This window comes from Mercurialis annua, linkage group LG5 (genome assembly GCF_937616625.2).
Source record: "Mercurialis annua linkage group LG5, ddMerAnnu1.2, whole genome shotgun sequence".
Taxonomy (NCBI): Eukaryota; Viridiplantae; Streptophyta; class Magnoliopsida; order Malpighiales; family Euphorbiaceae; genus Mercurialis; species Mercurialis annua.
In genome coordinates, this window is record NC_065574.1 from 2,606,757 (window position 1) to 2,748,200 (window position 141,444).

The window sequence follows — 141,444 nt, forward strand, 5'->3', positions numbered from 1 at the left end:
CATATTTAGAAATTTAATTGATTAAATTGATCGACTTGATCCTGAAATACAACTTTAAATCTATTTAATTAAAAAAATTAAAAATAATTTATTTAATTTTAAGAGATAAATTAAAGGTCGGATTGATCCTTTGTTCGTAATTTTTAGAAGAGAGGAAGTATAAGGTTGGTGTCTAACACTAATGATCCAATTAGCCTTAAGAGAAAGTTCGATTGACTTTGTTGTGAATTGTAATGACATGAAATACTTTATTAGACCACTAATTACTTAATGGAGCATTGATACAAAAATGTTAATTTCATACACATTTATTGATTAAAATACGTGTACGAGTATATAAGCTTCTTTTTAGGCAAAAACCTTAAGGTCAACTCAAGGATTAACTTGCTTCTACTTAACGGCACAATCTGTTTTAAGAACATCTAAATTGATTTTACCCCTTAATTACGAAAATACATTACTCCCTTGTGAAATTAAATCTTGGCATATTAACAAAAGTTAGTGACTAAATGTAACACGATTATTACACAAATAGAGATTTTCAAATTACATGCCTGAAAAATATTTAATTAAGCCATTGAATGACTTAGATTCTTAGAATATAGGAAAATACTCAAAACTACAAAAAAAAATATATTAGTTAATGTATGTTTTACTAAGTAATATATAAGCAACGAAACTATTAAGTCATTAATGTATAGGAGTATTTTATTAATACATAAACTACAAAACATTTTAAAAATAATATTTAATTTTATACAAATAAATTAAAATTTACTATAAAAGTAAATATCATATTTTTAAAAAAGTCAATTCCAAATTTTATAATTTTTTAAGTAATAATAATCAAACAATAATATTATTATTACTAAAAAATTATGTCAATTTAATTTAAATCTAAAATACAAGTTTAAGCAACGGTTTTCGTACTCTTCATTCTTCTCTTCCATTGTTTCTAGAAACCTTCATATTTTTCCTTTAGAGTATAACAAAATCTGTTTTGAATGAATCGTTAAAATATTTGAGTGCATTTTTGAAAATCTGTTTGCCCTATAAATTGCATCATCTTCCTCATTCTTCATTAAGCAAGGTTTTTAAGTCAAAAATCTTATTCAAGCTTCAAACATTTTTCATGCATTATTGAAATCATTTTTACTTATTGTTTTTATTGAGTTTCACTATTTGGTGCCTTATTTACTCTGTCTTACCTATAAGTTTAGTTGTATCAAAAGAGTATTTTCTGCACACTTAAATGAAGGCTTAATTACTTAAAACCTCCCATCTTAATTTTTTTTTTCATTTATACCCTGACTTTGTAAAAAAACTATTTGTACCCAATTTTGGGTTTTTAGGTTTCATCTCTACCCAAAAGTACTAAAATTGCCTCTTTTCACTTGAAAAAAGTTTAATATAATCTTTTAATTTATGTTTATATAAAAATTAGACGTATGATATAACCTTTTATTTGATTGTTTTTTATTTTTTCATCTTTTAATTCATTAAATTGTCAATTATATTTTTGTATTGGGTAGATGAAACCTAAAAACTCAAAATTGCGTACAAATGACTTTTTTACAAGGTCGGGGTAAAACAAAAAAAAAAGTTTAAGGTGAGTTTTTTTTAAATAATTAGGCCCTTAAAAGAACATCTGTTGTTAAAGGTTTTGTAAACGCTTAGATGATAAATTTACTGGTCGTGAGTTTCTTGAACTTGGGAATACCAGAGGATGGAAAATCAGATTAGAACAAGTAGTTTTTAGCTCTGTATTTCTAGGCAGTTATTTCTTGTCCGAAAAAAAATTGGTTAATAAAAATCTCAAGTGGTGATATATTGAGGAGTGGATGTATGCAGATGCAGAACCACTATAAAAAATTTGTGTTCTTTATTTCATTAATGTTTGTTTCCAGTTTAGTTTTAAAAATAGTTAAATTAATTTCATAATATTTTTACAAGCTATTTTGACATTTAGCACCAAAAGTTTTTAAGTTCTCAATTTACCCTCTCTGGAAAAGCCATCTGGACCAAATCCGAAAGTAAAATTACTCCATAATTTTCCAACCTAGAACAAGAAAATAAAAAAATAGCAATCAGCAAGAATGAATTTGTTCACTAGATAGAAATGGAATACTGGTATAAAATTAAATGTACTAAACTATCATTTCGTCAAAACATTAAGTCAACATAATAAATGCTAATCCTTAGTTTTTCATGCATTGGTAGAATTAGTTAGAAGGAGTTGTTGGTTACTGATGGATACCGAATCCCACTGAAAGTATAATGGAGCCGAGTTGCAGGAGATCCACTCTCAGGCGACACCGGACTCCCCCTGAAGACGGAAAGATATGGAGATACCGAATCTCTAAGATTCGGTAATACACTAATAAAGACCGAATCCCACATGATCCGCCAAGAGCGCGTCAGGTCCGGGATTCGGATAAACGACTAAATATGGAAACCTTGTCCTATTTGGACACAAACACTACATATGGAAGGATAAGCTCTACTTTAGGAAGATAAGACTATTTAGGAAGACGTTCCTAAATAGGACTCTTATCAGATTAAGGTAGATCTCGACAAATCAGGAGAATCCTTAAGATACGGCCGAATCCCTACAAAGTAGGATTCACCTACCTAATACAACTCTACTAGGTATATTCGACTACTATAAAAGGAGCACGAGGTATGCCTAGAATCACAATTACATTCATATACTCAAAACGCTGCTCAAAGCTCTAAACTGACTTTAGCATCGGAGAGTTAATCGGACAACCACCGTCCGGTTAGCTTCTACCCTGTTTTGCAGGTTCGCTCACCGGTTCAGAAGGCAGACTCCATCAATTGGCGCCGTCTGTGGGAAAAGCTTAACTAAACTTCAAAAGAAGGAGCTTTTCTGAACTCAAAAACAAATCTCATTGAAGAAGATGACTTCTGAAAGAGTAAACCTGAAAGACAAGCAACCAATGGACCCAAAAAGCACTCCGGAGATAATCAACGTGACGGAAGACGGGCTTCTCAACTCCGGGGAAAAAGGCAACACCGGAGGGCTCTCTTTCTCAACACCCCAGTACCAAACTAATCCAATAAGAGGAAGCATCCCAATTGCTTTCAACCTAAGCACTGAAGAACAAGCACCGAATGCAGCAGCACAAGATCCACACAGCGAAATGCTGAAAAAGATACTAGAATCTGTACAGGCAAATCTTGACAGATTGGCCAATGAGGCCAAAAGAACAAACGACAGGCACGAAGAAACTATGAAAATGCTAAGGGAAAACTTCAGCCCTACAGCTCCCAGAAGAAGAGAAAGAACAGAAAAAGCAAACCCAGGCCGACGAGAGACAAGGGCAGAAAACAACAAAAGCAAAGAACCTCGGACCAGAGGAAACGAAGAAAGGAACGAAGCAAGAAACCAGCGAGAAAAGGAAACCAGCGACGAGGAAAGTCCTGACAGAGAAAAATCTAACGAGGAATCACCGGAGACACCCAGAAATGAGCACAACCAGGAGGACGCCCGAAGCGGTCTGAATACGAAAAGAGACGAACGAAGGGAGAAGGAAAAAGAAGACGCCCCACCAAGGAGTAAGCGACAAGAAAGAGATGCAGGGAAAGAACAAAATAAGAAAAAACACCAAGAAGGAGAGGGCGAATCGTCAGAGACACCCCAAAAAAGCAAAGCCACATATGTGGTGGAAGAAGATTTAGAAGAGAAGATCGCCAAAGCGCTCAAGAAACTAAAATCTGAAGAATTAGACATAGAGGATCTCAGGTTGAAAGGATCACCCCTCTCGCCCGAGATCATGGAGGAAACCATCCCGTACAGCATGAAGCTGCCGACCTTGCCAATTTTCAATGGGGAAGGAGACCCCCGAGACCATACCTCTAGGTTCACAGCGACCATGGGGCTACTCAGCGTATCAGACGCCATCCTCTGCAGGGTTTTCCCTACCACGCTCACGGGCACAGCCCAGAGATGGTATAACAAATTAAAACCAGGCTCGATCAAAAGCTTCGCTTCGCTTTCAACAGAATTCCTCAACAGATATCTCACAAACATCCCAGCTAAAACCACTACCAGTATCCTAAGAGCCTGTATCCAAGAAGAAGGAGAAACCCTGCGAAGCTACATCGAACGATTCAACAAGCAAGCTATGAAGATAGACAACCTGAACGTCGACATGGCGACAGAAGCATTGCGAGACGGGACGCGATTCGGAAAGCTGGTGGACAAGCTGCTAGTCAATAAACCCACAACTTTCTCAAACTTAATGGGCATAGCTCAGAAATACTTCGAGTTAGACGAAGGGCGAAGGGCGATTCGCGGAAAGGAAGCAAAAGGAAAAGAATCAAAAGAGAGATCCAGAGAAAAAACCAAGTCCAAACCTGATGACAGGAGAGGAAGACCCGAAGAAAGCAGACGATTCGCCCCCCAGACAAGATATGAATCGAGATACGATCCCAGAGATGATGAGAATAACTTCACTCCATTAAACACCAGCCGAACTAATGTCCTCATGTGGATCAAAGAAAACATCAAAAACGTGGTATGGCCACCCAAAATGAAAGCAGAAGCAAGAGACACCAGAAAGTACTGCAAATTTCACGACGATTACGGACACGAAACGGATAGCTGCAGAGACTTAAAGGTCGAGATCGAAAGAATGATCGACACAGGCGAACTGAGGAAATTTGTGGCCCGAAAAGAGAAGAGCAATGACAAGGGAGAAAAAAGAAACAGAGAAGACAAGCCAAAAGAAAAGGAAGACGAGCGCCCATCCAAAATTCTGGGAACCATACACATGATTAATGGTGGAGGGCATAGTAGCTCCACGATCAGGAGGAAGCAGAGGAAGGAAGTAATGAACATACGAGAAACTCACATGCCGCCAGTGATCTTCGATGTAGAAGACTATGAACACGTCAAAGCACCTCACAACGATGCTTTGGTAGTGACTACTATCATTGAAAATTGGAACATGGAGCGGATCCTTATCGACGAAGGAAGTGCAGTAAACCTCATGACGAATGCAGCATACAAAATGTTGGGAGGAACAGCGTCAAGGTTACGCCGAGTCCCAATTCCGCTATCAGGACTCGGTGGACCCTCCATCACTCCGCTGGGAGCAGTCACCTTGGAAGTAATAATCGGCCCAGAAAGAGGAATGAACAAGAAAATCATGTCACTATTTAACATAGTGGACATGGAATTGACATATAATGCCATCCTAGGAAGACCTTTCCTCCATGACTCGGCAGCGGTAACCAGCATCAGAGCACTGGCAATGAAGGTACCGACTGAAAAGGGAGTAGTGACGCTGAGAGGAGACCAAGGAATAGCCAAGAAGTGCTATGATGAGTCAGTGGTGGATCTCCAAGAAAACAAGACCGAAAAGAAGGAAGAATAGGAATGAAAAACGACCCATCATCGGTAACGACTCTCCGTCTTACCAGATGGCGTCAAATCTATCTTTAATGCTTTGTATGCCATCTTTTTATCAATAAAAATTCAATTTCGCTACCATCTGATTAGCCAGACGAACCAATAAAGAAATAAAAATCAAGAACAGCCACGAATGATTAAATCAAAGACGAAAGAAGAAAAAATAAATTAAAGATCAAACTCAAGAAAAGCTAAAAGCCAAGAAAATGAGTTCAAATTAACTCAAAGCAAAATCGCCGAACCAGGCAAATCGCCACGAAAGGCTAAGAGCCAAGAAAATGAGTTTAAATTAACTCAAAGCAAAATAGCCGAACCAGGCAGATCGCCACGAAAGGCTAAAAATGAGTTTAGATTAACTCAGAAAAGGCGAATCGCCAAAAAAGAGTTTAGATTAACTCGAAACAAAAACAAAAATAAAAAGAGTTTAGATTAACTCTACAAAAAACAACGCCAAGAACAGGGTTTAGAATAACCCTCGAGGCAAGACAAGTACATAAAGATAAGACAAAAGCACATTTCGAAGAAAAACGAAGAAAATATATTCATAAATTGCGAATTACAAAAAGCAAAATTAATACATCAGCAAATACAATCAAAAGAAAACTACTAAACACGGTCTTTAGAAATCTTGACGAGGAGATCACGGGCGATGGCCTGGGGATCCAACCCGTTGACCCCAGAAAGATCAATATTGGGATTCTGCTCCAGAAGCTTCTTCCCAATCGCAAGGCGATACTCGCTTATCAGGGCAGAGTAAAAAGCCTTCGTATCTAGCAGACGGATGTGAAGACCTTCAACCTCCGATCTAAGACTATCCCTCTCCCCACCAACAAGGGAATTGATCCGAATGAGCTCCTCGATCTCTTGAGTCAAGTCATCGGTCTTTTTCTCAATCACTTTCACTTGGCGATCATTAATCGCATCCTGCGCCTTGAGCTGCGCCAGAAGGGAATCATGCTCTTCCAAAGAGGCCTTCAATTTCGCCCTTTCAGACTCGGAAGTCGCCAAAAGAGCAGACAGACGCTCGACCTCCTCCTCGGCACACTGTCGGCGGTCGTTCAATACCAGAACAGATTGAAGGGCCTACACACCAGAAATAAACAAATAAGAAAGCAACTGAATACAAAAAACATATTATACTCAAGAAAGAAAGCACTTACAGAGAAACCATGAAAACAAGCCAGATCGGAAAGCTCCTGACCCGGCCTACCACAGAACCACGTGACATCATCAGGAATCGCCAAAGTCCGGATATATTCCGCTAGCACTCTCGGATTCAGCAAACTGGCAGGATCCTGACCTTCGACCCATCGAACCAAGTCTGGAGCAGAAGAAGAGCTTCCAGGAAAACTCTCCCTCGTAGGAGAATCATTGACAACTCGACGTCTTTTTCTAGACGGAGAATCCGGGTCTCGACCTAGAGAAATCTCCCCCGAATCAGCAACAACAGGCCCCTCTAAGGCCACACCCCCAACTCCCCCCGAAACGATAGATGATGCTAGAGGGGGAAGTAGTGACGGAATCGCCTCGTCGCCGACTGGAACAGCCAAGTCATCACCATCATCATCATTTATAACAATAACCTCAGGCAACGCTACCTCGGCGGAAGCTAGGGGGATATCAACAGGAGCTCCATCCACGACAATGTCGCCAGGAATAACGTTGGCGACAGGAACGTCAGGACCACCCATCGGAACGTCCAAATCTACTTGAAATCCGGAAAGGAAATCGTCAGAAGAAGAAGACATCCTACAAAAGAAACATTAAAAAGAACTTAAGCAAATTAATATACCTTGAACAAAAGAGTAGCAAAGATCCGCCAAGCCTCGAGGAGGATCCTCCAAAGGAAACCACCGACTCCGAAGATGACTATTAACCAAGACATCTAAAATGGGACGAGACACAATACTACAAGAAGATATGTCAAAAGCAAGTTTTGACTCGGATAAACTTAAAGAAGAAGAACAGCTCCGAACTGGATGAGAAGAAAAACCATCCGAAAAATGAAGAAAAGCAAATTTATGATAGACAATAAAGAAACGCCTTCGCCAGCGACTGGTTAGGCAAGGAAGATAAATACGAGATCGCCCTTCTCTACCAAGGGCGAAAACGAAGCAGCCATCACACTTCCTAAAATCTACAAAATGATATAACACTTTGAGAGAAGGGGCACAGCCCCGGAGCCTACATGCCTCTGAAAAGGCGAGCACTACTCTAATCGTACCAGGGTAAAGTTGCCCTAGAGCAACCTTTAAATCCCTACACACCTCTACTAAAAATGGATCCAAAGGAAACCTAAGACCAGCAGCAAATTGCTCTTCAAAAAGAACCGCCCTACAAGAAGATCCGGGAGAATCAGACGCAGCCATATCGGCACCGGGTAATATTACCCTATAATCAAAAGGAAAACTATACTTAAAATAGATATCTAAGACTTCATCCCTACGAAGCTTCGATCGGGTAAAAGCCATAGCAGCGCAAGCATCTTCTACTCGACTAAGAGGCATCCTAGAACAGGGAATCACAAACATAAACACAAAATAAGGATCAAACAAAAAATATATTGAAGAACACGTTGAAGAACACATCAAAGAACAACAAGTACAGAAGAAATTTCCAGAATATAAAGCGTGGAGAATATACAAAGAAGAAAGCCATATTAACATCCAAACGACGAAAGAAAACATACCTGAAAAAACTGGAGAAAACAAGTCACGAAGAATCAAATAATCAAACGAAGAACGAAAAGGAAATAGCTACAAGAAATGAGAGTAAATTCGAAAAGCAAAGTAAGAGGGAAAAGAAAAAATGCGAAGAGATTAAATACAAAACGCTTTTGAATCATTAACCGTTTAAATCATTAAAAGCCGACACGTGGCAACACAGAATCTTACTAAAGAGGAAACGTCACACACAAACATATGAAACGACTCGCCCGGAATACAAAGCGACTCGCCCGTATAAGAGAACTCAGCTCCAAAAGAGCTAAAATCCACTAAGGCATAAATGCCAAACTACTTCAGCTCACTTGCGGGGGGGCTAATGATGGATACCGAATCCCACTGAAAGTATAATGGAGCCGAGTTGCAGGAGATCCACTCTCAGGCGACACCGGACTCCCCCTGAAGACGGAAAGATATGGAGATACCGAATCTCTAAGATTCGGTAATACACTAATAAAGACCGAATCCCACATGATCCGCCAAGAGCGCGTCAGGTCCGGGATTCGGATAAACGACTAAATATGGAAACCTTGTCCTATTTGGACACAAACACTACATATGGAAGGATAAGCTCTACTTTAGGAAGATAAGACTATTTAGGAAGACGTTCCTAAATAGGACTCTTATCAGATTAAGGTAGATCTCGACAAATCAGGAGAATCCTTAAGATACGGCCGAATCCCTACAAAGTAGGATTCACCTACCTAATACAACTCTACTAGGTATATTCGACTACTATAAAAGGAGCACGAGGTATGCCTAGAATCACAATTACATTCATATACTCAAAACGCTGCTCAAAGCTCTAAACTGACTTTAGCATCGGAGAGTTAATCGGACAACCACCGTCCGGTTAGCTTCTACCCTGTTTTGCAGGTTCGCTCACCGGTTCAGAAGGCAGACTCCATCAGTTACCAAAGCGCAAGGAGTCATTGGTAATGGTAATGGTAATGGTAATGGTAATTGGTAATATTACTAATGCTATTTTATTTGTGCAATTTTTATTTCTTTCTTTCTGTCTTATTTTAATTAATTTTTATTCTCACACATATAAAATACATTAATAATATTATAGACATATTCTTTTATATAAATATTCTTATTTTTTAAAATATAGTATAATCAGATACAATCATTAATTTATATATCAGATTCTTTATTATTAAGAATAAAAAAAGAAAATATGTGTTAATAATTAATTAATTTTTGAAGTATGAAAGTATATACTAAAAGATATAAATAAATAAATAAATAATAGATAGAGTATATTTTTAAAACTATTCATAAAATATATTAATTCTATCCTCTAGAGTTTCATTGTGATTGGATTTTGAATTTTTAAACCTCTCTCTACCAATTGACAAAGATATAACTATTACACCTTCTGATCTATAATATTTATCGCATTTGACTTTGACAAAAAAATTAAAAAAAAAATATTAATATATTTTAATTTATAAATATATTTATTAATTTAAATCTACATTAAAACTTGTTAACACTTATGACTGCTATATTTTTATTTATTTATTTTATGCTTTCAATAAATTAATGAGAGACAAATATAGAAAAATAATAATTAATGCTATCTTAATATTCTAAAGTGACAAATATTATAAACTAAAAAAATATTTTAAATGCGACAAACATTACGGAACGGGGGGAGTAGTAGATTAATGCTACCTTCAAGAGTTTCATTTTGATTAGATTTTGAATATTGAAGCTTCTCTCTAACAAATCGTAGATATTTTTTCCGTCACATAATTATAAAAAAACATTTTTTTGAATTGTTATATAATTTTTTTATTTCAAATTCTTTTATGTAAACTTTTGATTAAAAGATATTCATTTTTACTTATTGACAATTATAGATTAATATTGATAGTTCTAATAAATTTGTTAATTATAAAATAAATTTAAAAGCCATTTTAAAAATATTGTAATAAAATATGTAGCATTAATATTATTTTTTTAATTCATGTGCAAGATAAAAAGTAGCAAAATATTGTCTATTAATCATGGGATAGAGAGTAAATAATATTTTGGCTTGCAATAAAAATTAAAATTAAAATCAATATTTTTACAAAAAAGTTAAAAATATAGAAAAGGTTTTATTTAATAAAAATTAGTGAAAAAAGTTTATAATTGAAATGATTGTAGATAGTAATTAATTTAATAAAAAAGTAGTATTGACAATTTAAATACCAACATATTGTGATTATAGCGATCTAATTCTAAACTTTAAAACCTAACATAAAAAATCTTATAACATTTTGTGTGTTTGAACTTGGTAACTCAAATACTTTTTCCGGCAATTTTTCTCATACGTGGAGACGGCCGTATGATCAAATAGTTATATGCCACGTATGAGAAAAATTGTCAGAAAAACATTTCGACTATAAAATGTAAAAATACAAAAACTTAAAATTTGATATGTAAGGTTTCAAACTTTACAATTAGATCACTACAAATATAATACGTTGAAAATTAAATTGCTATTACTCCTAAAACAACTAATTTTCCTCCTAATTTCTTTATATACCATTCCTCAGCAACCAAACAACACTACCACCACCTTCCCCCTCGTTTATTTTCCCTCATTTCCATCAAAACTCAGACTCCTAACTCTTTTTTTCCTTCTCATGAATTGAGTTTCTTCCATTTTCTCTCAATCCAAACACTAATCTAAACTAAACAAACCATGGATGATCATGTCCGGAAAACAAGAAACAGTAGCACCCGAAGCAGTTGGAGCATGGAAGGCGGATTTCCAGGGTTCAGACAATCAAAAAGAAGTAATTATGGCGGTGAAGATGACGATGAAGAAGCTCTAAAATGGGCAGCTATAGAGAAATTACCAACTTATGACAGATTAAGAACAAGTATCATGCAATCTTTTGAAGAAAATAACAATGAAACAGTAGTGTTAGGACATAAAGAAGTTGATGTAAGAAAACTTGATGTTAATGATAAGCAAAAGTTTATTAGTACCGTGTTTAAGGTTGCTGAGGAAGATAATGAGACGTTCTTGAAAAAATTCAGACAAAGAATTGACAGGTACTAATCTAACTGCCTTAATCATGTTTTTAGTTTTTTTTTTATAATTGGTGAGGGAGACAACTAATGGGAGAAATGAACTCACGACCTGACTGCCCGAACGCTTATATCATTTGAGCTATTTAACGGTTTATTAATACCTTTTTTTTTATTTGGCAGGGTGGGAATTAAGCTTCCGACAGTGGAGGTTAGATTTGAGAATTTGAGTGTGGAAGCAAATTGCTATATTGGGAGCAGAGCTCTGCCGAGTCTTTTAAATTCTGTGAAAAATTCAGCAGAGTCATGTCTTGCTATGCTTGGAATTAGTTTTGCCAAGAAAACAAAACTTAAAATTCTTAGAGATGCATCTGGGATTATTAAACCATCCAGGTAATTTTGCAAATTAATTTATGAGACTTTTGTATGAAATTGCAACTCTATCACATTCTTTTAAAAATATCAACTTTTTTTTGTGATTCTATTCACCAATGCAAAATTCAGTGATTTCATTTGGCTACCGTTGAGCACAATCAACAAACATGCATTATGATATTCACATCAGTTGAAAATACCGAATTTAAAATCAGTGATATTAATTGTAAACAAAATATCGATGGTCAATAGAATTATCAACATTAAAATAACGTGATAATTTATTTAAAATTGACCCTTTATTTAATCATTAAAATAATAAACTAAACCTAGTTTGATTATCTTAACATATGTATAATAACTCTAGTGACATGCATTAGTAATATGTAAACTTTGACATTGTTGTTCCCTTTGTATTTCTGTTACAGGATGGCACTATTACTAGGACCACCGTCGTCAGGAAAAACGACATTGTTGCTAGCACTTGCCGGAAAGTTGGACCCAAGCCTAGAGGTCATAGATTAATGTTGCATATAATTTTAATTTGTTCATACATATGGTACTAGGAATGAAATTTCCTGATGATATATTTTATTATTAAATGTTAATAAATTTTGCATAATATAGGTACAAGGAGATATAACATATAATGGACACAGGCTCAATGAGTTTGTACCACGTAAGACATCAGCTTATATTAGTCAAAATGATGTTCACGTTGGAGTCATGACTGTCAAAGAAACCTTTGATTTTTCTGCTAGATGTCAAGGGGTTGGAACTCGATTCGGTAAACTTTTACTTCTCATTATTTTAGTTATTTAATCCAAAATTAAAATTATTTCAGGTGTTAATTTATATTCCGTTATTTTCCGATTAAATGATGAATTAAACATATTTTAAAAATATATTGTCACATTGGTCGTCTAACATGGCGTTTTGTAACCAATTTAAATTGTTTTATGTTACAAAAAGATCTCCTTGCTGAGCTTGCAAGAAGAGAAAAGAATGCAGGGATACGCCCAGAAGCAGAAGTGGACCTTTTTATGAAGGTAATAATTATAAACACTAGTAATTAATTTTATAATCTTTGATTAATTAAATAACATAACCTTTATTTATTTGTTTGTTTTGTGTATTAATTTGTAGGCAACTGCAATGAAAGGAATTGATAACAATCTCTTTACAGACTACACTCTCAAAGTAAATTAAGAAAAATTCATAACTTTTATATATCCTAGACAATTATGATTTTTTTTATTTAGAAAATAATTTTTTTATTAAAACAGATACTAGGGCTTGATATATGCAAGGACACAATTGTCGGAGATGAAATGCTTCGAGGGATTTCCGGTGGTCAGAAGAAAAGAGTAACAACAGGTTTATCACGCTAATCTCAATTTTTAAATTTCAACTGTCTTTTTGATAAATAAGGAATTGATAACATAGCTAGTAACATAAAGGCAGCAAAGCAAGAATTATCATATTTTTTTTTAGAATAATCATATTGTACCATATAAATTACATGTTTCAAAATAATAATTATGTAATCAATTAGATGATTGTCAAAAGATTGATGTGAATGCATACTGTCTCATACTGTAGTGTCAAAGTTGTTGCTGAGAAAATATTTACATTGTTCGTTTGCCACCAACCCCCAAGCAATACAAAGTCTTTAATTTAAAAATTCATATGACACCAAACAATCGAATGATGATGTGTTTAATTCAAATGAATTTTACAAATTTATTTATAAATAAAAATAAATTAATTTATAGAATTGATCATGGTAATATCAAGTGAATTCATTTTTAAATGAAATAAATTATGAAGTGACATTAAACCAAAATAAAAGGAATAAAGGGTTATTTTTGCCTTCAATTTAGTACAAAAAAAAGTTGAAAAAAAAGATTAAATATATAGTTTTAGATAAAAAGAAAATCACATTTTGTCAAATTTTGGGTTGGTATATATTGTTGACCATTAAAACCGGCATCAAATTCGGTGGGAACTAATGACATCAGTATAAACTAACCTAAAATTGACAAATTGTTGGCTTTTTGTCCAAAATTACAAAGCTGGACTCTTTTGAACTTTTATAACAAGTTGGAGGGTTAAAATGAACCTATATCAAATATAAAAGTACTAATTTGAATTCAAACAGGAGAGATGATTGTTGGGCCAACAAAAACACTATTCATGGATGAGATATCAACGGGTCTAGATAGCTCCACAACGTACCAAATAGTGAAGTGCCTGCAGCAGATTGTACACCTCACAGAAGGCACAATATTAATGTCCCTACTGCAGCCGGCTCCTGAGACGTTCGATCTGTTTGATGACATCATTTTCTTATCGGAGGGTCAGATTGTTTATCAGGGCCCGCGAGATCATGTCCTTCAATTCTTTGAAAGCTGTGGGTTCCGCTGCCCTGAGAGGAAGGGCACAGCTGATTTCTTGCAAGAGGTAAATTTCATGATTTAACACATTTTAACACTTAAATGCCAATTAGCCCCAATTTTGGATCAATTGCTCCATAAATTTACTATATATTGGGACTAATTTATGAAAATTGGATAAACATATGAACTAACTAGATCATAAAGATAATATTTTGGATTGATTGAGCACAACCCACAAATTCAGGTGGTTAATTGGCATTTATGTGCCTACATTGATATAGTATGGCTAACATCTCTTCAGAGGGCCTGAAGTTTATCATTAGCCCATTCTATGCTTCTACTACTATAAAATGCCAAATTTAGACATTATAAATCTATAGCTATCAATTAGGCAACACCATATTAAGCCCAATTTTTTTTATCTTTATCTAAAGAAACAAAAAAAATCGTCTTTATGCTTTTATTTTTCCCAACAATAGTTGACGGTACACCTATGATACAAAGCATAAAAAGTGAAACACTGAGTGCGGAAAAAAAAAGTATTTGACCGGTTTTAGGCCATTTTTATAATTTTTCCTTGAAATTAACCAATTCATCTAAAAATTCAAATAATTAAAACTAAGTAAGATATTAATGATAATTTTATTATTTATAATATAAACACACATGAAAATATTCATCAAATTTAAAGTGTAAACAATGCATATTTATTTTATTTTATATTTAAATAATTAAATGGAGTTATGAAATACAATAAAAAATTTGATGACAAATTAAATAATTAATTAAAGTTTATTATCTTTAACATAATTACTAATTTGATTATTGTAGGTGACTTCAAAGAAAGACCAGGAGCAATACTGGGCAGAAAAAAACATACCATACAGATACATATCAGTCCCTGAATTTGTCCAAAAGTTCAAAAAATTCCACATTGGCATAAATCTGAACACCCAACTCTCAACTCCATTCAACAAGTCTCAAAGCCACAAAGCATCATTAGTATTCACAAAATACTCAGTCTCCAACACAGAATTACTCAAAGCTTGTTGGGACAAAGAATGGCTAATGATCAAACGAAATGCATTCGTATACATTTCGAAAGCAATTCAGCTGATCATAGTAGCGGTTATAGCTTCGACCGTGTTTTTAAGGACGAAAATGGACTCGAAAAATGAAGAAGATGGTGAATTGTACATTGGTGCATTGACTTTTAGTGTCATACATAATATGTTCAATGGTTACGCTGAGCTTTCGCTAATGATTTCGAGGCTTCCGGTTTTTTACAAGCAAAGGGATCTTTTGTTTCATCCTGCTTGGACTTTTACTATTCCTACTTTGCTCCTTAGAGTTCCTATTTCTATTTTGGAGTCCATTGTTTGGGTTATTATTGCTTATTTCACCATTGGATATGTTCCTGAAGCTGGCAGGTAATTTGCATACAATGCATTTTTCAGATTTTCTTTCATTAGTAACACCATAAATTAACTTCTTTTTTTATCAACTAGTCCCTCCATTTGTTTTCAAAATTGATACATTTGATCTAATTGATAAAAATGATAAGTTCAAGGGACTGATTGATTAAAAATGTTAAAATAAACTGATAATAAAGTTAGTTATAATCAGTTAGTCCAAATTTTTAGTCAATTAGTTCTTATAATTGTTTTCGAAAGGCAAAATGATCAGAGCGTGTCTGGTCCGACGTGGATTTCAAAATTTACTTGATTGGTCAAGATAAAAAAAGAAGGATTCTGTGATTTTGATTGAATTGAGGTTTGAATATAATTATTCAAAAATTTATAAAATTGATGGACCAGACTGTCCAAATTTACTTTAAAGATATTTGAGACAACATGGTCAAAGTTATGGATAGAATAATCATGTTGCCTTTTCGAAATTAGTATATGTGTTTTAATTGATAAATGTGCAAATTTAAGGGACTAATTGACAAAAATAAGTTAGTTTGGGTGTTAATTGTCCACCGCATGTAACTTTAGGGGGTAATTGATACTTAAGTTCATAAACAGCTTCATGGAAGTTAAAACATTTCTCAGGTTTTTCAAGCAACTGGTACTGGTATTTCTGATACAGCAAATGGCAGCTGCCATTTTCAGACTCATTGCCGGACTGTGCCGGACTATGATCATTGCCAACACAGGCGGCGCGTTAATTCTCCTGCTAATTTTCATGCTTGGGGGGTTCATTCTACCTAAAGGTTAGTGTCTCAATCCAATCAGAAAATACTCTACACCTTTAAAAACTACAATTTCAAGTTAAATGTAGTATTGTCAATTATGATCAGGTCAAATTCCAAGAGGATGGGCATGGGCGTACTGGCTTTCGCCTATAACATACGGTCATAACGCCATTGCTGTCAATGAAATGTTCTCTTCAAGGTGGATGAATAAACTGGTATGAGCTCAAACTAATCCTGTCGAGTTTAGGGTTTATGGTTTAGCGTTAGAAATGATAATTTCGATTGCGGTTCAGGCATCAGACAATGTTACCAGGCTTGGGATAGCAGTGCTCAACAATTTTGATATACCTGCTGATGAAGATTGGTATTGGATTGGGGCTGTTGCTCTTTTAGGGTTTACAATTGTCTTCAATGTTCTGTTTACCTTCACTCTTATGTTCTTAAGCCGTAAGTTCTTCAAGTCCGATCGATAATTGGTGCAAAATTTTGTTTGTTGAGGTAATGAAGTAATCTCTGCATGCTTCTTTGATTGATTTAACAGCTCCTGGAAAGAAACAAGCAATAATCTCTGAGGAAATGGAGAGCGACCAGGATGAACCGGCAGTAAGAAGAACAGACTCATTTTCTCGAGCACTGTCGTTTTCTGATGGAAGGAATTCAAGTAAGAGGTGTTGGAATGTGTATTATTAATTATATTTATGGGTCAGATTGTTGAAATTGGAATGCTGCAGGGGAGATGGCGTTCCATACGAATAGTGGCCAACCCGATCGCAGTGAAGTGAGTAGAAATGGTAGTAGGGCTAATGGCGTTACTGCCAGAAAAGGAATGGTTCTGCCTTTCACTCCTCTAGCAATGTCATTTGACAGTATGGATTATTATGTAGACATGCCCTCTGTAAGAATCTATAGCTTTTCTTGTCCAACTATATATGTTGCACGGAAATGGAAATTCTGAAATGGAAAATCCTGAAAAGGAAAATAGTAAATTTACATTTTTTTAAGAGAAAATGATATATGTATAAAATTTAGAGCCTGAGAAGTAATACCGGAAACAGAAATAAAATGCCAATATACAAGTCTCGATGAGTTTTCGTGCAACATGGCTGTCCAATTATATATACAAAGGCTAAAAGCAAAACCTGTACTCTTCTTGTGATTTGGATGGTGACAGGAAATGAAGAATCAAGGAGTTGCAGAAAACAGGCTGCAACTACTTCGCAACGTAACAGGCACATTTAGGCCTGGAATCCTGACAGCACTTATGGGAGTAAGTGGAGCAGGAAAAACAACATTGATGGATGTTTTGGCAGGAAGAAAGACGGGTGGATATATCGAAGGCGATATCAGAATTTCAGGGTTCACCAAGAAGCAAACAACATTTGCAAGAATTTCAGGATACTGTGAACAGAATGATATCCACTCACCTCAAGTCACAGTCAAAGAATCCTTAATTTACTCGGCTTTTCTTCGCCTACCCGTAGAAGTCGGCAAAGAGGAGAAAATGGTAAACTTTAACACTTGATCTGTTCTCTTGAACAAAATGTGAACTAAAACACTTCTTGAATTTTCCTTTCAGAGCTTTGTAGATGAAGTGATGCAATTGGTAGAGCTAGAAAATCTAAAAGATGCCATAGTTGGGCTTCCAGGAGTGACAGGATTATCAACAGAGCAACGAAAAAGGTTAACAATCGCGGTGGAGCTTGTCGCTAATCCTTCAATCATTTTCATGGATGAACCAACTTCAGGACTTGATGCAAGAGCAGCAGCAATAGTAATGAGGACAGTCAGAAACACAGTCGATACTGGAAGAACTGTCGTCTGCACGATCCATCAGCCTAGTATCGACATCTTTGAAGCCTTCGACGAGTTGCTACTAATGAAGAGAGGAGGACAGGTTATCTACTTAGGACCACTTGGTCGAAATTCACACAAGATCATCGAATATTTCGAAGTAACATATTCTCCTCAACTAGAACCTTTCCTTCATTTCATCATTTTCATTATCTAAGTGACTGAAAATTCTGATAATGCAGGCAATTCCTGGTGTTCCGAAAATCAAAGAGAAATACAATCCAGCAACATGGATGCTGGAAGTGAGTTCCATATCAGCAGAAGTCCAACTCGGAATTGACTTTGCAGAACACTACAGATCGTCAGCCTTATTCGAGTAATCATCAGAACAAATGATCATATCTGATAGGCGATAGCATTTGCTTACTTTGCAAGCTAACCTACAGATTTTTTGTATTTGGCTATGAGCAGGAGAAATAAGGCTTTAGTGAAGGAGCTAAGCACACCCCCACCAGGAGCAAGCGACTTATATTTTGCGTCAAAATATTCCGAGTCGACATGGGGCCAATTCAAATCTTGTATTTGGAAGCAATGGTGGACTTACTGGAGAAGTCCTGATTACAATCTTGTCAGATTTTTCTTCACCTTAATTGCTGCTCTTGTTGTTGGAACTATATTTTGGAAAGTTGGAGCCAAAAGGTCTGTCTCTATAACTCCTATACTTAAAATTAAATTTCATTCTAAATAAATCTAAAATTTTGATCATTATTCTGCAATATAGGGAAAGTGCAAATGACCTGACTGTGATTATTGGAGCAATGTATGCTGCAATCTTTTTCATTGGTGTTAACAATTGTTCAACAGTCCAACCAATAGTAACAATAGAAAGAAGTGTATTTTATCGAGAAATAGCGGCCGGGATGTATTCTGCATTACCTTACGCTCTTGCTCAGGTGTGTTCAGGACAATTTTCTGATAACAATTGCCAACGATTCAGAATTTAACCGACTAAAAAATGCTAAATGAAATTTTTTTTTTGCAGGTAATTTGTGAATTACCATATATACTAGTTCAGACAACATATTATACACTGATAGTGTATGCAATGGTAGCATTTGAATGGACAGCAGCAAAATTCTTCTGGTTTTATTTTATATCTTTCTTCTCATTCCTCTACTTCACATATTACGGAATGATGACCGCTTCACTTTCTCCGAATCTGCAAGTAGCGGCCATTTTCGCAGCTGCATTTTACGCACTTTTCAATCTTTTCTCAGGATTCTTCATTCCTAGACCGGTATGACTCATTCTATTCCTGTTGAATTTTCTAACTCAGCAACAGGTTTAAGGAAAGTTTCCGTGACGGTACCTGAACTTTCTTCTCCTTACGCAGTACTTAAATTTCAATTCGTTACTAGGATTCCAAACTATAAATTTTATAACATTAAAATATCTTCCGTAAACAGATCTCCTTTTCGGTCAAAATGGACTAACCTGACAGTCGCATAGATATCTATATTCTCGTTACGAATTGAAGTTTACGAATAACGCTACGAGAAACAAAAAAAAGTTCATGTACGGTCGGTGAAAATTTCCGGGATTTAGTAATATAATCTGACTACTTTATTTTTGAATTTTTCAGAAAATTCCTAAGTGGTGGGTATGGTACTATTGGATATGCCCTGTGGCATGGACAGTGTATGGTCTAATTGTTTCACAATATAGAGATGTGGAAGACACCATTAAAGCACCTGGAATTGTGCCTGATCCTACAATTAAGTGGTACATTCAGGAACATTTTGGTTATGATCCTGATTTTATGGGACCAGTAGCTGGAGTTTTGATTGCTTTCACCATTTTCTTTGCATTTATGTTTGCTTTTTGCATAAGATTTCTCAACTTCCAAACCAGGTAGAAAAATTAACACTATGTAACATTTATTAATTATTACTAAACTTGTTGTATATTTTTAAATAATTTATCAACAATGTAAAATCTGGATTTACGGCTTCTATAAAAATACCTATTTTCGTCAAATTGTTTGCAAATAATATGCTCTTTTTCACTTTTAATCTGGATATCTGCAAAATTATCTATTGGATTTTATTAATATTAGTGGTTTGGATGGACTTGTTAATTAATTAGCAAGTTAACACAGAATATAAAGAAGCTACTACCTGCAATTCATCAAGCCGCTGCTCACTCAACTTCTTTAGTTTCAACATTGTTGCCATGGCATACTTCCAGCTGTATTCCAGCTGTATTAGAGCTCAGAATTTTAGTCTATAAATAGCATTAGGTTTGTAGTTTTATTTCCTTTAGTTTTGTAATTCAAAACTCATTTCTATAATCAAAGTTCTCTGGTTTTATAATTCTGTTACAAGTATATAACTATAGACTATGTAAACAAAATATTAAATACAATTTTTTAATGTTTGGTTATCATATATAAAAATATTTGAAAAAATTAAAAAAGTAACTGGAGATTAGGAAAAATGAAAATCAATGTCTCATGTTAAATTACATCGCATATGTCAAAAAGAAAATTTGAAAAAATCACTTTGCAAAATCATTTAAACTAAAATTACAACATCATTAAATCCCCATCAAGGACCCGGTTGCTCACTTTTCTCTAGTAGATCTACAGACTACATCATACAATTTTTTGGGATCTATATAACTACTCTCAAATAATTACATTTTCACAAATTCTTCAAGGGTAGGAGAACAAATTGAACTATCATTGATGCAACGAGATGCTATCAGTGAATATGAAACTTCCGTAGGATGAAATGCATCGAAAAAGTAAAATTGTTCCGGATTAGGGCACGATGGTTTCCCTCGAATGCACCCAGAAGTTCCATTATTTAACGCGTCGCAACAAGTATTACTTGTATCTTTTAAACCTGCACAAATTATTCAATCGCAATCTAATCAACATTCCAATAAACAAATAAAAATCTAATACTATATTCAATCCAGCTTTTTTATATCACTATTTATTACTCGAAAACAATATGTTGCCGACAAATAGAGGAACTACGTACCGTATGTGGAAGGATTTACGATAGCATCGTAGCTTAGGGCGTGACTACGGACATGAACAAATTTCGAGCCGGGGAGAAATGTTGTCAACTTTTGAACAGCTATAGCTAAGTTTTCGTTGAAGAATATGATTAATTGGTTAATTTCTTCTATACAATTTCCCTTGTGAGGAACTACTTTTGCAATTGCTGGGATGCATCCAAGAGGACCAAGTTCGGATGTAATGAACTTTCTACCGCCGAATTTGTATACTCTCTGTATACAATTAAATGTCATACAATTAGAGTCACCTTATTCGATTACTATAGACTAAAAATTTCAATTAATATGTAATTATAATTCTTAATATACCAAATATATACAAAAAATAAGAAATACAGATTTTAAATTTTTGAGATTCGATCATGCATTAGATAATTTATACAAGTTTTAATCATAACTTTTTAAGGTCTAATCGATACAAAAAGTCAATTTTTTATAAATGAAGTTAGAATATATATTTTGATAGTTTTATTCTAAATTTAGATGTTGAAGCCTATTTCAAAAAAAAAAATTGACATGTCAAATGATACATAAAAGATTCATGAGTAAAACTACGAAAATAATGTCTCTTAATTTATCATATAAAACACATGTTAAAATAAAATTAGTGAAATTATTTAAGTTAAAATTACCGGTAACCTTAAAATTAAGCTAAAAGTTGGTAAGATTTATTTTTTGGATTAATTTTTGATGAACATATGGTTTAGGTAACTATTTTTAATTTATTTAATATATTAATAATCATTTACCTTAATAGCCAGAGATAATTTATAAACAAGAAGCTCAGCATATTGTTGGGGAGAAAATTGCTTGCTTGTATTAAAATGTGCAGTATCAAGATAGTGCCCAAGATAATCATTGCTTCCTGTAGAAAATAAAAATATAGAATTTGACAAAAAATTTGTTGTTTCATTTCTGTTTCTGAATTGTTTCACCAGCTTTGATTTTTCCCTAATTTCAAATTTACGTAGCTGTTCTTCTAAACTCAAACATTTTCCCTGCAAAAAATATTATATAATTTAATAAGCACATTACTTTATATATTAATATTATATATGATTTAAGTTTAATAGAAACCTTTTCATTGAAAATAATGAAATCCATACCAAAACAATTCCGGTTTTAGGAAGAATCCCACATGCCCCGGATGCGTAATTCACACCCGTAATCGAACTCGAAGCGTTTACGCTCAAGCTTGGAGGAGGATACGACAAGTTAAGAAATTCCGCTACGTATAATAAGAAAAGATAAGTTTCAAAACGGAAAACAAATATTTATTAATTTTTCCGAACTACATAAATAGAAATATATATAAATACCTATAAAATCAGCAACATTTCTGCCATTAGAAAATCTTCCTGTAGCTCCCGACGGAAATATCTCACCGTAGGGGCTATAGTCCGCCTTAGCTTCGGTTTGCAAGAAATTATTATTTCCATTATCAGATAAAGAGTCACCAAAAATATAAAATGCTGGAGCCAATGGTGCACTACAAACAAACCTAGCTAATTGAAATATAACTAGCAAAAAAATAATTGCCATTAATTTGAAGAAAACTAGGGTAGATATGTAGAAAAATTAGAAATCAACTGAAAAGTTGGTGGTTCTATTTTTTCTCTTTGAACAATCAAAGAAACAGTTTAATTTATAACAAAAATTAACCCCTGATCACTATTTAATTATAGCCTAATTTTGCTATATTTTCTGGAAGATGATGCTGGATTATAACTGTCATGAGATGGATATTTTTACTTGCTATTTTTAATATATAACTAGAAATTGATTCGTTGTGCGTAAAATATAATTTGTTATCGAATTATTTTTAGCTCATTAGATGAAAACACTGTATATTATTACAATGATTAATTGGCTGTAAATGGGGAAATTTTAGTTTTGTTTATGTAATTTTTTTAACTAAATATAGATAGGGAGAGATATTGTCATTTTTATTTTTATGAAAATTAATGAACTAACGAAATCATTTAAGATAAAAAAAATAACCAATCGTTATTATATTTAAAAAATAGATAAATCAATCGGCTGAAAGGTTTTTGGTGAAATATAAAATTAAATTTTATATCCAAACGCACTCTTAGTTAATTTAATCAAATGATACTAATAAGTTCATAACTAGTTTTAATGATATAAAATTATTATTGAAATTATTTAAAATTGATTTATTAATTTTTAATAAAATAATTATACTTTTATAAAATTTCAAAAAGAAAACTTAAAGTGCAATCAAGCTTTGTAAATATTTATATAAAATAATTAAAAACACTAGAGTATCTAAAATACAAATTCATGAAAAAAACAATATATTTAATAAGCTATACCAAAATAACATGAAAAAACATGAAAATGTGATTAAATTAATTTTTTATAATTTTTATGTATATATAAAAGAAATTAATAACTTTTATTAGCATATCGACAAGTGAATGCTAAGCACGCTAATATTGGCAGGCATGACATTCACATGCCCCCAATGATTTAGATAAAAAAATATTATTTTTAAATAATTAAATAATAATTATAGTAAATATGCTGTTGTTTTATGAAATTTTATTTAATTTAAGTTTTGAAACTATTTTCAGTGGTTTTAATTATTTTATAAACAAATTGTTTATAAGATTTTCTTAAATTTGGGAAATTTATATTATGTATCTTTTAATGATAATTTTTATTTTTATCTTATTTTTTAAAATTAATTGTTAAATAATTAAATTAAATTTTAGAATTAAATTTTTATTTTTCTATAAATTTAGTTGATTTTAAAAAATTTATTCCAAATTATATATTCTAATTATAAAATTATTTAAAAAAATCGACTAATCATTTTTAAAAATCAAATAGGAATATATTTTTTTAACATGAAAAGTGTTAGTACTTAACTCTTATGAATGTTAACAAAATCAAAGTGTAATGTCTCAAAAATAATTAAAATTGAAATTGCTATACAATCAGACTTTTTTCATCTTTTTTGTTAGGCGAAGAGGATTCACTCTTCTGGACCGAAGTCTAAAATTATTATTAAATTTTGTAATGTGGACCTCCCATAAGCCAGCTCGTAAGCCCACATATTTGGCAATTTCGAAATATAATAGTAAGCAGTTTAACCTCAACCATTCAATTTATTAGAAAGAGTATGGTTGGTGTTTGAATCCGCAGCCTACGGCGTCCACATGGCTGATGGTCCGACTATTATATCAAACTTGTACAGGTCATGTTTTTTTGGGGTTATTAATTTCTGGGGTCATCCTACCTTTCAAAAATTACAAAATGGTTATTAAATTTTAAAATGTAATAAAATGATAACTCTATTTTGCAATTTATGGAAAATAGGGTAACTCCGAAAGTCAATAATCCTATTTCTTGTTTTGGTTGGTTAAAAATCATCAACGGGAAATACAAAATGCTGGAGCCAAATAGCACACTACAAGCAAACCTAGCAAATTGAAATATAACTGGCAATAAAATAAATGTCATTAATTTGAAGAAAACTAGGGTACATATTTATGTAGAAAAATTAGAAATTAACGGAAAGTTGGTTGTTGGTGTTTTTTTTTCTTTGAACAATCAAAAAATTGTTTGATTTATAACAAAAATTAGCTCCTAATGACTATTTAATTATAGCCTAACTTGCTATATTTTCTAAAAAGATTACGATGGATTATAACTGTCTTGAGATGATATTTTTACTTGCTATTTTTTACATAACTAGAAATTATAAAATATAATTTGTTATTGAAACATTTTTAGCTCATTAGATAAACACACTAATACTACAATGATTAATTGATTGTAAATGGATAGATTTTAGTTGTATTTTATGTAATTTTTCAACTAATTATAGACAATGAGAGTTATTCTCTTGTTTATTTTCTTAAAAAAAATTAATTGAATAAGGTTTAAGAAATCATTATTAAAAAAAACAGGTGAAGCAATCGGCTACAAGTTATTAGGTGAAATGCAAATTCATAATTTTAAAATATAAAATCTCAATACGTATCCAAACGAACTCTTTATTAATTTAATCAAATGGTTCGATTGTTATAATTGAAACTCTAGTAATCTCTTAATAATTTGTCTCTTATTAATAAGTTCATAACTAATTTTAATGCTATAAAGGTTAAAAAAATTAAAGTCAGCTAAATTTATTTTAAAATACTCAAAACAATATAATTTATTATTGAAATTATTTAAAACTAATATATTTGATTTTAATAAAAATAAAATTTTACTTTCATAAAATTTCAAAAGGACTTAAAGTGTAATCATGATCCATAAATATTTGTATAAAATAATTATAAATACCAAAGTATCTAAAATACAAAATCATAAAAACACAATATATTTAATAAACTATATTAAAAATATATATAAAAAAACATGAAATGTTATTAGATTAATTTTTGATAATTTATATGTATATGTAAAAGAATTAATAACTTTTATTAGCATATTGGGTAGAGAATTCTAAGCACGTCAATATTGGAGTTTTGATTGCCTTCACCATTTTCTTTGCATTTTATAAGCTTTGATTTCTCAACTTCCAAACCAGGTAGAAACATTGACACTGTGTAATTGAAATTTTCTCAATTAGAATGGGACGGAGGGAATATTTATTATTACTGAACTTATATATTTATAAATATTTTATCCAGAATGCAAAATTTTGATTTCATCAATTAATTTTTTAAAGAAACTATAACTCAAGTGATATAAACACGGACATAATTCTGTTTAATTTGTAGGATTAAATTTTTATACAAATGCTAAAAATATCTCCTTTTTAGTGATTAAAGAAAAAAAAATCTGAAATAGAGTCGTCCAACAAATGGTACCATTTTGGGTTCGTGGGCCCAAAAAATCTGCAATCCAGTTCAAGAAAGGAATGGTACCATTTTGGGTTCATGGGCCTGACTGCTGAAATCTTGGTCTCATTTGCTGCATTTAAGAATAGATGAGAAAGAGGAAATTAGGCTGACCACGGGGAAGACTTAAAATAATCCCAATAATACCGCCCGGCCATTCCACTTTTAAAATTACTGTTCACTTTCATCTGCTTTAATTTTTATGCTTTTATTTTACGGTTTTTTGTTGAAAAACGTTGAGATATACGGATCTATGATTTCTGCGATGAATCTGCCCATGGATGTTTACAAACTCCTCTATATCTGGGTTCTTTTCCATTATTGTTATTTTGTTGAGTAACAGGTACAGATTCGTTCGGTTCCGCCATCGCCGCTGCTACGGAGGCGGCATCTCTTCCTATCGTCTGTTAAGCATCCTAATGATTCCACCATTATTCTTCTCTTTCTTTACCCATGATAGTTTGGGTTCCTTTCTTGTTGTTTGATAGCAAATCGACGCGCCGATTAAGATTCTTGCCAATGTTTATGAGCAGGAGGTGTTCTCATTTCCACTGAATTTTTAAACTTTTGTTGATTGTTGTTCTTTTTTTTTTTTTTTTGATTTTAATTTTTCATTTTCAAATTTTGAGGCATCTGCTAGAGGAAACTGCTGCCTTGCGTGGTAGCCATAGTGAAGCTTGTGCATCTTCTTGATACTGTATGTTATTCCTTTTTCTATATTTAACTTGAAATTTTATTTGATGTTACTGTACTTTTAAGGATTTAAAGAGAGGTGTTTGATGATTTAACAAATTATAATTATGTGATTTTAATTTTGTTTATGTATTTGTTGATTAGGGATACTCATCACTGACAATTGCTTTGGTTCTACCAGAATCAGATTATTTAGTTTCCCGTGAAAAGAATGGTATGGCAGTAGACATTTTGCAAGTATCTAGAAAATTTATATCTCTTGGTTCATGATGATTAGGTCATTCTTTCGGTAGCAACATTAAGTACCAAATCAAGAAGAAGAAAAAGAACAAGAGCAGGAGCAGCATTATGTTTTGGTGTTAGTAGAAGTAGTAACTGCCGGAAAGAGTAGATCCTGCAATTTGTAAAATGTTCATTACAAACTGACATTTGTGTTATGTGACTCAATTCAATACAAATAATGAAGACTTATGTAAATTTTCTTTTTATTTCATATAATATTTATGTCATATATCAGTTTCATTTACTATTCACCTAATCGAAGTCGACAATCAAAGTCTAATTATTTAGGACATAATAGTAGGTGTTTTCAATTCGGTTTTAAATTTGGCTACTAAAGTATTTGACAAAATGACTTTATGTTTATCATATCCTTACATTTTTATATTATTTTCTATTTATGAATTTTAGGAGTTTGATTTTTTTAGCAAAACGATAGTAAACGGTAAGTAAATTAACTTATTTTTTAGTAAACTCATAGTAAACTGTTAGTAAACGGTTAATAAATTAACAATACTTTATATTTAGGGTTAATTCTTAAAAAAATCACGAACTTTACACGAAGTTTCATTTTAATCATGACCTTTAAAAGTTGCCATTTAAAGGCACGAACTTTCTTTTTGTTTCAAATATATCATCTCAGTGTATTTTTGTTGACTAAATTCTTAAATAAACCATTAATGAAAGACCCAAATTATAAATCGACATTAAATCTTATTATCTTTTAGTTAGAGTATATAGGATTAGGAATTTTTGGTTCGATAAAATACATCGGATTTTACTTTGGCGATAGATTTGAAACAAAATGAAAGTTCGTGCCTTTAAATGACAACTTTTAAAGTTCATGATTAAAATGAAACTTCGTGTAAAGTTCGTGATTTTTTTAGGAATTAACCCTTATATTTAATAAATCAACTATATTTTTTATTTAATAAATTAACAATATTTTTTAGTAAAACGATAGTAAACGGTTAGTAAATTAACTTCTATTTTAGTAAAATAATAGTAAATTGTTAGTAAACGATTAATAAATTAACTAAATGGTTAAAAAAATAAACAAATCGTAAATTTATTTTTTAAGTAAACTGTTAGTAAACCATTAGAAAATTGATAGTAAACTTTTTGTTAAGAAACCGTTAGTAAACGATTAGTAAACTGATGGTATTGTTTAATACCGGTTTACTATTAGTAAACTGACACTTATAAACTCATTTACTATCCGTTGACTATGCGTCGACTATCGGTTCACTATCAGTTTATTATTGTTTGACTATCGATTTACTATCAGTTGAATACCGATTGACTATCATTGATTACCGGTTTACTACTGGTTCACTATCAATTTATTATTGATTGATTACTGGTTTATTATCCGTTGACTATTGGTTAACTAACGGTTGACTATCGGTTTACCATTGGTTGACTATCAGTATACTAAAAAATAATTATTATTAGCTTACTATCAGTTCACTACTGATTTACTATCGGTGTTTTAAAAAATTAATAGTCCATTTTTTAATCTAATATTACTATAAGTTTGTTTAGTGAAATAAAACTATTTGAAACTATTTGTATTTTTAGTATATTAAAAAACCGATAGTAAATTCACAGAAAATTTAATTTTTAATAAACTAATAGTAAATAGATTTTTAGTAAACCGATGTTAAACCAGTAATAAATCACTATCTATAATATAATAACATATCTAACTCAAGTTTATTTAATGAACTAAAAGTAAACTATTAATGAACTAATAGTGAATTGAAATTAAAAGAATTTTTTTCTCAAAAAAAAAAATTAAAAGAATTCTTGAAATACCTTTTAAATAACTAGTAAACGGAAGAAGAGGTTTTAAGTTTTTAACATGATACATAAGCCGATGTTTAACTGAATAAAAAATGGAAAACACTTAGTTCTCTACTTTTTTAATTAACAATTTGCCACATGTGCCACCTATGTTCAACCTTAACCATTGATTTCAACAGGAAAATAGAGTAAAAAAAAGTTTAACAGCTGTATCCCATTCAACATTTCTAGACTATTCTAAAAGCATAAAGATATTTAGCAAAATGACAATCATGTTATCAAAGGACTACTAATATTTGATTTCTTCTTAAACTTTCGCAAACAAATCCACCATAGCAGCAAAAATGGATCAATTTTTTCTTATCAAAATAGTGCAGAATTTTGAATCGAGAAACCAGAAATGAAGTTGGAAATTTCTAACATGCAACGAAATTGGTCAAAACCGAGTCAACGACCGATTCCACCTTCGCGCACACAATTGCTTCTCTTGATTCAAATCCCTTTCTCTCTGAATTCTCGACACACCCGTTGGATTCGCTTTCACCGTTAGTATTTTCAGCATCTTATGCTTATCCAGTCAATTCCACCGGCGCGGTGGACCTGAAACAAATTGGCGCCGGCCACGTTGTTGCAAAAAGAATACTGGAGGAGCGTTTTATGGCGGCAGTGGTGGAAGAGGGCCATCGTGAAACAGAGATGATGAAACTGTGATTCAATTTGGAAGAAGTCTGTTGTATTGAACTGATTTTGCTAAAACCGTATTTATCAATTTAAAAAGTTTAACTTTGAAAGAAAAGTTGGTCAACCCGTGTTGAATAAAAGGGGTTTGGTCAAACCGTGTTTCTGGGATTATTTATCAACCGTATGGGCAATTGTGATTTTTTCTCTAGATGAAATTACACTATATATAAATCAAGAAAAGTTAATGTTTAAATTTACACTGATTTTTACTAATAGTATACCAAATAATAGCTAAAATATAGTAAAATTATACTGATAAATTTGATAATATACACAAAAGATAATAAAACTAAACATAAAATATTTAATAAACAGTTATACACATTATAAATATATTGACATATTATTAAATTTCCAAACTCTCTTAATTTATATTAAATAACCCCTAATATGTAATATCTCAAATGCGGACTTATTAGATTCCGTGACACAAATTTAAAAATATGAATGACTAAAATGTTGTTGATTTCGAAATACAAGTCTGTAGATTTAATTGATCAAAAAATTTAAAAAAACTATTTGATTTTACAAAAACAAATTTAAAGACCGGATCGATTTTTTATTTATTGTTATTTTATAAGTGCTCTTTATTTTTATTTTTGTGAAAATTCCACAAAAAGAACACCAGTGTTTGGTCCGTCGTTTTGGGCTTTGAGCCTTATATTCCGATGAAAACAAGAAGAGTTCACATGTGTGTCAGAGAAGACCGCACGTGGACTCAAAAGTGTTAAAATGATACACTGTGACATGTCTTAGACTGGTGCCTTGAAATTAAAGATAAACAACAACCAACGATCATTGCATTTCTGTTCTTTTCTTTTCATTCCACACCGTGTCCTAGCGTCCCTTCCACGTGGATACACGCGGCACTCTATAATCACACCTTTTTTTACATTTTTTTATCTAATTTTTTTTTGTTAGCGGGATTAGCGGGAGTTAATTGTGATTATATACAATTCCTTTTAAATCAGCCCACTGGCTGCTGAGGCCTGGGTCGAACCCAGGATCTCAGAAGGATGTCTTAGGAGCTTTGTCAACCAGGCCAAAGCTCCCAGACATTTTTTTTTATCTAATTCATCAACTTAGTTTATTTCAATTTCTTTGATTTCTTTTATGGACGAAAAAGCAGTCATGATATAAACATAAAATCTAATTTAAATGTCCAACTAACTTGACATGTTGAAAAAATCAATTATCATCATATTTAAATTTATAAGTATTTGGATTGAATAAAAAAAGCCATATGAATAAAAAATTAAACGTATAATTTTTTTATCATTTTAGACATGGAAATTATTAACTATTTAATGGTAACCGAGTCATAGGCTCGCAATTTTCGTCCATAAAAATACCTATTGAATAATAATAAATAATATATGAATTTATTGAATAATAAATCTTGAATAGGGCTAAAATAATAAAAAAATAGAAATAAAAAATTTATTGATGGGTTAAGCTTTAATATAATTGAGGTCGCAAGGTTCTCGTAATATATATGTCGCTGTTCTTCTTATTCAAATAAATCCGCAAATTTAAAATATATTCATATATGCAGCTATTTAATTTTTGGAGTTAGCATTTTAACTCCTAACAATTGAAATGGTAGAGTGAGCTCCCATCCAAATTGGTGTTAATTTTTTTAAAAAAGAATAAAATTTACACGAATTCAAACTTTAAATAAGCACGACTCTCGAGAGATCAAACGTGAACAAAAAGTTAAATTTAAGTTGAGAAATATTTGTAAATCTGCCACTAATAACTTAAATGGCTCTAATTAAATTTAATCTAAATATAAAAAGAGTAAAATGTGATTTTATAGTTAGGATTCATATGAAAGAGCTCAAAATTCATGAAAAGGGATATTATAATTATTGATAGTATATATCTCGTTTTGATAAATAATAAAAATATTCACTAGCTCGAGTTACCGGACCGGAACTCTGTCGTTGGGCTCAAGTGACATAGGTCCACCTGAGATCAAGAACAAACAAGTCAAAAGAACGCCAAAGAGGATTTTCGGACGTTCACTCTGACGAACACTTCAGTATTTTTCATAAAATAATACATTAAAGTATTACATAAAAAAATGTTTTCAGACGTTCACTCTAACGAGCAAATCCGGAAGCTTTTTTCGACATTCTTTCGACTTGTTTGTTTTTTTATGAGGAATTTGCACAAAACACTCCTTTTTTTAACTTATTTGTTCTAAATACCTCAATTTCAAAAATTTACTTTTTTACTCTATTTTTCTATTATTTTTAGTTGTACCTCAATTAGCAAAATAACTTATTTGTATTTTTACTCTTCTTCTTTTAAACACATGCATATTTCATTTTCCTTTTTTTTCTCTCTCATTTTTCTCTTTCCTCTTTCTTCTTTCTTTTTTCGTTTTTTTCTTTTCTCTCTCCTTTTTTTCTTTCTTCCTTCTCATTTTTTTTTTCTCTCACTTCTTTTTCTCTTTCTTCTTCTTCTTCTTCTTCTTCTTCTTTCCTCTGCAACTTTTTTTTTCTTCGTTTTTCTTAAATCTGCTTTTTCTATTTTTCACATTATACAAATGAACTCCAAGACAAAGAAATTTGAATAAAAAAAGAGTTTAAGAGATAATATGATGGTGATAGATGAGAAAATTCTTCTTCTTCTTCTTCTTCTACTTTTTTCTTTCTATGTTGTTTTAAATTATTTTAGCATCGTTTTTTGGAATTTTTTACAACTTTTTTTTGAAAAAATCGTAATGTTCTTCATTAATGATATTTTGACCTGGTTTTCAAATGTTTTAAATTAATTTTAGAAATCGTTTGAAACTGTTTTCTCGAAACTATTTTATACTGTTCGAAACCTTTGTAAACGGTTTGAAACTGTTTTATACTGTTTGAAACTGTTATTTTTTAAACTGTTTGAAAGTGTTTTTTAGAAACTGTTTTAGACTGTTTGAGATCTTTGAAAACGGTTTGCAACTGTTTTATACTGTTTGAAACCTTTGTAAACGGTTTGAAACTGTTATTTTTTATGTAAACGGTTTGAAACTGTTTGATACTATTTGAAACTGTTATTTTATAAACCATTGAAAAGTATTTTTTAGAATCTGTTTTAGACAGTTTGAGACCTTTGTAAACGGTTTGAAACTGTTTTATAGTGTTCGAAACTGTTTTTTGAAACTGTTTGAAACTGTTATTTTTTAAACTGTTTAAAAGTGTTTTTTAGATTCTGTTTTACACTGTTTGAAACCTTTGTAAACGGTTTGAAACCGTAATTGAAACTGTACTTGAAACCGTTTGAAATTTTTTTTAATAAATTTTTAATGAGAACAAATAAATTAATAATTTACAGTTTTCTTTGTTTTTTAAGAAAGTTATGATCGTTAGATTTGAATTCGAAGTGAAATTTGAAGCTATTTAATTAGGAATTAAAAATTCGAGCGGATCGAAATTAAATTTGAAAGTCACAATAAATTTTTAAAAAGTAATGATAGAATTAGAGAAATTAATTTGTTGAATTGTTATGAGCTGAAGATTTTAAATTGAATTGTTGATTTGTTATTTTTATTCTCTTTAAATGAGCTGAGAAGAGAAGAAGAAGAAACTTTGAATAAAGTGTGTTAGGTATAAGTGGAGTATAAAAAATAAAGAGCAGAGTAAAAAAATAAATGGTTGACACGCTTGGGGTATGTAAATCAAGTTAGAATTTTAGGGTTACTAAATGCTAATATTTTTCTAATCTAGGTAATTAGCTAATTCACTCTTTTTTTATCTCATATGGACCTACTTCACTTGAGGCGAACGACAGAGCTCCAGTCCGGCCACTTGAGCTCGTCGATATTTTCATTATATATCATGCTTTTTCATTTCAGATTAGTATGTCACTGCTTTGCAATTTAAATAATAATAATACTAATAACTTCTTTAACCCTATTAAACTCTGAATAAATATAAATGTTAAGAAATATTTTAATGTTGGTGCAAATCGTATGATACTTTTACTGGATTAAATCATTTGAAATTAATAATATAATATTGTTTTTCTAAAATTAATAAAATATTTTTTTCTTGTTTGCAGTCTGCACATCATGGTCAAATCCGCAAGAAAGTTAAATCCTTACAGGAAAATGGCATAAGAAACTAAAATTAAAAATCACAACCATCTTTTAAAAAAAAAAAATTAATTGATTATCCCAAACCAACTAGGGCCACACTTGGTTCGTAATAATACATTTCTCAAAAAATAATTTTCCGGAAAAATACTTATTTAGGAATTTAATTACTAAAAAAGTAAAAAATATTCGCCTTGTTTCATTTTTCAATTTTTTAGAGAATTTTTTTTTATGCATTAAATGATAAAGACAATAAAACTCTTGACAAATAATTAAAATAATTAAATATAAGGACATTATTATATTTTACAGATAAATTTTTAGGTAAATTCAGTCCACCACGTCATCTATGGACTACTTATATTATAACATGTTATTAAAATAATGACAATATCGTAATATTACTATTTAAAAGTGTAAAAAAATAATAAATAAAATTACGATAATGCCACTATTTTAATAACGTATTATATTGTAATAGGCTAGTGCACGGATGACGTGATAGACTGAATCTACCTAAAAATCTCTCTATTTTACATCTATTTATTAGAGAAGTACAACTTATTTAAGTTTTATTAAGAAAATTACTTCCCTAATTAAGGCGAAGTTTGACAATTACTTCTTAGAAAGTAAGACATATAAAATAAACCGAAGAAATATCTTTTCACTTTTTGAAAAGTTCTACTTTTCTAATTTATTTATCTCCAACAAAATGAAATTCTAGGTATAACTCCAATGTTATATGGACATCAAACTATTAAAGTTGTGCATTAAATTTCTTTCATAAACAGTTTTTATTTTCCAACCAACCAAAAAATAATAATTATCCCAAACATTAAAAATTAATGTCATATAATCTATTTATTCAGGATTTAATTTTATACACAAAAATCTTATCTCTATGAGCAGAAAATTATTTTATAAATTGTATTTTCACCTTTTTATGAGTTTAAAGCAACAAATATTTCAAATAAAAAGTCTAAAAATAATTTGTATTCAACTAAATGAGATGTTAATTACTGAGTAAATATTTTTTTTTTTAAAAACTAATATTTTATCATCTCAAAATTATAAGATAAAATTTCCTTTTGAGACAATCCAAACTATGTATTAGGTTAAATTCACTCTTATTTATTTACTTGTCAAAAATAACCTTATTTATTTGTTTTAATATTATAACTTAAAAGTTTAAAATTCAATCTATTTTGCTTTTAAATTGTAATTAGTTCCAATAATGGATAATTTAATTCGAGTTAAGGTCTCAATCGGCCAGGTAGCCAAAAGGTCTGTATTAAGAAATGGTCCATATATATTCCACATCATCAACTTGGGTGACACATGATCTGACCCTAATCTTAGTCACACAACATGTCAACCTTCAACTCTTTTTGCTGATAATGAGATTCAATTTCCATATCCATCTATCTTATCTGATTTTAATTATCCACAATGGCTGAACATAAATAAATATTAGCTACATCCAAAATATTATGAATTTTCAATACTCAAATGATTAAAAAAAATTGATAAAATTGTGAGCCGTTAGTAATTCATAATTTCATATGATCAAATTCAAATCTTTGACATTCAAGAAAGGTGTATTTATTTATTTTTATTTGGAAGGAATAGCTGTAAACTGTACTAATATATATATATAGATATATTAGAAAATTAAGAAAAATAGGCTACGCAAAAAGTGAACGTTAAGATCAAATTCATTTTAAGGTCTCTATACTTTTTTAATATGTATTTAATCCATTTTAAAATCTTATATTCATTAGATCTTTATATTTTAAGAATTTAATTCTATAGGTCCTTTTGGATGAAACACTACGCATGTAGCCATTACCATTACTGCGTGCACAATTATAGAGTAAATTTAAACTAATGAGTTAAGTTTTTCATTTAACTCGTTCACATATTTTCAAATTTTCTTTAATTTGATATTTATATTTTTAAATTTTTATTTATCTGGTATTCTCTTCAAATTCAATCTCAAGTGCGTTTTCCAACGAGTGTCGTACACTTTTTTTCATTCCAAAAAAAACTTAAAAATTTAAAATAAATTAATTATAAAAGCCAGATAAAAACATAACTTTGATAAAGAACTATAAATAACAAAATAAAAATATATAAACTCAAAATGGGTTTTCTAAATAATAATAATAACAAAAAAATTGGCTTTAAAAGCGCTTAGTCAGATATGAAAGGCACATAGTATTAGAATTGATGTGAAGTTGTACTGTACGAGTGTTTATCCCATGCAACTGTTGCGCCACGTCATTTTTACATCAAGCCAATAAGCATTTGCGATAGGGAATCTTTAATTTTTTTTTTTATCATTCAATTTTCCACATGGCTAACATATAATTAGTTTGTTTCACGAATGATATGGCGCAACGGTTGTGTGCAATAATTTTTCTGTACTAAAAGCGTTTTTAGGCAGAGGAGAAGAACTCTGCAGTTTCTTCTGACTGCCCCACTTTGCAGCCACCAACTATCACCTACATGTTTCATCTCCTACCACATACCATGCTTAACTTTTTTATTCCACTTTTGACCTCTTTTGCATTCCATAATTACACTTCATATATACTACTATTTTACCCTGCCCATAGCCCCACAATTTTTATTCATAGTATGAGTTAAATTTTGGACTAATTCATTTTTAGATCCTTTAACTTTATATTTTTAATTTAGTAAGTTCTTAAGCTTTCACTTGGTCTTATCTGATTCATAAATTTTATATTTTTAATTTATCTGGTCTTTAAATCTTCATTTGAACTTATTAGGTCCTTCAACTTTATATATTTTAGTTTATCTAGTCCCTGAATATTCATCACTTAGAAATTTGAGGGAGCAAAAAAATCAAAGTACAAGACCAAATGAAAGTTCAGGGACCAGATGGTAACCAGATAAGACTAAATGAAAGTTCAGAAATCAGATAAGACTAAATGAAAGTTAAGGGACCAAATAAATTGAAAAGGTCAAATTCAAATACCTTAAAATGGGCTAATCCTTAAATTTTGAATTCAAATTATGAACAATTACATTGATTGTTTTTATAAAATGTCTATTTATTTATTTTTATAATTCATGGTTTTTAATTTTTTTAGCAATCAAATTAATAAGATATTTTAATAGTATATTCAATAATTTTTAATCCATAGTAGAAGTCCAACATTAGAAGCAGTGACGGAGCCAGAATTTTAAAATAATAAGTTCAAATTAATATATATTATATGTGGGGAATTGTTTTAAAAATTAAAAAGCCAAATTGATGTATATGAAAGAACAATTTTCAATTAAACTGACGATTTTATTAAATTTTATGAATTTTTTATCTAAAATCTCTTAAATTTATAGGAGCTGCCAGTTTTGTTGGATATATATATATATATATATATATATATATATATATATATATATATATATATATATATATATATATATAATATGCACATCACGGCAAGCAAACAAATTAAGCCTCCACCAGATACATACACTAAAATAGCTTTCCATAACCATTCCCCCTTTTGTATACAGTTTCTGCAAGGAACCATCAAAACCTTTTTGGAGTGCACCACTAAATTCCCAATTATATCACCCAAATTTTGCTTCACTATTACTTTTCTTTAATATTGAAACAATTTTTGGTCTCAATATTATTATAAACTTATAATTTACAAATAATTAACTATATCATATTAATAGATTAGGAATTCAGGATTCTTATAGATAATTTTAATATTTTAAAATTGATAGAATTTATATATTTTAAATTATGTTATGTAAATAATTAATTGCCCATAAATGTGGCTGGTATTAGTAGGTTTTTTTATAAGAGAAGGACCGATTTCTCAACTACTCTTTGTTATCATCCACAAGTATTAAGCTAGCCACCTACCAATTTTTATTATTTGCAAAAAGGTCCTTTTCGTCCATTGCTAGGCTCATACTATTGAGTATATATAGCAACTTGCTTGCTATGCATCGTTGAAGTAACTATCGAGTATACAGCAAGATTAAGAAAGAAATGTTCAGGAAGCTGATCGTTGGCTCGGGTGTCCGCCCGAGCTCTATCCGTTTGAATTGAATTTGAACGTTTTATATAGTATATCGAACTTGAATAATAGATATTAAATTCCAACATGATCTAAACATAATTTAAATTTTCATTTAAATGAGATGTTGTGAGATTAAGTGCATCAGTATTGAATAAAAATCAATAGAAAATAATTAACAAATAATAAAATAGAGAAATAATTAAATGAATACAAGATATGCGTGGTTTCATGATTGTCTATGTCCATCAATGAAGGAGCGGTCAATTAACACCGAACGGTTATAAAAGAATGGTTAAAGATGATTATAAGGCTCAATATCCAACTGGTGCAAACAATTTAATCAATTAAGAAAGAAAAATAATTTTAAATAGTAGGTGCAATTACTTTCTCTTACACATTCTTAAAATCTTAAAATTACATTTAAAACCAACAATCAAAGAAATATAAATTTGCATTGTAACTGGCACCACCATGTTGTGGTGCTGCCGGTGTTGTCACTATGGCTTCCACTTCGTCTTTGCTTCATCAAAGTGATGGTATTTTATATAGTGACTTTCATACGAGCTCTTTAAACGCAGACATTACGATTTGAACTTATAAATTATAGGTATAATCTTAATACGAGTCTAAAATAATTAGATCTAATTCAAATCTGTCCAAATCCGGCCATGAACAGGTATATGGAGGGGGTGGTCCTGCCCTTCATGGCTTTTTTTTGGTGGGTATAAAAGAGGTGGAATAGTTGTCATTATAGTGTTTGATGGAGTTGGATAGATTTTTTGATGTGTTGGGTTGGATTCGACTAATAAATAGTACTATCCGTTGGGGCAAGTGGAGGAGTTTCCCACAACTATTTGCTTCATTAACCTCACCCTAATTATTGTCCATATCCCACCATTACAATATACATCCTCACCCGACTTCATGTCTTCCATATTAGTACTATGTGGTACTATTTTCTTTTCCAAAAAATGATTCAGCAAAGGGTTAACCCATCCCTCAATTCATAATTCAAATTCGAATAATTCATTTTCACATATTTTGATCAACTAAAAACAAAATTTTATTTTTTTAAATTAATTAATAATAAAATTATATAATATAAACAAATTCAAGGACCGGAATAATCCATTTTATTTCTAATTGACATAAAAATATAAAATAATTGTCCTTAATTGACCGAAAATAAAAAAGTATTGTTTTTAATTAATTTAAATGATTTAATTGAGTTTTTATCCAAAGTCATAAGTATAAAAGCCAGATTAACCCTTTATTTAAAAATTATTTTTAATTTAAGTATAAAAGCCAGATTGACCCTTTATTTAAAAATTATATATAATTTATTCTAAATGATTCGAGATCGATTACAGTATGTATATAGTAATATAGAATTCAAAAGATAAAACATTAATTAGTTTGTAAGTATTTTATTCTTCAAAATCTATAAAAAAAAATTGGAAATTTTTCATAGATTACTACTATATATACTTGTTGGAAAGTAATTAAAAACTTAGAACATATATTTAACAATGGTTTATTCCATGGTTGATGGAAGAGGTTTGTCTCATGGTAGAAATGTTCTTGAAAATATTTATTTTGTCATTCCCTTACCTCTTCTGTTTTAAGAAAATGTCACATTCAACACATTACAGCAATGAATATATCCTCTTAATTTACTTGATGGATAATCTTATGTTTGAAAAATACATAAGGACAACCAATATGTGCTAATCTCAATGTATTTCAATCTAAAAGACCAAATTATTTAAGAAACTTAAATTTTTACGTCTTTAATTAATTATAATAAACTTTTAAAACTTTTACAATTATAATTGTATTTGAAATGTTTTTTTTTTAATAATTGCATCTAAACCTTTTAATTTCATATTCAAATCGTCTATTCTACATAACTTAAGAAAAAATTGTTATCCAAAAGGGAGTTGAATAAAGCAAACTCCCTCATTGGATAGTTTTGCTAGTATTGTTCGTAATGATGATAGCAAGGCGGGGCGTGGGAGGTGTTCGGTGGCGGGCTATGTTTACGGTATGTTGACAGATGAAGTGGCGAGTTTTAAAGAGGCCCTGACTTGGCTAAAGCAATGAGTTTTAAAGAGGTCTTAAATTGGCTGAAACAATCATTTGTTGAGAATATACGTTTTTATAATATATTTGCTTCTCTTAGTCTAGACTTTTCATTATAGTGAGGAAGATAGGTCGGATATACCGGGTCGGTTATTAAACATTATTGGGAGTTTTAAAGCCCTATAGCAATGTAGTTCTTTCATTTTTATTAGAAGATCAACGAACTTGGCAGCTCACTTTCTAGTGCGAGATGCTAATTTTTTGTATGATGTCAAATTTTAGGATTTGATTGTTCTGACATTCGCAAATCCGATTTTGTGTTATGATATTGTTTTTTAATAAAACTAGTTTCATTTATAAAAAGGAACAATTTAAACTATTTATAAATAGTTTCCATTGAAAGAGATAAAATTGTATTTTTAAATTGTACAAAGAATTAAATTAGCCTTTTTACATAATTAAGGATATGCACTTCCTCCTTTTCTCTCGATTTCAAAACTCTAGTTGTTTATAGATTTGTTTTTCATATTTTCTTTTCGAAACTGTTAACCGGAATCATCTTATTTATTTTATCACTTTATTTTTTTTAATAAATATAATAATAGCCACCGACATTCATTTTTAGTTGATTGTCTAAAATTTATCGACGATGTAAAATATTATATATATATATATATATATATATCCAATTTGTTGCGAATCAAGAAACGAAAAATAGATCAATAATGTCTTTCAACACTAAAGATAAATTCATTTATGAATTGTAATAGCTTGTTCGCATTATTTATTTTATTGGCTGTTTTTATTTACGATAATTTTATTTGTCATTTTCTAAAAGGTTTATTTGTCCCATTTTATGAAGGGTTTTTTTTAGATGGAGGGTGAATCAAATGCCCTGACCCTTAAATATAAAAAAAATCGGTTTGCAGGCGATGAAGAGATTTTGATTGAAGAAGACATTTTTTTAAGCAAAGCAGTTTTGTAATTTATTTTTTGTTTTTATAAGTAGATCGATAAATCAGTCATAACACACGATAACCGTTATATGTTTAATTTTCTGATTTTTCTAAATTTCTTACACATGTAACCGTTATATGTTTGATTTAATAAAATATGATGTCCTTTTTCATATCTAACCAGTTGAACTCACCCAATTTAATTAAGTGGCATGACTAATAGCGGGGCTCTCTCTCATGAGTTGGAAATCTTGAGTTTCAGCCTCCATGCTCACACTTTAAGGGACACATATAAAATCCAACTGATAATGTGGTGGCATTAAATTTCTAACTACTAACACTTGAAATTATAACAGTCGATTTATATCTGCTGCAAAAAAAAAAACTCATCTATTTTGATTTGTTTTTTTTTCAAGTGAATTTATCACTTGTTGCATTGAGTTAATTCATCGACTCATTTAAAAGTTCACCTTCATTAAGGAAAATTATTCCCACCACATCGTTCGTGCAACAAACTAATTATGTGAAATTTTAATAATTAAAAAAATAAATAATAATTAATTTTTTATCCCTCTTAATTAAACGAAGCCTACTTATTATGGTCCCACACTAACCATGGCCCACATAAAAACACGCACATAGGACACATCGGTAATATTTGGACAAAATCAGTTGCCCACATGTCATTTCTAGAGAGATAAACTTTAAAAACAACTAGAGAGAGAAACCAAAAAAAGAAAAATTAAAATAAATCCACGTTTTAAAGCCCCTCCTTCCTCGCCATTTCTTCGATCCCTCCCTTTATCTCTTCTCTCGCACTCCCTCCTCGTTAATGCCCAACTTAAACCAGAGAGAGAGAGTCATAGGGAGGGCCAAACAGACAATACCACAGCTCTAACAAACAACCTTAAATTATTACAAATTTCCTCCTTAAAATTCACATTTCAATCACCATGATCTCCTTGAAAAGCAGCTTCTTGGTAATTTTAATTTCAGTATTACCCATTTTTTCACAATTTTAACTCTCACCCACTTCACAAAATCATCACTTTTTAGCTGATTTGACCTCATTTTCACATTGATTAGATTTTAAGCTTTCTGGGTCCTTAAAAATGTGAAATTTGCTTGATTTCTAATTTTTTTCATTTTTAAAGATTGAATTTTTGTTTTGTAGTGAGGAAATTGTGATTTTTAATGCTTTTGGGCTGTTGTTGAACAGAGTGGCTCTTGTAGCCGTGTATCAGGGAAGCAGAGAGGAGAATTTACAGTGCATAAAGCTTCTTCATTGAGAGTTAAAGCTGTGTTAAATCCTAGTCGGGAACGAAACGGCAGCGTTGTGTTGGAAAGTAGTACACTTCAGGAAATTAGAGATGGTGGTTCTGTGATTGAAGTGGAGGCTAAAACCACCGTTGCTGGTGGGGTCCATGACGTGTACGGTGAGGATACTGCCACGGAGGATCAGTTTGTCACGCCTTGGTCACTTTCTGTTGCAAGGTGAATTTTATCATCAAATTATTTGCTGATGCTAATATTATTATGTTTTATTGATGTTTAGTTTTAAAAATTGCGTTGATGATACCAATGTTTTAGATTGTTGTGTGTGTGTTTGGTGGTGATGAATCAATGAATAATGATGACGACTTGAGTTGTTTATGTCACTGTTTGATGAGTTTTTACAGAATTTTGTTTCAATCTGTCTTTATCCAATTTGTTTCCTTTTGAAATGTTGTAAGGAATTCAATGACATACAAGGATGTGATAAATTTTGCTCATTGCTTCGTTTAATATACTGCAGCGGGTATTCTCTGTTGCGTGATCCGCACCACAACAAGGGGCTTGCTTTCAATGATAAAGAGAGAGACGCCCACTACTTGCGCGGCCTTCTTCCCCCTTCAGTAGTTTCTCAGGAGCTCCAGGTTCGTTACTTCACTTGTTGGCTTTGATGTGTATTTTTGTCGAACTTGTAGTGTTATTTTTATGTGAAATGTGATGAAGCTTTTGGACTCTTTTATTTTCAGGTGAAGAAAATGATGCACATTATTCGGCAGTATCAACTTCCGCTGCAAAAGTACATGGCTATGATGGATCTTCAGGTAGCTAAAAGGTTTTTAATGATGTTTGGTTCTGAATTATATTAACTATAGTCTTGCTTTAAATTGGCGATGCCATGTTAATTTTTTAACTGTCACCTATGAGTTTTCCAGCTTAGGTTTACGGAAAATATGAGAGATATATTTACTTCTGTTGCAGGAGAGAAATGAAAAACTCTTCTATAGGCTTCTCATTGAAAATGTTGAGGAGATGCTCCCAATTGTGTACACTCCAACCGTTGGCGAGGCATGCCAGAAATATGGAAGTATCTTCGGTCGTCCTCAGGGTCTCTATATCAGTTTACAAGAAAAGTAATTCCAAAAATATATATTATTAAATTCCTTATGTTTGTTGTTGCTGCTCAATTCTCTATTGCAACAATTTTCTGCCATCCCCATTTAAGCCGATGAGTCATCTTCAACAGGGGTAGAATTCTTGAGGTACTGAGGAACTGGCCTGAGAAGAATATTCAAGTCATTGTTGTAACTGATGGTGAGCGAATTTTGGGGTTGGGAGACCTTGGCTGTCAGGTGATTTTCATCTTGATACACTTTCAAAAGTTCCTGTCCTGTATTCTTAAATCCCATTCACATTTCTCTCTTTCTCCTATGGTCTCTCTTGCATATCGGTGATTGACTCATTTCATTAATGTTTGCTATTTTAGGGTATGGGAATACCTGTGGGCAAACTTTCTCTATATACAGCACTAGGGGGTGTTCGCCCTTCATCTGTAAGTATCCATAGGAGGCTCTTCTTTCTCCCCTTACTATTTTTAATTCATTCTTTATGTTTTTTAAACGATTATGGAAAATTCACACGGAACACAGATTATTCTATGGATTCCAAGCCATTTAGTGGTGTCTCCTACTAACTTGGCAGTTTAAAGAAAGTCCATTACTCGGTAATTTGTGGAAGTTTTGGCACCAATTTGTATGAAGTGCTTTTGTTTGTTTGATGATCAAAATGCATGAATGCTTCTGTTAGCTGCACATGCAGAATGTGACCAATTTTGTATGCTTCCATCATTTCACTTGTTATTAACAAAACCAATTTAAAAATTCATTGCAGTGCTTGCCTGTAACTATTGATGTGGGAACCAACAACGAGAAGCTGCTAAATGATGAGTTCTACATTGGGCTTAGGCGAAGAAGGGCTACTGGACAGGTACATTCCACATGTTCATATAACTTACTTGGCGGGACTTCTCTTATGTTCAGAATATTCATTTCCAGATGCTATGTAATTTACTGTCGTACTCATCTTCATTTCAGGAATACTCTGAACTGCTAGATGAGTTCATGGCTGCTGTCAAGCAGAATTATGGGGAGAAAGTGCTCGTTCAGGTAATCACCGATGCGTCAAGACTCAAGACATTGATGATCTTTTCTTTTAAATGGTTTTCTAAATCCATGCCGTATTTTTACAGTTTGAAGACTTTGCAAACCACAATGCTTTTGATCTGCTTGCAAAATATGGTACAACGCATCTTGTTTTCAATGATGATATACAGGTAGGGTAATTTTATGTTTGTGATATTTATAGCACATAGGACAGGCATAGTTCTAATATTTAAAACCAAACGTATTGTTCCAGGGCACAGCATCAGTGGTTCTTGCGGGGCTTGTTGCAGCACTAAAATTAGTTGGTGGAACTCTAGCCGATCACAGATTCTTATTCCTTGGTGCCGGAGAAGTGAGTGGATACTAACTGTGCTCTTAGTGCTTTGGTTAATGACTTGCATTAGTGACAAGTAAATTAAAATATTGATTCAAAATTCTATATAAGCTGATAAAGTGAAAAGGATGAATTGCTCCGTAAGTTATGCCTCACTCTGTTGCTAATTGCAGGCTGGCACTGGAATTGCAGAACTCATAGCTCTAGAGATTTCAAAGCAGGTCTGCTATCACCCTTCTTTTAATGCTGCATCTCTTACCCATGGATGAAGGTTTGAAAGCATTAAATGGCAATTAAATCTAAACTTTATCACTCTTTCTTCAGACAAACATGCCGGTGGAAGAGACTCGCAAGAAGATTTCATTGGTGGACTCAAAGGTACTAGACCTGTTTTGGTTCTAGCTGATTGAATGATAATGATTTATGCTATTTTGCTGTAACTGTTGTTTACTGTTTTTAATTTTCACACGAATTCATTTCCAGGGGTTGATTGTTAGTTCACGCATAGATTCACTCCAACATTTTAAGAAGCCGTGGGCACATGAACATGAACCTATAAAGACACTTCTCGATGCTGTCAATGTAAATACTCCCTCTCCCTGCAAATGCAAAATAAAATTGTTTCCTTATTCTCATTTTTTTCTTATAACTTCACAGGACATTAAGCCAACAGTGTTGATTGGAACATCAGGAGTGGGAAGAACATTTACTAAAGAAGTGGTTGAGGCTATGGCCTCCTTCAACGAGGTACGGTCCTGTCCACTCATCTAATTAAGTATGGGGAATCAACCTTAAGATAACCATATTTTATATGTTCGCGTGCAGAAACCTATAATTCTTGCTCTTTCTAACCCAACTTCACAATCTGAATGTACTGCTGAGGAAGCTTACACATGGAGTCAGGTAATACAAACATGCAGCTTGTGCATGTTATTTTTCTACAAAAATATTTGCATACGGGCAATGCATTGCTTAGTGGCATAGCCTTTTCATAGGATTTTTACTTGATGCTTTTTATAGGCTGCCGATTAGGATTAACAAGCGTTTTCTTTAAAACTTGCAGGGCCGTGCAATTTTTGCTAGCGGGAGCCCATTTGCGCCAGTTGAATATGAGGGGAATGTTTACGTGCCTGGTCAAGTAAGAAAACTTAAGACTTTATGATCGTTTCTTCAATGCAGAATACGGACATTTGATACATTCGACGATAATTGTGTAATTAATTTTTCCATGTTATTCAGGCTAACAATGCATATATCTTCCCTGGATTCGGTCTGGGTTTAATCATGTCTGGTACAATTCGTGTTCATGATGATATGCTTCTGGCAGCATGTAAGTGTTCAACAATGATGAGTTTTTAGGATTTATCTTCAGTTGTACTAATTAAAATTCAACTGAAAGTCGCCTAGACATTATTAAGGACCTATGTGACTTGTTCATGTATGAAATTTGTGTCATACTTGAAAATTATGGTGTTTTGCGGGAATGGTTATATAACTTATTTCCTAGATTCTTAAAAATGGTTCCATGTTTGTGCTCGTTGTGTTGGTGCAGCGGAAGCTTTGGCAGCAGAGGTGACCCAAGAAAACTTTGACAAGGGACTCATATACCCTCCATTCACCAACATCAGAAAGATTTCAGCACATATTGCTGCCAATGTGGCTGCAAAAGCTTATGAACTCGGTGAGTCCTTTGTTCATCTCATGCAGAATCTCTATAATAAGTCATGGCATATGATATCTATATGAGTAATTCCCAACCATTTTGCAATCACTTTGTGTAGGTTTGGCTAGTCGCCTCCCTCAACCCAAGGATCTTGTGAAGTACGCTGAAAGCTGTATGTACAGCCCTGCCTACAGAAGCTACCGGTAAAGTGATACCCCCGTCCCCAAAAGGAAGGGGAAAAACCGAAAAAAGAAAAAAAGTAGAGGTTCATTTTTAGTCACATAATCAGCCATTTTCCATTTTTTTGTTTAATTTTTTCGTTATCCTATTTTAACTGTTAATCCTTTATTTTATACGACGTTGCCATGTAAGTCGTTCCGTGGGTAATCAGTAGCACATTTATAGTAGGTGCTTGTAGTCTGATGCAGTCAGAATATAGCATGAAAAAGAAGGGGAAAAAAGATGGACTTGAAAATTCTCACATGAAAATGAAATTCTTTTTATTGTTCTTTGCTTTCTCACTGTATCAAAATAGACGCATAAACTTCTTCATATTTTCCTAAAATATTAATCATAGCTTATCGAATATTATTGTTAGATGGATGATAACTCGTCGCGTTAATTATAAGTACTTTAGTGTTTTATACTTGACTGACAAGTCGAATAAAAATGTAATATATATTTGAAATTTATAATAAAATTTTAATTTCATCTTCCTCATTGCATTTATGACGATGAGAGATTAAAGTGAACAGAACGAAATCAAAAGATGACAGAAAACAAGATGGGCTGGGATAAAGTGGCATGGTATGGGTTTATTTTTCTTTAACCAGAGGTTTTGGTTTCGAGCTCTGGGTTACTATCGAGCAGTTTAAAGTAAAAAAATTGAGAGGGATCATTTTAACGAATTTTATCTAGCTTGGTCAGAATTAGTCAAGGTAGTGGCTCCGGACACCGGAAGATACCTGTAAAAAAAGAATGACAAATAAACATCTAATTGGGAAGAAAATGCAGCACTGGAGAAGAACATTATTTAACTTAAGGAAACACAAATTTTTCTTAACAATGATGTCAAAACATGTAATTTTAAGGCTTAATGTATTAAAAAACTCTGACCTTTCATTCTCTTTTCAATTCTATCCCAACGTTGCAAATCTGTCAATTTTACCTTATTTTGCATTTTTTTATTTCAATTGTAACCTAAAGCATAAAATTGACTTTTTTTTATTTGGCAAAAATTCTCTAAATTGACTCTTTTTGCATTAGATTAACCTTTTATGTTAAATTGACCATTTTTAAGAAAATTTATTGAACTTTTGTCAAATAAATAAGGCTTAATTATTTAAAAAATCACTCACCTTGAACTTTTTTTTCGTTTATACCCTGATTTAGGAAAAAATTCATTTATACCCTGACGTATGTATTTATGTTTCACCTCTACCCCGAAGCACTAAATTAACCTCTTTTCATTCAGAAAAAAATTTAAAATAGTTCTTCATTTTTAACCTAATCTAATTAGAGTTTAATTATAAATGAATTTTTCTCTAAATGAAGAGAGATTAATTTAGTGCCTCGGGGTAGAGATGAAACATAAACACATACGTCAAGGTATAAATGAATTTTTTCCTAGGTCAGGGTATAAACGAAAAAAAAGTTTAAGGTGGGTGGTTTTTAAGTAATTAAGCCAATAAATAAAGGTCAATTTTATATTTCAGGGTATAATTGAAATGAAAAAGTGCAAATTGGAGTAAAATTGACAATTTTTCAACATAAGGATAGGATTGAAAAGGGGATGAAAGATCGGGGTTTTTTTTAAAGCATTAAGCCTAATTTCAAAGTACAAACCAAACATTTTGTTTTACGTATGCAAAATTCTCCCAACATTTTAATTCAATGAAGTCCACAGTCCACACACATATATAACATGTTTTTTTAATTCATTTTAGACAAATACAAATGTTATTGGTAGAGGATAATTTGCTTAAATTGGAAGAAAGTGGCAAGAAATTGATTTGTCATTTACGTAATAATTCCTATGTGGTCCAAAATATTAGCATGTTAAATTGATAAATAAAGTAATACTATGATATTTCAGCTTTCACGTTTTTTTCCCCTTTTTTTCCAACAACTGGAGAATTCTTCTTATATTTGCACATACCGATTAATTAGGTTTTAAATTTAATCATTTGTAATCACTAATCTAAATTTGAATGGGATAGAATCATAAACTTCAAAATGTTCTTCACCAAATTTTAATATGATTATATATACATACGTAGCCCGATTTCGATGGAGCGTTGGTGGACTATTGCTCATTAATTTAGGGTTTAAGCGAGATTGTACGGTCAAATCGTACTTATATATGCAAATGTTCAAAATTTGAGGTTAGAGTTTGTCTTTCGTAAGAGATCTATCAGCCTCGAGTATGAATTAATTTGAATGTGAAAGAATTAAAGATGTTGTTTCATAATTGAGCTTCGTCCATAACACTTCATGTATTTCCTCTCAAAAAAATTACAAATAACATCATAGATATAGATTTAATAGTACAATTTTGTATATTCAAAATTTATATTTTCTCCATGTTTATAAAATTATAATAAATTATATATGTATTTTTATTTTTGCACATTTTATATACAAAAAATCGAATTGCTCAATCATTAGCAAATAAATTTAATGAATATAAAATTATTCTTCTCCTATCTAATATTTAATTTTAATAAAATGCATAAATATAAATTAATTAATACATCAAGAGCATAGAGAAAGAGATGTAAAGTAATTTATTAACATTAAAATCTTAAAATGAAGAAAAAAAAATGGTAGCATGTAGTACCAATGTGGACCAAATAGCTAGATTGAGCCGCCCTTAATTGATTTTATAAACATCACGCATCACGCTTATAAAGAATAAAAATTTGTTGAGATTTTTGTCAAAGCTGTCCATTTCTTTTAATTTTGTAATACAAACAACAAGATACTATAGTTTAGAATTAAAATAAAATAAAATTATCTCTATCATTAAATTAATTTCAAAATTCTAGTTTGTTCTGATAGCAGAGTATATTATTACTTTGATACGGTTCTTATGATTTAATGAATAGATGAATTTCATTAAACATGTTTATGATTTTACTTTGAAGCGATAATCTAAGAATCAAAACAATCAACCGGTTCAACTAGTTCAATCATAAATTGGAGGCCAAGCCGATTTGAAAAAAATTGGCTCAATCTATTTAAATCAGAAAAATCTTAATATTTAGATATAAACCAGTTAAACTACAAAAGTCGTTTATTTTTTATTTACTAGATAAAATTTAAAACATTTATTTTTTGCAAAATATATTCACTGGTTAAAATGTACTAATACTTTAGTAACCAATGTTAGGAGCAGTGTTTGGAGGGGTTGTGTCCCCTAAAAGTTTCAAATCCATATTTTGGTCGACCAAATGGCTATTTAATTAATGAAATTTATGAGTTTCAAACAAAAATTTGTTCACTAGTTAAAATTTCATCCATGCGTTATATACATATTAAAAATATAAAATTTATTTAACCAATTGAACTGATCGCTGAATCGATTAAATTATGAATTGGTGACTACACTATTTTGACCATCTATTGAATTTTTAAAACACCAATTTTAAGTGAAGAGCTGAAAATAGAATGAGCAAAACATCAATAAGGTCTCTAAACTTATAATTCAAAATCAAATAATTCATTTTCAGTCATTTTAATCGATTAAACTCATTAAAATCTTGTTTAATAACCCCTTCTAATGCATTGATTTTGCGCAATACACATAAACTTCATACAAATTAAGAGTCAGTTGACGGGATTAAAATAGTCGAAAATGAATTTTTACGAGTCATAAATTTAAAGACCTCCTTAATCATTTGTTCAAAATTAGAGCATATTTACTAAAGTTTACTTTAGATTGATACAGATCTTTCACATTCAAAGATTCGTGGAAGCAGTGAAGATAACATTTTTTTTGTCTGTCCAATTTAAATTTCGTCGAAGTGATAAAAAGTGTGACTAAATACATCTTAACATTATCTCTGTCTTTGGAGATCAACTAAAGTCTGCGACCATTTTGTCTATCCTTCCATCAAATCATATTTTGACACGTTGCAGACCAAAATTGAATGGTCTCACATGTCCGTACATGAATTGGTTTATGCATTTTCTTGGAAGAGGCCTTTGAGATAAGGTTTTTGGTGATTAGATTAGATTAAAAGGGTCGGTCATTAAAATTTTAAATTTATTTATTAATTTTATATTTTACTCCAATTTTCAGTTCAATTGTACGTAGCCGTTTGTTTGGTATAAATGGTCAATCCGGTTTTTAAAATTGTGACTCGTGATTAAATAATTCACTTTCAATTATTTTAATCAATTGAAATTAAAAGTCTCAATTTTCGACTAAATTTAGAACAATACCTTATATTTTTAGATTAATTAAGAATACAAATTGATCATCTCAAACACTACATTTATTTATAGAGTTTAAATTGATTTAAAAATATAGAATTTTTATTTTTAATTGATCAATATAGTTGAAGGTGAATTATTTTATTCTTAGTTATAAATTGAGAGGCTCAGTTGACACTTTATTCAATTTTTTCAAATGATGATTTGTACTATAAGTTAGAGTATTACGACAGATTTCATCTAATAATTATTTACATGATACTAACTTCAAAACATAACCTAAAGTTAAAATGTCGTATTCAGGTGTTATTATAAATAATTAAAAATGAGGTTGGATTCAGCCAGATTTTTCTACTTACTTTAGTGCGTAAATTTTAAGAAAAGAAAATCAGTATTTAGTCAATATAGTTGCTACTAATAAATGGTTGAATAATTTTCTTCTTTTTCAAATCCATATAGAACAATACCAAATGACCATTATAATAATTTATCACGTGAATTAAATTAAGCATTTGTTAAAATTCATCATTAGCTTATCATACACATTAAATAAACTTATCATACCTTGGTGTTAACGTTATATCCCAAGAATAATAGAATATATTCTTTTTTTTTCTCTTCTAGTTGATGCTTTTCTTCATCCACCTTTTTTGGATTGCTATTAAAAATATAAATGATGGTTATCCAATTCTAAATCTACTTTTCCTCTATGAAAAAAGAGTAAAATTCTCGAATTTGTATTTCATTTATGATTAAATAAGTATATTTAATGTTTTTGGATAAATTACATCCAAACTTGCATTTTCGGGTCAAATAGACCACTGTAGTCAATTAAATCTTTAAATTTGTGTTTGAATGTCAAATAAGACCGCATTTGAAGTATATAAGTTTGGAATTACTTTATCTAAATTAAGAGAGATGGAAACCTAATTGACCGATAAAATTTAAAACAACTTATTTGACTCGAAAACACAATTTAAAGATCTAAGCGGCCGAAAAAATTAAAATATTATTATTTAATCCCGAAACACAAGTTTAAAGTGTTGACCCTTTGTTTGAACTAGAAAATATAATTTTATATGTAATTTTGAATATATTATTAAAAGTTCATGAAAACCATGTATACAAAACATAATATTAATACGTTTTCATAGAATACGACACTAAATAAAGCAAGGAAAATGATCCTTTTTTATGAATAATATGTATATTAAATTAAGGTCATAAGAAGTGACAAAAAACCGACACTTAAAGTTTTCGCACAAAAATGACTTATAAAGAAGCACATTAAAAATAAGAGTGACGGCAAAATCAAAAGTCTGAAAATAAAATACAAAGAGAATTCTAAACAAACCAAAAAAGACGAGCTTCACTTTATTCAACAAAAAATTTCCTAACCACTTCTCCCTTCCATTTATTTGTCACGGTTTTATTTTATGTATATTAAAAATACATCAAATGCTATATTTAATATTTTTTATAGTTCTCATTTTCATCTTTTAAATATGAAATAGCTAACTATTTCATTAATTTTATCCATAATAAATATATTAAAATCATTAATATTAAAAATAAAAAATAAAAATATATATTATTAATACAAATATGATTTTTCTTAAAATATAAAAAAAACAAAAAAATAGGATGAAAAGAGTATAATTCAAATAATATGTCAAATTGGTATTAACTGTACACGTGTGTGGCGTTGCATGAACAGATCCCTACAAAAAGTATAGTGGACCCGACCGTACAAGGATTATTTTCACGTGGAGCTTGTTTGGTGGTCAAGCACATCCACTAGTCCTTTTATTTAGACACGTGATTTGAAGGTTAATTATTATCCACACTCTCTGAATTTTTATCTCCTTTCCGCTAAAATCCTTTTATTTAATTTAGGCTTATAATCATAGAACTTTAAAAGGTATAACTAAAAAAGTCCTTAATTGTTTATTTTACGGTTTTTACGAGCGCTAATAGATCTTCATTGCATATGCTATATAACGCGTATAATGTCATTAATAAGAAAAATAAAAATTTTGAATATGTAAATATATATGCAAGTAGGGCGGCAATAGTATTTGGTAATAAAAATATTGTTTATAAATATTACTAGTGTATATCAACGTATCACTAGCGTATATATTATTTTTATATTTGTAGTTATCGGTTGCTATATTAACTACTATATTATAGGTTTTAAAGTTAGCATCTTTTATGAAAAAAATTATAAAATATGATGATGATTCTATTATTTATTTTTACAATAAATGACTTCATTAATTTAAATATAAAGCAATTACATACGCAAAAAAAAATCATAAAAACGTTAAATTATTATATGATATATATAACGAGATGTTTGTGCTAGACAATCACATTATCCATAAAAAACTAAATTAAATAAACGTTCCGTTAGACAAATACAATCATGGGTAAGGACATCTCCTCCTTCTATGAGCTTCTATTTCATATCGACAATGACCTCAAAAGCATCAGGTTTGATATTTTGATGATTCTGTTGTTAAATTATTCGAAAGTTAAAAAAATTATTGCTGTAAATTAAAATAAAAGGATTATATTAGAATAGAGACTGAATTTCATGGATTGAAAGCCAAATATACCCTAATTTGAAACACCACGTTAATCTCAACAGTACTGACAATTTTATTCCGAAATTGCCCTTCTTGTTTGATTTCTAATAGTCAAAAAGGATATTTTGGTAAAAAAATATTTTATATTGTATCTTTGCATATAAATACTTGGGAAATTCGGAGTCGACCAACATTGTTATGTGTCTTTATCATTTCAATTTAGGTCCAGACATTATGTGATATCCATTTTCTACAAATATGGAAACAAATTGAAGAATTATCCAAGTTTTATGGTGGACTCCTATTTTCCATAACTCGTGTAATGACATTTATATCCATGTATATGAAAACTCACTCAATCAAGTCAGTTGTATACTAAATTTATCATATTACGGTACGTTATTAAAATAGTGGCACAATCACAATGTTACTATTTAAATGTGTAAAATAATAATAAATGTAATTGCGATAATACCACTATTTTAGTAACGTATTATAATATAATAGACTAGTACACAGATGACATGCTAAACTGAGTTTATCTAATTTTTTTTCATGTATACTTCTATTCTATTTCCCATATATATAAAACAATAACTATAAAAAATTAAAAGAAAAATTATTATATTAAAATTTTGATTTTTAGTATAATTCACATATATATAAAACAATAACTATAAAAAAATTAAAAGAAAAACTATAATATTAAAATTTTGATTTTTAGTATAATTAAATATTAAATAAAAACATTTGATCATTAAAAAAATTATTTATATGATTAAAACTAGAATTAATAGTGAGAGCCAAAATTTTCCAACTCAAATATCTTGGACTTGGATCATGTCTCATAGACTTACAAGTCTTTCGTTTTTTCTCATATTTTCTTCATTGACGCGTAAACTCTAACCATGGTTTCATATATTCTTTATTATGTTAATATTAGTTTTGTTTTCACATAAAAGTTTTTTAGATTTAAAATGAAAAGTTTTAGTTTTTTTTTTGTTTTCATTTTTATTGTAATTAGCAAGAAAATAGAATTGAACCTACTAGAGAGCACCCATACGATTTCTTTTAGGGCTTTTTTTTAATTCAAGTGATAAGTGCCTCTTATTACTTTTATATAGTCTTTTAAGAGTTGAACCACTCGATTCTCCCTAAATCTATTATAACAATAACATAATTTTTAAAATGTTAAATAATAAAGCACCGTTTGGATTGAAGATTTTATGCATAATTAAATCATTTAATAAGATTGAAATATTTTAAAATTTATAAATTTTAAAAGTTCATTATTCTGATGGAATTAATTCATGAAAATGTCACATTTTAAATATATAAAAAGTTTATATTTTTTTCTATATATAATAAATTGTTTTAACATTTTTTAATTTAAAATTATTTACTTAAATTTATGAACTCTAAATTAAATTCAAACAATAAAATTCATAAATTTTATATTCTATAAATATTACTAAATTTATTTATTTTAAAATTTTCAATTTAAATTGTGACTAAATTCGAAACTCTTCATAATTAGAACAATAGTACACTAATGATAAAAGAAGACGTAAAATTGATAAAAAGGAAGAAAGTGAGTTGTTTTCACGTTTTGTTATTAACTAGGTATAACCTATCTAAACTTGAAATTTTCCAGCTAAGAGAAGCTTTTTATCACGCAACAAAACTACCATCCATAATATTATTTTTTTAATTAATCCAGTAAAATTGAGGACGGAATTTTAGTGCTTTTACTTTTTTAGAGAAATTCATCGTAAAATTTTGAAAAATTAATGCCAACCTCGTATGTCACATCAGTTAACTTGCGATGACAATTTTTTTTCTTTAGATGCAGATTTATTTTTAGTTCATTTTTTATCAATGACGGAATTAGAAGGGGGCTGGGAAATGGCCTTGGCCCCGTAATTTTTAAAAATAGGTAAAATTAGTATCTAAATATTTTATATATTATAATTGCACGTCCTCGTACGTAATATATATATTACAATTTAGCTTCCTAATATAATAATTATAGCTTTGTCACTGCTTTTGATTTTTCTACCGTCACGCTTAACTTTCCTCTAACTTTAAATTTACTACAAACTTTATTTGTTTTTTTTAATATTTCGATTTCAACTCGGGCTAAAAGTTATCGTAACCTAAAAATAGGACTTAAGTCGCCCCTCAACTTGTAAGCAATGGGCAATTAACACACAAATTAACTTTGTGGGCAAATTAGTCATGAACTTGCATATTATGGGCAATTAGCCCCAATTTGGCAATTTGCCCCCTAAACTTGTAAGTTATTTGTCCCTCAATAGGCAATTTGCCCATTAAATTTTAAGCTATTTTTTAAAATGGGGCTAATTGTCCATAATCAGCAAGTTCATGATTAATTTACCCACAAAATTAATTTATATGTTAATTGTCCATTGCTTACAAGTTGAGGGGATAAATTGCTACTTAAGTCCTAAAAATAGTCCCCCCTCTAGTCACCTCACTGGCAACATTGAAATTGTATTACTTTTTATTTTTCTCCATTTTATATACTATACATTCTAAAATTGGCCAATGTCTAAATCGATAGTTGACAGTTCTGATACAATGCATATTCACTTTCGAGATAAGCCTTACCCATTGCCATTACTTCATCTATGTTATCTGACTTTTTAAATGAAGAATTTGTATATATTAAGATATTTTTTATATATTTTGAATTAGACAAAAAGTCAATGAAACATACACTATACATTATTATTATTATTTATGTTGAATATATTACATTTTTTTAATTAATATTGCCGGTTATGGGGTGAAAATTTTCAATTTTTTAAGTAAAAACAATATAAAATTACCAAACTCAGAATATATTATGTCTAACGATATAATTAAGAATGTAGTTTGCATAGGGTACCTTCGAAGGTTATCTTATTATAAATACTACTTTGATTATTTATCCATCATGATCACCTTTATTCAATAATAAAATCTATAAAGTTGATTAATATATAATTACATAATGACAATTTGTTAGAGTTTGTTTGGTTCATCTATCACTTATATATCTGATAACTGAGAATTGATAATATTATTTATTTGGTGAGATTTAATTAATTTCTATTGTTGATATGTTATTGTTTTTTATATCGTAAAAATAATATATTTCAATTAGGTAATTCAATTTAAACAAATTGTAAAGTTAAAATAATTATTAGATGTTGGAATTGTTTATTATAAGCCTTCATATTAACAGCTCTTTGAAGTTCAAAAAATAATATGAACTAGTATTGATATTGGATTAAATACATAAATATAGTTTTATTTTTGCTAAAAACAATAGCTAGTAATCGCATTGAAAAGTTGAACAAAACACTCACAAATAGAGATAAATTCAAATTTAAAAAATTAATCAAGTTCAAAATAAAAATAAAAATACATTTAGATGCATAATAAAATAAATAATTACAAATCAATTAGGAAATAAAATACTATTAAAAGGTGTTTGGTTCAGTTTTTGTGAGCTATTTTTATCTTTTATTTTTTAAAAAATTCAATCTAAGTGTCAAGTGAAGAATCTAGAGAAAATCACATTTTTACCACATTAATTAATCAGTATTTCACAAATTACCACATAACTCTCCTATTTTACATTACTACCAAAAACAATCAAAACTTTTCACCACCACCATCCCTATCATATGATGCCACGTGTAATAGATAGCTCATTACTGTTAGTGAGAATCTACCACGGGATCCGCGCCTTATTTGTTGTTGCATTCTCTTAAAACACGGGTTTCTTTCCTAGCTGATTCAAATAACACTTGATTTTTTCCTTTTTAAAAGATATCAAATCAAAAACACATCACAAATACACAAAATATACCATCGTCTTCTTTCTCAAAAATAGCATCGTCTTCTTCCTCAAATCTTTTATCTCAAATATTGTATCATCATGGAATCTATTCCAGTGATGATACAACACAAAGGCAAATGGATTGAAGCAAATCAATATGCAGATTTTGAAGTTATTGGTGTCATGATTCCTCAAAATTCTACATATTTGGATCTTCTACATATAATAGCACAAGAAATACAAGTAAATTTGGAAAAACAGAATATTGAGATAAAATATCAAGTAAAGATTCAGTATCCACCACTCAAAATCAGTGATGATTCAAGCTTCAGATTTTACTTAGAAATCAAGAAAAAGGAAATCGACTTCACTATGTATCCTCTCTGCATAGTAGTTATCAGTGATACTAGCCAGATACAGACAATTCTTCCAGATGCAGCAGCAAGTATTTCAACAGCTATTTCAGAATCAAACAGAGACCAAGATACCATATCGATACACGATAGATACATGTTTGATACATTCGACGAAATAGGTCAGTATACAAAACTTCTTGCAATTGATACAATAGACTGTAACGATGATCAAAATCAAGAATCAGTATCAGATCCACTACAAGATATAGATCTGACAGTTGGAAAAACTTTCAAAGATAAAGCTACTCTTCAAGCATGCTTACGACTTCATGCAATCAATAATCACTACCAACAAAAGACAGTTAAATCATGCCAAAAGAACATTTTTGTAAAATGTATCGATGATACATGTCAATGGTATCTGAAAGCGTCAATTAATGTTCACACAAAACAGTTCATCATTCGTAAACAAGACATGAACCACACATGCCCGATAGAGACCAGATTCAGCAATCAAAAACAAGCATCAGCATCACACATAGCGGCATCCATCAAAATGAAGTATCTCAATGTCAAAGCAACATACACACCAGTAGATATAAGGAATGATATGCAGACTTTACATGGAGTCAAGATCAGTTATATGATGGCTTGGAGATCAAGAGAATTGGCATTTGAAATGTTAAGAGGAAAGCCTTGTGAATCTTACAAATCGCTGCCTACTTTTTTATATATGCTTGGAACTAGAAACCCGGGATCTAGCATAGACATACAATTGAGAGATGACAGCACATTTTTGTATGTATTTACAGCATTAAAAGCTTCAATTACAGGATGGCAGTATTGCAAACCAATAATTGTAGTTGATGCTACATTCTTGAAGGCAACATTTGGGTGGCACACTTCTTGTTGCAACAGCTCAAGATGCAGCTGGAAAGCTGTTTCCTCTAGCATTTTCTGCTGTGGATTCAGAAAATGATGACTCATGGCATTATTTCTTCACTAAAATAAAACAGGCCTTTGGAACAAGAGAAGGTATCTGCATTGTATCAGATAGACATCTCAGCATAGAGTCAGCTATTAAAAGGATTTATCCTGAAGCTACTCATGGCGTATGCATGTTTCACCTTCTCAATAACCTCAAGACAAATTTCAAGAGAAATGCCAAGAAACTTAAAGAACCTTTCTTTGCAGCAGCAAGAGCATACACTGAGGTTGAATTTGACTACCACATGAAAGTGTTGGACAGCTTAGATGCTCGAGTAAGACCATTTCTTCAGCAAATCAAATATGAAAGGTGGTCAAGGGTACATTCTCTCAAAAACAGGTATAAAACTATGACATCTAATTTAGCTGAATCATTAAACGCAACAATATTACATGCAAGAGAACTGCCGATCACAGCCTTATTTATGCACCTACATGACCTCCAACAAGAGTACTCATACAAACACAGAAAAATTACTATCGATACAGTCACAACACTTTCAACCATCCATGAAGATATACTTCTGCAAAATTACATTAATTCACTGAAACTACAGGTATGTAAAACTCATATTAGATAGTACAACACTATTTTATGTTGTATATATTATATATCTGCTTTTCTGTGAAGTTCATAAATTTCTGTCTTTTTTAATGTATCTAATATGTATATAAACGGTATCTTGCTATTGTTTTTATTATACTAGGTGAAACCATCTTCAGATGATATCATAACAGTTCTCGAGAATGGTGAAAAGTACACAGTCAACATGGTCGAGAGAACATGTACATGCAAAAAGTTTGATATCGATGAAATTCCTTGTAAACATGCCATAGCATTTCTAGCCGACAAGAAGATTGAACCTTATGCGTACTGCTCAAGATACTATACAAATGCAGCTATGTTAGCGACATATTCTGAAACTGTATATCCATTGGAGAAGGAAGAAGAATGGATTATTCCAGAACATATCAAGAACATGATTGTCAAACCACCCCAACATAGAACACGAACTGGAAGGCCTAAAAAGGGTAGGTACCAGTCAAAGTGGGGAAATCCGAAAAACGATCCAAATCAAGGGCAATGTGGAAAATGCGGACACGCTGGACATAATAGGAAGACATGCCGAAACAAGCCAAAAGATACCTAGATTATTCATTTCTTTCAGTGTTTTTTATTATATTTTAAACTTCCAAGTATTATATACAATTCTGATACATTAAAGAGTGATGTATGTCAATTTCTAATTGCGTAGAACATACATATCTGATATTATATTAAATGTCAGATACATATATTATACAGGTTTGATACATATATGATACACAAAATAATACATACAGCATCACAAAAACAATTACATATGTATATCTGGTAACATGTTAAATTCAGGTACATATATTATACCTGTAAGATACATAAATGATACATTCAACTTAAAAAAAAAGTGCAAGTGTGAATAAAAAGGAATATTAAAGTAAAAGATTACTTCATTAATTCAAACAAAAAACATTGTTTACTTCATTAATTCAAGGAACTGACATTGGTTTAGTAACAGGAAAACATATCTTATTAGTAGCAAAAGGGCAGACTTCATAGAACCAGATTTGCAAAGCCAAAGGGAAACTGTTAAGCCTATAAAACTTGATTCGTCTTCTTGTAGCAAACCTCTTCTTCATATCAGCAATGGTAGATCGAAAAACCATTATCCCCCAAGGATATGAGTTATAGTCCCCACTATCAACCATATCCATAAAAAAGCGACTTACATTTTGAAATTTAATCTCATTTGAGCACAAATAGCACTCAAACAAGTAAATTACGGCCAATTTAACCGCATCGTCATCCGACTTGAAAACCTTGTTCAGAAATATGACACCCAATCCATCTCGAGTAACTTCACTATTTGGGAAATAGGTATCAATCAACTGATTCTGTAATGGAGCATAAGAAACAGGATTGAAATCACCAACACAATTTAACCCCGTAATCACAGCAAATTCATCAATACTAAACCGCAGTTTATGTCCAGAAACTTTAAACCACAATTCCCTATTATTTGGATGCTTCACTTCTCGCAGCAACAAAGAATGTATAAGCTGAGGCTGATTACACAACGGCGACAAGTCTAAAAAATGACCAAGAAATGTCTTCTTGAAAAGTTCCAGCTGAGTATCAGAAAGAGTTTTCTTGATGTCCTCAATATATTTGAAATTTAAAGGCATAGTCACTCTACAAGTGTAACGATCTTCCGCATCTAACAAGTAGTCCCAGTTCTACAAATATACACAAATGATACACAAAAAATACATAATTAGTAAATCTAAAATACAATATTTGTATACAAAATAATTTTACATGAAAAAAAAACATATAAGATGCATATATAACATTTACAAAAACACAGATCTTAGAGCCTACTAATGTAAACTTAAAATGAAAAACACAAATCTTAGAGCCTAAAAAAACACAGATCTAAGATACATATAATATACATAAATGATACAAGGATTAATAAACTTATTTTATAAACTAATCTTAAAATGGAACATGACATTACATATCAAAATACATCTCTTATACATGAAAAATACAGATATAAAAAAAATTACCTGAACCAAACGAGTTGGTTCTTCAATATGCAAGGATTTCTGAACTTTCTGATGATCAGGTACAGCATCAAAAGTCAAACGCCTTTTTTTCAAACCAGTTTCATCCACCTTTTTTCCCTTTACTTTGACATTCTCAGAGGCAGAAGCAACACCACTTCCTTCAACATCTTTTTCAGCTTTTTTTACTAATTTCCGCTTCATTTTTACAGGAACAACAAAATCCTTCTTCTCTTTTGTAGGAGTTGATCTTGTAGAAACCATGTTGCTATTTATAGATAAAATGCAGTTAATAGCAAATGTGGAGCCTAAAACCTAAATGCACGTTACATACTACACTGATAATGGCTAAAAAATAGGAAGTAAAAAGAAAACTGTAAATGAAGAAGGATAAACGATTGAAATCATGAGAGATCGTGTGAGAGAGGGAAGAAGAAAAGAGAGGAATCAGCATAAGTTTGAAAAAACGGTAAAAAGAGCAATAAAGAAGAGAAGAAGTTGAAAATTAACAGAGCACGATACATGTGTGTTTTGCTAGACACGTGTAGGCTTGGGATGAAGGGAGGAAGGTGGTGCAGGCTGAAAACTATTAAAGGGAGCTGGTAATTTGTGAAATTAATGTGGTAAGAAAGAAAAAAAATTAATTAACATTGTATTGTCCGAAAATAGAAGGCTTTTTCTTGGCTTTTCTGTTATTTTCTCAAGAATCTATAATAATTATTTTTACCGCCAATAGTTGCTTTTTAATTTTAAATGTTAATTTCAAAATTGTTGTTTGTACTTTATTAGGGATTTAGCCAAAATTGTATCTATTAAAATATTTAAATTTATGATGTATAAAATTATTTGAATTATTTAGGAAGGACTATATAAAAAATTACTTATATTATAATAGCTATGATTTATTAAGTTTTTCAAATTCATAGTAAATTTTTATCAAATTTTTCGGTATAAATAACTTTTAAATTAATTGTTTTCATTATAAAAAATAATTTTAATTGCTTTTTATTAAATATATAATATAATTTATTTATAGTATAAAAAATAATAATGAGATATTTTAAAATTATTTAAATTATCAACAACAATATTTTATTTAATATCATCAAATAAATATTGTTATCGACTACCAACTGCAATATATCAACAACAACTAGCAGTTATAAATCATCAATAATCGTTGAACCAAACATACCCTAAATAAATAATTATCTAATATAAAAACAAAAACTTATCGTTAATGTTTTATATAACGTTAGAGTTTAAATAAAATGTAAAATAATCAATCTATATTAAATATTTTTAATTCTTGCAATATAGAGTAAAATATTATTTAATTAAATAAATATAATATTAATCTTAATTTGTAATTTGTAATTAATATACAAATTAAGTTTCATCAATTACACATCGTCATAAAATTAAATTAAATAATATTTACTCAAAGTTAACAATGCTATTGAGAATTTAACAAAATTAGTTTTTTTTGATAATTTTTCTAATAATTTAGAAACACCATTTCCGTCATTTGGGCAAAAAGTAGATTAAAAATAACTGAAATGAATGATCCCCCGTTATCCTCTAATCCCCTCCTAATTTACCCCCCAAATTATAAAAATTCCAAAACTACCCTTAAAATTTCTCTTTATCACCCCAAATAAATCTCATCCTCAATCCCACTCTTCACAAACCAACAACAAAACTATATTTATCCATTTCTCTCAATTTTTTCTCAAAATTCGCGCTTTTCGCCGATTCAATTAACTCGCCCCCAACTCACCCACCGAGTCACCATGACTCGACGCTGTTCTCATTGCAGCAACAACGGCCACAACTCACGCACGTGTCCGACGCGCTCCTCGTCGTCGTTGTCATCTTCAGCTTCGTCGACTATGACGCCATCGTCTTCAGCTTCTTCGCTCGCCGGTGTGAGGTTGTTCGGTGTGAGGTTAACGGACGGGTCGATTATTAAAAAGAGTGCTAGTATGGGTAATTTATCGGCGATGGCTGCTCATTATCATTCGTCGGCGGCGGCTTCTCCTAATCCGGAGTCTCCGTTATCGGATCATCTTCGGGGCGGGGGTGATTCGGGTCAGGATGGTTATCTGTCTGATGACCCGGCCCATGCTTCTTGCTCTACTATTCGACGCGGTGAGAGAAAGAAAGGTAATTTTTTTATTCGTTTTTATTTATTTATTTATTTTTTGCTTGGATGATATGATCTGATTGTGTTGTTATTGGGAATTAATTTTAAATTTGTTTTTTTTTTATTATCTTGTACATAGGTTATTTTTAGATGGGCATAAACCTTTAAGAACTGGAACTTAATTAGCTTTCTTTAAGAATTATTTAGGGACTAGGTAGCACGGACACGGGAAACGGGACACTTCGACACAATCACGGGGAAATTGTGTTATTTTAAAGTTTCCTATGTTAAATGGAAGTTTTGAGTCCAAAACAAGTTTCCTACACATTTCCGAAACAGAAAACGTTGATTGAATGAAGTGTTCGTTTTGCCTAGTTTAGGGAGAACTGAGAAGAGAGGAAAGCAAATGAAGATACTGCATATATTCCCATGAATGATAACTGTGAATAGAACGGATTTCTAGATGACAAGTATCCTGCTGTAGGAGAGAATTATGCAAAGAAAGCCCACTTCTTTCTCGAGAAGAGATGGGAAACATGCCCAATATCATTTTGATTGATCAATATCATTTCAGCTCTGCTTGTTGCGATTGCATTGAATTACATGCACATATTTGCATTTTATGGTTGAGAGCTGAGACCATTGGCAGATATGTATGTGAACTGGGTATTCTGCTAATTAGGAGAAATTATTTCATGGAAGCAGTGCATTTTACGGTAATATATGTCAAGACATCTAATTTGTCTGCGTTTGCTTCGTTGACATGAATAGCATTATGCTTGTGATCGTTTTTGATGTAGGCTCTGTTGTACTTCTACTGGATTAATTTTCTAGGGCCTAGTGGTGTTGCAGCCAATTTTTCATGCTAGTCATATGTTGAGACTATTGACTCATTTGTTTACTATGGATTTTAGGTGTTCCATGGACAGAAGAGGAGCATCGGTTATTTTTGGTTGGACTTCAGAAATTGGGGAAGGGAGATTGGCGTGGAATAGCTCGAAACTATGTGGTGTCTAGAACTCCTACCCAGGTAGCCAGCCATGCACAGAAATATTTTATCCGCCAGACTAATACCACAAGAAGGAAGAGACGTTCTAGCCTCTTTGACATGGTTTCTGATATGGTATGTCTGCTTTTACATGTATTTTTATGCATTCTAATAAGCAACCTGCATCTTTGCATATTATTCATAGCCCGTAGGAACTCACGTCAATAGCAGTTGCGTTCCTCCCGGCAGGACTTGCAGCATTTAACTTATAACTCATACATTGAAATAAGCTAATTTACTGATGCCGCATCAATTGTGTTAGTATGACTCGTTTGTCCTATGCAATTAGTGAATTATTTTCACCATGATGTATTTCTTAGGGCACAGAACCCCAGTCAGTACCAGAAGAACATGAGTTGCCATTTTGTCAGTTTGGAGATAGTGATAATGTAGATGTGCTACCTTCGCTAAACCTCTCTCTTAAGCCAGATAGCGAACCCATGGAAACTGCATCTGAACAACCTGGTAAAGAACCTGATGAAATGCAGACAGCATCTACCGAGTTTAAGCAAGATTTACCCGAGTCAACTGAGTTTACCCCATCCGGTCCTCAGTTAAGTGAATTCACACCAACTATTACTCAGTTAAGTGAATTTACGCCTCTTGTTCCTGGATTCTACCCAGCATATATGCCAATCCCTTATCCATTCTGGCCTATAAATACTGCCCCATCTGACGAAGCAACAGGCGTAGAGACATCAAATCATCAAGTCCTAAAGCCAGTTCCAATGTTCCCCAAGGAGCCTGTTAATGTAGATGAACTGGTTGGCATGTCTCACCTAAGTATAGCAGAGACAGAGAGATACAACAGAGAGCCGTCACCGCTGTCTTTGAAACTAATCGGGGACTCCTCGAGGCAGTCCGCCTTTCATGCTAATGCTCCAGTGAATGGGTCAGATTTGAACCAAGGCAAAGGTAGTCCCATACAAGCGGTTTGAATTGAAGAGAAAATAAAGGGTAACATTATTTTTAGTAATTCTTTTAGTTTTCCCTCTGTACAATTAAATTTTTTATCTTTTTGTTCTCCTTTCTGATAGTGTCTGGTCGTTATAACATAGGAATGATATGGTTTGATATATTTTTATTCTTTCTAACTGTAATCAGCTTGAATCACTAAAATAAATTTGTTTATTAAGGCAACCAGTTTGCCTTTCCTTTTATTTGTATATATTTTTATCGTTTTATCTATTTATGAAAATTTTCCTTGTATAAATTCTATTAGTGTTAATAATGTGTTAATTGATAAAGTCTGAAAAAGTTTGTTTTGATTTATAATCATGTGGATTCAATTGACGGAACTTTTTACTTCTACCGTTGAAAAAAATAAGCTTCGTGTTTTTGGTATAAAAGGATATATAAATTTACGTGTAAAATATATACATGTGGCACTCGGTTTCTATAAATTTTTTTAAACTTGCTATACATATGCATTAACTTAAAATTGTTATGTCGAAATAAAAGTATGCATACATGTTAAATTTCTTAACAAAATTAAGCAAAAATCAATTGTTGCCTAGTAGAAATAAGTAAAATCCGGCTCCAGTTTATGCAATTTAGATGCAATACTTTATGTTGAAATAAAATTAAAAGTTAATATATGCAATTTAGATGCAATACTTTATGTTGAAATAAAATTAAAAGTTAATAATCAAATTGAATTAAAATTTGATGGCCGAATCGCAAAACGATAATAGTTTATGTACTATAAAATTTTCTATTATAATCCCACAAAATAGTCATGAGGTTTATGTCTAATATTTTTGTAGGAAAGGATTAAATAACGAAATATAACAGTCCTTTTATGCGTGTAAATAAATATTTCTTTTGGACAATTTTTTTTATTATTGTAATTTATAACCTTGTAAAAAATTTAGTTTTAATAAGCAAAATTGAGCAAATACGACGCGGCGTTTAACGATCTGGCAATCAGTATTTAAACCCAACTTAAAGTTCCGCGCCCTCTCTTGCTCTATATCGCGGTTTTTCTGCTAAAATTAAATCAACTTCCACACACAGCACAGCTTCAGCTTCTTCCTCAAGAATCCCAATCAAAATTAACAAAAGAAATAAAAATGAAGAGTTTTTATAGCTACACAGCATTCAACAATTCGATTTAATCGAGCGATGAAACAAATAAACGGTACGTACTGCTTAATCTTCTTTCATTTGATACGGAAGCCTATTTCACATGATACTGATTGTTTTATTAGGTTTTCGCTTCCGATTTTTTACTTGTTTTCATGTCATTGATTGAGATGGATACTTTTCTAGTTTCTAATTTTTTATATAGCGCATTTTTATTGAATGGAACTGTTTGTTTCCGAATGCGATCCGATAAATTGAAAGAGAACGCGAAAATAGATATTTAATTAAAATTAATTCTTAGAATAATGCCTCCATTGTGCTTTGAATATGCGTAATACTGTTATATGTAATGGAATGTGATTATTATATTTGCATTTTAACCTCAAGGTTCTTGTTAATAATAGAGTGTTAGTCTTGGAAAACCTTACCATAAACATCACATTATATAAAAGAATCTGCCGGATATGCGAGTCTTCTAGTTTTTTTGATTTTTTTAGTGTTTGTGCCAAACACTAATGTTAGTTTTCTTGCTAGAATGAATGAATAAGGAGAAAATAGAAGATTTTGAAAACTTTGCATACTTATTAGCTACCATAAACCTGGAGCCTCTAGGTTTATTCAATTAATCGTAAGTGCATTCTTGAAAACTGGAGCTTACGTATTGAGTATAGTTCAAGTCTTTGTTTTCTTACATCAGGCAAATGATAATATGCGGAACTTCCATTAGCATCTCAAGTATATATGGAAATTTATGTGCCATTCGTTAATCCTTGATTCTTGGATGTGGGTAGAATCCTTTATATGAGTATGTTGCGAGAGAATGATCTAAAGTAACATATTGTGCTTCATATTTGCTTTATCTTAGTAGCGTAAACTAGATAGTTTATAAGCAAATCGTGAGTCAGTACTTAGTTAAAAGGAGTGGTTTTCATTCGCTCAATTTCATCGAGGGTTAACTGCTGCTTTTAATGGCTGCCCTCGAGCTCTCATTAATCCATTCTTCAAATTTCGTAGATTGACCACATTTTTTCATTCTTGATAATGGAGTAGCAAGTTATTTGTGAATTGCAGGAGATGTTCTATTATTTTCTGGGAAAAACAAAAACTACACTTCCTTATGAATGTTACATTATGTTCAGCTATAATGTGGTGGATATCCTGTCAATTTCTTGCAGATGCTATGACATCTATAAAATTTGAAGAGTTCCTTTTTATGCACGATTGATGATTCCATACAGACTCACTAGAAGCTGCAAACGAAAGAAATGGTTCTCTTTTAACTGTCATGTTGTACAATTACAATTATTGTCATACACTTGTTTTCTTTAACTGTCATAAAATCTCAAATATCGAGGTGTTTGCCATTGATATTGATTCCTAACTCAGTACGAGCATTTATCTTACCAAACTAATATTCACATTTGATTTTCAAGTATAAAATATCCCGACTTCTCATCCTAGTTCTTCACCAACCCCCAACCCCCAAAAAAGAGATACAAGTCGATGAAGTTTTCAAGGTTCCAGAGAAGGTTGAACTGAACATGGCTTATTTTGAGTGATGAAATTGTATTGGTTGTTCATTTTGACTGTCTTATAATATTTCACAACATGATTTGGATTACTTTGATCATTGGTTTTTCCTTCTTTACTTTCTCCCTTCCAGCTTTTATAATATGCTCCCATCATTCTGCATTCCCATTTTCAACTTAAAGATCCTCGCTCACTGATCAATAATCTGAATACATTTTAATCACACTCTTTGTAGAACGTAGTCTTGTTTTTTTCTTGCAAATGAAGTGTATTGCTTATCAACTTCATTTTGCATCAGTGATTAATGGTCAGTTCTCCTACTAATTTGAATTAGTGTTATGAAAATATTTAAAGGACTTAATTCTTAGATCATTATAGATAAGCCTGCTTTCCATTTATCTAATGGTTTAATTTGAATAAATGATGTGGTTGTAAAGTTAGAAAATGCTGCATAAAGGATAACACTGATTTGAAACTGGGGAAGCTGGGAGATAGAGTTGGCTCATTGTATGGAAATCTAAGTTGCACGGAAACAGAAATGGAAACGGTTTCCGAAACGTATTTTTTCAAATGATAAGAAACGAAAACGTTGGAAATAGATGTCATAGAATGCAATGTTTCAATTATAAAATAACGCGACCTTTTGAAAGTTTTCTAGGTATGTTCAGAATTTTTTTCCTTCACTACATTGTTATACACTTACGTTAACTCACCTAAAGAAACCATCCTCTTGGTTCTTGTTGATTTTCTGTTGTAACATAATGTAGACTGCAGTATATGGATTAGCTCACTGCCAACCAATGCACACAAGTATGAGTGCATCCAGCTGGTTTGAAAGTTATAGTCCTACCAAAATAAATATCTTGCCCATGCATGTTACTTTTGAAATATAGATAGAAAGATACCACTATGTAGCTAGGTGAAATAATGTAAAAAAGTAGCACCAAGAATACAATCACCATGCGCTTGCAAATTATGGTTACTTCTCAAACAAGTTTATGTGCATTACTTTTCCTGTTTTGGATGTTCTGTCATCACTAATTTGGTGGCTATATGGTCATTTGTTTTTCACTTTTCAGGATTTATACGAGGATCACTGTCTCATTCAGTTTATTTGGATAAATTTTGGCAGAGTGAGGAAAAGCTGACAATAGTGGGGCTACTGCTTTCAATAATGTCTACCATACAACAGGATTCTTATATGGAGATGAGCAGAATTGATGCTGTAAGGAGAATATCTATGGAAAGGTTAGTGAGAAAGCAACTGTTTGAAGCTAACATCTTTAATGATTGCATCAATGCCCACAAGTCTTTAGATTATTCGCATAAGCACATTCTTGATGCAGGAAAAGTGATCTGATTTCGAGAAGGTCCAGCAAGCAACTAATTATTTGATATGGCAACCCTTAACAAACCTCTCTTGGAGACAAATGGCATTTAAAACCAATACCGTACGTACACTCTTTGTAGCCACTGAATCTACTAGCTTTCTTACCCCTGTCTGCGCTAGTGTTACACTACCTTTATGCTTTCCTTTACTGTTTGAAATGCTAAATGGTATATATTAGTGTTTATATATCTGTGGGCCACTCCTCCTAATGTCAATTAGTTTTGAGATGGAAATATAACATCACAGTAGTTTTTTTTGGGTCAACCTTACAACAAAAGTTATTTAAAATCAAGTTCCTAATTTCTAACTACAAGTGTTTTTCTTGCTGGAGAATTGTCTATTCATTAACTCCAATATATTTATGGTGACGAGATTTTCTTTTCAAGTTGTAAAGAACCTATTCTTATAATAATTCCCATCAAATGATTTGCAATAATGAGCATGTCTAATTAGAATCAGCTTTTCTAATGACATGACTGCTTGAAATATCTGTCTTTTTGTGATTTTAGAGATTGGATTTTGTAGAAGAATATGCTAATTTATATTTATTATCTCTTTGCTTTGTGTTGGAAGCAGTGTTTTAAAATTCGAGTTGGTGGCCACCGGTTTCCGGTCCAACATGTAAAGTTAAATACACATATAAATTTCTAACTAGTAAATAGATTAAATAATTAGTAAATGTAATAATTTTTAAATAACAAATACACCATTATCTCTATTTTATTAAGAAGGAACCAGACAATTTTTACGGTTTAACTGGTTCAATGCAACTAACTATATCACACGAGCTTTAAACCTCAACTTAGATATATTTTAATTGTTGTTATGATAACATAATCTTAATCTAATTGTATCGCTATCAACTAATTCTTATTTCATACCACTGCAGTGTTGAGAAAATGCAGTACTATAGTCACAAACAATTGAGATTTTTTTCCTGAATTTTTTTTGATCCTGCCGTGCAAGATAATACTTCAAACTCCTTAGTCTAAATCTCAAATTTGTAGCTGTCAAGTGCTGCACTTTCTTCTTATAGATTATAACTGATATTTTATAATTGGAACTATGTAGTGATTATAGTCACGAACACATGAAACTCCTCTTTTATCCTTCTTAAGGAAATATTTGAGGCGTGAACTAGACCCACGTAGCTTATATTTTTGGAGAGTTAGAATAGTGAACAAATCTCATTCTTTCACTCTTTAGGCAAGGAAAAGTAACTACCAAACTGGCATATCATAAATCATTTGCTGATGTTTAAATTTTCATGATTTGATAAATAATCAACTTTTATTCACAACAAAAACTTGATACTAATAGCTGGGAGTGATAGGAAAGGAGAATCACAATTTATGCCACAAATCATATTCTGATCCGACACCACTCACCCATAACTTCAGCTTTTTAACTCTTCCCTGTTACTAAAGAAGTAGATGTGACCACACATTTGCAAAAGAAAGTGTGTTGTGGCACTGTAAGAGTAAGACATCTCATCTCCTCTTCTCTCACTTGAGTGTGGCAGAGGAATAAAGAGAGAATCTCTTGTTAAAAGTTAAAATTTCTTCTTTTAACATCCTGCTAATTTTGCAGGTAGAAATGGAGAAAGACATGACTACTGCATGCAAGGTGAGTTATGATGTCAATCTTCACTGGGAATTTGTCTATTCTTGTCCAAATTTATTTCCTATTTTAGTCACTCTCTATTCTCCTCTTGCTGGTGTGTGCTCTCTTGTTAATATTCTCTACCCACTATATCTTTACTTATCACCGGAATCTTTTCACATAAATATATTTGCAATTACTTTTCATGAAAAAACCCTATAACAAGATTCTAGTTTAGCTTAATGTATATGCATTTACTTAACTAATGACCTTTTAGGGCTTGTTTGGCTGGGGTAAGTACATTAGGAAAGTAGAACTTTTCAGGAAGTAGGAAATACTTTTTGCTTAGTCTTATTTCTCGGAAAGCTAAGGGTTCATATAACTTTTCTACTAAAACTAAGGTAAATTCTACTTTCCTAGTTTAATGGATAGATAGTTGAAGACAATAATATTTCAAAATTTAATTACTTTGATTAACCTTCATAGAGAGTAACCAAAAGCCAGTGTAAGAAACTCATTTGAACAATTGTGTAGAACTTTATTCTCTATTATTTTTATTTACAAACAATGCATATTTACAAACTCATTTGGTTATTAATTGCACTGCTGAAAATATAAAGAACTGCAATGAACATTAGTGTAATCTTCTCTCATATAACGATGTCGTTTTTACATCAATATCTGTCTGTCAATCATTGAAAGAAGAAGAACTAAACTACATCATCATATGGGACCCGTACCTGATGCTTTTCTTTGTTCGAAATCTGCGGTGGGGATTGCTGCTGTGAGAATCATTTGTCACAGTCTCCCATTATCAACATTTTAATGCAATTATGGATATTTTTTAAGAATTATCTCTTTTCTTTTAAAGTTGCTTGTCCCTATAAATTCTTCATTTTAGAACTAATAGGAAAAGTCTCCATGCTCCATTATCATGTAACTTAAACAATTATAGGAAAAGAGTACTACTTTAGTTTAGTATGCCGTCCTTAGTATTAATTAAATGCCTATATAGAGGATTTCACATCTTGATAAGAATTATGATAGGATAGTGTGATCATATGAATATTCTTTCCATTAAATTGTTTATTATTTGGGCTATTATGCATGCAAAAGTGAAGAAATATGTTATTTTCTGTTTATATAATAGTTATTTTTTTTTGAAAGTTATACAATAGTTTTTAATTACAATAGAAAGGGAAATTTGGACTATGGACTTTAAAGTTGGAACACTGCATCTATATTCCTAAAAATTATAGGCATACAAATATAACTTTTAGTCGCTTTTATAAATCTTTTTAACTTAGTGAGATATTGATTAATTTACAGATGATTAATTAATATGAATAGTATGCATAATATTGTTTTATGTATTAATTATTTTTAATAAAATAAACTCGTGGATGTGTTTATTTTTCTTGATTATTGATGGAAAAATAAGCATATACAGATACATATTGCAGTACAGCATAATGAGCGGGACAAGATCTAACTTGTACTACTTAGTATAACCCACTAGGGAGAATTAATTTTTCCTAATCAAGCCTAGAGCCTTATTTTTATTGGTAGTAATTTTTAGAAGGCTGGGATTTTAGAATATCTGTTTCTCCTTATGTTCTCTAAGAATATTATGTATTTATATGGAACTCTTTCCATAAACTCAAAAGTGTATTTATTAGAAAACTCATTTCCTATTTGCATTTAATCATGGGTCTAATCCTTGTGGATGGACCTAAATATCCAATTAGTACTAATGAGTATAATATATAGTTCATTTGTTAATTAAAATAACATTGTATATTTTTATATAGTTGGGATGAAGTATTTTAGTCTATGCTATTAAGTGTTAATTTTAATTTTTATAGTTTACATAATTTAGTATTTTATGAAAATAGGAAAGTAACTAAACTTTTGTTTGTTTTTTGTCTAGTTTTATAATGCATGATTATACAAAGCACAATTTTTTATCTTGACAAAATCATCATCTTATATATTGAAAAGAAAGAAATGGATTCATATTGATAGAGGGGTAATTTTATCAAAATAAATTGTTTGCTCTCTCCTCATCGATCGTTTGGAAATATTGTTATCCATACTGAATTTGTCTGCTATATTGTCTATAAATTTAGCAAATTATTGATTTAGTGCGCTGATCTCGAGTGAAAACCAGTTAAAAATATTACTTAATTGAGTTTATTATTGGGTGGTGCTATTTCCAGAGCAATAATTGATAGGGCCATATCAATATATTTTATTTTGATAAAATTATCTTTTTCTAATTTGAATCCATTTCTATCTTATCAATGAAAGAGGGTGATTATGTCAGATTAAAATATTGTGCTCTGTCATTATCATAAATATTGCTCTGGCAAAAGCGTCACCCTTATTATTTTATGCATATTATAGTTTTTTTTGGTAAATATGCATATTATAGTTGATTTGGCTTTCTTAAAAGTAAAGTTAAATAGAACATTATATTCATTTTGAAGAGGGTTATTAAAACCATATACTTATCTGAGATTTGATATAACTGTATAAGAAGTATAAAAAATGAACTGAAAGTGCAAAGCTTGTCCGTACACGGTCTTTTCATAGAATCAATCTGTCCACTTTTTATTGTTCTGATTCTTCTGAATTCCTATTGCCTTTAGTTTTGCTAGAAGCCAATTATTTTTCATGATGGCTTTATATGAAATGAATATTGTGAAAAATAAATTTGATACTGTTGATGAAAATTCCAAGCCATAATTTGGTTTAGAGATTAAAGGAGGTTGAAAACTAATCAAACAGTTGTTTTTTAAATAGAGCTTTAAAGTATTTATTGGCCGCCGTTTGGTTTTATTTAACAACTCCAGCGGTTTAAAATAGCAACGACAATAGCTGAACCAAATTTATCTTTAATCTACTAACCAACAAATTTCTGAAATAAAAATATAGCTTGTCAATTGTTTTTGTTTAATATTGTGAAAGAAACATCACTTGATTAGATTGCATGCATAAAAAAGTAATGAGATTTAATTTGAAAGCTCTGGATTTTGTTTAGTTACTATAACCTAGTTCTTTTAGGATTAATTCTTTGTCTAATCAGATGCCCTTTAAAAAAATTAAAAACAGATTTCTTTTGTTAACTAGAGCAAGTAACATAGTTAAACAGAAGCAGAACATAGATATATGCCAAAATTTGTAAATTTAGGTGTTTAAAGGAAAGTAAGAGAATACGCGTACATGCACATGAATGGAAAATATCATAGCAATTTGGCTGTAGTTGTTGTTGGTCCCAAGTGGTATTGATGGGATCATAATTAGTATAGTGAGGATGAAGAAACTCTTGGGTAATGAAATAAGGATGAAGAAATTCTTGGGTAAAATTTGTGTATGTAATAATGTTCAAAGGTAATTTACTACAGAATTGCAGTATATGGAAGAGTCAGTAAAGCATAGTTATATAATTCTTGTTAAAGAAGATATAAAATTGGTAAAAAAAAATTACTCAGGATTGACCTCATGCTGTTTAGAAGTATTGACAGAACCTTTCAGGTTTGAGAGTGGTGAAAACAGGTGTCAGACAAAACCTATTGCACTAGAAGAAAATGAGCACATTTAAGAATCTGCATGTATTGTGTCTCAAGATTTGATTTAAACAATAAACAATCCTAATATTTAGCTTTAAGATAGAATCAAAATGCATTAATATTGCCTAGATACTAAAATCTCTCTTTAATTTTTCCTTCACATGTTTACTTAATTCGTTACTTAACAGCGTTTCTTGCTCCGTTTTACGGATATTTGGCTCACAGTCTCTCTCATTTCTACTATATAAACCCCTTGTCATATTGAATTGTTACTCAAACCTTGCAAGTATTTATTTTTCATCTGTTTTTTTTTTCCTCTGACTAAGTTTTTTCCCTCTAGTCTCTGTTTGCTTTATTCAAATATCCATTCTTCTCAATCGATGGAAAGAAACCAGATGCAGAGGCAGGTTGCTCTAGCAAGACAGTCTTTTTTTGATCAGGTTCTTACTTTTAATATTACTTATTGACTTATTGTCAATGCATGCCTTTCAGAACTTAATTGTCTTCTAAGTGTTTGTGTTTTTCATGAAGTTGAAAATTCTCACTTCATTTTCCAAGCATGCATGTGTGTTACTATTACAGTATGGCAGGGTGGGTCATATTTATAGGATTTTTCTGATTAAGTAGAAAAAGTTATGTATATTTTTATCAGCTAGATGTTTCTGATGGAAATCTAACAGTAATGAACCATTTTTCAGGGTTTTCTTGATGAACAGTTTCTCCAGCTTGAGGAACTTCAAGATGACGCTAACCCTAATTTTGTGGAAGAAGTTGTCACATTGTACTATAGGGATTCAGCTAGACTAATCCATGGCATAGAACAAGCATTGTGAGTCCAAAACTTCCCCATCTTTCCTCATTTTCTTTTGCCATATAAGTATCGGCTCTGTTGCACAGAAACTTATTAAGTGCTACATTTCAGCATTTCGCTTCCATTTTCGAAAACACTTTTGAAATTCCAAAACTTTATATTTATAACTTATTCTTATATAAAATATTGTTTTACCCGTTTTTTCGTTATAGCGTTTATTGTTTACCTATTTGTACGGGTAATGATGATATTTTAATGTGTCTTTGCAGGGGGAGGAATCCACTTGATTTTAACAAGCTAGATAGTCTTATGCATCAATTCAAGGGAAGCAGCTCAAGGTAATTAAGGATAATAAAGCAAACTTATATTTAAAATTAGATTTAGAGGTAATATTAGGATTTAGGAATATTCTGTGCTAGCTTTAACACAACAATTTTCATTTATATATCTATTATTTTGTATTTGGTGCAGCATTGGAGCCAAAAAGGTGAAAGCTGAGTGCACTGTCTTGAGGGAATATTGCAGAGCAGGAAATGGAGAAGGGTAATTATCCATTTTCCACTTTATTTCTTTATAATCCAACGGCCAAGATTGTGTTTGGGTCTACTTTCCAGACTTCCCATATGCAACCCATTAGATGCCATCAAAAATATGTTCTGATGATTTTCCTTGGAAACAGGTGCATGAGGACATTACAACAACTCAAAAAAGAGTATGCAACTCTGAAGAAGAAGCTTGAGTCCTATTTTCAGGTGCTTTTTTTACTACGAAACTTTGAGGATACTGCAATCTTTTCATCTATGAAATGTTTCGGTCTCCGAAACTCATATGAAATGTTTCAGGATCGTTTCCATAATAATAAAAATTAACATTCGTTTCCTATGAAAGAAAATCTAAAACATTCTACACAAACAGCAAAAACCTTATAAGTTACTAATTTTATTATTCACAAGTATTATCTTCTTATTTTTGTTGAATTATATTATTTGTTTGGTCATGAAATTTATAGATAAGCTATTATTTATTATGAACTTAAAAATTAAGTATATTTAGATGACGTCTATTTATTTTTACTATATATATATAACCTTCATGTTTGGTGTCATTTGTTTTTGGAGAATTTTGTTTTTTGGGGGCTGTTTTGTATGGTTTTTTAGTGTATGTTTTGTATTGTTTTCGGTTTGTGCTACTAAGTTTCTTTATTTCAATAAATATGCTAGATTAAAATGGTAAAGTACTAATGTTTTTGTAATATTATATTAAATTTGTTCAGCTAGCAAGGCAAGTTGGGCCTGCCGAGACTGTATGCCGCCGCAAGTAAGAGACATTAGTAGCAGAAGAAGAAGTGTTTTTGTAATGGTATGGAAGAGGTTATATTGGGTATAATTTGGGTTGAGTTAGAAGCTTGAAGCTATGTATTGAAAGTTATTAATGGAAATTATCTGCAAGTCCTTTTTGCTCCTTCATTGCCTTCTTTTTGTGTTTTTTCTTGAACCCAAAAACTATTTAGTTACCACAGACCTGTTTGGTTTATAAATATATACTTTCCGATAAGTGTACTTTTAAAAAAGTTAATTATTCAGAAAATAGTAATAATTTTGCTTGGTTTATTTTTCAATTATTCAGATAGTTAATTTCTATCTTTAATTTATTAGATATTAATGACAAAAAAACCCTTATTAGTTAATAGAAATAAATAAATTTAAATGAAATCAGACATGTAAGTTCCACTAATCTTTTCAGTTCGGCTTAGTTTTTTGGTTCAATTTGTACTAAATATGAATTTGAATGTTTTTTAAATCTAAAACTAAACCCAAAAACTAAATGTTTTTATATATCAAATTAAACTGAATTTATCAGTTCAATTCAATTATTCCATTTGTTCTTTTTTTTTTGCTCACCCCTCTAATATGTAATCAGTGATTTGAGATATATTCATAAATGGTGTTATATTCAAATGTCCTCCTCCTGATATGCTCATCTCACTAGAACAAAAAAAATGAAAAATTGATCGGACAATAAATAAGGAGGCCCCTGACTTTAGCCAACTTGAAACTTAGACAGGAATAAGGATTAGTACATGACTTGGTTGGAACTCTATGTACCGTCCAAGAATATTTATAACTCTTGCCAAATTCATTGATAATTGAGCGAAGTAATGCGACCAAATTCATCAATTCATGTTATTTATATAATCAAAATTTACAACAAAGTGGTTTCTATGATGTTGAGAAGTAATGCGACCAAATTTCCTCCACGAAATGTATTTTATTAACAAAGGAGGCAATGAATCGTAATTGCAATTTGGTGACCAAATTTTCCCTTATTTTTTCTCTTTTCCCTTTCCAAGTATACTATGATACACGAAAATGTTGGCTAAGTTTCGTTTTCCGTTCCGGAAACGTTTCTGTGATGTTTTTTTTTTTGCCAAACGTTTCTGTGATGTTGAGAATGGTATAAAGGAGCATCTACCATTATCAAAAGTTATTGCAATCTCTATGAAGTTGAAGAAGTTGAAAGTGTCGAGGAAGGAGGTCGTAGAAGTTGTTGCAATAATCGAGCAGCGAGACGTTGAGTTATCCCACCAATAACACGCCCCCCTAGGCTGCGTGCCTCAGGTTGTTGTAGGACCTACACAACAATACTCATTCAATCAGCTTCAGGAAAACAATTAAATAATCCAGTTATGTGAATAAATTCTTCCGGTTCAGTTTGCTATCTTTGCTTCGTTTGCTATGCTGAAATTATTAATGCATATCCCATAGGCCATGTTTGGTTCATGGAATAGGTGCGGAATGGAATAGCTATTCCGTATAGAATGACAATTCTTTGCTTTGGTTCATGGAATAGGTATTCCAAAGAATTGCTATTCCATGATTTTGTGGAATAAGGACTCTTCTCAAAAACTAAAGAATGGCTATTCCATTCCTTATGGAATAACTATTCTATTCCATACTATTCCATTCCATGAACCAAACATGGCCATAGTATTTTCAGTATAAATGTGGGTTCAACAAATCCACTATATGCATACATCAAAGTTGCATTACCATCCATAGGAATAATAATAATAATAATAGCTGAATTGAAACTTGTATTTACCTGTACGATAGGTTGCAGAAGCATCGGATCAAAATCTCTAGACAAACTTAATTGGCCCCATATCCTATAAATTTGGTCCCGAAGCTCTATCAAGCTTTGAATTTCCATATCATTCGCCATAAGCGGTTTAGCTAGATTGCCATTTGAGATTAGATTCCTCATAGGAACTGGGATAGAATTGTATGTATCGATAACGGTGCCCAGAACAACAGCTTCTGTCACACGAACAGCCTCCTTAATCACCAAAACCCGGAGCACTTCGCCATCCGGAGCCAATAATAGCTTTAAAACAGGTTGTAGAGCATCCTTTGCAGAGAAATCTCTATCTTTACTTCCTTCTTCAAGTAGGTTTTCAAGTCTATTCCATCTGCATGAAAAGAAAATATTAGGTTAAAAAACTGAGCCTGCAATATGTAAATTTGGGTACAAAGATATTCAGCCAGAAGCATGAAACTTATACTAACTGAATACATGCCTGAATCTTCCATCCTTAAAAAGCAACTCAATAAGGGCGTCTCTTAAATATGGATTTGGATCAGTGAGAAGCCTTTTGGCAAAATAGGGATATGAAGCAGCCAGCACCTTGAAATTTGGATCAGCGTAAAGGGCTAGACCTTCAAGTACCGTAAGCGATCTTAATATCAATGCATAATACGCCGGAACTGCAAGTGAAACGCATAGCTGTGAGATTATAATCACTTATTGGATTGCTATCAGTTTCTACAGACACTGTATATAACTAGAATGCCAACATCACAGTTATCCAAAGAAAGAAGCAAAACCAGAATTAGCTCACCGTTAAATGGATATTGGTAAAAGACGGCACCCAGACCATCCACTAGAGTTTTGAAGTTTAGTTCACTCACGGTGTAACTGAGTGCATCGTCGAAGAAATTCTGTAGCGCTGGTACAATGGGAGACACGTCTACATCAGGTGACAAGAAATCTAGAGCATAATAATCACGAGCCATAGCTTCATAATCCCTATTAACCATGTGAACAACATGGCCAATTATGGCAGATCTAGCTTCTTCTGGTGTCTCACTCATCATTCCGAAATCAAGAAAAGCAAGTTTTCCATCAGGTGTTGCTAGAAGATTGCCAGGATGAGGATCTGCGTGAAAATATCCATATTCAAGCAGCTGCCTGAGACTGCATTGTATACCTGTGTTTACAAGATCCAGAACCTTCAGACCCTGTCTCTCAATAGCAATCTGCTCATTTAATTTGACTCCCTCAACCCATTCCATGGTCAAAACTTTTCCACTTGTATAATCCCAAAAGATATCTGGAACAAGGATCTCTTCCTTGTCGGCATACAACTTCTTAAACCTCCTAGCGTTTTGTCCCTCCTGCATGATGTTGCCAAAATTAACTCAAAAAACAAAAGAGAGTACTGGCAAACATAAATTAAAAGCTAAAGGCTATGTACGTGTGACTTCAAAATGGGTCTTAATGATGCTGTAATTTAGTTGTAAGATATTAAAAAGAGGTAGCTTAAACGGGATGAGACAGTTTAAACCTGGACATAGTTGAGCTCTTGGTAAACTCTGCGAGCAAATTCATCAATAAGGGCAACAACATCACTAGTGATTATATCAACATATTTATTGATGAAGATTCCCAGACCTCGAATCAAGTAAAAGTCAAGTCCGATAGCCTCTTCAATCCCAGGGCGTTGAACCTTGACGGCAACAATATGTCCAGAAGACTTTAGCTGAGCTTTATAGACTTGGCCTAAACTGGCAGCTGCAATAGGAGATGGGGATATTGATGAATAAATAGAGTCGAGAGGAAGCCCTAACTCTTTCTCAATGCACGAAAATGCTTCAGCGTCGGGAAATGTAGGCAATGCATCCTGTTCAATTAGCAAATTGAGAACAAGGCGTTGAAGGGGGTTGTCTTTTTTTAAAAGCCAACTAACATTTGTATTGTTAGTAGCGATAACTGCAAAGAGAGAAAAAGAATCTTTCGTTCACACAATTATCCTATATATGTGTTTGCATTAAATAATTTAAACAAAATATAGGAATTTCAATAGCTTGTTAATAATGTCCATCTAATTAATTAAATTGTTTTTGCTATCGAACAGGTAATCAATAGCTTTGAAGCTTTTCCTTTTTGTTTAATTTAGATTTATACCATACTAATAGTAGTAGTACCTGAAGCTCAGAGAGTTCATCGAGAAACTCAGGAGGGCAGAGGTCAGGCCTGGTAGACAAGCCCTGTCCCAATTTAACAAAAGTAGGTCCTAACCGGGTGAAAATTTTCCTCAGCTCAATTGCTCGCATTCTCTTATTACCATCAAAAACGCCTTTCCTCTGGTCCAGATATAGTTTCAAAGCAAATGAACCTAGGGCTATCAGTATTTCCAAAGTCCGTTGCACTACCTATTTGTCGTTGTGATCATTTCATGAAAAAAAAAAAAACCAATCATTTAGAACCTACATAAAACAAAACACTTAATAAGTATAGAAGAACCAAAAAGAAAAAACCTTGATTGGCCTAGAGCCGTATTTGGCGGCGAGAAGCTCAGAGCTATAAGTGGTGAAATTGGCAGCACGGGTCATAGCTCTTGCCTCTGCCTGCAGGTCCTCTGTTCGGTCTCCTCCTCCTCCAGCAGCCAATAACTTCGTAATATCTCTTTTTGCTGGCACGGTTATCCTCGGTGTCGCTTCCACCAAAGCCGCTTTCACTCTTGCTGCTCTTGTCCTTACCGCATTGGACCTAAAACACGGCCCTGGATCAAACCGATGACTCCCCGGCGAAACAAGGCTCATAGTTAACATTAAATTTGGTCTGCAACTCTGCTGCAACATATCAAAAACCAAATAAGGTTAATTTCACCTAGACAGCAGATATTTCTACAAATTAAAAGTTTTTTTTTAAAGGAATCAATTTGGGCTTAAATTTATAACAAGAATTACTATATAACCTAACATTAGTAATACAAAAGCTTATGCATTTCTTCCAAAATAAACAGAGTTGTGATTACAGAGTAAGCAAATTGAAATGAAGAACTCATAAACAAACCCTAAACTGTCAAAATTAGGAAATGTAAATTGAGATATGCATCAACTAACCCTTCAAATCGATGATGAATTGGAATTGATTGACTAGAGAGAATTAATTCAGATAAAGCTCGAGACTGCAAATGGTGGTTACAATTCAAAGACGTGTATATTTTACTCAAGTATTAACGACCATGAAAATATAATTATTTTTTGGTATTTATTATTTTATAAATTTAAAATAATTTGAAATATAAGAGCATCTCCAATGCAATGCTAAAATGAAGTGCTAATGCCATAATTTAGCATTTAATCTTAAAATGCATCTCCAATGCAGTGCTATAATTTGTGCTAAATTTAGCATATGCTATATCACGTGCTAAATTTAGCACAGACTATAGCATATGCTAAAATTCAACAACCAATAGCAATTCACTATTAATTACAATTTTACCATGGTCATTTTTTGCATTTCTTATTTTAACCTACTTTTTTTATTTTTTTTTACTTTTTTCATTTTAAATTTTGTGCTTCTATTTAATTTACAACATCGATTTGATTTTTTTAATAGTGGACCATACATCAATATAATAAAAAAAATAGTTTATTTTTATATAATTCATCGATTCTTTTAATTATATCTTTTGAAAAACTCATTATTAAATTAAAAAAAATTACATAAATTTTAGTTTAAAATATTTAATTAAAAAAATTATTTAATAATTAGCAATTAATAAAATTAAGAGATAATTATTTTAATAAATAATTATAACATTTCTTTTTAACTTTGTGCATTGGAGTAAAATTTGAAATGCTATGCTATCTATAGCATTTTACCACTTTTTCATGCTAAATTTAGCATAAAAAGTAGCATCCCATTGGAGATGCTCTAATATATATAAACTTTGATTAATATTAATTAATTTAGAAAATTTAAATTAGAATCCGAGTAATATAATATATTCTAATTTTATATAATTATAGTAATTAAAATAAATTATATATTTAAAATAATAAGTATATCTCAATAAAAATTAATTGTAAAATTAACAGTTTTAAATTTAATTAGATATTTCAGTTATCAATAATGATAGCTGCTAATTTATCTTCGTAGACAGAAATTTGGCCAATCAAGTGGCTATTATTACTCAGCTAATCAGTTTATGGGACCATGCATTTTAGATGAAAAATTATTGGCAAAACCCATATGGAGGCCCCGCTACTTTATCAGTTTTGTTCGAGAGACCTCTACTTTAAAGTTGTTCACGTTCGGATCCCTGTACTTGGCATAATCGAATTTCGAGGCCCTTAATTGGACGGAAAAAATCGCGTGATGTCCAAACACAGTTAACGTGAGTAGAAGCAAAAATAAAAGCAATGTGGCAAAAATTTGTCCACTCATGCTCTACTTGGCATACACATAGACCATATTAGTTTTGTCTAAAATACGTAAATACCATCCTACACAAACCAAACACTCCCTTTCTCTTTTTCCTTTTATTTTATGTTTGGTTCCTAAGAAAATCTTTCAAAAACCTTTAAAATTTTGTTAATCTAATTTCTCTTATCCTATTTCAGGTCATGGTTTGTTACATTTTGAATGTTTATACTCTGCAGCTACGACTTGACCGCAGCTTCCACCCTCTCTTCGTCATCTCCGTCTCTTCCTCTTCTCAACCGCCGGTGAGAGTCAGAAACCTGTTAATGGCTTGAGTGAGACTCTTGAGCTTGAATTAGCCTTTGTTGTTGAGTATAAATTACCGGTGGAGATGACACTTCTCTTTCTCTCTTGTAATGGGTTTTGATTATTTTTTGTTTTTTTTATGGGTATGGGTTTTGTTTATTATTTTTCCTCTGCTATTCATGTTTTCCTCATATGAATTGTTAACTCTTGTCGACAATGGTGGTCGGCCTGCGGGAGTTAATCTTCCCTTGGCCCTGTTTGCGCTCTTGGAGGTGTCTGCGTTGCTGGCGGTAGCGATGGAGGTGGCGGAAGAGGGGTGCGTCGTTTTACGTTTTTATCACCGGTTTGATGAAGAGACAGTATTCTGTGGCGGTGGAGGTGCAGAGTGTGAATGAATTCTCTTATTTTTACCTGTCTTTTTGAAAAAATTACGGTATTATGACGGAGGAGGAGGTGGAGGAGGGGAGATGGTGGCGGTACGGTGATGGAATGTGGCTGAGAATGGGAGAATTGGTTGCTGGTGTAAAAAAATTGTTCAGTTGCTCTTAGAAAAGTCAAAGAATGTAAAGAAAAAATAAAATAGAAAAAGGTTTGTGTAGGAAAGAAAAATATCCAGCGTGGATATTTTATAATTAGGTGTAAATTTGAATAATAGGTTAACGGCTATGAACAGTTAGTTAACTGCAAGTGACAGTCACGCGTTTTTTTCCGTCCAATTAGGGGCGTTAAAATTCAATTTTGGCAAGTACAGGGATCCGAACGTGAATAACTTTAAGATAGGGGCCTCTCGAACAAAACTGATAAAGTAGAAGGGCCTCTGTATGGATTTTGCCAAAATTATTCAATGCAACCTTGCGCCACATCTTGCAATAACATAGTTGTGCATCATATGGAAATTTAAACAATACAGTAATCAAATGTTACGTAAAATTAAAATAATATTGAAATACTAACATCCAATCTTTTTAATCGATTTGTTTGAGGATAAATGAAACAAACCAAGATATGAAATTTATTGCCGTATTTTGTGGAGCACCACTTTTACTTTTAAACAAATATTACAGTGATAATAAGTTAACAACTTGTCACAAATTCATGTACAAAGTATTTGGAAATCAAGTTTTTTTTAGAAATGGAACAGTTTCTTGGTGATGCATTCGAATGGACTCAACAGCTTTGACAGCAAGAGGTTCATCCTCGGGGTAACAATCAAGAGGTTCATCTAGTAGAGGCCCCGGAAGGTCGAGCAGACCCTCGAGAGTTGCATGTAGACAATAAGCTGAGTAAGTAATGTGATACCCGCCTTCTTGAACCACGAGAACACGTCCGCCACTGTGTCTTTTTGCCAGGCCATTAACTATTCGCCCTATCTCTCGATATCCATCCATCGTCAAGCACTGCCTTCCGTTTGGGTCAAACTGCAGTTTCACAAATTCATTACATTATTTTACAATTATGTAGCATTGCAGTTGCTGACAAACAGTTTGGTTTAATTATGTGTCTTCGTCTTCGGTACAAATGAATTTTATAAAAAAAATAAAGAATTTTATAAAAAAAACAAAGAATTTTGGCTTTTATGATGCATTTTGTATTTTGATGCAAGAATCAGGTTCATTTAGAAGCTATAACAGAATGTCCAATTTAGCAGAAACATTATTAACCGACTTCCTGGCATCTTAACACTTTAACATAATTCAAGGTCGTCAATGAGCTATATACACGGAAATACAAACTCCAAAACGGGAAACGCAGAAACAAAAACGGCAAAATAATATTTTTTTACAGAAATAGTTGATAGACAATATAGAGCTTTTTAGAGTTTCATAAGCATTTTTTAAACCAGAAACGACTGGAGAAGTTTTCGTGCAAGATAGGTCGTGAGAATCAAATATTTCACAAGTACAAACAAATCAAACCCTCATCATTTACCATATAATTTGATCGTATTAACAGAAATCTGTAATTATGAAAGGAACTTACAGCGCTCGAGTCTTGGCCAGCAACCAGAACAAGCATATCAGGTTGAAACTTGTCGATTGCTGGAATAACCAGTTCAGTCATAGCATGTCCATAGCCTTTGTTGCCAGTCCCAGAGGGTAAAGGTATGTTTAGATTGTAGCCAAAACCCGTTCCTTCACCAAGTTCATGAATAGATCCATTTTGTGGATGAGACGGTCCCCATGAACCATGATTCATATGGAGAGAGATGGTAAGTACTTCATCAGAGTGATAGAAGCCCTGTGCAGCTCCATTGCCATAATGCACATCGATGTCAATAACGGCAATCTTTCTACACTCTGAATCTAACCCCAATTGGACGGCTAGAGCTGCATTATTAAGGAAACAATAACCATCAGCTTGCATAGTTTGAGCATGATGACCTGGAGGCCTAACCAATGCATAGGCAATCGGTCCATGTCCATCAAGAATGTGCTGCATTGCTGCTAATGTAGTACCGGCAGCAAGAAGAGCAGCATCCCATGATCCAGGGTTTAAGAAAGTAGCAGGACAAATCATCTTGCCACCCTCTTTGTCTGCTTGAACTAGTTCGTTTATGTAGTCTACACAATTAAGTATTACGTATCAAAATGGTGTTAAATACTAACCAATACACTCGAAAGCTTAAACCGTCCTAAAACTTGTCACATGAGACTCCAACAGCGGTTTTATATAATATCTTAGCACATCCCTACACGCGGATGCTCATCGGACTTATAGCTTGAACAAGCACAAACTTACTTTACCTCAAACATACTTTTTTTTTGAAAGTACCTCAAACATACTTTACCTGATACATTTAATCAATCAAATGAGAATCACCAATGCTCGAATTAATTAATCAAATAGGAATTATAAAGAATCGAACTTTAAACCATTCGATTATAGACTCGGAAATCATGTCACACACACTCTCACTATATGTCATATAACCAATTTGGAATTAATATCTCTAACCAATGAGACATAAGAAATTGGGAATTAAATTAGCACTAGTGAAGTCAAAATGGATTGACGGGTTGTATTTGTATCGGGCGACCCACTCTGTTGACACGATTAGACTCAGCATGAACACGACCCATCGTGTCAAAAATTGAAAAGTGAAAAAGAGACCTAACCAGAGGTATGAAACGAGAGTAACTGAGGAAGACGAGCCGGAGCACCGAGATGCCAAGAAATGAACGGTGAGATAGGCCCTCTTTTAAGAATCGCCACCATATTTCTCATCCTGTCAGCATTCTCCGGGTGCTGGTCTAACACATCCAGAAACGCCGGCGCCGTTCCGGTATCGAACATCCCCTTACCGGCGTCGTGCTTGAGCATGTCCTCGTGCCAGAACACGTGTATACTCCGGCCAGCGGTGCTTCCCATAGCTATGATCTGATCTCCTGTAGATTTAGTTAGGTGAAGAGAGACGACTCACTCACTGTCTTTAATTTAAAGATAAAATTGAATGTTGATTGTGATCTGTGTGGCCCTGGCCATGGTTGGTGAATTGGCGGTATCAACGCCGATTCACAAAACTGGCCTGGAATTGCCGTTTAGAATTCAATTCCGATTCATTGTTCTGATTTTAGGCGCTGAAAAAACCAAATTCCATTTATACCAAAAGTTTTAATTATGTTTAAAAATGTTCATATGGTAGCAATTCCTTTAAAAATGTCCCGCCATCAAAAGACACAAGCCTATACTGATCTGGCAAGAACGTGGCACTTTGATGAACCACACACATCGTTTTTATTTATGTATATCTACTAATAAATGCCAAAAAAAAACCTTTGATTTTTCTCAAAAAATATAAAACATTTGAACTTCTAATCGTTTCGACTCTATCATTATATCCAATCGAATCTGGTTCGTCTTTCATGGTGGTAGACAAATAAATCGCCTCCTTGGAAGACGATATGTTCGCCTTTCTTTATGAAGGACGGTCTTATATTTCTTTTATGGTTCGATTTTTTAAAACAATCAAGAATTTTTAATACTTGTTCGGTTTTTATATTAATTCTGTGTAGATTTAAAAAAAAATTGAGAAGTCTTTAGTGTAAATTTTTAAATCTCATTGAAAATAAAAATTGAAAAATACTAACTTTTAAAGAATTGAGCACGCCCCGTCAAATTGGAAGAAGAATATCAAATATCCCGTCCAACGTAATTTAATTCATCGTTGTGTTAAGTTAGCGCAATCCATGTGTAGGTTTTCTTTTACTTTTGAAAGTTTTTTTATTATTTAGTTCTTGAATTGTTTCCTTTTATTTAATAACTCAAAACTTGTAAATTATATAGTTGCTTTCTGTTATATGACTTTTATTTTTTATATTTTATTCTTCATTAATGAATCCTTGAATAAAAAAAGAAAAACCTTAACATTTTATCTCACACTTATTAATTTCTTCTATTTTTTTCTCAAAGCATAAATATTATTGGACTAGTGTAAAACTATTTTTCTTAAGATCTTGAACTCTTTCCATAAAATTAGTCCATAAAGAAGAAATTGAAAATAAAATTGAACTAAAAACAGATTAAAAAACTAAAAGTAAACAATTTGCAGACTAAGTAGTGAAAGAACTATCTCATCTAATTACAAAATAATTGAATGATATGAAAATACAAAACCTGCTTTGATCAATCAAAAACCCAAATCTTTGGTTTTAGTTAAATCTAGGCTACTGTTCAAAATCTTTTCAATTTAGGGTTTCTTTAAATCACTGCTAATGATTTGGGCAGTGTAATTTCAGTTTCTTTTGGGGTTTTCAGATTCTAATTTCTAATAGTGTGATATTTTCCCCAATCAAGAATTATTAGGTTTACAGAAAACTTTTGATTTAGAGGTTTGAATTTTGGAATGGCGTCTTATAGGCAGTTTCCGGCGCAATCTACTTTTCCACCGCCGCCTCCGCCGCAGCAGCAACAAAGACCTAATCAGTTTAATCAAATGCCGAATTTTCCACAACATTACCCTGGAGCAGCAGCAGCTGCACCACTGCCTCCACCGCCACCTCATCAGCAATACCCGTATCAACCACCGCCTCCACCGCCACCAGACTCGTCATACCAACCTCCACCTCCACCACCAGGTGGTGGTGGATATTATCCACCACCATCACAATATCCTCAATATGGTCATCAGCCTTTACAACAACCATTGCAGCCACCTCCACCACCGCCACCGCCTCCACCGCCTTCGTCTCCCCCTCCCAGCTCTTCAATGCCACCGCCGCCACCTCCTCCTAGCTCGCCGCCGCCACCGCCTCCTAAGGAAAGTGAAAGAGACAGAGGAATGTCTAGAGGAAGGAGAGACCCGGGTGGTGGTGATGCTAAATATAAACAGCATCAGCAGCAACACATTCGGCCGCCGCCAGTTCCATCTCATGGCGGAAAGAAGGTGAATGGTCCACCGGGGAGAGTGGAGACCGAGGAGGAACGGAGGTTAAGGAAGAAAAGAGAATTTGAGAAGCAAAGACAAGAGGAAAAGCATAAGCAACAATTGAAAGAATCTCAGAATTCAATTTTGCAGAAGACTCAAAATTTGTCTGCTCAAAAAGGCCATGGTTCTATTGTTGGATCAAGAATGGGAGATAGACGGGCTACTCCATTACTGGGTGGGGAGAGGATTGAAAATAGGTTGAAGAAGCCAACAACATTCATATGTAAATTGAAGTGAGTATTTTGATTAGTAATATTTATGTACTTAGTAATATTTTGATTAGAACTGACATTCTTAAATCTGTTAGAAAGTGCTTAGTTCTGTCACTTTCCAATACTTACATTACATTTTCTTGTTTGCTTTCTGAAGATTCCGTAATGAACTTCCTGATCCAAGTGCACAGCCAAAGCTTATGAGTATGAAGAGGGATAAAGATCGGTACGTACTTGCAGTATGTAGATTTATGCCTTATTGTACTACATGTTTGGTAGTGATAGAAACCAGTTACAGATTTATTGCATTGATGCACCTATTTAAGCTTAGTGGTTAGGCATGACTATAGATGTAAAATTTCACTAACGCAATAAAGATGTTGTAGAGGAAGAGATTATTTGTAATGAAGTCAGTGAAGATTGACAGTTGGCCTTAGAGTTAAGCTACAATCTGTAATATTATGTGAAACTGAATATTCCAAAGAAGCAAGAAGAAGTCTTAGGAAGGAGGTAAGTTTCCACCTCAGCGTAAACTGATAAAATCTTCTCTGTTTGTAAAAGGAATCTCTATTAGATAGGTATCAGAAAGAAGGCAGCCGAAGATGGTATTTTTACTTAAAATGAGACATGATCAAGGTGGATGATAATAGTTGCATTTAGTATTCTGCTTATGTTAAGATTCTTTATCCTTTAAAGAAGAAAGTTGTGATTGTTTTTCTTTTAGCGTATAGAAGATTTGCTAATAGCTAAATGATGTACCATTGGGAATGGTCATTTTGAATTCATGTAGTGCCCCAAGTAGTAAGCACCACATTCTTCTTGTTATATGAAGAGAAGCTGGGTACTGCCGAAAAATGGATGAGAAGCTTATAAAATTTAGGGCCAGCTCACTGGACAGCCAAGGAAAATTAGATAATGAAGAGAACATACGATTTAGACTGATAATGTGGAGGAATTTACGTGGTTCCTTATTTTGATACTCCAATATAAATGATAAAGTGGAAGCAAGTATATAAGTACAGTCTTCAACTTTTAGGCTCCACTTTGGCTTACATAGAAATATGATTTAAATATTTTGAAGCTGATTCAATAAATTTTTGACGTCAAATGTAGGGTTATATTCTATTGATCGACTGATACGACTCAGATGTCATGCTCTACTACTTGCATTGTAAAGCTTTTATTGTTTTAAATTCTTTTCTTTGCAGATATACTAAATACACAATCACATCATTGGAGAAAATGTATAAACCACAACTTTTTGTGGAGCCAGATCTTGGGATACCTCTGGACCTACTAGATCTCAGTGTATACAAGTATAGTGTTTGCCATCTACATCTTTTCTGCCTTGTTTTATTTCTTCCCACCTTTTCTCATAGATAATACAACATAACAACCTTGATTGTCCTTTTCTCCTTTTCTAGTCCTCTTAAAGGTAGGCCACCTCCAATTCTTGATCCAGAAGATGAGGAATTATTGCGGGATGATGAAGCGGTTACTCCTGTAAAAAGAGATGGGTTAAAGATAAAAGGTCGTCCCACTGATAAAGGTGTTGCTTGGCTGGTCAAAACACAATACATATCTTCTTTGAGCACAGAAACGACCAAACAGGTTTTTTTTTACTCACATAGTTGCTATTATTATTATTATTATTATTATTATTATTATTATTATTATTATCTGCTATCCATATTGTTCATTTCTGTCTTTTAAGCTGATGCATTTACATTTTGCAGTCTATGACCGAAAAACAAGCAAAAGAACACCGAGAAAAGAAAGGAGGGCACAACCTTTTGGAGAACAATAATAGGTTTTTTTTTCTTCTATTGCAAGCGAATCAAACTTCTGAAAAAAAATGATAGGGGGAAAATATTGGTCATTTTTTTCTTTCTTTTACTTTATCAGAAAATGAAATTCTAAAAAGATTAACAATATTTCAGGGAGAGTCAAATCAAGGAAATCGAAGCATTATTCGAGGCATCCAAGCTACCCCCTGTCCATGCAACCAACAAAAGTCTCAAGCCTGTTGAGATTTTACCGCTTCTACCTTATTTTGAACGGTATGTTTTTAATGCCTTAAAACTGCATTTTATAGGAGATGTCATTTCCATGTCTGGGTCCCTCGATGAACTGATAGTTAATTTTAAGTGCACCAAATGCATTTTTGGATGTAGTAATATATTGGATACATTTTTCTGACAATGTTACTCATTCTTTTCTTGAACATTTTTTATGATTTTAGACATTTCTATTCTCACTGTTGATAAAGCAACCTACAATTTGTAGCCTGGGATTGTGATCAAGCAACATTTTGTAGTTAAAACCTTGTTTTCTGTGCAACAAGAAATAAATTACAAAAGTACATCTTGTCCATGCTGATAATGTTGATATCCCATATGGCTATAGGAATAAAATCTAGGTTAGCAAAGTAAAATTTGCGTTACAATATCGTCGCTCAACTATAATAGTCTAATAGAGTAGGCCAATTTATTTTTGTCAAATTAACAGTGATAGAGGTATATTTTTTTGTAAGTTTTTTGTGTGTTCAAAATTAGAATCTGTGAAAGGATGCACAATTTTTTAGCAGTCTATACTTCTGGTTACAATTTGTTTGAGCTATCAAACCCCTATATAATCATCTGGTAAAAGATCTCTTGTTTGTAACTATCACCAGCAAGCAAGTGTGTGGCTGTCATGGTGGTCTACAGATCCAATTATATAAGTTATACTTAGCTGGGCAAGAGAAATGCAATAAGTGTTCAAGAATTTATACATAATAGCCTAAGCCTATATGTCTTTTTTGCTTAGGCAATATCCAAATATTGGATTCTTATCCCACTGTCTTAAGAACTGAATTATAATTCAGATACAGATCCATTCCTATGCAAGCACACAGTTGTTGTTTCGTGGAAGTTCTCATTCAATAATTTAGTATTTCCTGACAAAGTCATTATGCTGGTCTTACTAAATTATATAATGGGATAATTAATATAACTCCCATGAGGTTAGGTCAAAAGTTATGCTTTCTGTATTTTAAAAATCTCTGTTAAATAACCCTAATCTTTTGAGTAGCAGATCACCGTGCCTATCAACATTCTCATTTTTTACGTCAGCTTGATATAACGTTGCTATTGCACCAGGTATGATGATAAATTTGTTTCGGTGGCATTTGATAATGCTCCTACAGCCGATTCAGAAATCTACAGTAAGTTGAATCCATCTGTTCGTGAGGCCTGTGAATCAAGGGTGAGTTGAATAAGTAGGTGCCTTGCATGCAGGCAGGAAAATCATAGTCAAATATGCCTTGATTTTTTTTTATTCTGGTTGTACTATTAATTTTAAATTTTATACTTCTCATTTAAACATAAATATATCATCAAGTCTGTAAAATTCTCATTCAAGTTACCTCGGATATAAAATTATCTTGATATTACTAATTTCAAGAACATGGTCTTAAGTGCTTTTTTCTTTTTGGCGGTATAGGCTGTTATGAAAGCTTGTGTGGCAACAGGATCAGATCCAGGTAACCCAGAAAAGTTTTTAGCATACATGACCCCTGCGCCTGATGAGGTGATCTGTCTGTTTTGAAATTTTAAATATCATATTTGCTACTTTTTTATATGATAACATTCAAACTATAGTTATTATCACTGTTTTATTATTGTAGCTGTCAAAGGATATGTTTGATGAAAATGAGGATATCTCGTATAACTGGATTCGCGAGTATCATTGGGATGTAAGTGCCTCGTCCTTTTTTCTAGTAATGCCGCCTGGAAATCCAATATTGAACTGCTTTATGAAATTTAATGTTGACACCTCAAACAGGTACGGGGTGATGATGCTAATGACCCAACAACATTCCTTGTTGCATTTCAAGATGACGCTGCTCATTATCTGGTACGAATTAGAACTTGAGTTTAGTATTTAATAACCATTGCAGAAACATCCCTTCATTTTCACAAATTGTATGCAATTTGACAATATGGTTGATTAGTCAACGTGACTGGCATGTTTTATCATCTTGCTGCAGCCTCTTCCCACAAAGATTAACTTAAGGAAAAAACGAGCCAGAGAGGGAAGAGCTGGGGACGAGGTAGAACATTTTCCAGCACCATCAAGCGTGACAGTGAGGCGGAGATCAATTGCTGCTGCAAGAGAACTCAGGGATTCTGGGGTATTGTCATTCAAGCATTTACACGTTATTACTAGTACGTGATGGATATTAGTCTGTATGCTACTGACCTGGTTATTTTTTCAGGGTGCTTCAACTTCAAGAGGTAATATGGGAGTAGCGGATGATGACGACGACATTGGAAGATCGCATAGGGGTGCTCGAGACCGGGATATGGACAATTATAGCGAAGCCGAAGATGACATGTCTGAATGACCTGTCCTTATGCAAAATGGCATATGGTTGCTCAAGACCAGGAGATGAATTGTTTGGATGACTGGGCCCCGACGAAATACCGTCACAGTGGAAAATGACCACAAATATTTTTTATCTGGATGCTGAAGTGATACAAGCTGATGAGGTAGAGATAATGCACTGTAAATGGCAACCATCCAAATATACATGTTCTTTTTCTATTTATTTCAGGTTGTAGCTGATTGTAGTTGACTAGTTTTTCACAATACCATAAAAGGCAGAAAGAATGAAGATGAACAGAAAGCGAACATGAGAGGTTTCTCATTTTATTTCCTGTATAACAAGTTTTATTTAATATATGAAATAGTTGTTTATCTTTAGTTTTTAAATATATTGCTTATTTGCCGGCATCTTCATTTTAAGGAGCAAACATAACATAAAGAATCTTCTCTAAGAATTCAACTTTTGTTTCTAAACCCTAGTAATTACCGAAAAACATCGCCATAATTTTGCTTCAGACATCAAAGTAGTTAACCATTATCCTGAAAGTAAGGTATTCAGAATTTGGTAGATCAAACATTTATACACCACAACCCTTTTTTCTTAAAGAGATCAATATTTTGGTACAAAGAAGTCAGAAAATCTGTACATCATTAAACCTAGAAAATCTTTAAAATAGAATATTTACTTTGGAGACATGACGAGGATTAAAAAAACAATCATATTAAGAAATTTGATTGGTGCCTACTTTTAATAACCACGGATATCATAAGACTCATAAATCGGAAACTCTCAATTGAAGCTGTTCGACATTGACCATGCTTTCCGGCACCTTACAGCTTCTTGTCGAACAACCCTCTTGGAATCATCCACCGCTTTTGATATTGCTTGTAAAACCTGAAAAACAATAATACATTTCAGCAACTCATACATAGACAAAGGCGGAGGCGAGCATTAAAGCTAAGGTAGATAAATGGGAGAGAGCATTCCAGGACAGGGCCACGGTTAAGCTAACCTGGTTTCTCACAGGGTAAATCCTTGTGTGAGGCAGCTCTGACATGGCAACAAGACATTGGACTGATGTCTCTCGAATAAGCTGAGAAGAATATCGACTATACGTATCAATCAAAAAATGCTAGAAATCTAAATAATAATGACAAACAATGGATATAAGAAGCAGAAGCTGGAAGTAAAGTATTTATTTCACCGTCATATGAGGGTAGGGAATAAGTTCAATAAGGCATTTAATGACACTGTGAGCATGCTCTATCACAGCTTCTTTTCCTGCTTCCATAAATCGATAGGAGGACATACGTTACTAAACCTGAGCACAAATCAAACTTAAATCCAACACTACCTCAATTCTATGGAAAATTCTTACCATTTTTATCCGTTAGTATCCCTGATAAGACCAGCAAGAGACCATACATGATATCTTTATCCATCACATCCTTGCTTAACAAGATTAGGGCATCCAGCAACATTGGAATCAACTGGAGAAAAGGTACCAGACTGCAATAAGTTTATGCTTGCTTCATCTGAATCTAACGTAACAGAAGTTCTAATCCCTAAGAAATGATAAAACGAACCTTCTTTGCATCATTCACAATAACACTGAGCGGAGTGTCAGATATAACATGGGCAAAGGCTCGGTACAGCATCGATCTGAAATATCAACTCATTATTAATCACAAAACACTGAAACAAACTTCAGAGCATATGGATGGTTAAAATACTGATCTGACACTAGAAGTGAGTGACTACAATAAGATATTGAAAAGAAACATGTGACGATTAGTGCCGAGCAGTGGCTTCTTTTGACTCGCAAAGTACTTTCTTTCAGCAATAACTTAACAACATTCGAAGCACATAGAAGTTAACTTTTCATTAATGTAACAAAGATCCCTCCTCTTTGGCAAAAAAAAAAAAAAAAAACAGATCCCTCGCAAATAGTACGGACATAAAAGACAATAAAAAATGCGATTATTTTGCACATCAGTAATCTTTAACTCAACAACAAAATAGAACAAGATAAACTCGAGAGAGAGAACATACCTCGAGAATGACGAATTAGATTGAATTATCAAAGGGTGCAGGATGGGCATAATGGTAGAAAAAAACCGTTGCTTGTAAAGTGGTCGTACTATTGCATGATACTTGCGGTTCAAAGAAAGTTCTGAATCACTCATTAGAATTTGAAATGCATCTGCAGCAGATTTCGTTACAGATTGTTGCAGATCTTGCTTTCTACTGTTCTCTAGTGAGCCATTTTCTGGTAGCAAAGTACCAGTTTTACCATCAGACAGTAAACAGTTTAGAAAAACCATGGTTATGTCTTTAATCTTTTCATGACCACGCATAAGCAAGCCTTTCCCAATCCACGCCAGTCCGACAATGGCAGGAATTTGAAGCAATGCAAGGTTTGGAGCATCGAAGCATAAATTAGTGAGTGCCATCTCATCCCCATTGCTTGTCCAGGCAGATTTTGCAAAAGAACCATTGTCGAAAGAATAAAACAAATTTGTGCTATGTATTATAGCCATTGCATCATCAACTGTACAACCATCTGAAAAACTTGCACCGTTGGACTTAACATCCAATTTGTTAACCATGGAACCCAATGCTTGAGCAGCAGTAACATGGCCCTTAAGCAGAGCCATTATAAATAAATTTAGTACTGTTCTCGTATTCGGAATCTGTGTTTTAGGACGCAATGCTATAATCACCGAAGCAAATAAAGAAAGAATCCATTCATCTCTACTGGAAAAGCTGTGCATTTCCTGATTATCTTTGAACCTTTCCAGCTGCACCGGATTGTCAGGCATGGACCCTTTCAGTGGTAATGAAGTACTTGATGAGAGTACACCATAAGCTTTACTAATTATTATGTTCTGGCTTTCCACTGAACAGCATGCAACAGCATCCTTTATAACTTTCATTATTGATTCGAGAAGCTTATCCTGATGATGGGATAATAGTAGTTGTCACAACTTAAAGTAAAGAAGCTTTCACTTTAAACTAGAAATATTTCATACTCAGTCAGAGCTTATGGTGTAAATTAAAGAAAGGTTTTTCCCGAACACTAACGATGAAAATGAAAACTATGCGGGTGCTAAAAATCAGAACAATCAAGTATCAGCATTACTTACTTTTTCATGGCATGCAACAGAGAAGGTTGTGCAGTTTTCAATTTGGTTCCATAAGTTGACCACAAATTGCATCAGATTTTCCTCAAAACCTTCAGTTTTCTGGATCCTGAGACAATTGAAATCAACTGGAGGTAAGTACGCTTAATCCTTCACTTTTGTCCCAATTTTGGGCCCCTCAGATGGAGAGAAACAAGAGAAAAAATATAAGAGGTCATCTAAATAATTTCTCAATGAATAGATATATGGTAGGAATTGGTGAGGGTGATGGAGATTTGCAGCAAGACAGATTAGTCCAATCTGGATCTTCGTAAGATAGAAGATTTGCATATCTAAATACGAGGGAAAAAAATGAATTGACTACAATAAAAAAGAATACAAAATTTCCGTGGCTGCAACAGCTATATAGAGACACAAGTATTTCCATCAACTTTTAAGCCCAGAAGAAAAAACAAGTTATAAACAACTAAAGTATCTACAAATAAATGATTGTGTGAATATGAAGGACGGAAGGCTATCTTCCAGCATCCTGACATGATAGGTAACTTAGATGTGCACGGACATCCATATATCTCTAAAAAACTTGGAAAGCGAGTTACGTGATGCAACATAATATAAACCATATGCAGCAGCTATCAATATGCATGGCAATACAAAGGAACTTGAAAATTTTGGAGTGTATTGACTTTGCAGCTCAATTAACAGAGTAAGTGAGCATGTAATAAATAGTAAAAAATTCAAGGTAGTTGATTACCATGGAAGCAACTCAACAGAATAACATTCCAAAAGCTGAAGTAAGATGTTTGATGACTCTACATTTCCTTTGACCTATCAAACAGAATAGGAGATTAGATATTTAAATTAGTCAGGAAAGGAGGGAATAAAACTAAGCATAGAAAAACTTAGAAAGTGTCCCCATAGCCAAGTTGGCGCCATTTTGAGTAAATCAATTAATAATGCTCAATAATTAGGTTGTCGACATATTCAATATGCAGAGCCACTTAAGAATATAAACCATCAAAGGACTATGCAAAAAAGAGTTAAACTATCATCTTCTTTCAGTTAAACTATCATCTTCTTTAAGAGTGGACATTCCGGAGCTCTTGCAAGATTAACAGTTTATGAGAAAAGAATACAGAATAGATGTGTCATTCACCATACATACATAAACATCTGCTAGATTGGAATGGATAGCTTCTTCCAGCTCTAAAAAGAATTTCAGCAGATATTTTTGCCCACTTGTGGCAATGCTAGAGATGGCGGTCTGTTTGAGTCGCCATGGCATGTTAAAATCAGCAGCTGACGCCAACAAAATCATCTTGCCAACTATAATATCCATGTAGCTCGTTTGCCTATCAGATTCATTGCATCCATGAACAAACGAGCCAATTTGCACTAGTGCGTTCAAAGCCTGATTCCACAGCAATGTCTTGTTGAAATTCATATTGATAATTGATAAGAGTTTCATCAAGATATTGTCAAATGTCAACTTTGATATAAGTGAAGAACCTCCAGGAAATGTTGCCAGAATCTGCAAACCTTTCACTGCATAGCAATTCAAAAGTTTAAGAGCAAAACAATCTAATAAATTCTAATGGTTGTTTCTTGTTTCAATCAGCAACTTTGCTTGACACTAAAAAAATGAAGGAATCTAGCATGAAAAGAATATCCAACTAGAGGATCTTAAAGATGGAAAATTTTAATTACTTAACTCTTGGCATATGAAGCAATTGTAGCAAGCGAGATTTAAACCACACAGAACCAATTAAATGCAGTGACGGGAATACTTGTGTCCAGCACAAATATGAAATGCATATTCACCGTCATCATAATGACAGGGCATCAGTTGACAGGTATCTGTTGCAGCAGCTAATAGATGCGCATGCACATTGCACAGAGACATACTCCAAGACGTCTTACCTGTTCTTTACGACTCCAACTTTTTTTTAACTGATTTATGACTCCACTTAGATGACAAACGCAATTAGGAAAGGGAGACTAGTCATCATCTAGCTTAAGAAACTGCATTTCATAGTTCATTTACCGATGCAATTCATTATACTACGCTGATTTATCCAAAGAAAATCCATTTTTTTACATCAATTCTCATTTTCTACTGAGTGCAAAGAGTATTATTATTTCTGCATGGATATAGACAATGTTACTAGAACCCTTGAATTACATGCATGAAGACTTGGGGAGCAAATGAATTACAGTTTCAAGACAACTTTCTTCGAGTCATCAAAAAGCATGCCTATAGAGGATTGGAATCTTAAGAGATCCAATATACATAATGAAGCAGCACACATACACATTAAAAACCCACACCTCCAATGGTTATTATCAAACCAATAAGAAATGCATGCAAGTGTAGATGAACATACAAGCAAAGATGTGTACACATGGCACAATAAGTCTACAGCTGCAAAACAGATGGAACAGGAACACTAAAGTATTGGTTGCTTGCTTGCTGGATATATGGAAGTTAGCATCCAAAAATCCTTGTTTGTTTATTGTGAAAGATATTTACCTCCAAGATATATATCTACATTCCGAGTAGGTCCTTTGGTGCAAGATGCCAAAACAGAACTGAAGGTTTCAGTTAAAGAAGTAGAATAGTGCTGAAGCAAACGACACCATGTCTCATTTGAAGATAGACATTCTGATGCGAGATTCTCAGAACTTGCAGTCAAGTCTCTGCATGCTCCAAGAAGTTTGATGCATAGATAAGAAGATCCATAATCAAATTGACCGGCTTTTGAAACTTTGCCATTAGACTGGAAATTTCTGGATGTGTTTTCAACTGAAATATCCAGAGCCTCCATCAAGTCGAGGAAGAATTTTTTAAATACTGTATTGCAGGAAGAAACAGAAGTTTTTGCACAAACACAAACGACACGACCAACCATGTGCAATTTCTGTTTGCTTTGCGGGGAAAGTAAATTGTAACTCTTAAAACTAGAGATGGTCTTGAAAACCATGTTTACATCTTCATCACTAATAATCATACTTAGGAACAAATCTCCATTTTGTACTATAAGTTTCTCCAATAGTGATAGAGCTTCGGTTGCTACTTCATTCTTATGAGAATCTGGATCTATTATTGATGCCGCGTCTGAGGATACCATATACTCTTCTCCTGAACTGCATATTTCATCTTTCAATAAAGACCAAATAGCTCGAGCATGTTTTGCTGTTCTATCAACTCCAAACTTCAATGTGCAGTAGCCCAGATATTTCAAAGAATCAACCTGCGAGTGCACAAAATTGCCATTTATCTTGCTTAAAGTTAAAAAGGCATAATCATTTGGCAAACAAGTGATTCTAGCTGCATTAATATAGTATAATTGCAAAATACGGATAGTATTTACCTTTGCAGATGGCAAGGAGGAGGAAAGCTTCTCAAGAAGCAAAGGCATAGCAAATGGCTCAAAAAGAGGTGTAGAAGAAAAGGCGAGCTGCGAACCCAAAAATAAAAGAAACATGTTCAAGCTATTAGATAGTTAAAAGAAAAGTCGCCTGATGTACCGAACCCGTCTACAATTTTAAAAACAAGTGTATGATGATTAAATCAACATTTTAACAGTCAAGATATCTTAATCATCAAACCACATTTATATCCAGCTTTTATCTGAAAATCTTTCTCAGAATTCCCTCATATATATAAGTTTCATGAAAATAATTAGAAATTAATAAGTAAGAAACCATTTTTCATATCCCGTATATCTTTAGCTAACATCAGAATTGCATCATCTTCTAAGAACATAACATATAAGGTTTAAACCTATGACACCACATATTCAATCATAACCTAGTACACCCCTCAAAATTGAGCAAAGCAAGAATTATGTTATTTACCCAATTTTAACATCAGAAAAAAAGAAGTTACACAGAAATCATATGTTCCCAGCAATCCTTGCACAAAACATTAACATAAGTATTGAAAGATGTAATATGGAAAACACTGTAACAAGGTTTAACTCTAAGGTGATATAATACATAAAAATTGATGCAAAACAAAGTACATTTGTAGCAACACTTCAACTAAATCGCCAAACGAAAAACATATGAAGGACTAAACATTTACAGAAACCACCAAAGAAACTCTAAAATGCAGCCAAAAAGTGCACTAGGATGCTTTTACATTAATATCCTATACAGTAGCAAGAACTTCAGAGACATTAAAACATACCATTAATGCCCTTGATAGGTCATCCCTTTTCACATCAATATCTTCAGAGTTTGGCTGAAAAATGTATATAGGGAATCAATTGACATGGAGACAATATTGAAACAGCAGTGCACATGTAAAATAATGAGAAATTAATGATTCTAGCCTAAAAGGTGAATAATCATCACACTGACTAGTAACAGGGGAACTAGAAGGCCACAATTTGTAAGAATGCTAGCAGGTTATACCACAACAAAAGAAAAGTTTAAAGTCTTTTTACTTTTTCTCCCTCATCTTTGGGATTATTTCTCACATGAGACTCTAACCTACCAATAAGGATAGATTAAAATTATGAAAACAAAGCAGATCATCTAAGAAATAATTAGGACTTGATCAAGTATCACTCGTCACTGACAAGAGAATGATTAAAACATGAGACTTGAAATTACTCCCCCGTCCCAAATTGAAAGGCAGTTTAGGACGAACACAAGAATTAAGATATTTAGTATATCTAGATAAAATGAGTTAATTTATAAACAAATACCAAGCTTACCCTTATTTAATGTAGTAGTAACTTTTAATCTTTAATTTGGGATAATAAAAATAAAAATAGTGCCTATTAACTTAGGGCAGAGGAAGTAGTAAATATGAAATATCATTCTAATAAGTAATGACCAAATAAATGTAATTTCTTTTCACAATAAATATCGTAATAAAATCTAGACAATTGCACCAGTGAATACAATGTAAAGAGTACTTAAAGGAACAGGACAAACTAAAAGCTTACATGTGTAAAATGAATGGGAAAATAACAGCCCAAAATGGCAAAAAGGTCACCAACAAAATTTGAAATTGGACCACAAGGATCTAGAAACAGTTTCCCCAACATCTCCACAATGTGAAACGTCAGCATCAGGCATTGGGGGTCTTTTTCTCCGTCAATAGCTTCACAAATTCCATAAATAAGGTCCTCACCCTAAGCATTATTTTAAAAAAAAATTGATCAACATCAACATATAAGGAGGATATAAAATGGAGAAGCATCAGATAAAAATTGACAAGAATTGAGAAGAACAAAGAAATTGGAAAAAGAAAAACAAATAGGCTCAACTGACATGTATAGAGCACTTAGTCAAGCACTATCTCGGCAGAAATTCTAAATTCTAGAATTCGAGAAGACACTGAATACTAACAAACAAGAGACAAGGCTACTTTGTACAATAGTATTTCCAAGTCAACTATGTCAAAATCTCATTATACTCCAAATTTGAAAAACCAACAAAAAAACTTACATTCACATTGTGTATATGTAGAAAGAGAACTTTAGAGCATTTTGGAATTAATATTGATCTGATCCAGAGGTATTTTAACATATATTATCCAGCCATATAAGTTTGTTTCATGGATATTCTATAGAACACATCCTGCATAGTTGTTCTGCACAGCCTTAAGGTGCTACAAAGATGTCATGTTGAACTCTGACCAAAATCATAAGTTCCAGTTACTAAGGATTTTCCTTAATACACTTCAAACCACTAAAGAGTGTTGTGATAAATGGCAAAGGTTCAGGACACAAATAGAAATACAATCTCCCTCTTGCATACAGGGGCGGACCCAGCCCTTTAGGGTGAAGTGGCGTCCGCCCCCGCAAACTTTTAAAAAAGAACAATTTAGTACCTCAACTTTTTTTTTAAATATAGTTATTATAAATTTTACCAACATTCTAACTATTTAGTTGAGTATATATACATATATATATATATGTATCATGGTTTGGTATATATTATTTTTTATATATATTTTTATTTCTATTATAATTAGTTATATTTTCTATGATAATTTTTTCCTGCCCCCCCATTTTAAATTTCCTAGTTCCGCCCCTGCTTGCATACATGTGATATTAATTCCATCATGTAAGAAAGCATGCAAATACTGAACAAACAGAATCCAATCACTTGAAAATATCAATTGAAAAGAATCAAGAGTCAGAGCTATACCAGGGAATTGACTGTGTCAGGATACTGTTCTAGTACGCATTCTAAAAGTTCAAAGCACAGCTGCAAGAAAATACATTAATAAAGTACAACAGCTGAAATCCAAGAAATTGCACAAAAAAATTCTAAAGAATAATGTTCTCCTAACGAACATCTTTCTTTCAACTAAAATTAAGCATTAAACATACCTTCCTATCATGCTGTGCTAAGGATTGCACCTGCAAAACCTTGAAAAAACACTCTGCAATCGATTTCGCATCATTGCCAGTGATACCATTACTTTTCTTCTTTATAAGTGCCAGACAACCGACAAGTGCTCCACGTAAAGCTCTCCAATCTGCCTGATCAAATGCAATATCATCTATATAATCTTGATGCAATTTAATAAACAATGAAAAGTAGATCACCGAGATAAAGTATACATTAGACAGTATTTCATTTTATTCAGTCTAAGCTATGTTCTCGATCTAGAAAAGGGAAACGTAAGAGGTCACAATCTTCAAATATTCTGATTGATAAATTTCGGAACTGAAGGTGCATGTCCTTACGAACTATGCACAGGAAATGATTATTATAAAACAAATTGTACAGTTATTAAAATAGGATATTGAGTATTGTCCTGAAGTACATGATTACAATACAAATAGAGTAATAAAAATGGAATTAAGGAACTAAAAATAATAAATGATAATCATTAATAAGTTCTAGAGCTTAATAAAATTCATAGATTATTCCGAAGTACAGCCTCTATTTTCCAAATTATAATTCTAAGAAAAAAAAAGCCAGACTCACCAATCGCTCTGTGAAGAATCTTATCAAGCTACGAGTAGTCGCGGTGTCTAATGGCTTTGATGAAAGACGTGTAAGAGCTTCTCCAAGTAGAAGAATACCTTAGAAAAAAAAAACACAAAAGCTTTTCAAATCAAGATTCTTCATTTTCCATAATTTAGTAAATAGCTGAATTTTAATATCGAAAACCCAAAATGATCACAAAACCGAGACATCATAGATGATCAACTTTAAGTCGGCAATGATTTTTATGTTAGCTCATTTAAAAAACCTACCAGCAACATCCAGTTTAAATCAGTTTAAGGTTCCAAGAGTTACCTCTTGCACGTATTATGTCATCTGTTGTAGTCAAATACATCTCCAGTACCTTAACCTAAGATTTCCGAATGACAATAACGTAAATTACATAAAAATTTAATCACACAAGTTATTTAAAATAGTGCTAAAGTACTACCAATGATTCTACAGTCACTGCGTCATTCTTCAGAAGCAACACAATTGCGTCCAAACTTGCAGCCTGTATTCATACACAAATTGAAGTTAACCAGTTCAATTTTTTAAAATGCAAACTAGACAATGTAGCAACATTAATGCTCAATTCAATAAAACCTACTCATATTTTAAGTAAATTAAAAAGTGCTAACCGCTACTTAGAAAGTAAATTAATAGCGAGTTACCGAAGTATTTACCTGCTGAGTGAGAGAGCGAGTTGAGTCCACGTACGACTCGATATGCTGACTCAGCTGAGTTGATTCTGCCATTGTTCGTGTGAATTAGGTGCAGTGTTAGGGTTTTAGGAGTTTCCAGAGAGTTAAGGACACTGTTCTAAGTTTAGCAGGCAGAGAAATGACAAAAAAGTCTTTGAATTTATAATTTAAGCCTTAATACTTTTGTTATTTGTAATTATTCCCCCCCTCGTCTTCACTTTTATCCTTTCAATTTTCAATAATTTTACTTTGACACCATAATGATTATGAATTATGACTATGGCTTTGGCAAAAAAATTTGATTATGGAACTTAAACATATGTTTTGGGATTTAAGTAACAATTTGCTCTCTTGTAAGCAACAGTCAATTAATATGTAAATTAATTTTATGAACAAATCAATCATTAACTTGCTGATTATGAGCAATTAGTCTCATTTTGATAAATTAGCTTATAAGTTGGGGAGCAAATTATCGATTGAGGAAATAATAGCTTACATGTTTATGGGGCTAATTGCTAAAATTGAACTAATTGCCCACAGACCCCATAATCAGCAAGTTTGTAACTGATTTGTCATAAAATTAATTTATATGTTAATTGCTCATTAAATACTGCCATATCACAAATTTCTATAACAAAAAAAAATATCACAAATTTTAAAATATATTGAAAAATTAAACCATTATAGAAACGTCACAGTTTACATATCAAACAATTCAATTATCTCAAATTGCAACTATGAAATTATTTATTAATCCATGATTAAATTTAATAATTTATGTCATTAATTGAAAAATAACAATCTACCTAAGAAATTATTTTATGTATTGATTTTTTTTTATCATATAGTAACTATTAATAAATTTGAAAATATTTTCTAATATTAATATAATAAATCAACATACTCTTATTTTCATTATAATAAAATTAAAATTAATTTTGAAAAATATAATTATCATAAAGACTATGATAAATTCAAATCATTCAAAGCATAACCAACATAATGCAAAATACAAATGGATGGAGAAACAAGATATAAACTTCCAGTCAGGACATGAATTTATGAACAATGCAGAATACAAATGCTGATCTGAATAAGTAATACAAGACATAAAGGCAATAGCATACAGCAGAATTTGCAAATGAAAATTCTCTAAACATCAACAAGAGTTAATGTTTGTCATCTCAAATTATCATCCACACAATGTTCTTCCTCATCACAAGAAACTTCATCAAGCATGTCTAGAAAGCCTTTCCGTGCAGTTTTTTGTAATGCATTGACATTTAGACGAGCCCCGTAACTTGTAGCTGCATCAAATCTCGTCCATAGCTCCTTTTTCAGAGTATTCTCGCCTGCACGCTTCCCTGTCTGCATTATGCTTTCAGGTTCTTTCCACATTGGGGTGTTTTCAACTGATTTTAACCTGGCACCTATCGGTCCTGCTGCAAGCAGAAACTTCAAAATGTTATATTATGCAAAGTAATGGCGGATTCAGGATTCTCGCTCAGAGACTTTTTGCTTAGTGGAACGACATTAAATCAAAAAACTTATCAGTTGCAGGGATCGGAGAAGTGATCCAGACAACTGGACTACTCTGAGTTCTATGGCCGCGGAGGGGGAGGCTGCCCACCCCTTCCTCTGCCCCTGCATGCAAGTTATGGACAAGAACATACAATTAAAAAGGCTTAATAACAACCACCTTGATGATTGTCCTCATTTGATGAGCTTGAGTTTGTTTGCTGATTCAAGTCAGGAGCACGGACTGGAAAGTGGGAGTCAATAGCAGCAGCAGCCAATGATTTGCCATCTGGTGGCTCCATCAGAATACATGTTTTAGGAGGTGAAAAAAGCCAATCAGGGGATGCTTCTAAGTCTTGCTTTCCTGCTTTGGATTTGCAGGCCTGTTGCAACCCCAAAAGCTCTGGATACTTCAAAGCCAGATCCTCCGATTCACTGTCAGAAGAGGATTCAGATATCTTTGAAAGCAATCCAATTGGGAAAGGAGTAGCCTTCCGAAACATGGATTTGCCTTCGTGAGTAGAATCAGAAAACGGTTCAAGCAAAACACACGATCTTGGAGGGGACATCTTCAAGCAAGGAGTCATAACAAGCATAGAGTGATCTTTTATGGTAAAGGCAGGAGAATCAGGAGTGCTTTTGGCTTCAGTCACAACCGAATCAGAAGGCCTGACTGGAACTAGCTTTGTAGTTACACCTTGAAGCAAATCATCATTTATATCCTCCGACAATGATTGAAATGATTGTAATTCAACAACAGGATGACTCGAAGTCCCTTCCAACACTGATTTGGACAAGTCCGTGCGTTTAGAAGAGAACGTTTTCGACATAGGAAGAGGAGTAAGCAAAAAGAATTGTCTGCCTCTATCAATATCACAGCCAGCTTTCCAAGAAACAAGCGGAGAAGGAGAAATCATTGAAATCCTCCCAGTTTGTTCAGGACTTTGAACCTCAAATTTTTCATCTTCATTTACAGCAGAAACAGCATTATGATTTGTCAAACACTTCTCCCCAAACCGATTCTCAGTCTCGGGAGACTGGCTCTTATTAGAGAGTGCCTTTCGAAATCTGGGAACCCATGGCTGCAAAATTTAGTATGTAATAATATCATCAAGTAAACTCATGAAACTTAAAAAAACTAAAAGAAAAGGAAATTTACATGAACTACCTTTAAAGATGTAAGCATATCAGACAAGAATTGACAAAATGACTCAATTTCTCTCTTCCCTTGTTGGTTTATGGACTTCAAATCAAATGCTTGCGCAACAAGTTCATCAATCTGTCAGTCAAATCCATATAATATGAATTATATACAATACTGAAATTAAAAAAACTTAATTCAAATGCACACGCCCAATTTTATTTCAGCAATCAAGAAAATTAAAGATTTCTTTTCGTAACGCTCTTCATAACTAGGAGTATTTAGTACACGCACGTCATTTTTACATCAAGTCAATCAGTGTTTACAAACTTTTTTTATTTATTTTTGGGTCATTATGTATCCTAACTCACAAATGGCCTGATACAATACAATTATTCCGTAACTGGATACATCAAAAGTAAATTAATAAAACATTACAAAAATACTATTAAAACAGGTAATCTACTTAAAATCCTACATAACACACAATTAATCAATTGAAACTCCACAACAAACAAAAATTAGCCAAAAAAACAGCAAAAATTGTTGAACCTGACGAGTAAGAGATGAGAGATCGGATTGAGCAAGCAAGAGACGATCTAAATAATCTTCGTCTTCTTGTTTTGGCTGTTTTTGTTGCTGCTGCTGCTTCATAGTGGAAACAGTTAGTGATTTCTGTGGAACGCTAATTGATTTGGAGAACTTTCCGCCATTGTTGGTGGTGGTGTTAGACTGACTGTTTTTATTGTTTGGTAAATCCCTCAGTGGTCTCCTCGCCGATTTTGCTTTCGCTTCGTTTCTCACCATTTTTTTTTTTTTGATTCGTTTCTCTTTGTGAGAGCGTTCTTTGATTTTTTATTTTTTTTTTTGGATTTGAATTTGAGAAGCAGGCGGGTAAAAACAAAATTGAGTTAAGACAATTTGGGTCGATTGCGGTCGGATGACCCGAACCGCTGCATTTTTGCATTCTGGAAAGGCAAAATTGCCAATATATCCTGATTGTTTTTGTATGTTACAGTTTTAGCACCAACTTTTGAATTTAACAAAGTTAATACTACGCTTCAACTATTTTTTCAAAAATAGCACTCTATAAAATTTAAGTGCAAAAAGATAATGTGAGCATATTTGTCAGTAGGAGCCAAAATTGAAACATGAGTAAAAATTTATGATTCTTTTAACAATTAAATCTTCTTAAAATGTTCGTAGGATGTGTAATAATGAGGAGAGTGAATAACCATTCCATCATTTAGTTCCAACTCTGATTATTGATTATCAATTAGTTTTGATTTGATTATTGATTACTGGTCTTTGTTCCGGATATGCATTCGGTTCAAATCAAATCAAAATCCCTCTTCTTTTAAAAATTAAACTAAACCAAATTTTTGGGAAAGAGCAATTTTCAAACTGAATCTAATCTGCAATTTCTTTGATTTCTTGGTTACGTTCAATTATTTTAATTCTGTTTATATGAAAACTTAAGTGAAATCTTTCATATTCGAAGAACGATTAATGAAGTCTGACAATGAATTTTTCAACAAGCCTTTCAAGAAGCTTAGGGAGCTCTGAGTAGTTGTTTGACAAACGAGTTACATTTACGTATCATCAATGCGAACTAAACTAAACTAAATTGGTTAGTTCGATAAAATTCTCCGGTCTTTTTGTCGGTTTTTGCACGCCCAAATGGTCATAGTCCAACAAATTTGAAGCCCATTTATATGTACTTTGGGCCTATCCAATGCTATCTACCAAAATAAATCCAACGAATCTAGACGCCATTCCCGTCCAAGTCCCTACAAAACAAACCAAAAAACAAAAAACACCACCATCAAACAATACAGTACAACACAAGTAACTAACAATGGCGAAACATTTCAAAGAAATCGAAATCCCTTATCAAAAGAATTTCAATTCCTTAATTTTCCCTTCAATCCTCACTCCAAATCCTTTATCCTCTTCCTCTTTAAACGACTCAATCAAATCAGAAAATCAATTCCTCGATTCCTTACTCCACAAGCATGGAGCAATTCTTTTTAGAGGCTTTGGGGTGAACACGGCCTCTGACTTCAACGACGTCGTTGAAGCTTTTGGGTTCGAAGAGTTGCCGTACGTAGGCGGTGCTGCTCCTCGTACCAGCGTTGTTGGTCGTGTGTTTACTGCTAATGAATCTCCACCTGATCAGAAAATCCCTTTTCACCATGAAATGGCTCAGGTATGATGTATCCTAATTAAATTACTCAAGTGACAATTTGCAAGCAAATTTTTAAATTATATTTATTCTATATGGATAAGTCAAGTAGCGGTCAATTAACAGTTAACACTAAAGATTACTTACTATTTTGTATAAAAATGGTCAGTTTTTATCGATTAAAAGTTTTAATGATATAATTAAAATACAATTAAACCCTTCAACTTAAGTATATTGATTTTAATGAAAATAATATACTTAAATTGACTAATTGAAAGGGTTAATTGATAAAAAAAAACTTAAGTTTGGTGTTATGACGTACAAATTTAAGGGACAAATTGATACTCAAAGGAATGTACCCTTTCATTATTGGAGGCTAACTGCAAGCGTTGTCTCGGATGTGAAAATAGGACAAATTGATAAAAAAAAAAAACAAATTTTGAATTAAATTGACCATAACTTTTTTATTTTTTTGATGGATGACCATAAAGTTAATTGCTTACTAGTCGAGGAAGTAAAATGTCACCTAAGTCCTAATTAAATTAACGGAAGTTTTTTTTTTCTGTTGGGTGTTGATTTGTATGTGTAATATTAAAAAAAATTGTGATTTTGCAGGTTCCTAAGTTTCCATCAAAGCTGTTCTTTTTTTGTGAAGTGGAACCAGTGAGTGGAGGAGAAACACCATTAGTATTAAGCCATATTGTGTATGAAAAAATGAAAGAAAAATACTCTGAATTTGTTGAAAGATTGGAGAATTTTGGATTGATTTATAATCGTGTTTTAGGTGAAGATGATGATCCTTCTTCCCCCATTGGTCGTGGATGGAAGTCCACTTTTTTAACCAGTGACAAATCCATAGTTGAGCAAAGGTATGTTCTTCATTTGTTATGATGACCATATCGACTTGTTCGGTTAAGTTTGGTTTGAAACTTCGGGTTATAAAAAATATAACGTCAATTCAGTTTGGTTTAAATCATATGCACACACCCTAGTTCTTGTTGCCTGTGATTTGAAAACAATTGTGTAACAGTACTTCACTAACTCTGTTGTGTACTTGTGTCTGAAACAGGGCAGCTAAGCTTGGGATGAAGTTGGAATGGTTAAAAGATGGAGTGAAAACTATAATGGGTCCGATTCCGGGTATCAAGTATGATAAATCAAGAAATCGTAAGATTTGGTTCAATAGTATGGTGGCTGCATATACAGGTTGGGAAGATGAGCGAAATGATCCGGTGAAAGCCGTCACTTTCGGAGATGGTGAACCACTACCAGGAGATGTTGTCTATGATTGTTTGAAAATTCTTGAAGAGGAGAGCGTTGCTATTCCTTGGCGGAAAGGTGATGTGTTGTTGATTGATAACTGGGCTGTTCTTCATGCCCGGAAATCGTTCATTCCGCCTCGCCGGGTATTGGCTTCCCTTTGCAAGTAGCTTCCTTCCTGCTTGTAACTGCACGAAACTGAAACTATCTTTCGCCGTGGTCTCATATCAAACTTTCTCATTTCTGTTTCTATGTAACATAATATATTAATATCAAAATACTTGCAAATCAAGAGCATTCGAATCAGAATGGAGCAAAAATAGATTAAATGAATCAAACCAATATATGCTATTGTAATATGCTATCAAACCGTCTCTAACAAAAGCAATCAAGCCTTTTACCTATCTAGAGCACCCCAATTTTTACATTACTACAAAAATTTCCACTCTCAGCTAAAATTTGTGTACAAATATAAGGGATGGGAGGATATAGAAATATGATCTAACTAGTACCACCAAATTACCACTTTATTTTGCAGTCCTACAATGCATGAGTAACTAGAAAGACTACAATGGCTCAAACGGGGAAGGGCCAGGGAGGATGGGATCGCGAGGAGCTTGCTTAACCGCTATCTTCCTTGGACTAAACCACTGAATACTTGGCTATTTCCGGCAAGAGTTGCTTCCCATTCGATGGAGGATAAAAGAATTTGTGATAGTGAAATCACAACTTGCTTCATATCGGGCCGTAGGATTGAATCCTCATCGACACATTGTTTTGCAAGCATGGCCATCTATGCATTGACATCCACCACAAAAAGAGTTAGCAACTGTTTGGCCGGCCAATATTTAGTGGCACTTACAACATGCGTATAAGTAATGAAAACTTACCTTGAATACACAATCATGGGGATATAGATCCATCATATTAGGATCAATATAATCTTTCAAGCTTGACATGCTAATGGAGTCAGGCGCGTTTCTGAGAGCTGCTAGCATCTGTAATTTTGTGTGCACAAAGGGAAATTCTTCAACATCGTAACATTAGATTTTGATGTATAATCACAGAAAGAGTAGCATCAGAACATCACAAAATTAACAGAAGCCATAATTGAAAGTCGAAACAAGGAAAATTGATACACGTAATTTACGTAAAGAGTTTGAGAGAATGGAAATAAGGAATTAAACATAAAAATATTCATAAAAATGAAGAGCTAAGCATCATAATGGGATTTTCTTGTGGATTTATGTTTAACCAAAGGAAATTTACGCAGCGGAACTTACAATGGACGCTAGCGGACGCCTCTCGGAATTTTTTGTCATTGCACCTTCTGTCCGTATGATGGCTTCTCTCCCTGATATGAGCTCAAAAAGAACAACACCAAATGCATACACGTCACTTTTGGCTGTTGCAAGACCATCACTTAAATATCTGCAAGCAATACAAAAGGTTGAGACAATCTGAAGGACTTATGTTAGACCAAAAATAGCCAATAAGTATTGCTTACTCTGGAGCTAGATAGCCAAATGTACCGACGACTTTTGTTGCTGTAGTTTCTCCTTCTCCTATTTTTCCAACCAGTTTTGCCAACCCAAAATCTGATATCTGAATACAAAAACACTTAGTGAGCCAAAATTAATGTGTATCGACGTAAAAGAATAAAGTCAATAAAATTAGATATCTTAAAACCTTTGCCCTGAAGGATTCATCAAGCAATATGTTGCTTGTCTTGATATCACGGTGAACATAATGTGTTTTCGTGTGCTCGTGAATATACTCCAATCCTCTGGCAGCATCAAGTGCAATCTGGACCCGCATAATCCATGATAATGATGTATGACCTTCAAGCAATAATCGTGACATTTAGTAACCATAATTAATGACTTATAGCTCAAAACCAGTCAAATAAATGCCACTAGTCGCAGTATTAGTGTTGATTGATAGGAAAATAATTTACAGCAATGCAGATTCTTCCCGGTACGGTCATTTCATTTTTTAAGAATGATGGTTACATCTTAACCATATTTTACAAACAACTCACCCTTATTTTGAGGCTCATGTAAATGGCTTTTGAGTGAACCCTTGTGTGCATATTCATAGATTAAGAAGAGTTCATCATCACTAGCTGCATAGCCAATCAATTCTACCTTGACAAAATCAAACCATTACAGGAGTCATATTTTTGAATAACTAACACCAAAAGGCTTATAAACTAAGGATCATTACTAAACCTTTAATTATTAAAGAGCGTTACCAGATTTGAATGGTGAACCTTGCATAAGACTTTCATCTCCGCCATGAATTCTTTAGTTTTCGTGGCAGTCATTCTCTTAATGGTAACTTCCTAAAAGCATTGGCATGGATATTATTGGAGTGACACTGAGAGTTGCCATACAAAGTAAGTTTATTATAACTCGAGATACAAGTTGAAATATCTAGAAACCTGGTCACGAAGGTTGCCGTAATATACAGACCCAAATGTTCCATGCCCAATAAGAGTTGCATCTGAGAATCCATCAGTTGCAAAAATAATTTCTTCATATGTGAAAATTACAGGCTTCTCCATGCCTAGCACATCGGTTCCTAGAGCTGTGAAGAAAATTTTGAAAAATCATATCTGAAGCTAAAATTTAGTAAGGAAATAGTGTAGTCTAGTTGCACCAATATCAGATTAAGCTTTACATGGAAAGTCCTGAAAATAAAGTCATTTCAAAATCTTGCAAACATTTTCTACCTTTGGGTATAGTGATGTGGTGGCTGCTAGACTCCCCATTTGATTGCTTCCAGTCTCTAGACTTCCCGGACATGTACCTTCCCGAAGCACAACAGAAGCTTGGCTTGCGAAGAATTTGAAACTTAACCTTGCCATCTTTAGCAGCATCTGAATCAGCTTTAGAAAAGCAGCTAGATGACTTCAAGCATACACAAAAAACTACACAAGCTACAATCAGCACAAGACCAATGCCAAGGCCGCCCATGATCCATCCATATGGTACACGTGCCTTACTCTCTAGATCATTTGCTGCAAACATAATCTGATGACGTCAATGAAAAGCATAAAGAAGTGGCACTAATGATAAACCAAAAGAACCGAGGACATATAAATAAAATAAGGAAATGAGTATTTTTTATAGTCATAGGCTCAAATACCAAATTGACGCCTCTGAGCTTTACTGCCAATGCCTCTAAATTCTAACTATCCTAGTATATCACCACAAATTTGGATAATGTGAGAAAAGCGAGTGATGCAAACTATGCCATCTATTGCTACCTAGTAGCTCATACTTCAAGTATTCAACTGCATTTCTTGATCAGGTTGTATTGCAGGTAATAATCATCCGGCCAAGGATATGCGGTGCACAGTGGACTATAGGGTTTCTGGGATGTAACTTCAGATTTTCGTGTTTTAATTATACAAGCATAAATAACTTCTAAAGTCTGGCAGCATAATAAAAATTCGAAGTCATACCTGAGGAAGCGCTAAAAGAAGGTTCAGGAACTGGAGCAGGACTCGGAGAAATTTCACTGTCCAGAGGAAAAGGCACGCCGGGAACTAGAAAAGATAGGGAGAGATCAATCAGCATGTAGCTTACACAATATGGAGATCTACGTGTTTTTCAAAAACGAATTGAAAAAGAATCCCCGTTGAAGAACACAACAGATTGGAAACTGCACGAGGAATCAAACTAATGTTGCTAACTGGAGAAAGAGAGAAACTGGCTCTGTCCTAAATCTAAAACAGCCAATGTCTCAAATAGAATGACAAACTTATTATAGCACACCATCCAAACTCATTCTCAACTTCCTAAAGAAAAGAGTACCTAATCCAATAGTAAATTCAACTTCTTTAGCACATAATTAGTTAAACCACATTCTGCTTCTGCTACCAAGTATTTAAATCAATACCAACATCTCAAAAAGCACATAGCAGACTGCAACAGGGCACTCCAACTTCACAAATTTACACAAATTATACAATCATTACTGCTTACAACTTTAATCAAAATCTCATTAACTCCAAAAGAAATTAAGAACTGAAAAGGTACAGCATCATCACAAATACCAAAAAGTTAAGTCAAAGAACAACATCACCAATGTTATCTAATATCAACTTATAAACTCAATAGCTAAAACTAATTAATTTCCTTAAAACCATATAAAATAGTATCATAAATACACAAAAATTGAGGTTGCAAGAAAAAACACCAACCTGAATTCAAAGGAATATAATAAAGAGAACCAGCACTAACATTATCAGGATTCCAAATCCCATTAGCAGATTCAATACTACTCATACTAACACCAAATCGACTCGCTAAAGACTCAACCGAGTCCTCCTCCCTCATGACATAGCTCATCAAGTAATTCCACAGCCCATTAGAACATCCACAAAACAATCTCAAAGAAATCACAGCACCAACTTTAGCTGATCTAGTAGTATTAGGAAGCAAAGCAAGCCCCTCATAAGCATCAAACACAATGTCATACACAAAACCCTCACTAGATTTCACTGTAAATGTACTATTAGTAGCATAAACTCTGGCACTAGACAAACAAGAACAGTTCTTTTTTATAAAGACATAGCCATGATCATTGTCTTCTAAAGTTACATCTTGAGGTAACACATCAAACATGCTTTGAATCACTGATAAAGACTGGTTTTCTTGAGGTTTAAAAGCTAAAAATGATGTGCATAAGCGTGTAGTGTCAGTACAATTCATGGGCTGTGTTGGATATGCTTGTGAATTGATGATATGAAGAGAAATTAAACATAGTGGTAGCACAAGCAAATTCATTTTACTTCAAGAAAAGTATAAAGATTTGGAATTGAATTGAAGAAAATTAAAGAATGAAAGGCTAAGAACTTAAAGAAAAGAATTTGAGAGTAACTAAAGCTGACAAATTTATCAAAAATTGGTAAGAAAAAACATGGGTATGATGGCACTAAAACAAATGAGCAAAATTATGAAATGGGATCTAACAAAGCTTCAATCTTTTTCACTTTTTTTTGGTTTTTTAAGTGGCAAAGATGTGAATTATAAGAAATTGAGAACATGGGTATTTGAGGAAAAGATTGGAAATTTGAAGAAAATTATGAATTGAGTAATAAAGAGAAGAAGAATGGGAATGGTAATTGAGCATTGTTATTAATTTTGAGTTGCCCTTTTTTCAGGTAATTGGTGTCACTGTAAAAAGAGAGACACAGTTCAAGTGAAGTGGTGAGTGAGAGAGACAGTAGACTGATTATTAGGAAGGATAACATGAAGACTTGTTGATATTTTTGTTTTTATTTTTTTACTAAACTACCCATTCTTCTATCTTTACAAATTAATGATCAATAGTCATTTTAGTTTACCCCTAAACTTAACATGAATATCAATTAAGGTCAAATTTATAATTTTAAAATATGTTGAATTTGATATTTTATCTTGCTTTATCTATTTAATTTTATTTTGTTTAATGATTTTCACATCGACTCTAATATATATATATATATATATATATATAATACCCCAAGTATATTTTGACATCTCATTTGAAAGGGTAAATTAAAATATTAAATTAAAATGTCAAGTTTATGGTGTTTTTTTAAAAATTAGTGGGATTAATATCAGCAATAAATAAATATAGGGTCCAGAATATTCATCTTGCCTAATAATTTTATAAAAATCTTGAAAGTGGCTACATGAGACAATCATGCGAAAGGGACACTGATTTTACTACATAAAATCCAAAAATATAAGAATTTAATTTCGTGGAAGAAATGTATTCTTTATCTCAAATTAATCGATGAGGTTTTTTTGATAAAATTAAATTTAATTATGTTGGTAATTGATAGTTAGTAGTTAAATTTTTAATTTTAAAATTGTTCTTAAATAAGTTGCTCTGTTGAAATTTCAATACACGGGAACAGCTTGGTCACTTAAACTAGACCTCTCTAATGAAAGGTGCATAATTGTTGAGCAAGTGCAAAGGCTGGTGGTGTTGGAAAAAGATTAGGCTCAAATTACAAGGAGCTAGACAAATATTTTTCTTTATAAAGTTGGTTCAGGTCCCACATTAATCTCAAATAATCACCCATAATTTCTACTCAATGGTGACTACAAACTAATTTTCACTCGGTTTTACCTGAATCTTATAGTTACCGACACTTCAAAGTTCAAACCATGGTTTTTTTTAAATCAGACCGGATTAGACAATTTAACTGATTAAACTTGAAATTGAAGGTCCAATTCAATTATATCTTAAAAATTTGAATTTTTTGAATAAAAAAATCGTAATATAGCAAACGTATGAACGGGTATTTGATAATGGTTAACTTGTGTATTTTTATTTTTTTTTGAGAGAATGAGGGGGATTTTATTAAATAATAAAATCAGCTATTACAACTTTATTATTAGAATTTAGGGCAATGAATAACCAAAATTTCGGTTCTGAAACTGCACTCTTTTAGTTGATTGTCTGTCAACATGATATCTTTTGTAAGCAATTGACCATAATCAATCAGTTTCTCTATCAACATGATGTCTTCATTTGATTTTTCCATCCAAACAATACAATTTGTTATAACTAATATTTAAAGTCATTTCGGCACCAAATTTCATCGCCATTAACTTCGCTAGTTCGACATTCTTCACATCTGTAAATTGCCATGGAATATAAATATCCCTTCACTGTAAATTGCTAGTTTCCATGTCGTTAAAGAATGTTTCTGTTGCACCTGATTTCCTCCGGCAAACCAGACTCTGCTCCAACAGCTTTGGTACAACATGAAGCTCCTTCTCATTGTTTATTCTCATGCACCGTGTTGTTCCTGTCGTTCTAAATCGTCCAAAAGCAAACATAGAAACAGCCAAAAACATCCAAAAATGAGTTTAAACAAATACTCCACTTTTTCAATTTTTTAATTTATGGTCTAATTTTCACAATTTTTAATTTTAGTTCATTCTAAAAAAAATTAATTACAATTACAGCGATTTGATTGAATTGGAATAAAAATTGGTCCAAATATACCCTTTGCTTTAAATTTAAAATTATTGAAGATAAAAAGATAAGTTGATATAGTATTAAATAATATAAATAACATATTTGATTTTTTTTATTTTAAATAAATGAATGTAATAAAAATAAATTAAAAGTAATGAATCTAAAAATATAAACTATAAAAAAAAGTGGGTTATTCCTTGAATGAGTAAAACCATTGGATAATGCTTGCAAAAATAGCAAACCTATGCAAAACCAACCATGGCGTGGCGATTGGAAAATGCTATTTAATCCACCATTTTGTCTCTTCTTACGTGGCAGTATTTAATTCGTCCAATTACCCTCCAAAAGTGTATATCTCAAAAACAACTTTTAATGTATTCACTAATTTGTTGCCACGTCAGGTGGGTTAAAAAATGAAGGTTAAAAAGGAGGGTTATATAGCACAACTCGTGGCGATTTATTGCGGAGTGTTTATCCCATGCAACCGTTGCGCCACGTCATTTTTACATCAAGCCAATGAGCATTTGCGATAGGAAATCTTTTAATTATTATTTATTTTTTTTATCATTCAATTTTTCACATGGCTAACGCACAATTAGTTTGTTGCACGAATGATATGGCGCAACGGTTGTGTACAATAATTTTTTTTATTGCGGGGTAAAAGAAAATCGGAGACATGGCCACACGTGGACGAGAGAGACAACTGTAAAAGTAAAAATGATTAGACAAGGATCATAAAACCTGGATTAAACGCCAAAATGTATAAAACAAAACCTATTGTCATAATGACATTTTGTTCCTACAAAATATTTTATTAAATTCTCACCTTTTTTTAGAAGTATTAAAATTTCACTTAGTTTACATCTTTGTTTCAAAAGTGTTCCATTTTTTGGAACGCCTTTTAGTTTGTTTCTTCATTTCAAGTGAAAAATTTGCATTTAGGGAAGTGCAAAATCCTAAAAACCAAACCAGACCGATCGATTCATTTTGATATTATAAAAATTAATTTTTGGCTCAATTAGTTTTAGATATGAAAAATATTGCTAAATTTTAGTTAAATCAAATCAAAGAAATTGAATTAAAATTCTAAACAAACCGACCAATTCGGTGTCGTTTGAAAACAATATTTTCTTAAGATATCGGTTCGTTTGCAAACGAAAAAGTTTAGTTCGGTTTAGTCCATTTTGGATCGAATAGACACCCCCATTCACGTTTGTATTAGGGAAAATAGGAACTTTCGTTTAACTACGTACATTTTTAAAATTAACTTCAATATGAAATATTTTATCTAAATTTATCTATCATTAATTATTTTTAAATAAATTTTATTATTTATGAATTATAGAATTTATTTATATGAGAGATCGAAAATTGGTATGATTTTAATAGTTTTATTTGACTAAAAATCATGGATGACAATTAAAACAAGAAGAAATGAAAAAATTACTAACTTTGTATGTTATTTAATTAAAATTATACTCTTTCTTTTATAATTTTTTAATTAAATATAAATAAAATTTATTTCTATTATTTTCACTTTCACTTTCATTTTAAATTTAAATTATAATTTAGTTTTCTGTGTGACTGCATTTGATTAAGTCAAATTTGTGCTTAATTAAGTAAGTTAATGAATAATCAATTTGGATGTGTTAGTATAGAGTGAACATATAATTTATTTTAATTGGTAAAATACACAAATAACAACTATCTTATAATTCAAAATATATTATTTGAAAACTATTATGAATCAATTTGGAAAACCTTGTAAATTAACATTCATTCTAGTATACATTTCCATCAATGAAGTTTTTAGCCTGTTAATGAAATATTATAAATGTATTTTCAAGATATGTTTTAAATTCAAATGATTTTTAATAAAAAAATCAATTTTAAAAATGCAATTTAAATGGGAAAAATGTACATTTAGACAAAAAAAAAAGCTTTTCTTTTTGGTTACATGCATGGTTCATGAACAGTTTTCAAATATGAGACGGTATTTACTTATGCTTTTTACATTTAGACTAATCTTTACTCGACGAGTGTGTGTCCCTTACGGAAGCAAATTCTAACTTCAAATTTTAAACGGCTGCATATATGTAGGGGTGAGCAAAAACCGAACCAAACCATTAATCTGATCCAAACCAACCCGAAATTAATTTTGGTTTGGTTAAAATGGTTAAAATTGATTGGTTTGGTTTCAAATTATAAAAAAGTATGGTTTTTGGTTTTGGTTTGGTTTTAACTAGTGGTTAACCGAACCGACCGAAAAACCGAAGTTTACAATAATATTATTTTTATTAATATTTATATATGTATAAATAAATATAAAATTTATTTATTGAAATATTTACATATAAATATAATATGTTTGTATAGATATATATATGTAAATAAAACATACAAACTAATACACATATAAGTAAGACTTATTACGTATAATTTTAATTATTATGTATAATTATATATAATTTTTATCTAAATCTATATTAACCAAACCGAATCAAACCGAACCGAAACCGATGCTAAATTTTGGTTAACCGAACCGAAATTTTACATAAATATTTGGTGTGATTTGGTTTTTATATTTTCCCTTAAAATATGGTTTGGTTTTAGAGTTTACTAAATCAAACCGAACCGAACCATGCTCACCCCTACATATATGAATATTGTTTCAATACACCTCATTTAAGTTAGAAAGAACGCCTTACCAATTTATTTACACTTTGATGTTAAATTAGTAATTGTTTTCATTCTCAATTGATAAATACCGTCTTCTATTTATGTTTTTATTTATACTTCATTCATCCCGAATTGATAATTAAAAACTAAAAACTTGATGAAGTTTCTATTGAAGATAAATTTAGCTTTAGGATCATGAAAATTGAAAAGCCTATCAAAAAATGTGGGGACAAAAAACTTGCATCATATGCATGTGAATTTAGGTGGTGAGAATTAATTAATCATGTGACATAAGATAATGCAAAGACTTTTCATCTTTTTAATGTAATGACATATACTGAACTTTATTAAACAATTAATTATTAGAATTATAGTACTATTAGTAAAGAGAAAACTCCTTTTTTATGTTTTTAGTATGTGATTAATCATATATACAGACTGGATTTGTTGTACACAATATGCTATCTTGGTTTAATTTATTGTTGGTGGGCATTACATAATATACCATATATTTAGTATGAGATTTATGTGAGGTTTACTCAAGGTCCCCACAACCCTGGGATCTTGTTCCTTTTTTGGTTTTATGTATTAAGTTTACACTTTGATAACACACATGGCAAGAATTATTAAAAAAAATTGGGTAAATATGGTTGTGGAGAAGTAATGGATCCAACCAAGCCAATATTATTATTCACAAAATAAATTAAATTTATAATTTTAATTTTTATGCATTCATAGTTAGTATTTTTTTAAAAAGCAAAAACATATGTATGGAATAATAACTTTAGTCTCTCTTTATAAAATTTAGCTTTTCATTCCCTTTAAAAACGTCTCTCTCTTAGTTGGTTTTGATGGACGGAAGGAGTTGGTTTTCTGATTTCAGTCGAAAAAATCACCTTTTCTATGTATTTGTTAATTAATTTTTGTGATTTTCTTTTTTGTATTGAATAAATCTACTCCAATATAGACTTTAGCTTGACTTGACGTGGTCTTTTTTAATTTACCTTAATGTACTTCATTTATTAATCTAATTTGCCTTTATTAATGTGGTTTCCATTGTGAAGAACTTTCTTCAATTTTGCTCAACGTAAAAGGGTCAGTCTTATGATCCAACAAAGGGCCTAAATGATTTATGGCCCAATTATTTAAGAGAAAAATTAACAAATACCCAACATAGGCAAACTTATTTAGATATTTACTGTGGACAAAAAAAAAGTTGACAACATTAATTTAAAGATTATAAATTACACAAATAGGTTTAGTATATATAAAAAATACGGTGGAAATTATAGGTGAATAGGAAAGGTGCTGAATCTATTAAAATGCTTAACTATAGGAACTGTTATGGAATGATTGTATTATGGAAAGATTCTGATATGATAACTCTAGATCTTTTAGAATCCTTAAATGCTAATAAAATACCATGAAAATAGGAGATTAAAGGATCCTTTAAATAACTGATTTGATTTGACAAAAAATATAATTTCCAGCAAAAGAAGAAATTCATAAACTCAACCAAACTGTCGAACTATAGATTTCCAGCAAAAGAAGATAATCATAAACACATCATTCTAAGCGGGTAAGTTTTTTCTTGAATTAAAATAAAATCTTCCAAATTGAAATTATTTTTGTCATCTTATAAATTTAAGAATAATAAAGTTATTTTAAATAATTTTGAGTGATTTATTTATATTTAGAAATTGTTATAATTTTTAATAAAAGTAATTACTCCATTAACAGTGGCTAGTTAACTAATAGTTAACTAATGGGTTTTTAGATAAAAAACTATTAACATCATAAAATCATTTTTAGATAAATCTAACAATAATATATCCTAAAATTAACAGTACACCAAATTAGTTAACTGTCAGTTAACCAGTAGTCACTTATTAGTTAATTATAACTAATAAAAAAAGATAATTAACATTATGTATTCATGTTTTAGATAACCAAAACAAATATAGTTAACCGTTAGAAAACATATAATCACCCTCTAATTATTTTAAAAATAATCATATGTATAAAAATAACTGTTAATTAACTATTAGTCACATATTAGTTAACTGCAATTAAAAAAAAGTAATTATCAATATATATTCATGTTTTACATAAAAAATCATACAAAGTTAGTTAACTATTAATTAACTATTAGAAAACATATAGTTAACCTTAATTATTTTTACATCATTGCTAATATCGCAATTACAAAAAAAAGACAACAGCTGCCATCCATCGCGTCTTCGTTCATCGTTCGCTTTCGTTCATCGTTCGCCTATCTTCGTCCCACTCCAACGACTGCTTTCTTCGTTCAACTCAAACCGCCTTCGTTCATCGTTTTTTTATCAGTTTGACAAAACAAAATTGCAATATAAAAAATAACGGCGAAAAGAGGACGAACGGCCATCTCATTATCAGAATCTTGAATTCCCCAAAATACTCAAGAAATCCTAATTTTTTTGGTTTCGAACAAGAAAGACTACCGACGAAAAAAGGACGAACGGCCAAGACCCATATCGGCGAAAAGTAGCTCCTTCAAAACTTACAGCGGCTTGGAAATCCACGGCAAGAATTGTTTCCTCTTCATGAACGACATCAACTTCAAATCTATCGGCGACTGGCGTAGTTTCACGAACGCCTGCGGCGGGCTTGAGACAATAGCAGCTGGTTGGCGGCGAAAAATAATGGAGAAATATTGGTTTGAACGAAGAGGATTGGCTTGAGACAATAGCAGTTGGTTTGAATGAGGGTTTACAAATTTAAAATTAATGGAGAAATATTTGCCGAGAATCTCGGTGAAATCAATTTAAAATGAAAGACATGAAAATCCTTTCCAATTTCTTGTAATCGTAATTGTCAAATTGAAAAAGTATAATATTGAGAGAATAAAAGTTATATTTACAAGAAAAAAGATGACCATCGTATTTCTCAATAATAAAACTCAGGGCTGTAATTTTGAGAATAAAAGAATTTTTTTAACAAATACCCTACATATGTCAAAATTATCTAAATTTTACTAGAGCAAAAAGGAAAGTTGAAAAATACATTTACCAACTTTCAAATTGCACAAATATCAATTTTAATATAAGAAATACGGTTTGCATGAAATAAGGAAACTAGATATTATGACTGTTAATATCTCCTACAAATGGGCAAACTAACATATTGGGAATATATTTTCATAAATCTTCAAGATTTATAAAGAGCAATAACGTTGCATTTAACAAGCTTTCCATATATAATGGAATTTCAATGATTCTTTAAAAACGTAACACCATTTGAAAATAGCAAATTAGAAACTCATTGAGAAATAAAAAGAATTCACCAAAGAACACAATCAAGAACTCATCAAATTAAAAAGGTTAGTGTTCTCAAAATCATATTTTATTATGTAATTAACTGAATATGAAGCTTTTTCTGGAAATGATGTGTTCTAATTGGCGAATTACATGTGAACCAATGATTTGAAAGACGCTATGATTTTATGTAGATTCAGAATTAAACAAAAAACAATGAACTTCTGAAATTTTGTGTTGTAATTGGTTAATTACATGTTTGTATATGAAAACTAAATAAATATATTGTTTTCAGCAATTTCATGGCTTTTTTATGCAATATAAACTAGTTTAAAACCTGCCTCTTTAATTGGTTATTTCCAGAAAAACATTTTCAAATTTGTTTTATAAATTTATGAAAATCAACTAATAGTTAACTAAAAGTTAACTAATGTGTTTTTAACAAATATATATCATGTCAGTCCAGGAATAACCATATTAAAGGTACTAGTTTACTATGATGGAGTATGGGAGCAAGATCTAAACTACTCAAATTATAAGATCAAAGAAATTTTAATTAAAGACGATGCGGATTTTGAGACATTGAAAACATTTATTCATGGCATACTAAAGGTTAACTATGGGAAAACTGAATAAACATTAAAATATCAGTTGGAACCAAATCAGCAAGCTGTCGATATATGGGGGCAATAACAAGAAGACATGTCGTAATCTTCCAAAATGAAGATAATTTTAGCATCTTATTAGTGTATGAACAATTATGTTTTTAATGGTTGTATTTGAATTACGTACTGTTAAATTGAGATTATTATTTTTATTAAAGTATGTATTCATATCGTATGTTATTAATAAACTTAGTGATTGAAAGGTATTTTTATGTAGACATTTAGTTAACTGATAGTTAACTAATAGTATATTTCTTATCAATTAAAAAAGATAATAGTAAACTACTTATAATTTAACTAATAGTATACTACTTATCATTTAAAAATTTACCACAATATTATACTGCTTACCGTTTTAAAAGATAATAGTAAAATACTGTTAGTTAACCAGTATAGTAATTATTATTTAGTTAACTAATAGTTAACTAACAAGTTAACTATTAATATACCACATAAATTATATACTAATAGTTTGATAAGAATTTTCCACAATAGTATATTTCTTATCATTTAAAAAAATAATAGTAAACTACTGCTAGTTAACAAAAAATATACTACTTATTATTATGTTATATTACTAGTTAAGTAATGGTTAACTATGAGTTAACTATTAATTTACTACATATATGATAAACTAATGAAATAATAAAATGCTTAAAGTGAGTAATGGTAAACAAAATCAAATATATGTTTGATAATAACATCTTGTTTTCAAAACAAAATAAAGGACAGACAAACTTGGCTAAAATCAGTTACAAAATAACAACTGTTGTCAATTTAAAACTAAAAATAAAGTCTAAAACCTCTGAAACTATAAGGACATCTAATCCTTCTCCCCCCCTCATCTTTGGTTTTGCTTCCACCTTCTCATCGTTGTCAATGTTACTGGATTGTTTCATTTTACCATAATGATAAAACAGGAAAGCAATACGTTCACGATGGCTATCAATTGAGAATTCTACTGGAATTGGAAGATTCTGGATCAAAATAAAAAACACTAATAAATTATCATCAGTTAACCATTAAATAACCATTAGTTAACAAGTATATTTATAAGTAACTATTCCAAAATTACATAAACAGATATCAAATCATAAACACTAGCAACAAACATAAAAATATTAGAAAAACATATAATATACCTAAAAATAACAATAAATTAACCATTATATTAAATTTAGTTCTACATATTATTCAATAATTAGTTAAAATATACAAAATCATATGCTTTGCATAAACATTCAAAACCAACAAATAAAGAACAGACACATAAACACCCAACAATAACATAAATAAAGAAAAATTGATAAACAATAAAAATTGAATGTTAAAAATATATAATTAAAATTTCAAATACCTTAACAGAGAGAGAAAAAGTAACCACTGGTTTGTTCTTCTCATCGCTGGTGACCGTGAAAGTCTCGAAATCACCATCACTGTCTTCTTGATTAGTAAGAACTCTACGGTTCTTACTCAAAGATGGAGGCTCAGTAAATTCTACCTCTGTTTGCTAGCAACCCTCTTCGATTTACTCATTTAGATTTTCTTGGTTTGGGATATTTCGGAAGGAGTTTGATTTGAGGAAGACCTAATATTCAGCATTTCAAATTTTTTTCAATCAAAAATCAAAATAAAATGGGAAAGATTTTGTAAATAAGAAAGATGAGTTAATTAGGGAGAGAATCTAGGAAGTATTAATGATATATGGATGCATGCAATTGATCGTGGATTGAGACAAATAAAGGTTTAGTATTTTTTGAATTAAAAGTTTGTATTTGTGAAAAGGAAACATTGTTAATTTAAAAATATTTTATGGAAAACGTAAAAGTCAAATTGGACTTTTGCTCCCGTAATATTCTCATTAATTTGGCCAAATCCCGTACATGGACTAATTATCTCAGAATAAAATGGGTTAAGCCCGTATCTGGGCTAATTTTCTCATTATTTAATGAGCCTAAATTGAGTCCAAACAATCCATTCAAATCCCACTGCAGCCCACACCTTCCGTAATGGACTCCAATCTTTAACCTTTACACCACTGGAGGTTGATGTCCTTAAATTGTACTAATCTCTATATATGAAATTGTACTTTTTTTGATAATTAAATCAATTTTATTAATAAATAAGAATAGCAAACAAGTAATGGTAAATAAAAAAGAAATTACACCTCTCGTCGTGCATTCCGGAAGATCATGGGTTCAACCATGCCTTACGTAGACTTGTTGTTTGGCCTTCTTAAAAAAATATTTCAAATCAAATACTAACTACTAAACATATCTTCGGTAAAAAAAAAATCATATACATATAGTTATAAGATATATCGTAATTTCTATTTTTCATTATATATATATATATAGACAGACACACGAATGCAATTATAATAATTATATAATACTAATCTATCGATTTGATCCATAAAATAAGAAAAAGGCTTAACTCATCTAGAGACCCTTGTACCTTATATTTTTTTTCCGTAGGTCCTTATATTTCATTTTTGTATTATCTGGTCCTTCTACTTATCCATTTTCGATTTTCAGGTCCTTTTTGAGTTTTTTCCAGTCCCTCTACTTACAAATATTTTTTCCTCCAGTCCCTATACTTACAATCTTTTTTTCCCTCCAGTCACACAAAATGACTGGAAAAAACTCAAAAAGAACTTGAAAAATAAAAATAGGTAAGTAGAGGGATCAGATAATATAAAAATGAAGTATAAGGATCTACGGAAAAAAAAGTGTAAAGTACATGGGCCTTTAGATGGGTTTGGCCTAAGAAAAATGCTATTTAACCCACCTTATTGTACCGCTTACCGTTACATGCTTTTATTTGCTTAATTCATATCCAAAGATATATGCTTTAATTTTTCTCTTTAAATTAATTTATTCATTTGTTTGTTGCCATGTCATGTAGTACAATAAAATAGATTAAATAATATTATTCAAAAAATAATTATAGGGCTGAAATATATAAAAAACGTGATATTTCTTGATGCAGTTTATTATTTAAATTAATATTATTATGACTTTTTTTCTATTAAATAGTGCTTGATAACACACTCGATTTAAATTTGAGTTATTCAACAAATCAAAACAACTCAGAATAATAACTTAAATTACTAATTTAAATTCTCCACTGAGTATAAAATTGCTGATTTTTTTAAGTGATTTACAATTTTAATTTATTAATAAAATCTCAATAGTAATCTATGAACTCTTTTTTTTATCTTCACAACATTTATTAATGTTATTAAGAATTTTATTCATGTATATATTTATAGACACATGGTATTTTAATACCAACAAACTGTAATTATTAATTAATTTAATTCTATATATTGAATGATTAACAATAAAAACTAACATTAAAATATGCTTAATAAAAAACTAAAACTTTTTGACAGTTAAAATCATCAAAAAAATAGTAAATTCAAACTTAAACTTTTAAGTATTTATTATATTCGGCATTTAAAATTAAGCACTTTAGTTTTAGTTTTATTAAATAACACCTAAAATCTAAAATTAAAAATAAATATAATGTTTCCAAGGTCAATGATTTTGGCTAACAAACCAAAATCAAAGTTAGGGCAATTCTCATTTGGGACCATCTAGGAATGTGATCTTCTTCATTTTTGTTACCCTTTTGGGCATGACAATGTACATTCAATGATTAAAGTTAGAAATAAAATTGGAGAATTTCACTTCATAGTTGAAATAAAATTGAGGATGTAGGAATTTGGGAAACTTAATTTTTAGGTTTGTGGGTAGTTGGGGATTCTTTCTTCTTCCTCTTAAAACCCTAAATTTTCTGCCAAAGCATTGAACCAACTTGCTTGCTTCCTAAATGTCTAAATTCAATTTCCCACGTTTTGATAGCAATTTATGGGGGCCATCTTGTGATCATTTCCCTTTTCTCTACACTTTTCTTTTTAATAACTCACATTTCAATTTGCGAAAGGTGAATAAGGTGACGACTTTTGATTTCCGACGTGCATTTAAATTTGTAACTAATTGTTATTAAGCGACAAATTAATTAGTTATCATTTGGTGATGAAAATAAACTTCAATATTTCCCGATGATTATTGATAGACTATCGATAACCATTGGCTAGCCATCGGTTATTCCATCAACAAATAAGGCATCGTTTTGGCGCCAAGTTCACAGACATTTTAGCGACGATTTTTACGATGAAATTTGTATTGGTTGTCGCTTATTCGTTGAGGTATTAGGCACATGTATTGCATAAAACAATGGGAATATAATCCACTTTCAACTTTCGGGACCTATCGATGGCCAAACTACCTTGTTAATTACCGATGGACTCTTATAGTTGGCAATTACTGATGGCAGTAAATATGCTAAAAAAATTATATGCAAAAAAATTTACATATGAATAGAGATTGCATAATTGTTATTTTAGCGACGGGGATAACTACAATGTTTAACCAAATAATTGGCCAACTGTCAACAAATCTATCGGCAAATAAGGCGCCAAGCAGTGTGTATATCAACAATTTTAAAAACATATTTGTTAATCGTCGCTATTCCATTAAAATGTTTTATGTTGAGAAAACAAAACTTTCAATCAACGACAGGTTCGAGCAACTGTCAACAATTAATAACGATAGCAAGTATGCTAAACAGAGTGATTATACAATAATTTGCAGATAAATATGAATTTCAAACGGAAAAATTATAAAAAGTAATTTGATTGGGCATATTTATAGATAAATATGGAGAACGAAGACAATCATGTCCCACAAATATAGCCTAGTGATCAAATTATTGTAATTCGACTTGAAAAAATCAGATTTAATTCTTATTTCTCTCATTATACTTAAAAGAAAGATAAATTAATAAAGATATTTTTGGTTTTAAATTGATAAACACTATTTTATAAATTAATAAATATTTATTGGTTTTAAATTGGTAAAAACTATTTTAATATATTTTTATTATAAATTACATTCAATAATTATTTTATTAAGTACTTAATGTCAAATGTACATTCGTTAATTATAGTAGAGTGCTTTAAAAAGAAAGAAAATAGAAAAAAATTACTACACATTAAATAAAGATGATAGTAATCTCTTTTCCATAAATTAACTCGTTTTAGTTAAATACTTTAATTTTTTTAATATTAATCTCCGTCCTAAATTATCTATCATTTTATAACGGAATGAGTAAGAGATTAATTGATGAAAAAGAAAAAAAAAGAGCATTTTAGACTTTACAAGTTGTTTTTCACTGTTGGTTAGAAGATCAAATCTCTTATCTCTTTGTGAAGCACAAATGAAATAATGATGTGAATATTGAATCATACACTAATTTACGGCTGCGTAATGCTTTCACATTATAGCTATCCCAAGCATAAAGGCTTTTTTTTTTATGTCCCCTTTATTTATTTATTTTCCAATAAAAAAGCCAAAAATTATTATAAAGTGATTGGATACTTGATAAGATTGCACCAAAATTCCTTCAAAAGAGAAAGCACTATAAATATATTGGTTTGTGAATGAGAGAAAGATTATTCTAAATTTTAATGGTAAATTTAAATAGAATCAATTTAATTAAGAATATATAGATTTAAAATTTATAAATCCGTTTAATGATTTAAATTGGCATAAAAATATTAAAACTAATTTTATTTAACATAAAATTTTAAATTTATGAATCTTGTACAATTTTGGTGAATGGAATTTAATTCTAATTTATTTAACACTTGTCATAATTACTAATTATATAAAAAAAATATGATTTAGTTAGTAAAGAATATGGTCTTAAATATAACGGTATTGCTATGCTCGAACTTGAGATCAACATTAGCATAACTTGAGCTCGAATTTGAAATAATTTGAGGATTCGGCTCGGTCTGTTTACACTTTTATTAAGTTCAGGGGCGGATCCAGGGGGGTCGAGGAGGATCGTCCGACCCTTCTCGCCGGAATTTTTTTTTTAAAAATACAATCGCCCCTAAAAACCGCCCTAGAAGTGATAGGGGCGGTTTTTTCTTGTAGGGGCGCTTAAAACCGCCCCTGCAAATGACAGTTATTAATTTTATGCTGTTTTTATTCTTGTTTTATTTTTTTAAATGGCCGAACTCGAAAATTTCGGCTCTCCTGACTTGTACTCCTGGTTCCGTCCCTGATTGAGCTATCATATAAATGACCTCTTTAATTAAATAGACAAAATGACATAATTCTTGAATCTAATTACTCTCTTTATTTTATAGTATTTGTCTCACTGACACAATAGTTAAAAAATAATTAATAAATCTTAATTTATAAATATTTTTATTAAATTGATTCTAACTTAAAATTTGTTGATGTTTATAATAACTATTTTTATTTGTGTTATTATATTTTTTTATAAATTAATATGATGTAAATTTGAAAAAAAAATAACAATTAATACTCTTGTGATATTATAAAGTGACATATATTATACACAAAAAAACAATTAAAACAATTAAATGAAACAAATATTATAAACAAGAATAAATAGTGTTGGAATTTAATTGAATTTGAAAATTAAATGGAAAAGTGTCTTGTTAATAGAAATGAGAATATGAAGAGTTTTGTGGTTTTCCCACATTGCTTAGGAGAACTCAATTTATTGAGTTTATATATTTGGAAATTCTCATATGGGTTTGGGCCCAAGAGGTACCCAATTTTATGAACGGATAGGAGTTAAATCCTTCCCGATCTACCACACGCGCGCCGTCCGTTCGGCCGGACCGACTTGGGTTGGGTAGGTGGTTTGGTTTGGTCAGCATTTTATTTTTTGTAACAGTTTTGTTTTCAAATAAAAACAAATCCCTTTATTTACTCAAACGTTATAATTTTATTTATTATAAAAGTTTTCAGTATTTATTCACCCTATTCATTTCTCTTCTAACATCTCTTTTGTTTTTGCCTATAAATACTGAAAGCTTCTCATTTATAAAACACACACAAAAAACTAGCAATATTTAAAAAGTGTTTATCAGAGCTACTACCACAGTGCAGTGGTCAGTAGTATTATCCGGCTGTTTTATCCTAGGGACGGTGCGGTTGCTTGTCAGCTTTGCACCACCGAGCTGTGCCGCGAAACGTCTAAAAGAGAGCGACCTAGTCCGCGACTCAGCCTCGTTACAAATTCCAGCAATTGTTTCAACAAATAGCAATTAGTCTTAGATGTTTATGTAAGAGAAAAATATCTTAATTAATATTTCTGCCAATTAGTATTTGTAAAATCCACAAATAAAAGGATCTTACATTCTTACTCTTATAATTGTCCTTTTCTGTTGGCTTTTTATTTATCTTATTCGCATGCAATAGAAAAAAAGATAAAATGTATTAGTTAACTTGATGCAAATCTTGACTTAATCAACACAATGAAGACTCACGAAAAGAGAGTGATAATAAACTTGAAAGTATGTTCTAAATGGGATTTGTTTAAACACAATTAATTAAGTGAAAATATCTTAGTAGTTACTAATTAAAATAATTAGTTTCTGAAATTATATACCCGCTTTGTTCTTTTTTTTGATACAGAAAAAAGAGGCAAAAGCCTAAGAACACCTAATACATAACAGGTCTATCATAGGACACTCCATGGAGATCGTGCTGAATCCATGGAATAAGGCTGTCCGGAGGGGACTCGTGATAAATAATCCCGATACCATCATCATAACCCAAAGAAGCTAAATGGTCCGCCGCAAAATTTGCTTCTCTGTAGACATGCAAAACACGCACTTCCCAGTCTCTATTAATCAAAGCACGAATAGCTACTAATAAATTGGAATACTGAGCTGCAATACCAGTTCCATTAATCTTCTCCACTACTAGCTTATTGTCCACCTCTAGAATAATTCTCCTCGCCCCCAGACTCCAGCCTAACAGTAGCCCATAATAAACACCCTTGAACTCTGCTCCCACAACTGAATCCAGCCCTATAGCCATGGAGAAACTACCCATCCAACCTCCCATATCATTACGAACGATACCTCCTGCTTTAGCAAAACCTGTTTCAGAGTTAAAAGCTCCATCTGTATTAATCTTAGACCAACCAGTAGGGGGAACACACCATCCAATAGAAGAAACCCGTTTATTAACCATAGGATTCAAATGAATAATATTAGCTGCTCTAGCCAAATTTATATATTTCACATGATGCAAAATTTCTGAATGAATTTGAGCAACCGGGATAAACTTATTTCCCATCACGGAGTGATTCCTCCAAGACCAAATTCTCCAATTCGCCACACCAAAAAGAGAAACCCAGTCTAACACGGACTCATTAACCGCAGATCCGGACAAATTATCAAGCAACCAATCATCAAAAGAAGAGTTAAAGAACTGACCTCTATCCGGCAGAGCAACAAACCTGTTCCACACTTGTTTGGCAAACCAGCAACTTCTCAAAACATGATCAACGTCCTCTTCTCCATCTCTGCATCTACTGCAGCCAGTCTCCGAGGTTAAATGACGTCGATATCGTTCAACATTCGTAAGCAGTTTCTTGTGCATGACCAGCCAAAGAAAGTGTTTTATTCTCTCCGGACCCTTCCACCTCCACACAATCTTCCAACAAACATTCGCATCAGACCAATTCGGGCTAGCAATCGCCTTATAAGCAGATTTGGTAGAAAACAGCCCAGAAGAAGACAAACCCCAATACACAAAATCATTTCCGTAGTCATCACTAGGGGGGCACATATTGGCAATTTTAACTAACCAATCATACGGAATAAGATTAGAGAATTTATCCCAACACCAACTATTATTATCTGTATAAAAACCAACAGTACAATAAAGATCATGTTGAGGGATCAAACCTGTAGCAACCTGACTCAAAATCACTTCAGAATCCAGCCACGGGTCGAGCCAAAATCTGATTTTCTTGCCATCGCAAAGAGCCCACCTGATGCCTCTAATCACCTGATCCCATATACGGTTCAAAGACTGCCATAAATGGGAGGCACCCTTTATACGAGGAAGATTATGGTAATTATCAAAGCTAAACTTGTACTTCTCACGCATGATTTGAACCCAAAGCTTGTCATGATTCGAGATGACATTCCACCCTATCTTCATCAGCAAAGCCGTGTTCATATTCCTCAAATTCCTATGGCCTAAACCTCCATAGCCGCGCGGTTGGCAAATAGTATCCCACTTGACTAAATGAATTTTCCTATTCTCTGTATTTTCTCCCCACAAGAATCGCCTGCAAGTCCCCTCAATATCATCACAAATACCTACAGGAATAGACATAGTTTGCATAGAGTAAGTGGGCATGGCAGAAATAACTGAATTCACCAGCGTAGAACGACCCGCCATTGACAAAGTCTTGGCCTGCCAATGAGAGAATCTGTTACGAATACGCTCCATAAGACCTCTCGAATGCTTCTTAGTAACTCTCCCATGAAGCATATCAATACCCAAGTATTTGCCTAAATCCGTAGTCTTAGCAACACCTAACTTATTAGCAATTTGATTACCCAGAGAGGCGGAGATATTAGTAGAGAATAAAACTTTAGTTTTCTCTTTACTCACTTTTTGACCCGAACAACTACAAAAAGAGTTCAGGACCTGATTCACTACTTCAGCTTGCTCCATGGATGCTTCACAAAACAAGAGCAGGTCATCTGCGAAAAATAAATAGGACAGCGGGGGACAATTCTTGCCTAGCCTAATCGGCTTCCACCTCTTGTGCAAAACTTCAAAATTAATCAAATGCGCTAACCTTTCAATACAGAGAACAAACAGATAGGGGGATAGGGGATCCCCCTGCCGTATACCACAACTTGGATTAATGGGGGAAAGAGGACTACCATTCCACAAAATGCTAAGAGTTGCAGTAGTAACACACTCTAAAATAACATTGCTAAGCAAGGACGGAATACCAACAACCTGTAAAGTATTTTTGAGGAAGTCCCAAGAAATTTTATCATAAGCTTTTTCCAAGTCGATTTTAATAGCCATAAACCCCTTCCGGCCTCTCTTCCTTCTCATAGAATGCATCACTTCTTGAGCCAAAATAATATTATCCGTGATGTGCCTGCCCGCCACAAAACTTGTCTGAGCTGGGCCAATAATCAGCGGTAAGATCTTTTTCAAACGATTGGCAATAAGTTTGGTAACAACTTTATAAGACACGTTACATAAGCTAATTGGCCGAAATTGCTTTAGAGAAACAGGATTATCGCACTTCGGAATGAGAGTGATAAGGGTTTGATTCACTTCATTAGGAATAGGATTACCTGCAAAAATGCCCATCACAAACTCCACCAATTTCTTCCCCACAATATTCCAATATCTCTGGTAAAAGAAAGCATGAAGACCATCCACACCCGGAGCTTTCAGAGGTTTCATCTCCCAGAGAGCGATACGAATTTCCTCCTCCCTAATAGGGGCCTTTAGGTTAGACACCATATTCTGATCCAGCTCAGGAAAAGACTCACAATCAGCCATAACATCATCTGTAACAGTGCTTCCAGTAAACAAGTCTGAAAAATAGGAAACCGCTAAATTCTTGAGCACCTCCTGGTCATCAATCAAACACCCATCCTCCCCTTTAAGAGCCACAATTTTATTGAAACGTCTCCTTTGCTGAACTTTATTGTGGAAGAATTTGGTATTACGGTCACCATCAATAATCCACTCACACCTCGACTTTTGTAACCAAAGGAGCTCCTCTTGAAGGAGAACTTCATCCAACTCTCTCTGAAGCTTGTTCTCAAGATTCATTAAGCTCTGGGACCAGAAAGTATCCCTAGTTCTTTGAATTCCTCCGATACGCGTCATAAGACTGTTTTTTCTCTTGAAAATGTTACCAAACTCATGATGGTTCCATTGCTTAGCTGCAGCGGCAAAATTACTCACACAATTAACAAGCGGCTCGTCACTACGCCAATTATTTTCCACCAGCCCCTGGAAATTCTTATCTCCTACCCACGCTGCCAGAAATCTAAACGGCTTAGGAGTGAAACGAGTAGGAGTATGGCAGCTGAACTGAAGAAGGATAGGGTTGTGATCAGATTGCACCCTAGGAAGATGATTAACATAATAATCCTTGAACTTTTGAGTCCAATTGATATTACAAATGAAACGATCCAGCCGTTTAAGAACATTACCTCTCCTCCACGTAAACTGAGACCCAATAAACCCCATATCAATGAGTTGATTATCATCAACCCAGTTCTTGAAAAAATTACATCTGCCCGAAGTCACAACACTACCTCCCCTTTTCTCGCTATCACAGAGAGCAGCATTATAATCTCCCCCAATAATCCAAGGACCCTGAATCGACCTAGCCAAAGCGGAAAGGTCATCCCAAACCAAACGACGAAGTGTAGCATTCGGACTAGCATACACAATGGTCAACAAATACTTGCTAGCACCATTCGTAACTCGTAAATGAACAAAATGTTTGTTATTTTGCAGAACAACAATATTCACATTCGATTTCCACAGAACCCAGATGCCTCCTGAGAACCCAGACGCTTCAATTCTATGAGAATTATCAAACCCACTACTTTTCACAAACATATCAGCTTTAATACCGCTAATTCTAGGCTCCACAATACCCACAATATCAAGATTATACTTAGAACAATACATTCTAAAAGTTCTGATAAAGGCTTTCGACCCAGCTCCCTGAACATTCCAAATCAAAATTTTTTGTTTATCAATCATTAAAAAAGATAAGGGGGAGAAGACAAACCAATATTCCTCAAGCAGACACATGACTCCCGTTTTTCAACACATGACTCCCATTATCTTGGTTATTCTCAATCTCAGCACAACTATCAATCACCATCACATCTGGGAAATTCGAAATGTTCCGAGATGGATCTATCTCTGAGTTTGCATGCCCAACATTAGTAGCTATTTTGTTTCCAATATCAGGAGGATCTGGATCTTCAATCACAATATCCATGTCTTGCGCGTCTCTTCTTTTATTCAAACTATTATCAACATGAATTGAAGAAGAAGAAGGATTATTTTTTTGATGATTAAATGAAACTGTGACCACCGAATGATTTTCTGGGTTTAGAGAGGATGGAGCTTTTTCAACAGTGAAACGCTGCGTATTCGATTTTGGGATAGGGATGGGCCTTTTTCCTTGGGCTTTTAGATTCTGATGAGCCTTAAGACTGCTTGGGGCATCTTGGTCTTTTATTGCATGTTGTCTACTTAGAATATGTTTTTGCACGTTAGGATTCTGATTTTCCTGATTGGCATCAATCACCACTTCCTCTAAAACCGGGATTTCATCACAATTGGTAACTGATTCCATCTCATCCTTTTCTAAAACATGGAATCTGGAACCAGAAATATCTTTTTCCTTATTCAAAATAGGAATGCGATTATTTTTCTCCCGATTACCCACAGGACTAGATTTTCCTTTTTTACCCACCATCATCCAAGGACCAAAGTTAGGAATGCTGACTTTCTCAATTGGTTTATCAGCAACTGTTACCGGAGAAACATTCTGATGAGGAGTTATCCCTCTATCTTGAACAGTAGTTGGAATCAAATCAGGACAATGGGCTTGAACATGTCCAAATTTACCACAATTGAAACAAATCCTCGGCAGACATTCATATTCCACAAACTAATAGAATTGTCCACTTTATTATCATTACATATAGTTTAAAAAAACATAAAGTAATATTATAATTTTTTATAATTTTTTTCTTCTACTTGTTTTATTATTTTCTTATTTAATATAGCACGCACTTTCAATTTATCTATAGGTAATAAATCATTAGTAGATTTTAAATAGAAATTGTATGTGAACATTAAATTTAAAAATAATTGATAAAAATGAACAATTTTTTTTTAATTTTTTTTAAAGTGAACAACTCTGCTGGAACAGAAAAATAACTATTAAAAATAAAATTTTATTCTATCTATTTTTAGTTTTCTATTGATGATGAACCATTTGCATATAATAAGCATTGCATCATTAGTTTTATGTCATAAAATAAATTAAAAAATTAAGAAAAGTGGATTTTTAATGGTGGTTGTAATCAGCATCTTACTTTTAAGACATCTACTTCATGGTTCTAATTATTACAATCACAACCAATATCACATCCCGTATAATAAAATACGATCATAATTTTTTTAGATTTCCATTCCAAAACAACTCGTGAATATTAATTTATTTTATAATTAAAATATGAAATCTAATTATTGACAGCAGAGATAAAATACCAAACAATTTTTTTAATAAAAAACTATTTGTGTATGTCTATTGACATTTTTTTATCAAATAATTATTTAGTATTACGAATTATATATATACTATTGTCAAATTATATCTGATGCTGTCAAAATAAAACTAGCTGTAATTACAAAATATTAAAGTTCAAGATTAAATTTGTTTATAATTCATTTTTTAAAAAACAGTGTTAGGCACTTGTCACAAAGTCTATTCAATTTCTTTTAGATTTAATGTCATAAAACTGTGAAACATTTACGTATGAGATTAATTTTAACCAAACTTTTCAAAATCATCTTGTTTAATCCATTTTGGAGGTATGTGTGTCAACTGTAGCCAATTTTGAAAATAATAATAATTATTTTCAACTTGCCAGTCAAATGATGGACCTAAATTTGATAAAATATCTTACTACTTCCGTTCTTTTTTAGTTGTCCATTTAGCCAATATTACGCATACCAAGATAGTGCTCCTTTTGTCTTAACTTATAAAGAGGAATACTAATATAGCCCTATTAGTTAATAAATGCTTTTTAAATTAAACCATATAGTCATTTATTAGGGATGGGTAAATTTGGAAGATAATAGCTAAAAACACATTGAAATTCTAAATGGACAACTAATTAGAGACAAATATGTTTTGCTAAATGGACAACTAAAAAAGAACGGAGGGAGTATTATTTTAAAAAATTGCTTATAGTTGATATAAACTCTTAAAATGGGTTAAATGAGGTAAATTCGAAAGGTTTGATTTTATATCAATAGTCTTAAAAGTAAAAGTTTGATATTCTAAAGACAATGACCTATTTTTTATATAAACTTATTTATGTTTTTAAAAATTTATAAATATATTTCAATGTTGATAATTTTACTGAAACTCTATCTTGTTTTACACAATCAATTTAGTTTTTCTAATTTTTCAATATAATGATCATTACTTGTTATATTTATTTAAATTTTAAATTTTTTTCATTCCAATTATCAAATAGTAGAAAATTTAAAATTAGATTTTATTATTTATAATTTTATAGATTAAAAGTTAGATTTATAAAATTATAAAAAAATAAATTTTGCTAACTAGGTCCCAACATTAATAATGTTATTGAAGTAATGGCGGCGCGTGGGACAAAAAAAAAGGTATCAAAAAGGGACAACACAGAAACTATTTAGAAGGATAGTGATGGAAGTAATGAGTGAAATGAAGAACAAATATCATATGAGAAAGCTAAAAAGAAAGGATATACATGATCATATGGATATAAGAGAATATATCTAGTTACGAATTTATTTTAAAAGTTAAAGAATTAAAATAAAAAAATGTGAGTTTTTTTGAGATCACCATGAATACTATTGTATTAACTCGGAAATAAAAACAGTTACATTTAAAAGTAAATATAAATTTATAAATTTGGTAAAAAACAAATGACGTATGCTACAATTATAAGACGGCTTAATTGCATATCTGGCTAACAATCTTTTAATAAGGTAAATTTAATAATTGTAATAAAATTGAATACAAATTTTGTTCTTCCACTAATTTACATTTGAAAACTTAAATCATCATAAAAACTATTGTCACCAGCATAAATTTATAACAAATAAGTTTGAATCATCACAATATTTTTGAACAAATCAATAAAATTATACAAAGTAGGATTTATCAAAAATCAAAACAAGCGGTCGCTCATAAAAACAAAATTTTAACCGAGTCTGTTTTAAAACAATTATTTTCCAATTAAGAACCAGTGAACATCACCTCGCATCCATCAAAACCCTAAGCAAAGGCCTTTTTCTATAAACTTATTTTTCTCTCTTAAGAACTTAGGAAGAGGGCATGAATTTGAAAACAAAAAATATATACTAATAGTTAAATAAAAAGAAACTGAACTGACAATCAAAATTGATTTTTTTTTATTAAAGTCAAAACCGAACTCAAATTTATAACCAATTGAATCGACGAAAAATTATTGATTTGATTGGTTTATTTAGTTGGAGGAAAAAATAGAGATGAGCAAAAACTAAAATCAAACTAGTAATATGATCCAAATTAATTTAAAATTAATTTTAGTTTGGTTAAAATAATAAAAAAGGATTTGAATTTAAATTATAAAAATTATAGTTTTAATTTTACTTTGGCTTTTATGATTGGTTAATTGAACTGATCAGAAAAATAAACTTTAAAATAATATTATTTTAATTAATAAATATAAATTCTAATTATTTTAATTTTAAATATAAATCCAAATGTGCGTATAACCGGCGAACTTTTAGCAATGGTATAGATAGAGAGAAAGAGTAAGTGATGTGGAGAACACAAGAAAAATAGGGGACACGTCATCCTTATTTTATAGTGAGGCCACTTGTTTGGTTTCCCGGCATAGTATTTTCATTTTGGTTTCTCTTTTTTTTCTTGACTATTCAACATTGATGGATTAATCATTAATGTACTTAATATTGGCTATAATTGTTTTAAAAAAGGAAATAAATTATTTTTTTAGTATTTTTTCTATAAAGGATTAAATCAATTAGGACGGAGTGGCAACAAATTGTAATTAAAAGTTTTGGATTCGAAACTTAAATATAGAATATTTTTAAAAATTCATAAAAAAGTTTAATCGTACCAACAAATTTTATCCAATTTTATATAAATTAGTTGGAATAATAATTTTAAATATCAAACGCTGCTCAACAAAAGAAAACGAAAAGAGAAGCTTTAGTTTTCTTCTTCCTCACAAACAATAGCAAAGATAAAGCTATTGAAAATGTTATTAATTGACTTTCCTTTTTACACATTTCTTTTTAATTTTGCATTTACTTTATTTTAATTTTTATATAGGTTCTGATCTCGCTTTTTTCGTAATTATACACTTTCCGAAAAATAAATTTTCGGAAAATAACTTTTCGGAAAGTTAATTACTTAGAAGCTTAATTACAAGGGAAGTACGAAATATTCTAATGGTTTGTTTTTCAACTTCCTATGAAAGTTATTTTTTTATTTTTATGCATTAAATAATAAAACAATAAAACCGTTGATAAATAATTTAAAATAATTAAATATAAAGATTTACTGTATTTTACATCTGTTTACTTAGAGAAGTACAACTTACTTGAGTTTTGCTAAGAAAGTTACTTTCTTAATTAAGGGGAAGTTTGACTATCAACTTTCCGGAAAGTAAGACATATAAAATGAACCAAGTAATTTTTTATCACTCTCCGGAAAGTTCTACTTACTTAATTAACTTACCAAATTTGTTTGATTTGGTATGAATTTTAAAACAAGCGGTAGTTCATGCATGAAGATAATAAAATTTAAATTCCGTGATTAAATGAAAAAACATGCAGGGTACGTGATTTTGTTGACATCATCCCTAACATCTATTAACAACCTGTTTTGCTGCTAATATATTTCGAATGATGATATGAAAACTTTGAATTTTTAAGAACGCGAAGTTGAAACTCTAACAAACTCGAACAAACGCTGAATAAACAGAATGAAAAACGAACAATAATTTTGAAAATCGCACAAATCGCCCATAAACGGAGCAATTTATTCAAAAATATAACGAGTTAAGAGATGATAATTTATGGCTAAAGTTTAAAAATAACCGTCTCTTGCACTCAAAATTAAAGAAAATCAAACTTCCGCAAATGAGAATAATTTTCTCTGAAGGTGCGGAGAGAAGGCAGAGCACTCGGTTCCTATCTTTTAACAAAATTTAACTTTTAAAATGTTAGATATAAAAGTGTTAGTTAATAAAATTTCAGGGACCTAAAAATTATTTTCAACATATCATATTTCAGTAATTACATAGGCGATATTTGATACCCACAACCTCTATCTATATCAAGAAAATAAAATAGTGGAGTATTAATTTATGACGCAGAATGGAGAGAATATAAAATTACTAATTAATTTTAAATAATAAAAATATAAATAAACCTTTTTCCTCTAATTCAAATATAAGTAGATTAACCTGAAGAAGAATTCTCTAAAAAAAACTGAAAAGAAAAAAAAAGCAGCTTGGAGAAAAAACAAAATCCAATCAAATCAAATCAAATCATCATAAATTAAACGGTCGGGATCATCCCATCAAACAGACACCCACATTTAAAGTGCGCCACATATGAGTTGCAATACACCCTCCCTTACCGTACACTATCTCTCACGCACAATATGCGGTGGTGGAGACAAAGCATCATTGTAAAAGCTTTTGCTACTTATTTGATATGACATTTATTTCACGAGTTGTTTGCTCTTTTATGCTCTTCCCATCATCATTACCGTTTGTTTTTTAATCAACGGCTCTTAATCTCAACAATTTAATCAATGTTTTTTAAAACATTAAATTAAGCACATCTTTTAAAAATTATAAAAATTAGTAATGTGAAATTCTGTAGTAATGTTTTAACTACTCCCTCCATTTTTTTATTTGCCTATTTAGCCAATATTACACATATTAAAATAGTGCATTTTTTGTTTTAATTTATAAAAAATACTATTATACCCCTATTAGTTAACAAATACTTTTAAATTAAAATATAAAATCATTTATTATGGATGAATAAATTTAGAAAATAATAGATAAAATCTCATTGAAATCCTAAACAGATAACTATTTAGAGACAAATATATTTTATTAAATGGACAACTAAAAAACGGAATAAGTAATGTATTTCCAAACAAATTTAGGAGTTTACTTTTAGTAAAGTAGGTTAATTATATTAACTATAAGTTCCTTTCTACATCAAATGCTATTACTAATAAATTTATATTTAATTTCACAAGATTTAAACAAATGTTTCTTATGATTAAAATAATGTATTGATTTAG

General features: G+C 31.8%; 15 protein-coding genes and 1 long non-coding RNA gene across 25 annotated transcripts; 8 read left to right on the plus strand and 8 right to left on the minus strand.

The window, feature by feature from the left end:
* Nucleotides 1-5,952: 5,952 nt before the first annotated feature.
* LOC126682615 (uncharacterized) lies at nucleotides 5,953-7,262 on the minus strand. Its single transcript, XM_056105699.1, has 2 exons — nucleotides 6,598-7,262; nucleotides 5,953-6,520 (listed from the first exon to the last, which is right to left on the minus strand). Exons 1-2 carry the CDS (start codon nucleotides 7,183-7,185, stop codon nucleotides 6,044-6,046), a joined length of 1,065 nt encoding a protein of 354 aa, XP_055961674.1. The 5' UTR covers nucleotides 7,186-7,262; the 3' UTR covers nucleotides 5,953-6,043.
* Nucleotides 7,263-10,730: 3,468 nt separating this feature from the next.
* Nucleotides 10,731-20,327, plus strand: LOC126679933 (ABC transporter G family member 29-like). The gene is made up of 21 exons (XM_050374955.1): nucleotides 10,731-11,217; nucleotides 11,377-11,586; nucleotides 11,997-12,081; nucleotides 12,196-12,355; nucleotides 12,541-12,617; nucleotides 12,715-12,768; nucleotides 12,855-12,945; nucleotides 13,730-14,031; nucleotides 14,799-15,397; nucleotides 16,022-16,182; nucleotides 16,270-16,379; nucleotides 16,458-16,611; nucleotides 16,706-16,825; nucleotides 16,896-17,059; nucleotides 17,336-17,668; nucleotides 17,741-18,115; nucleotides 18,198-18,331; nucleotides 18,427-18,654; nucleotides 18,737-18,908; nucleotides 18,998-19,252; nucleotides 19,598-20,327. Exons 1-21 carry the CDS (start codon nucleotides 10,862-10,864, stop codon nucleotides 19,868-19,870), a joined length of 4,413 nt encoding a protein of 1,470 aa, XP_050230912.1. The 5' UTR covers nucleotides 10,731-10,861; the 3' UTR covers nucleotides 19,871-20,327.
* A 114-nt stretch (nucleotides 20,328-20,441) lies between these two features.
* Nucleotides 20,442-22,661, minus strand: LOC126682534 (GDSL esterase/lipase 7-like). Its single transcript, XM_050378253.2, has 5 exons — nucleotides 22,362-22,661; nucleotides 22,149-22,270; nucleotides 21,792-22,040; nucleotides 21,003-21,255; nucleotides 20,442-20,861 (listed from the first exon to the last, which is right to left on the minus strand). Exons 1-5 carry the CDS (start codon nucleotides 22,582-22,584, stop codon nucleotides 20,650-20,652), a joined length of 1,059 nt encoding a protein of 352 aa, XP_050234210.1. The 5' UTR covers nucleotides 22,585-22,661; the 3' UTR covers nucleotides 20,442-20,649.
* Nucleotides 22,662-26,042: 3,381 nt separating this feature from the next.
* On the plus strand, nucleotides 26,043-27,089 carry LOC126682374 (uncharacterized). Its single transcript, XR_007641439.2, has 2 exons — nucleotides 26,043-26,616; nucleotides 26,757-27,089. It is a non-coding gene; the product is annotated as an uncharacterized LOC126682374 (long non-coding RNA).
* A 14,273-nt stretch (nucleotides 27,090-41,362) lies between these two features.
* On the plus strand, nucleotides 41,363-46,567 carry LOC126681165 (NADP-dependent malic enzyme). Its single transcript, XM_050376595.2, has 20 exons — nucleotides 41,363-41,610; nucleotides 41,850-42,124; nucleotides 42,426-42,546; nucleotides 42,649-42,723; nucleotides 42,881-43,032; nucleotides 43,146-43,251; nucleotides 43,386-43,451; nucleotides 43,790-43,885; nucleotides 43,993-44,064; nucleotides 44,148-44,231; nucleotides 44,315-44,413; nucleotides 44,569-44,616; nucleotides 44,720-44,773; nucleotides 44,879-44,977; nucleotides 45,053-45,142; nucleotides 45,221-45,298; nucleotides 45,459-45,533; nucleotides 45,635-45,725; nucleotides 45,948-46,076; nucleotides 46,177-46,567. Exons 1-20 carry the CDS (start codon nucleotides 41,584-41,586, stop codon nucleotides 46,263-46,265), a joined length of 1,926 nt encoding a protein of 641 aa, XP_050232552.1. The 5' UTR covers nucleotides 41,363-41,583; the 3' UTR covers nucleotides 46,266-46,567.
* Nucleotides 46,568-57,035: 10,468 nt separating this feature from the next.
* Nucleotides 57,036-59,430, plus strand: LOC126680676 (uncharacterized). Its single transcript, XM_056105741.1, has 3 exons — nucleotides 57,036-58,132; nucleotides 58,176-58,836; nucleotides 58,987-59,430. Exons 1-3 carry the CDS (start codon nucleotides 57,036-57,038, stop codon nucleotides 59,428-59,430), a joined length of 2,202 nt encoding a protein of 733 aa, XP_055961716.1.
* A 379-nt stretch (nucleotides 59,431-59,809) lies between these two features.
* Nucleotides 59,810-61,211, minus strand: LOC126680677 (uncharacterized). The gene is made up of 2 exons (XM_050375839.2): nucleotides 60,893-61,211; nucleotides 59,810-60,556 (listed from the first exon to the last, which is right to left on the minus strand). Exons 1-2 carry the CDS (start codon nucleotides 61,151-61,153, stop codon nucleotides 59,810-59,812), a joined length of 1,008 nt encoding a protein of 335 aa, XP_050231796.1. The 5' UTR covers nucleotides 61,154-61,211.
* A 1,353-nt stretch (nucleotides 61,212-62,564) lies between these two features.
* On the plus strand, nucleotides 62,565-65,243 carry LOC126682932 (transcription factor MYBS3). The gene is made up of 3 exons (XM_050378709.2): nucleotides 62,565-63,055; nucleotides 63,950-64,158; nucleotides 64,404-65,243. Exons 1-3 carry the CDS (start codon nucleotides 62,683-62,685, stop codon nucleotides 65,019-65,021), a joined length of 1,200 nt encoding a protein of 399 aa, XP_050234666.1. The 5' UTR covers nucleotides 62,565-62,682; the 3' UTR covers nucleotides 65,022-65,243.
* An 807-nt stretch (nucleotides 65,244-66,050) lies between these two features.
* On the plus strand, nucleotides 66,051-76,539 carry LOC126683273 (histidine-containing phosphotransfer protein 4). 5 transcript variants are annotated; one of them, XM_050379122.2, is made up of 10 exons: nucleotides 66,053-66,223; nucleotides 68,778-68,946; nucleotides 69,045-69,149; nucleotides 70,679-70,714; nucleotides 74,603-74,702; nucleotides 74,961-75,091; nucleotides 75,343-75,411; nucleotides 75,545-75,616; nucleotides 75,753-75,825; nucleotides 76,347-76,539. In XM_050379122.2, exons 5-10 carry the CDS (start codon nucleotides 74,643-74,645, stop codon nucleotides 76,392-76,394), a joined length of 453 nt encoding a protein of 150 aa, XP_050235079.1. In that variant the 5' UTR covers nucleotides 66,053-66,223; nucleotides 68,778-68,946; nucleotides 69,045-69,149; nucleotides 70,679-70,714; nucleotides 74,603-74,642; the 3' UTR covers nucleotides 76,395-76,539. The 5 variants fall into 5 exon arrangements, with proteins under 5 accessions (XP_055961983.1, XP_055961985.1, XP_050235079.1 ...); XM_056106008.1 differs by lacking the exon at nucleotides 74,603-74,702 and having other exon boundaries at nucleotides 66,051-66,223; XM_050379124.2 differs by lacking the exon at nucleotides 69,045-69,149.
* Nucleotides 76,540-77,232: 693 nt separating this feature from the next.
* LOC126681258 (protein ACTIVITY OF BC1 COMPLEX KINASE 3, chloroplastic) lies at nucleotides 77,233-81,368 on the minus strand. Of its 2 annotated transcripts, none has more exons than XM_050376758.2 (8): nucleotides 81,259-81,368; nucleotides 80,671-80,985; nucleotides 80,338-80,565; nucleotides 79,698-80,033; nucleotides 78,972-79,527; nucleotides 78,651-78,837; nucleotides 78,176-78,542; nucleotides 77,233-77,704 (listed from the first exon to the last, which is right to left on the minus strand). In XM_050376758.2, the coding sequence occupies exons 2-8, from the start codon at nucleotides 80,962-80,964 to the stop codon at nucleotides 77,570-77,572; spliced, it is 2,103 nt and encodes a 700-aa protein (XP_050232715.1). In that variant the 5' UTR covers nucleotides 80,965-80,985; nucleotides 81,259-81,368; the 3' UTR covers nucleotides 77,233-77,569. The 2 variants fall into 2 exon arrangements, with proteins under 2 accessions (XP_050232715.1, XP_050232716.1); XM_050376759.2 differs by having other exon boundaries at nucleotides 80,671-80,982; nucleotides 81,259-81,364.
* Nucleotides 81,369-83,811: 2,443 nt separating this feature from the next.
* LOC126683238 (histone deacetylase 8) lies at nucleotides 83,812-86,498 on the minus strand. The gene is made up of 3 exons (XM_050379087.2): nucleotides 85,987-86,498; nucleotides 84,851-85,431; nucleotides 83,812-84,288 (listed from the first exon to the last, which is right to left on the minus strand). Exons 1-3 carry the CDS (start codon nucleotides 86,237-86,239, stop codon nucleotides 83,986-83,988), a joined length of 1,137 nt encoding a protein of 378 aa, XP_050235044.1. The 5' UTR covers nucleotides 86,240-86,498; the 3' UTR covers nucleotides 83,812-83,985.
* Nucleotides 86,499-87,368: 870 nt separating this feature from the next.
* On the plus strand, nucleotides 87,369-93,253 carry LOC126683271 (protein PAF1 homolog). The gene is made up of 12 exons (XM_050379119.2): nucleotides 87,369-88,528; nucleotides 88,665-88,733; nucleotides 89,716-89,823; nucleotides 89,932-90,118; nucleotides 90,244-90,317; nucleotides 90,448-90,567; nucleotides 91,648-91,753; nucleotides 91,991-92,077; nucleotides 92,175-92,243; nucleotides 92,333-92,404; nucleotides 92,538-92,681; nucleotides 92,766-93,253. Exons 1-12 carry the CDS (start codon nucleotides 87,714-87,716, stop codon nucleotides 92,892-92,894), a joined length of 1,980 nt encoding a protein of 659 aa, XP_050235076.1. The 5' UTR covers nucleotides 87,369-87,713; the 3' UTR covers nucleotides 92,895-93,253.
* Nucleotides 93,254-93,390: 137 nt separating this feature from the next.
* On the minus strand, nucleotides 93,391-103,871 carry LOC126683269 (MMS19 nucleotide excision repair protein homolog). Of its 2 annotated transcripts, none has more exons than XM_050379117.2 (19): nucleotides 103,663-103,871; nucleotides 103,428-103,490; nucleotides 103,292-103,346; nucleotides 102,977-103,074; nucleotides 102,373-102,525; nucleotides 102,188-102,247; nucleotides 100,978-101,166; nucleotides 100,212-100,265; nucleotides 99,391-99,477; nucleotides 98,550-99,270; nucleotides 97,185-97,564; nucleotides 96,774-96,847; nucleotides 96,023-96,128; nucleotides 94,929-95,833; nucleotides 94,463-94,538; nucleotides 94,255-94,366; nucleotides 94,081-94,160; nucleotides 93,889-93,969; nucleotides 93,391-93,770 (listed from the first exon to the last, which is right to left on the minus strand). In XM_050379117.2, exons 1-19 carry the CDS (start codon nucleotides 103,732-103,734, stop codon nucleotides 93,666-93,668), a joined length of 3,471 nt encoding a protein of 1,156 aa, XP_050235074.1. In that variant the 5' UTR covers nucleotides 103,735-103,871; the 3' UTR covers nucleotides 93,391-93,665. The 2 variants fall into 2 exon arrangements, with proteins under 2 accessions (XP_050235074.1, XP_050235075.1); XM_050379118.1 differs by having other exon boundaries at nucleotides 94,081-94,157; nucleotides 103,663-103,866.
* Nucleotides 103,872-104,700: 829 nt separating this feature from the next.
* On the minus strand, nucleotides 104,701-107,202 carry LOC126679736 (uncharacterized). Of its 4 annotated transcripts, none has more exons than XM_050374705.2 (4): nucleotides 106,892-107,202; nucleotides 106,367-106,477; nucleotides 105,380-106,280; nucleotides 104,701-105,119 (listed from the first exon to the last, which is right to left on the minus strand). In XM_050374705.2, exons 1-4 carry the CDS (start codon nucleotides 107,144-107,146, stop codon nucleotides 104,860-104,862), a joined length of 1,527 nt encoding a protein of 508 aa, XP_050230662.1. In that variant the 5' UTR covers nucleotides 107,147-107,202; the 3' UTR covers nucleotides 104,701-104,859. The 4 variants fall into 4 exon arrangements, with proteins under 4 accessions (XP_050230662.1, XP_055962009.1, XP_050230659.1 ...); XM_056106034.1 differs by having other exon boundaries at nucleotides 105,377-106,280; XM_050374702.2 differs by having other exon boundaries at nucleotides 104,701-105,122; nucleotides 105,377-106,280.
* A 909-nt stretch (nucleotides 107,203-108,111) lies between these two features.
* Nucleotides 108,112-110,093, plus strand: LOC126681037 (clavaminate synthase-like protein At3g21360). Its single transcript, XM_050376404.1, has 3 exons — nucleotides 108,112-108,548; nucleotides 109,140-109,393; nucleotides 109,594-110,093. The coding sequence occupies exons 1-3, from the start codon at nucleotides 108,198-108,200 to the stop codon at nucleotides 109,952-109,954; spliced, it is 966 nt and encodes a 321-aa protein (XP_050232361.1). The 5' UTR covers nucleotides 108,112-108,197; the 3' UTR covers nucleotides 109,955-110,093.
* Nucleotides 110,094-110,113: 20 nt separating this feature from the next.
* Nucleotides 110,114-115,028, minus strand: LOC126681035 (lysM domain receptor-like kinase 3). The gene is made up of 11 exons (XM_050376403.2): nucleotides 113,995-115,028; nucleotides 113,254-113,337; nucleotides 112,519-112,806; nucleotides 112,228-112,373; nucleotides 112,039-112,128; nucleotides 111,826-111,931; nucleotides 111,474-111,625; nucleotides 111,292-111,389; nucleotides 111,068-111,215; nucleotides 110,675-110,782; nucleotides 110,114-110,577 (listed from the first exon to the last, which is right to left on the minus strand). Exons 1-11 carry the CDS (start codon nucleotides 114,578-114,580, stop codon nucleotides 110,413-110,415), a joined length of 1,971 nt encoding a protein of 656 aa, XP_050232360.1. The 5' UTR covers nucleotides 114,581-115,028; the 3' UTR covers nucleotides 110,114-110,412.
* Nucleotides 115,029-141,444: the final 26,416 nt, after the last annotated feature.

What these genes read in the sequence shown, in the direction of transcription:
- LOC126682615 (XM_056105699.1), bottom strand. Translation starts at nt 7,185, where the DNA reads ATGTCTTCTTCTTCTGACGATTTCCTTTCCGGATTTCAAGTAGATTTG. An exon ending in CTTGTTTTCATGGTTTCTCT is followed by an intron (nt 6,521 to 6,597) that starts GTAAGTGCTTTC and finishes TCTGGTGTGTAG; the next exon opens with GCCCTTCAATCTGTTCTGGT.
- LOC126679933 (XM_050374955.1), top strand. Translation starts at nt 10,862, where the DNA reads ATGGATGATCATGTCCGGAAAACAAGAAACAGTAGCACCCGAAGCAGT. An exon ending in GGGATTATTAAACCATCCAG is followed by an intron (nt 11,587 to 11,996) that starts GTAATTTTGCAA and finishes TTTCTGTTACAG; the next exon opens with GATGGCACTATTACTAGGAC. An exon ending in TATGTTCCTGAAGCTGGCAG is followed by an intron (nt 15,398 to 16,021) that starts GTAATTTGCATA and finishes AACATTTCTCAG; the next exon opens with GTTTTTCAAGCAACTGGTAC.
- LOC126682534 (XM_050378253.2), bottom strand. Translation starts at nt 22,584, where the DNA reads ATGGCAATTATTTTTTTGCTAGTTATATTTCAATTAGCTAGGTTTGTT. An exon ending in AATTATCTCTGGCTATTAAG is followed by an intron (nt 21,256 to 21,791) that starts GTAAATGATTAT and finishes AATTGTATACAG; the next exon opens with AGAGTATACAAATTCGGCGG. An exon ending in CGTAAATCCTTCCACATACG is followed by an intron (nt 20,862 to 21,002) that starts GTACGTAGTTCC and finishes TAATTTGTGCAG; the next exon opens with GTTTAAAAGATACAAGTAAT.
- LOC126681165 (XM_050376595.2), top strand. Translation starts at nt 41,584, where the DNA reads ATGATCTCCTTGAAAAGCAGCTTCTTG. An exon ending in TGGCTATGATGGATCTTCAG is followed by an intron (nt 42,724 to 42,880) that starts GTAGCTAAAAGG and finishes CTTCTGTTGCAG; the next exon opens with GAGAGAAATGAAAAACTCTT. An exon ending in CTCTAGAGATTTCAAAGCAG is followed by an intron (nt 44,617 to 44,719) that starts GTCTGCTATCAC and finishes CTCTTTCTTCAG; the next exon opens with ACAAACATGCCGGTGGAAGA.
- LOC126680676 (XM_056105741.1), top strand. Translation starts at nt 57,036, where the DNA reads ATGGAATCTATTCCAGTGATGATACAACACAAAGGCAAATGGATTGAA. An exon ending in GCTTCAATTACAGGATGGCA is followed by an intron (nt 58,133 to 58,175) that starts GTATTGCAAACC and finishes ACATTCTTGAAG; the next exon opens with GCAACATTTGGGTGGCACAC. An exon ending in TTAATTCACTGAAACTACAG is followed by an intron (nt 58,837 to 58,986) that starts GTATGTAAAACT and finishes TTATTATACTAG; the next exon opens with GTGAAACCATCTTCAGATGA.
- LOC126680677 (XM_050375839.2), bottom strand. Translation starts at nt 61,153, where the DNA reads ATGGTTTCTACAAGATCAACTCCTACAAAAGAGAAGAAGGATTTTGTT. An exon ending in AACCAACTCGTTTGGTTCAG is followed by an intron (nt 60,557 to 60,892) that starts GTAATTTTTTTT and finishes GTATATTTGTAG; the next exon opens with AACTGGGACTACTTGTTAGA.
- LOC126682932 (XM_050378709.2), top strand. Translation starts at nt 62,683, where the DNA reads ATGACTCGACGCTGTTCTCATTGCAGCAACAACGGCCACAACTCACGC. An exon ending in ACGCGGTGAGAGAAAGAAAG is followed by an intron (nt 63,056 to 63,949) that starts GTAATTTTTTTA and finishes TATGGATTTTAG; the next exon opens with GTGTTCCATGGACAGAAGAG. An exon ending in TTGACATGGTTTCTGATATG is followed by an intron (nt 64,159 to 64,403) that starts GTATGTCTGCTT and finishes TGTATTTCTTAG; the next exon opens with GGCACAGAACCCCAGTCAGT.
- LOC126683273 (XM_050379122.2), top strand. Translation starts at nt 74,643, where the DNA reads ATGGAAAGAAACCAGATGCAGAGGCAGGTTGCTCTAGCAAGACAGTCT. An exon ending in GACAGTCTTTTTTTGATCAG is followed by an intron (nt 74,703 to 74,960) that starts GTTCTTACTTTT and finishes ACCATTTTTCAG; the next exon opens with GGTTTTCTTGATGAACAGTT. An exon ending in AGCTTGAGTCCTATTTTCAG is followed by an intron (nt 75,826 to 76,346) that starts GTGCTTTTTTTA and finishes AAATTTGTTCAG; the next exon opens with CTAGCAAGGCAAGTTGGGCC.
- LOC126681258 (XM_050376758.2), bottom strand. Translation starts at nt 80,964, where the DNA reads ATGTTAACTATGAGCCTTGTTTCGCCGGGGAGTCATCGGTTTGATCCA. An exon ending in ATGAACTCTCTGAGCTTCAG is followed by an intron (nt 80,034 to 80,337) that starts GTACTACTACTA and finishes CTAATTGAACAG; the next exon opens with GATGCATTGCCTACATTTCC. An exon ending in TTCTGCAACCTATCGTACAG is followed by an intron (nt 77,705 to 78,175) that starts GTAAATACAAGT and finishes ATTGTTGTGTAG; the next exon opens with GTCCTACAACAACCTGAGGC.
- LOC126683238 (XM_050379087.2), bottom strand. Translation starts at nt 86,239, where the DNA reads ATGGGAAGCACCGCTGGCCGGAGTATACACGTGTTCTGGCACGAGGAC. An exon ending in ACTCTCGTTTCATACCTCTG is followed by an intron (nt 85,432 to 85,986) that starts GTTAGGTCTCTT and finishes TTAATTGTGTAG; the next exon opens with ACTACATAAACGAACTAGTT. An exon ending in CTGGCCAAGACTCGAGCGCT is followed by an intron (nt 84,289 to 84,850) that starts GTAAGTTCCTTT and finishes GTGAAACTGCAG; the next exon opens with TTTGACCCAAACGGAAGGCA.
- LOC126683271 (XM_050379119.2), top strand. Translation starts at nt 87,714, where the DNA reads ATGGCGTCTTATAGGCAGTTTCCGGCGCAATCTACTTTTCCACCGCCG. An exon ending in CTTTTGGAGAACAATAATAG is followed by an intron (nt 90,318 to 90,447) that starts GTTTTTTTTTCT and finishes ACAATATTTCAG; the next exon opens with GGAGAGTCAAATCAAGGAAA. An exon ending in GAGAACTCAGGGATTCTGGG is followed by an intron (nt 92,682 to 92,765) that starts GTATTGTCATTC and finishes TTATTTTTTCAG; the next exon opens with GGTGCTTCAACTTCAAGAGG.
- LOC126683269 (XM_050379117.2), bottom strand. Translation starts at nt 103,734, where the DNA reads ATGGCAGAATCAACTCAGCTGAGTCAGCATATCGAGTCGTACGTGGAC. An exon ending in CTGACACAGTCAATTCCCTG is followed by an intron (nt 101,167 to 102,187) that starts GTATAGCTCTGA and finishes AATAATGCTTAG; the next exon opens with GGTGAGGACCTTATTTATGG. An exon ending in TGTAGATATATATCTTGGAG is followed by an intron (nt 97,565 to 98,549) that starts GTAAATATCTTT and finishes ATTGCTATGCAG; the next exon opens with TGAAAGGTTTGCAGATTCTG.
- LOC126679736 (XM_050374702.2), bottom strand. Translation starts at nt 107,146, where the DNA reads ATGGTGAGAAACGAAGCGAAAGCAAAATCGGCGAGGAGACCACTGAGG. An exon ending in TCTCATCTCTTACTCGTCAG is followed by an intron (nt 106,478 to 106,891) that starts GTTCAACAATTT and finishes TTTGACTGACAG; the next exon opens with ATTGATGAACTTGTTGCGCA. An exon ending in ATATGCTTACATCTTTAAAG is followed by an intron (nt 106,281 to 106,366) that starts GTAGTTCATGTA and finishes TAAATTTTGCAG; the next exon opens with CCATGGGTTCCCAGATTTCG.
- LOC126681037 (XM_050376404.1), top strand. Translation starts at nt 108,198, where the DNA reads ATGGCGAAACATTTCAAAGAAATCGAAATCCCTTATCAAAAGAATTTC. An exon ending in TTCACCATGAAATGGCTCAG is followed by an intron (nt 108,549 to 109,139) that starts GTATGATGTATC and finishes GTGATTTTGCAG; the next exon opens with GTTCCTAAGTTTCCATCAAA. An exon ending in AAATCCATAGTTGAGCAAAG is followed by an intron (nt 109,394 to 109,593) that starts GTATGTTCTTCA and finishes TGTCTGAAACAG; the next exon opens with GGCAGCTAAGCTTGGGATGA.
- LOC126681035 (XM_050376403.2), bottom strand. Translation starts at nt 114,580, where the DNA reads ATGAATTTGCTTGTGCTACCACTATGTTTAATTTCTCTTCATATCATC. An exon ending in ATGAATCCTTCAGGGCAAAG is followed by an intron (nt 111,390 to 111,473) that starts GTTTTAAGATAT and finishes TTTTGTATTCAG; the next exon opens with ATATCAGATTTTGGGTTGGC. An exon ending in CCCATGATTGTGTATTCAAG is followed by an intron (nt 110,578 to 110,674) that starts GTAAGTTTTCAT and finishes GTCAATGCATAG; the next exon opens with ATGGCCATGCTTGCAAAACA.